The 144,179-nt window shown below is 42.0% G+C and overlaps 1 protein-coding gene across 1 annotated transcript; it reads left to right on the top strand.

Annotated features, from left to right (window-relative positions):
* The first annotated feature begins 44,488 nt into the window (after nt 1-44,488).
* On the top strand, nt 44,489-136,379 carry LOC126278591 (uncharacterized). Its single transcript, XM_049978803.1, has 8 exons — nt 44,489-44,649; nt 60,421-60,628; nt 72,365-72,650; nt 86,169-86,337; nt 101,832-102,110; nt 115,558-115,755; nt 127,682-127,847; nt 136,166-136,379. The coding sequence occupies exons 1-8, from the start codon at nt 44,503-44,505 to the stop codon at nt 136,303-136,305; spliced, it is 1,593 nt and encodes a 530-aa protein (XP_049834760.1). The 5' UTR covers nt 44,489-44,502; the 3' UTR covers nt 136,306-136,379.
* The last annotated feature ends 7,800 nt before the right edge of the window (nt 136,380-144,179 follow it).

The following is a 144,179-nucleotide window of genomic DNA, read 5'->3' as shown; positions in this document are numbered from 1 at the left end:
TCAAAATGAGGTAAAGTATCTAGAAGATATACAGAAAGTGGCGGCTCTTTTCAGCACTCAAACGGCGTCACTTATGACCTGTTGTAATCGTGATTACATGACCGACACCGATTAAACAGGATGCTAGCATCGAATAAAAATTCGTCGCACGTTATCGCATAAGGGAGAAAAACGAACCCCTGTCGCAGTTGGTACTAAAAACATACTAACACATTAGCACACGGAGCAATATGCCATCACAGCCAATGGAAAAGTGTTGCCTAAGGTTTTCCTGTGTTTACAAGAAACGAATGCTACATTTGGTCCTCGAGTTATAGAAGAGGTCAATTGTTGAACGGTCTCGGTGAAAAATGTTTACATTACCTGCTACAAATCCGGGAAACTGACGAATGCGATTTACAGAATATTACTTGAGAATGTTTTAAAACCATACGTTTCTGATAACAAGTTTGTCTAATATTGGATTCCTGGAGTGGACAAATTAATACTATAATATATGACACAATTTTTACAGAGGCGAGGGTCAGCCGACGTGCACAGTAAAAGTAATACCGCCAAAATGCACACCTGTGTGCCAGCCGTGTGATGTTTATTCCTATCGCCATGTTGAAAACTTTATTTCCAAGCTTCTGAATTGTAGTGTGCTTCTGGAAACCCAGCGAGAACTGCACAACTGCAATACCTATTCACAACATAATTAATAACCAACTTTCAGCACCGATTTTTCAGGCAATGATATCGTATGCGTGGCACGCATCAAAATTAATTCCCGAAAAAGACATATTTTTAAATGTAAACCAAGTTTGTTTTCGGCCGACTCTTCGGAAGGAACAGTGTAGCTGTTGAAAGATTCCATTCATTAGATGTTCTTGGTGCCGTGAGTATATTTGTTTCGAATGTTTAGATGACAAGTACCATCCATCTAGTTGTTCGAAGAAAAGTTAGGACACGTAACAGTGACTGGAAGAGCCATTGTAAAGTGACATGGAGTAACATTTTACTGTCTCAAGAGGTTTGAGAAATTTATTTGTCTACCTTATTATTACCACTCCTTATTTATTTACTTACCTTATTAACACTCCTATCCCCATCAATTGAGATATGGAAATATACAAATGAAAAGGAGAACATCCGGTAGGGTTCTCCGATCCCCAGTCAATTGCCTTGACCGGTGCGCTATCAGTGCTGTCGACATAAGAGATTTATCATGTGGGTACAGAAACAGCAGTTGTTTTCTTACCCCTATTTCTGTAAATGTATGTGTTTCCGGACCTCATACCTGATGATGAAAAATGCTCTATTTACAATTATCTATCGATCCCGCCAATTTTAAGTCATTGCACGTCATAACCTTTAAGGATGATTCCCTCAAAAACACGGGGTTGTTGACCCAAAATATCTTAGATTCCTTCGTTTTAGGTTGTACACAAGCGATCTGCCAAATTTGAGCCGAATCGGTTGGCCGCGTCTGAGGCCTTTCCCTTGTGAGCCACATGGACTTCCATGGTGAGCATCTTAATGTGTAGCGTGTACGAGAGGCAATTGACGGATCTACACTGTACCGTGCTGTTCTTGCTTTGCTTCGTAAATGTGTCTGTGTATTGTCTTTGTGCTCTTTAGTCCCATAATGTATATTGTTCCATTAATACGTTCTCACCCTAAAGTCAAGTTCTGTGTTTCTGTCTAAACTGAAGCCATGTGAGTGCTATAGTTTAAATTAGGGAAAGGTACATCCAGTACTGAGTGTTTCTGTCGTTTGTGTTACAGATATTCCTGTTTATTCAGTTCGAGCATGATCTGTAATTTAGGAGTATCATTTGCGCTGGTATCAGCACGCAGTGTTAAATACGAGTATACTGTTATTTCTTGAAGCTGGTCTCTTATTGAAGCAAAATGTAATATGATTTAATCGTAGCTTTTTGGTAATGTAACAGTGTCTGTTACTATACACACATTGCCAAAGAGACGCCTCACAAATGTCGATGTAATAATATACTTAAAGAGATTCACCTTTATCCTATGTCATAAAACTTCTAGAGGTTTGCGGCGTACAGATGTAAATGTACATTAGTAACTTGTGTTGGGTGCTGATCTGTCATTAACCTCTCTCTGTGATATGAACACGTGAAGAAAACTGTATTGTTAATCTAGTATCATTAGTATTTTTAACGATTTGGTGATCTGAGACATCAGTTGCACTTACGTAACCACTTTTCTTCAAGTATGAGTTCTGAAATTTCTTATCATATCAAAAATTTAACATTTGTATCTGCAGAAACCTCGGCAAGTTGCCTTCACTCGCAAGTGGAGCTCTTTATCGGTAAGCGGGACTCAATAACAGTCAAATTGTCTGCTACACCAACCTTGCTGACAGGACAGCTTTCGCACGCTTTGGTTTTTCCTCTTGATTATAGCGTAGGACACTTGGGATCTCTGCGTTTCGCTAACATTCACGTGTTCATGTTTGTTAGTGGTTCCTCGTGTACGTAAAATAATAAACACACTTGAAGAAGTTAATGTTCTGCCCTTAAATGCAATGTCAAGTACACTCAAATAAATCGACTAATTTCAATGACGAGTGATTCACGCATACCATAATTCGATCTACGCGACAAGCACTGGAGTACTGCATTGATTGACCTGTAGACTTACAACAGCAGATCGAAACTATCATCACGAAATTCCACCCTACATCTGATAACGAATCTCATTAGCTTGAGATGATACAGTCGATGTAGAATTTAATATAACAACACATGTGCCTCGTGAAGGGCGTTTGGCACTGTGACATACACTTTGTTCGACACTCCTACTTGCAGAGAAAATTCTGGGACTTCGTTAACATTTCGTTTTATCTCCAAATACTAGATCACGATAAGTCGAATTACAAATAAGTATCGTGTATCAGGACAAAGTTGCGTACATTTTCCCGGACAGGAGCCAGTAATAAGGCGACGGTATGAGGGTTATGTTGTGGTTGGCAGGAGAGCCAACACCGTGTTACTAGAGGAGGCCGAATGGCAAGCGATTTAGCTCACGCAGGCTGGCGTGAGGTCTGGAACAGGACAAGGAAATTAGAATTTTGAAACAACGGACGTAGCTGGTGGAATACTTAAATCCATTAATGATGAACGTCGCTCTTGACGGTACATCGTTCACAATATCAATAGTAACTGATAATGGCGCCTTGATAGGTCGTAGCAAATGACGTAGCTGAAGGCTATGCTAAACTATCTTCTCGACAAATGAGAACGTAAGTAGGCAGTGAACCATCGCTAGCAAAGTCGGCTGTACAACTGGGCGAGTGCTAGGAAGTCTCTCTAGACCTGCCGTGTGGCGGCGCTCGGTCTGCAAACACTGATAGTGCCGACACGCGGGTCCGACGTATACTACCGGACCGCGGCCGATTTAAAGGCTACCACCTAGCAAGTGTGGTGTCTGGCGGTGACACCACAGGTTACACATGAAACTAACGTAATTAACCATCGGTCTATCATTAACAATGCAATTAGCGTGTGATAACACTCGATAACCAAGGTTCCCCGAATCGCTAGGTTACAAAGTCCTCCTGAAACACTGGATGTCTCGATAAGTTGACCCCATCACACACGATGAAATATTTGTGCAAATGCAATTCATTTCCCACATCCTATTTACTTCAAGGACGTCTGATAAAAATATTTACGCACTCCCAAATAACATCAAGGGTCTATAACTATCCCACGTGGCAACTGCGTTAACGTAAAGCTCTCTTAGTTATGACTGATGAGTCCCTCGGAAACACTTCAAAACTCGTGTGCTGTGCTTTTACGTTCCTGTCTCAAGTTATGCGAAATGATGGCATCGAACTTCAGATGTAGGAAGAGCCTCAACATAAGAAACAGGACCTGAACATCTGAGAAACTTTGTCTGGGCTAGGACCTGTACATCTTATAGACCACGGGACGCTGCTTACAAAAATAGAGTGAGACACAAAACCTCAATAAAAGTTTCAGCGTAGTGATGAAACTACGATTGTTAACCATATGTGCTGATTATGATACGCTGTGTTGCAGATTCAAATGAATACGGGCGGAAAGCTAATGAACTATCATTGTACACATAGTATGATGTTTACCACAGGTTTTCATACTGGACGAGGAAAAACTAAATGTTTTGCAGGAACGTGACTCAAGTACTGTATAACATAACCCTTCATTCTCCATTTATGGTCATAAACGAGTATCCGGTACTTCCAGTCAATTATCGTTTCAATTGGTAATTTAGATGTTCATTCCACATCGAAAAAGTGTGTTTTATTGTTCTATAATTCGGAGGTTAGAGGAAATCAAACAATGTTTCATTATTTTTGCTCTCAAAACCAAGACGAAATCGACTAACAGTCGCGAGTGGGTATTTTTGTTATTGTAACTTAAAGAATGTTTCTGATTTCCGGTTTTTATTGACGAGGTGGTTTGAAATACGATTGATAAAACTTTGTTTGTATTGCTGTATTATTTGTACGCTCTGTTGCGATTCTCTTACTACGAATGTGACAACTATTTAAAACTTAGAAGGTCTTTTGCTATTTTATCTTTACTCTTACTTAAGTGTCACTCGTTATATTAACTGATGAAATGTGGTGTTAATTTAACACAATTTTCAGTGTTCATCTTGAGGTTGATGCTTTTGTGTACGTATTGGCTAGCAAACAAATTTGCGATTAGATGGGATCTGCCTCTGAAACAACACAGTTCTTTCTTTATCGACCCAGATATGTTTCGCTGAAGTTACATCATCATCAGTGGGCTTATTGTTTTATTTCTATTAAACAGCAGGAAAAATTATCTTTACTAACTGTACACATTGACCCAAATACTAATGGGTCAACATTGGTAAAACTCTAATTCCTCTCTCTCAAACCCCACCATATGGGGAGAGTTTTAGTTTTAGCGAATGAAAATTTACAAGGTAAATAAGTACTTTTTATTTATCTGTAACCATTTTCCAAGTAAAAATGAGATCACGGATTTTCTTGAATTACAGCGCCAGCTACCAAGAATCAAAATAAACGTTGAAGACAATACGTACGTATTCTTTTTGTGTAGAATCTGATTCTGCAATAAAACAAATGGGGGTTCTCATTTGAAATTTAAAGTTGTCTCCCAGCCCACCCGGAGGGGGCTAGGGTGGCCGGGTAATTTTAGCATCACCACATATACCCCTCCAAATTAATCAGCTTTGGATTCTGAACATTTGTGAAGCTTATTTTTCGAGTTATTCTGGTTTTTCAACTTAAAATTTACTCCCTGTATACCTTGTTACCTGTTGCTGCAGTTTTGTTTTAGTTTTCTTTCTGTACTGCGTTAAAATTGTTTTCCTTTTACAGTTTGTCATCGGTAACCATATATAACTTACTGTAGATAGTTATTAACACCGAAAATTTAGGATTGGTGATGTCATGGTTGGCCTGATATGAATTAATTATGTGTTTCTATGCTTGCGTGTTTGTATCTGTGTATGCAGTATGTTTCACTTAATTTTTCGGGTTTCCCCATAACCTTAATAACAAAAACAACATTTTTTTTAAATTTCACTGTAACTCTTTGCAAGACTACGAAAAGAGGATGGCGGACAGTTCAACACTTGAATATTTTCGGGGCGAAAGTTTTTAATCTTTGTGAGGAGTATCTGACACTCCGCGTGTGTGTGTGTGTGTGCGTGTGTTTCTGGGTTAGTCTCGTCTGAGGTATGGAATACACTCCAGTAGCAAAGATGTGTGTATTTATTGTTTCTTTCCCTTCGACTACGGCTTGCAATGTTTATCAATTATTGTCACTTATTATTCTTTGGAGGGGGGGGCTTTTGCTGTAAACTAGAATTTTTATGTTAGGAGGTGATAATGAAGGGGAAACAACTATAACACAAAACGTAAAAGAAAATAGTGCACGAAGGAACAGTGTATAAATAAAATATCTTGTCTGTTTTCAAATTTGTTAATAGATCCATGAAAACTATAATTTATGTATGTACACGTAGTAAAGAGCGTTCTTGCTGCTGGTTAATGTGATAGAAAATAAAAGCCTACAGATAATGCTGCAAGATCAGCGGAACGTTTTTCAGTTCTGCGTATTCATTTAAGTCTTTATTGTAGTTTGCTTCAAACTTTAGCCTTCTCTTTAATTCCTGTATATTTCCAGCTCAGATTTTCTTTTCTTTTGCTGTGTTTGTACCTACAACTAATTTGCTCTTTGCGTAAGCCCCTTTGTTAAATAATTGTCCCAGGAATGACTGTATAACCCACATTTGCATTACTTCTTCACTTTAGTTAGTGTATATCCCCGTCCTTAAGTTAATTCTCGCGAGCTCCAGTCATGATTAGTCTGTTGGTCTCTACGTCTGAACCTGCTTTAGCTCTGTATCTTACGAATCTGGTCACCATTACGTCTCGATTCTAACCCATCCGGGATGCCACGGTCTGTTCACTTTCTTTATTGTTTTATAAAATATGGTCAGTGTTTTTTTAAATACAATTGGTACGTGACAAGTCTGTTTCCAGCCAGAAAAGTAATATGCGCCATTTGAAGAGATGCCAACTATTTGCTACCTGTTTGATAAGTAGGCTCTCCCTGTGGCTGACAGGTTTCCTACTTGGCTGGGTAGCTCCTCAGTTGGCCTTACGTGGCTGATTGCACCCTGCACCACTCCTCCGATCAAGAAAAAGCCCTGGCAGTACCAGGAATCGAACCTAGGCCCTCACATGGCAGTCAGCCGCACTGGGCACTCAGCTACACAGTTGGAGTCTAGTTTATATTACACAATACTATATCGAGCTTCTGACTCCAAATTGATGAAGACTGTTCACACCATAAATTACCTTCTTTGGTTTGCAAACCATCGTTTTCCTGTCCTTCCATCTGTAGCCTTTGGGTTGTCGTTTTTAAACACCTTCAATGACATCACTGAACAGGAAAGGACTTCAAACATCCATATGTTCAGTGTCAAGTTCAAGTGCAGGTGCTAATGTTACCAGTGCACAAAGTGAAGAATGACAAACAACATGCAAGAATGTTTCATCGAATTCCAGTCCTGGTATCTGGAAATAATGTTTTACAACAAAATATACATTATGCAGTTTAATATCACCATCTTCAGTTTATTTGACTTTGAATACCCATTTTGACTTGGTTACCTTCGTGCTTGGTGGCAAATAGGTCAATGTCCAACTCTCATATTCAAATAATGACTTACATTCATCATTTAAGGCTTCTTTCTACAAAGCATATTTCAAAACTAAGATCCATTGGGTCAGAAAAAAATTAGCTCATGAGAAAAGGTTTTTATTAACAGTAATATTTTACTACATGTCTATCTTACTTTTCCACATAATTGCTGTTCACTTCTACATGCTTTCTGTAATGCTGCACCAGCTTCTTTAACCCCTCTGTGTAGAAGTCTGCTGCCTGGGAACTGAACCAGCAGGTAATGCCAGTCTTGAGTTTGTCATCATTTTGAAATTTTTATCCACCCAGCCACTGAGTCAAATGCAAGGTGGAGAAATATTTGCTTGCTATAAGGTCGGGTCGGCACAGAGGATGCTCAAAAAGTTCCCAACGAAAATTCTGAATCTTCTCTCTGGTTTTGGCAGCAGCATTTGAAGGAGGATTACGCCAGAAAATAGTTTGATGTGTCATTGCTTTTGGATTGCATGTATCTGTTTGGCTAGTATTTTGCAGTATATGTCAACTGTAATTTTACTGCAGTACATGTCAGCTGTAATTGTTGGCCCACAGTCCATGAAATCCATCGAAAGGATGCCCTTTTTGTTCCATAAGAAGGTAGCCATCAGTTTTCAATTTGAGAATGGAGATGGCTTAAACTTTTTTGGATTAGAGTGAACTTGAATGGGACCACCGCAATGATCAGTTCTGCGTTGGTTTGTGATATCCCTGTCCAATCGCCCATGACAACTGGGAAAACAAATTGTCTGCATGTTATCTATAGGCCTTCAAAAACTATCTTGCACTATACATTCTTAGCCTCTGTACTGATTAGTGAGCATCTTTGAAATCCACCTCGCACACAGTTAGTGATATGCAAGCTGTTCAATGACAATTGGTAAATTAAGGTTCAAGCAACTTTTTGGAATTCATTAGCTAGACCACTAGATGTCAATCACTGATCACTTCAAAGTTTTTGGTTCACTTCATCAACGATGTTGCTGGTCCAAATACTGGGCCTGTCACTCCACTGTTCATCATGAGCATTTGTTTGGCCATTTTGAAATTCTTAACACCATTTTCAAACTTGTTTGCCACTCATTGCTTCAGGTCCCTATACTAGGCATAACTCACAATGGATTTGACTAGCTGAAGACCCATTTGCCAGCAAAAATCAAATCACACTGCACACTTCACTATTGGTGGGATTTACGATTGTCTCAGCCATTGTGATCCACTCTCACCAACAGGCAAATGGCTATTGAATCAAACGAACAGTGGAGCAGTTTCTTAAGGAATTGGTAGACAGTACTGTATGTGTGAAACTTCATTTAGGTTGAATATTGGTCACTGAACAACAGTTTTGGAATGTGTCTTGCATTTTTACAATCATCACAATTAATTGCTTTTTTTGCGAATTAGTCTCAGGTAATCTAGCAAAAGAAGTAAAAATCGCCAATAAAACTTTACGGGTTTGGTATTTCTGAACTGATGCTTTTCTAATTTCCAGCCACAAGGGGTCTGAATCTGGTTGTTTCTCTGTATTCATATCAACACTGACATTCTCTGTATACTCATTCTCACTCTGTATCAATTTCAAGTGAACTGCATACCGATCAACATTAGCAGATTGTGTTGGTCCCACTGCCGTTTAAACCATGTTAGATATTGTTTTCTGTTTACTTTCATTTGCAACAGCATCTTTACAATAAATATGTGTTTCACGTGAAGTCATAATATCGTACTCGCTCTTGTTTCTGATTGACAAGGAGCCTACTAAAATCTGCTATTTTGAAAGCCACCATCGATTCCGCATTAGGACGTGAAACTCTAGCTGATTTCATATCGGCCCATTACCCACTAAATCGAAGCATTAGCCATTGAACCCTAAAACCGTACATCAACATGTCGCACTGTGAAGGCCGCCACCTACAGAAATGTCATTTCAGTTTAATACTGTTATAAATCTCAGCCTTCGTGACGTGGGACACGATGAATTAGCAGGCGGCGTCGCGGTCTGAATAGACCTTTAGTTGTACAAAAGACATGCGATTCTGCATACCGAGAAGCATTTGCAGTCTATCATTCATACGTGCCCCAACGCGCCCGCCTATTCAAAGTGTATTGACGTCGCTGAATACGAGACGGCTGTCACAATCTGGACCAATGTTTCGCACCGGAGACCTCTAGACCTGACAGCCCCCCACCTTTCACAACTGCATGCTTAGCTGACACGGCGGAAAACTGTTGTAACCAAACATTTATTGAATGTCGAAGCAGGCATGTTGTTAAAAAGTTTGTTTCAATAACTACAAGAAGTCCCTGCTCATCAAAAGTAGTAGCATAATACCTCGAAAACGGCTCCGGTGATAAAAAACAGGGAAATTGTGGTTTAACATCCCGTCGACGAAAAAGTAGTTTAGGGATAGAGCAAGTTCTTGTTCTACGGAAGGATTGAGAAGGAAATCGAGGGTGTCAGTTTCTGACAAATCATCGTGCTATTTGTGTTAAGCGATTTTGGGGAAACTAGGGAAAATCGAAATCACAAATGCTCTATGGGGGTTTGATCCGCTATTTCCTACTGCCAATTCAATGCACCACACTACGTAGTACGGATATACTGTATCAAAAATGGAACAACATACACTAATGTAATAAAATTAATGGGATACCTCCTAAAATCGTGCCGATTCCTTTAATGCCTAGCAGCTTGAAGTGGCATGGGCTCAACAAATCGTTGGAATTCCCGTGCTGAAAGATTGAGCCATGTTGCCTCCATAACGATCCATAACTTCGAGAGTGTTGCCAGTGCACGATTTTGTGTACCAACTGACCTCTCTGTTACGTCCCATAAACATCAGGTGCAATTCGTGTCGGGAAATGTGGGTCACCAAATCGTCCGCTCGGATTGTCCGGAGTGTTGCTCATCTACATCTACATCCACATGGATACTCTGCAAATCACATTTAAGTGCCTGTCAGAGGGTTCATCGAACCACCTTCACAATTCTCTAATTATTCCGATCTCCTATAGGGCGCGGGAAGAATGAACACCTATATCTTTCCGTACGAACTCTGATTTCCCTTATTTTATCGTGGTGATCGTTCCTCCCTATGTAGTTCGGTGTCAACAAAATATTTTCGCATTCAGAGGAGAAAGTTGGTGATTGGAATTTCCTGAGATGGTTCCGTCGCAACCGAAATCCCTTTCTTTTAATTATTTCCAGCCCAAGTCGTATATTATTTCTGTGACACTCTCTCCCATTTTACGCGATAATGCAAAACGTACTGCATTTCTTTGAACTCTTTCGATGTAGTCCGTCAGTCCTATCTGGTAAGGATCCCACACCGTGCAGCAGTATTCTAAAAAAGGACGGACAACCTTAGTGTAGGCAGTCTCCTTAGTAGGTCTGTTACATTTTCTAAGTGTCCTGCCACTAACACACAGCCTTTGGCTTGCCTTCCCCACAACATTTTCTGTGTGTCTTTTCCAATTTAAGTCGTTCGTAATTATAATACCTAGGTATTTAGTTGAATTTACGGCTTTTAGATTACGCTGATTTATCGTGTAACTTAAGTTTAACGCGTTCCTTTTAGCACTCATGTGTATGACCTCACATTTTTGGTTATTTAGGGTCAACTGCCACTTTTCGCACCATTCAGATATTGTTTCTAAATCGTTTTGCAATTTGTTTTGACCTTCTGTTGACTTTATTAGTCGATAAACAGCGGCGTCATCGTTTATATAGATAAGGAACAGCAGAAGGCCTATAACACTACCTTGTGGAACGCCAGAAATCACTTCTGTTTTACTGGCTGACTTACCGTCAGTTACTACGAATTGTGACCTCTATGACAGGAAATCACAAATCCAGTCAATAACTGAGACGATATTCCATAAGCATGTAATTTCACTACGAGCCGTTTGTGTAGTACAGTGTCAAAAGCCTTCGGGAAATCCAGGAATACAGAATCGATCTGAAATCCCTTGTCAATCGCACTCAGCACTTCATGTGAATAAAGAGCTAGTTGTGTTTCATAGGAACGATGTTTTCTGAACCCACGTTGACTGTGTGTCAATAGACCGTTTCCTTCGAGGTGATTCATAATGTTCGAACACAATATATGTTCTAAAATCCTGCTGCATATCGACGTTAGCGATATGGGCCTGTAATTCAGTGGATTACTCCTACTACCTTTCTTGAATATTGGTGTGCCCTGTGCAACTTTCCAGTCTTTGTGTAAGGATCTTTAGTCGAGCGAGCGGTTGTATATGATTGTCAAGTATGGAGCTAATGCATCGGCATACTCGGAAAGGAGCCTGATTGGTATACAGTCAGGACCAGAAGACCCAAACCACTTGCGACAGTTGTGGCCCGGAGTCATGGCGCAATATCATCTGTAGAAGTATTTGGTCGTTTGGGTCTCCAACAAGCCGAACATAAACATTTACTGTCAATGAGTGGTTCAGTTGGAACATGCGACCCAGTCTAGTCCATGTAAATACAGTCCACACCTTTACGGGGCCACCACCTTGCATAGTGCAGTGTCGACAACGTATGTGTACTCAGGCTCTACTGTGAGTTCTTACCAACTGAAATCCGAACTAGCGTAATCAGGCCACGGTTTTCCAGTCGGCTAGGTCGAACCGATATGGTCACTGACAAGAGAGTAGTTGAAGGCGATGTCATGCTGTTAGCAGAGGAGGAGGATGCAGGAAACTAGTGTTAACTAGTCGACAACGAGGACATTAGAGACGGAGAGCAACCGTTAGCAAAAGCATTCGCGTCCGTCGTCTGCTGCCATTCCCAATTGAAGCCATATTTTGCCGCACTGTTCCAACGGATACGTTCGTCTTACGTCCTACATTGATTTCTGTGGTTATTTCATTCTGTTCTGCTCGTCTGTTTGCGCTGACAACTTTACGCAAACGCAACTACTCTCCTCGTTAAGTGGAGGTAAGTCGATCATTGCATTGTTCCTGTTGATTGGTAATGCCTGAAATATGGTATTCTCGGCACACTCTTGACATTGTGAATCTCAGAATATGAATTACTTACCGATTTCCGAAATGGAATTTCTCATTCGTGTAGCTCCGACAACCATTTTGCGTTCAGAGTTTGTTCATTCCCGTCTCACGGCCATAATCAAGTCGGTAGTGTTTTTACATGAATTACCTGAGTACAAATAACAGATTTTAAATGCAGTGCTCTTTTATATCTTGTGTACGCGATAATACTGCCGCCGTTTCATGTGCACATCGCTGCATGACTTCCCTCACATCAGTACACATGACAGAGAGGTCCAAAAAATGTATCCACCGTTTAAAAGTCTATAACTTTGCAGAATAATTGACAAAGATGTCTCATTTTTGGTGAAAGTGTAGCTTAAAGTCCTACTTAAAGATATCACTGTAGGTGTTCGAAATGGTCACCATTAACATCCACATACAAACCATGCCGCCGAACTGCAGCACGAACTACTGACTGCAACGTGTTTAGTTGGATATTTGCACATGGATGTACGATGGATTCTTGAAGTTCATCCTATCGATAGCCGACGTTCTTTAGTGCTCCCCACAGGTAGAAGTCCAGAGGAGTTAGGCCTGGGGAACTTGTTGGATACTCCACAGCACCTCTACGACCTATCCATGTTCCTGGTAGATTTTCGTCGAGATACGCCCTAACATGATTTTTGTAGTGGGCTTGGGCACCATCTTGTTGAAATTAAACTCTTCCGTCTCCATACAAGTCTCGGATGGTAGGTAAAATGGATGGCTGAAGCTTCTGAAGGTACACCTCACCGGTAACTGTGCCGTCAAAGTTGAATGGCCCAATCAAGTCCTGGTAAGACAACGCAATCCACACATTCGCTCCTGGAAAATTCACGGCGTTGTCTACATGGACGTTCGGATTTTCGGCGGCCCAGTGGATACAATTGTGGTGACTTTCTGTACCATTGAGTTTGAACTGTGCCTCATCAGACCACACAGTCATCTCTGCAAACTCTTCATCGCTGCGCACCACGTTAGTAAACTACTCACAGTACTCCATTCTACGATCTGGGTCGTCCTCGTTCATTGCGTGTAGCAATCGTGGGATGTAGCACTTCCTCTTTGCTGTCTTCAAAATTCACGGTACGCTTCAGATACTCACTCCAGTTTCACGGGCACACTGCCTCACAGACATCTGTGGTGAGAGAGTGAATTGTTGTAACACACGACGGGAGGTAGCTGGACTTGTTACTGTTACAGGTCGTCCAGATCGTTGTTTGTGTGCATCTTTAACACACCCTTCGGCTTCAAATGTATCTTGAATGCGACGAATCGTTAAACGTGTCGTTGGTATCCGTTTGATACTCATTTCGGCATTGCCGTTGAACCTCATTAATGTTTTCGTACTTAGAATACCGCTTTCATCGAATGTAAGCCTTGTACCAGCCATGTTTACTCGAGTAACTAGGTGCAACTAAGAACAAAACGCTGACTATCTGGCGACCGTCATCTGACAAAACAATCAACGCTATACAACGCTTTTGTGGCGATTGCCGGAACTACGAAAGTTTACACAACCAAAGATGAGACAACTCCGCCAATTACTGGGCCAGTTATGGACTTTTAAACAGTGGATACATTTTTTGGACCCCCTGTGTATTGCTTCTTAATGTGACACCAGTATACTGCATTTCTTTGGTCAGCTAACGTCACTCATGGATTAGGCCTGTTCCCACTGACAAATATTTACCTACAAGACAGTACGAAGAGTCATGTATGGTCGTAAGACATGTGAGCAGTATGTCACCTATGCCACTATGCCACCAGTAGAGCAGGCCGCTGTGGCCGAGCGTTTTTAAGCGCTTCAGTCCGGAACCACGCGGCTGCTACGGTCGCAGGTTCGAATCCTGCCTCGGGCATCGATGTGTGTGATGTCCTTAGGTTACTTAGGTTTAAGTAGTTTTACGTTAAGGGGACTCATGACATCAGATGTAATTTCCATAGTGCTAAGAGCCATTTACAGCCACCAGTCGTACCTCAGTAGATGAACGCTGGTGGCTCCCCAACTTTCTCATTCAAGTAACTCCTCATTTTCCCAACGAGGCTCAATGGACCCCGTTCTAGACCACTTACCTCAGACAATCTGAGGAAGTAGAAGGAATCGCACCCTGGACCTTCCGCGCAGAGGGCAGTGACGCTAACCATTCGATTACGTGAACAGTGAACTTTGGTTAGCCTCATCTTATGATACCAGATGTTTCTTCGAATTTAGACAGTATGTAAACATCCGAGCAGCCTACTGGAATGGAATAACTAAGCACTAAATGGTCCACTGCTGATTAGAAAAACGGGACGTGACTTTCAGAACATGCTGCCTTCGGTTACACAGCAACGACGTAAATATTTAACCACATGAAATGTACCTGACATGAAAGTATGGTCTAGTTCACTCGACGTGTCAGCATGATGCCTTTTCGTTAAATTATTGCACTCCACAATGATCACGCACTTATCTGATTTGCTACGTTGTACAGAGTGGAGTTCTCTTATTATATCACAGTCGCTAAATTCAGGTGTAAGAAGCTCGTATATTCTACGAACAGATATAGGAAACTGTATAGGGTTTAAAGTTTCTTCTTATGAGGCTTTCAGATATAACGCATACAGTGGAAGTTGTGATGTTCACCACTATTATCTCGTTTTGCCCGCTATGAGTGTCTTCTTACAAAAGAACAAAAAAAACCGTCTTGGTTATACGAGATAGGTTTATTTAATCTTCACATTTGACGCCTTGCACCAGCTCTAGGCATCATCAGACAATCTGAGGACGTTAGAAACTAGTATAAGTATTAATTGCTACTCAAGGCAATAATCAATGAATAAATAAAAATAACAAGAGGAAGATATACACCGATTGGACTACGGAACAAAGGGACGCATTTGAGTTTCACGGAGTGTTACGGATACAAATTCTAACTCATAAAGTATTGCACCATAAGTGAGTTTACCGAAGTACATTTCAACTAATCGTAACCGAGACGTCAAACTTGATTCAGCATCCCAAAGAACCGGGTGGTAACAGCTCGATAACTACTGTCAATGGTTCCGTACGTAAACGATAAAGTTCTTGCTAATCGTAAACGAGTCGTCAAACGTGATGAAGAGACCCAAACAGCTGGAAGATAGCAGCCACATATCCAGTGTCAATTCTGCAAGGTGATGTAATGAGAAACTGACAGTAGCTACTTGGCTGTTACCTCCCAATTTTTTGGGATTCTTTTCTGACACTTCCCCATTACTTTCGTAATTCTTCGATTTACTCTCAAATCATATCCTTTATTCATTAGACTGTTCATTCCATTCAACAGATCCTGTAATTCTTCTTTATTTCCAGTGAGTATAGCAATGACATCAGTGAATATTATCGTTGATATCTTTTATGTTGAATTTGAATTCCATTCTCGAACCTTTTTGCTATTTTCATCATTGGTTCTTCCATGTACAGACAGTACTATAGAGGCGAAAGACTACATCCCTGTCTTACACTTTTTTCAATATGAACACTTATTTCTTGGTCTTCCATTCTTATTGTTCACTCTTGGCTTTTGTACTAATTGTATTATTCGTCTTTCCCTGTAGCTACCCCCAATTTATCTCAGAATTTCGAGTATCTTGCGCCATTTTACGTTGCTGAACGTTTTTCCCAGAAAGTAAAATGGTATGAAAGTTTCTTCACATAGATAGAAACTGAAAAGGCTCATATCTAAATGACTCATACAAGTTAACACATCGTAATAGCACTGCCCTTTAAACGCCGTTTTCATGGAAAAGCCCAGAAGGGACGGAAAACTGTACCGTGGGAACTTAGTGCTAGCCTATGTAAAAATAAAATCAGTTTACTACGAATTTTCTCGGCAGTTTCTTCAGAAATTTCCTGAAAAGGTCATTTACTAATGTATCAGACGTGCAACGCAGGTCAATTTGTGTTTATGGTAATAATCCAGTAATAGATGCAATGTTGATCAGTGACCTATATTGTGCTGAGCTGGGCAGTACCTGAGGAACGGAAATCACCGTGCTGTATTCGCGTGGTTATTACATTCTAGGCAGCACGCTACAAATATACGTTGAGGAGCCAAAATATTATAACCACTGTCTACGTGACACGGCAAGTAGTGTTGTGTGCGGTACTGGATAGTAGGATGAAAGATGGCCGATTGAGTGATTTGCATTTGTAATAAGAAATTTAATAAATTTATGAAATCAATACTTTCGAAAATATGCGTGACAAATAACTCTGGTTCCCGCCATGGACTATCAAAACAAACATCTTTCATGTAGCTTAATTTCATCTATCACATTCAATGTTTAGGGAAGACTGTACGCATGTCAGTAATGGGGTACATAATGAAAACTGTACCAGCTGCTTCTTTTTTGATGATTAGCAGAACGCGTTTCGAGAATTTAGTCTCATTTTAAAGCGCATTTGTTAACATGAATATATTTTGTGATGTTCTCAGATGTGATTTTCTACCTCTCTTGCACTGCAGTCCCAGGCAACTGTGGTTTTAGTTGCCTGAGACTGCAGAAGTGTGTGTGAGTTACGTTTGCGTGAGTGTGTGTGTGCGCGTACGTGTGTCTATCGGTGACAAAGGCCATTGTGCGAAAGCTTTATGTGTGAAAATCATTTTGTTGTACCTATCTGCGACTCAATATCATCGCTATATGGTCAGTAGCAACTTTCCGTCTCGGAATACTGTTAAATGAAAGCAATTAGTATATAACTTGTATCAGTACCGGAATTTTGGAAGCAAGTTCTACCTAACTCATTAGGCAAAAGGTTAATTACAATCTTAAGACACAGATTCAAGAAAGCAATTTTCTTCCTACACTCGCGGTCAGACAACTCTGTCCCTAGATCGACGGATCTTTAGCAAGTTTTAAATATAGTAATCATGATAATTAATCGTAAATTGATTCGAGCTAGTAGAGAAAAACTAGTCGGCATTACACGGCTACTCCTCTGCTGCCACGGCCAGGCGGTCTGCATTAAAATTATGACACTAGTAAAAAAAGTTCTTCGTAATTCAACTAAGAATTAATCGAGCTCTAGACAGAACAATAGGACCTGTTAGGGCCATAAAGTAATGCATAAATGCTAAGATGCAGACAGTAAGATTTCAATACATAACACCACCAAACCACAAGGTCATGATAACTGAAGTATTATTTATAGTTCAAAACGTTTGAAATGAAGGTGGAACGGTAGTACGTGAACAGGTCAGGTTCTCAGAAACGTACGTCAGTGCAAGTAAGGAATAACGTCTATAGCACACACATATAATAATAATAATAATAATAATAATAATAATAATAATAATAATAATAATAACGGGCCTGCACGTGAGAACACAGCCCATGAGTGTCACACAATTTAGTCACGTAAATCAGCTAGTGATTTACATTAAAACTTACCTAAGGACTACCCTAAAAACACAAACAATACAAGATTAAATAACAGTAAATGGTGCGAACACATACCTTTCTTTCAGATAGCGGCAGCCACAACAGGTATACAGTCAACAAGACCACTCGTTTAAGACATCCAAGCCGGCCGTTGTGACCGAGCGGTTCTAGGCGCTACAGTCTGGAACCACGCGACCGCTACTGTCGCAGGTTCGAATCCTGCCTCGGGCATGGATGTGTGTGATGTCCTTAGGTTAGTTAGGTTTAAGTAGTTCTAAGGTCTAGAGGACTGATGACTTCAGCAGTTAAGTACCATAGTGCTCAGAGCCATTTGCACCATTTTTAAGACATCCACAGCAATTGGTAAGGTCAGTGGCCCAATTAGAAATTGTGCAAATCAAGGATTTGTTGGCTCAGAAACTTGACGTTCTGAGTGACTGAAACTTGTGACACGAATTACAAACACGAAAGCAGCAACACTGAATGATGGGAAATCGACTGTACCTAACGGTATAATCGCATACGTTTGCACTTTACATACCGCCCGCCTCTAATTTCTCCTCTGTGGCAACATTTTCCCCATCTCAGAGGAACAGTTGCAACCTACGTCCTCAATTATATGCTGGATGTACTCAAACCTCTCACTTCCCCAACACTTTTTAGCCTCTACAGCTGCCTCTAGTACCATGAAAGTTGCCTGATGTCTTAACGGATGCGGTAACATCCTGCTCCTTCTTCTTGTCAGTGTTCTCGACGTATCACTTTCCTAGTCAAGTCTGGAGACATTCGTCCCATTCATACCTTAGCAGTCTACCAAATTATCGACATTCTCCTGTAGCATCACATGTCAAATGCTTCGATTATATTCCGGTTTTCCCATAGTCCGTGAGTCACTTCCATACAGTGCTGTGCTACGGACATACATTCTCAGTAATTTCTTCCCCAAATGAACTTAAACTTAACTTTGTGTTCTGCCTTACGGCAGGTCGTGTCGTGGGGGAAGTCTCGTCGGAGAGATCCACTGCATGAGCGTCTATGGATGTGATTCCAGTGGTGATTTCTCGTTGCCTTCCACTGATGATGATGAAATGAGAATGAGGACAATACAACACACAATCCCTGAGTGGAGGAAATCTCCGACGCAGCCGGGAAACGAATCCGGGCCCCTTGGTGTCACATTCCACCGCGATGAGCACTCAGCTATCGGGGCAGAATCCCCAAATGAAGACCTATGTTTAATACTAGTATACTTTTCTTGGCCAGGAATGCCCTTTTTCCAGAGCTGCTATGTTCTTTATGTTCTCTTTGCTGAAAAGGTGTCACAGTTACTTAATTTGGCCAACTTCGTGATCTCCAATTTTTATGTTAACTTCATCATTGTTTTCATTTTTGCTACTTCTCATTACTTTCGTCTCTTTTAAATATATTCTCAACCCATGATTGATACCATTTCAACTTGAGTTTAATTTCACTCTAGAATCTTACTTTTATTTCCTTCATTGTTTCCTCGATGTATAGATCGAACAGCAGGGACTTAAGTCTACATTCCATGCCTAACATCCTTTTAATGCGAACAAGTTTTTCTTGGTATACCGTTCTTAATGTTCCTTCTAGGACGAGCATATTATAGCAGCAAAACCATTTAATAAATCTTGGAAGGCTACTCAGGGCTAACAGCTTCCTTATTCGGTCTACACAATAATGACACCTAATGAACAGAATGCTGGATCATTAGAGAGTGACTAAATCCACAGTTCTGTCATTCACCAGAACGTGCACTCTTCAGCGAATCCACTGTGCGTCCTTTAGGCAGGTCTTAACCCTTTCAGACCAAATTTTTTATGGATTAAGGTAATTTTTCCTTAATGTGGCAGTGCTCTGAGAGCATAGTTTTAATGATTTCAGATGCAAGATTTATAGAAAACTATGTACCGATATGCGAAACATAGTTTTTACTGTAGGATTCACTTTATAAACTAAAATAAGTGAATACGAAATGTTCTTTATTGTAATAAGTAAAAAAGCGATTATTCACTAATTACCATGCAAAATGAAAATATGAATATACTATTATACTGTGAAATACAGCGCCGGCCGTAGAGGCAGAGCGGTTCTAGGCGCTACAGTCTGGAACCGCACGACGGCTGCCGTTGCAGGTTCGAATCCTGCCTCGGGCATGTATGTGTGTGATGTCCTTAGGTTGGTTAGGTTTAAGTAGATCTACGTTCTAGGGACTCGTGAGCCCAGATGTTAAGTCCCATAGTGCTCAGAGCCATTTGAACCATTTACTAATGTCCCATAGTATTCAGAGCCATTTTTGTGGAATACAGCGAACCAACCACAACCGTGCACTGTGGCAATCGAAAGCTGCTGTGCGTTGTTGCATTGACTTGCTATATTTTTATTGTGATGCCGAACAGTTGGCAGCACCTGCGCATGATGAAAAGACTGAACATTGCAAAACGTGTACCTTACGTTTCCACTGGTAAAACTATTTGTGTTGTAGCTACGACACAGTAAGATTTCGTGTGCACAATTGTAGCCAGAGGGTCTGAAAGGGTAGTTCAAATCTGAGAACGACAAAACAACACACACTTGCCAATTCAGCTGTCGCCGTAGACACTGCGCAACCGAACGGATAAACATTTACTGGAACGGTCTTGCACACATGGTCACGTGACACTTAAACTGCTTACACTGACAGCGTACCTACGGTCCATTTAAAAACGCCAGTTCTCTGTCATCCATACTTAAAATCTCATTCTCGGCCAGCTGTACTACTCTATAGACCTCTCGCAGCCGGCCCTCTACCGTAGACATTGAAGCCTGCCACGCTATATTAATTTTCTTTTTAAGTCATTAGTCTTCTGATTGTTTTCAGGCAGCCCACGACAAATTCCTTTCATCTCACAGCGGCAGCTGCAACCTAAGTCCTCAATTGTTTGCTGGATGTATTCCAGTCTCTGTTTTCCACTTCAGTTTTTACCCTCTACAGCTCCCGCCAGCAGCATGGAAATTATTGCCTAATGTCTTCACACATGGCTTATGCCCCCTTCCTTTTGTTGTCATTATTTCCCACATATTCCTTTCCTCGTCGATTCTGTGTGGAACCTCCTTTTCCTTACCTCAGCAGTCTACTAAATTTCCAACATCCTTCTTTAACATCAAATCTCTAATGCTACGATTATCTTCCGTTTTGATTTCCCCACAGTCCATATCTCTCTGCCATACACTTTCTGTGCACCAGACGTTCGTCCTCAGAAACTTCTTTCTCAAAGTAAGATCTATATCTGGTGCTACCAGACTGCTCTTGGCCAGAAATTTCCTCTGTGCCGGCGCTAGTCTACTGTCCTCCTTGCTTGTCCGTCATTGGTTATTTTTCTGGCTAACTAACGCAATGCCTTAACTTCATATATTTCATCAGCGTAAGTTATGATGTAACGTTTGCCGCTTTTCTCATTTCTGCTACTTTTTTTTTACTTTAGTCTTTCCTCGACTTACTCTCAGGCCATATACTGTGTCATTAGACTGTTCGTTCCATTGAACAAATTCCTTAATTCTTCTTCACATTCAGTGAGGATGGCACTGTCATTCACGAATATTATCATTTATATGCTTTCACTATGAACTATATAAGTCTGTTAAACCTTTCTGTATCGATACAGCCCGCCGATGTGGTGGAGTGGTTCTGGGCGCTTCAGTCTGGAACCGCGCGACCACTACGATCGCAGGTTCGAATCCTGCCTCGGGCATGGATGTGTTGTATGTCCTTAGGTTAGTTAGGTTTACGTAGTTCTAAGTTCTAGGGGACTGATGACCTTAGATGTTAAGTCCCATAGTGGTCAGAGCCTTTTTTTATTTTGTATCGATGCAAACCTCAAATGAGACAATAATACAGTTGGCACTCCGCGCAGTGTGCAATGGATCAACGAATCAACGACATTTGACCACAGATCAACGTAAACGCGGAGCCTCTTTAGAGGAATAATGTTTTTGGTTACACGAGGTAATTTCTTTACGTTGACAACTGGCACTGAGGGAAGATGTAAGAATGGTCCACACTCTGTAGGTATAACTCTAAAGGCTATCCCCACTGCCTAGTCAAAACACTGTAATGATCCACTGATGTTTCTCTTTGCTCTGGATTGTCTTGCTGACGCGCCTCTATCCCTTAGTGCCTTTCTGTATGTGACATGATATTAATTTTATATTATTCTCTAACTGCGGTTCTTTGTCAACTTGAGAAGCATCAGTTTTAACATACTCCAATTTTCGAGGCAAAATATGGTTTATACTCATATAAATAGAAATCTTTGTGAAGACTATATTTCAATTTTCAAGTCAGAGTCTATCTCTTCCTGTTCTCCAAGAGAATCATGATTAACCCTCTCAAGACCCGGGGGTATTTCACGTCAACGTTTTGAAAGTATTTTAAGAAATTAAAACATATATCTATCTCATCAATCAACTTTTCCACCAGATGTCTCACATATTCTATATTTTTAAGTTAAACTTAACCCAAAAATTGAAGTCTCAGTAGTAAAAATCGCTTTCAAAATGGTTCAAATGGCTCTGGGCAGTATGGGACTTAACATCAGAGGTCAACAGTCCCCTAGAACTTAGAACAACTTGAACCTAACTAACTGAAGGACATCACACACATCCATGCCCGAGGCAGCATTCGAACCTGCGACTGTAGCGGTCGCGAAGTTCCAGACTGTAGCACCTAGAACCACTCGGCCATCCTGGCAGGCGAAATTAGCTTTAACCAATGAATTTCATATTTTGTATTTCTATGATCGGTTTGTTGAGAGGGAAAAAAATATTAACGAAAGTTGTTTATTTAATTTTGGTATATTTGTTTTTGTTTTGGGCATAAAGAGGATAATACACGTTACTGAAGGAGCGTTGATGGTTGATGTTAGTAACAGGGGAAGAAATTTTCGAGTTCTCGACGCTACTTACACATCACTGATCTTTATAAAGTGTGTTGCTAATATAATTCAATTCAACAACAATTTACGTTTTTTTTTTGTTCTTTTTTTTAATGGTCATATTGTATTCCTCCCTTCCTCACCATGATATCCAGATTTATTGATGAAGCAATTCACTGCTTGATTCACCCGTGTAGGAATCTTCCTCCTTGCGTTCCAGTTACAAATTGTCGGAGAGGTAAGACGTACAGCCGCACCGGTACAGCAACCTTAGGTCACAAACAATAGGAGTATCTCTTAGAGAAAGCCCAGAAAATGAACTCTCCTCTTGGAGAGAGATTTGAACAGCACAGTAAATTTGTGCCGTTTGTGCCATTGCTGGGAGCCTGGCAGAATTTACGGCGCGGACTTGCAGGACGTAATGCTGAAGCAGCGCAGACGCGCCCCCCTAGGGCTGCTCTCTGCCCTGAGGGCGAAAGGGCGACCACACACCTGAGAGAGGCGCCGCAGCACTCCACACCTGCCGCAGGCTAACAAGCGGCGAGGGCGCGCCGTATCGAGGCCCCGGGCTGACACACACGCCAGCGCGAGCACTACCGCTCGCTAATGTGCTTAGGGCGGCTGTCTGCGGGGCTCGCAACTCGCGCCGGCTTCATTCGAGGAGCGGCGACGAGGCGTGTGAGACACTTGTGTGTGCCGCAGTTGCTACACAAAGCGCCGAGTGGCACTGCTCCACATGCCTAGATATCAGCAGGTGTTCTCCAACTTCAGCAGCCTAGACAGTGAGAGACTTGAGTCAATACAGGAAATATAGAGTGAGATGACAAAAGTCGTGGGACAGAAGCACTTAACAAAGATGGTGGTAGTATCGCGTACACAAGATATGAAAGGACAGTGCATCGGTGGAGGTGTCATCTATACTCAAGGTGATTATGGCGGCACGATGGGAATTAAGAGATTTTCAACGTGGAACGGTAGTTGGAACCACAAGTATAGGACATTCCAATTCGTAAATCATTAGGGAATTTAACATTTCACCATCCAGAGCCGAGAATACAAACTTGCAGGCATTACCTCTCACTGCGCACAATTCAATTGCCGACGGTGTTTACGTAACGGCCGAGAGCAGCGGCATTTACGTAGATGGTTCAAATGGCTCTGAGCACTATCGGACTTAACTTCTAAGGTTATCAGTCCCCTAGAACTTAGAACTACTTAAACCTAACTAACCTAACGACATCACACACATCCATGCCCGAGGTAGGATTCGCACCTGAGACCGTAGCGGTCTTAGGGTTCTGTACTGCAGCTAACAGAACCGCTCGGCCACCCCGGCCGGCCATTTGCGTTGAGTTGTCAGTACTAACGTACAAGAACCACTGCAAGAAATTACCTCAGACGTCAATGTGGCACATACGACGAACGTATCCGTTATTGCAGAGCGGCGCAATCTGGTGTTTGCTATAGCCGCAAAAGACCGACGTGAGTGCATTTTCTGTCAGCACGCCATCGCTTGCAGCACCTCTCTTGGGCGCGAGACCATATCGGTCGGAGCTTAAACGACTAGAAAACTGTGAATTGGTCAGACGGGTGCTCAGTTCAGATTGTAAGAACTGAAAGACCTGAGCCGAAACAAGGCCCCAGGAGTAGACAACATTCCATTGGAACTACTGACAACCTTGGGAGAGCCAGTCCTGACAAAACTCTACCATCTGGTGAGCATGATGTATGAGACAGGCGAAATACCCTCAGACTTCAAGAAGAATATAATAATCCCAATCCCGAAGAAAGCAGGTGTTGACAGATGTGAAAATTACCGAACTACCAGTTTAATAAGTCATAATTGCAAAATAATAACGCGGATTTTTTACAGACGAATGGAAAAACTGATAGAAGTCGACCTCGGGGAAGATCAGTTTGGATTCCGTATAAATGTTGGAACACGTGACGCAATACTGACCCTACGACGTATCTTAGAAGAAAGATTAAGGACAGGCAAACCTACGTTTCTAGCATTTGTAGACTTAGAGAAAGCTTTTGACAATGTTGATTGGAATACTCTCTTTCAAATTCTGAAGGTGGCAGGGGTAGAATACAGAGAGCGAAAGTCTATTTACAATTTGTACAGAAGCCAGATGGCAGTTATAAGAGGCGAGGAGTGTGAAAGGGAAGCAGTGGTTGTCAAGGGAGTGACACAGTGTTATAGCCTATCCCCGATGTTATTCAATCTGTATATTGAGCAAGCAGTAAAGGAAACAAAAGAAAAAATCTATGGAGAAGAAACAAAAACTTTAAGGTTCGCCGATGACATTGTAATTTTGTCAGGGACAGCAAAGGACTTCGAAGAACAGTTCAACGGAATGGACAGTGTTTTGAAAGGAGGATATAAGATGAACATCAACAAAAGCAAAACGAGGATAATGGAATGTCGTCGAATTAAATCGGGTGATGCTGAAGGAATTAGATTAGGAAATGACACACTTAAAGTAGTAAAGGAGTTTTGCTATTTGGGAAGCAAAATAACTGATGATGGTCGAAGTAGAGATGATATAAAATGTAGACTGGCAATGGCAAGGAAAGCGTTTCTCAAGCAGAGAAATTTGTTAACATCGAGTATAGATTTAAGTGTGAAGAAGTCGTGTCTGAAAATATTTGTATGGAGTGTAGCCATGTACGGAGGTGAAATGTGGACGATAAATAGCTTAGACAAGAAGAGAATAGAAACTTTAGAAATGTGGTGCTACAGAAGAATGCTGAAGATTAGATGGGTAAATCACATAACTAATGAGAAGGTATTGAATAGGATTGGGGAGAAGAGAAGTTTGTGGCACAACTTGACTAGAAGAAGGGATCGCTTGGTAGGACATGTTCTGAGGCATCAAGGGATCATCAATTTAATATTGGAGGGTAGCGTGGAGGGCAAAAATCGTAGAGGGAGACCAAGAGATGAATACGCTAAGCAGATTCAGAAGGGTGTAGGTTGCAGTAGGTACTGGGAGATGAAGAAGCTTGCACAGGATAGAGTAGCATGGAGAGCTCGATCAAACCATTCTCAGGACTGAAGACCACAACAGCAACAAGATCTGATGGTTGGGTTCGAGTTTGTCGCAGAACCCTAGAACCCATGGATCCAGCTTGCCAATAAGACACTGTGCAATCTGGTGGTGGCTCCATGATATGTTTACATGGTATATACTGCGTCCTCTGATGAAACCGAAGCGAACATTGACAGTGTGTACCTATGTTCGGCTACTTGAAGACCATTTGCAACCATTTAGAGACTTCGTGTTCCCAAATAACAATGGAATTTTTTTGGATGACAATGTGCCATGTGACTGGGTCTCAACTGTTCGCTATTGAAGAACAATCTGGCCAGTTTGTGCGCATGATCTGGCCAGCCAGATCGCCGACATTAATGCCATGGCACATTTGTAGGATACAATCAAGAGTCAAGTTATTACACAAAATCCTGGACCGACAATACTTTAGCAATTACTGACGGCTATAGGGATAGCGAAACTCAATATCTCTTCAGGGGACTTCCAACGACTTCTTGAGTCTGTGCCAGGACGAGTTGCTGCACTATGGCGGGCAAAACGAGGTCAGACACGTTATCAGCAGGTATACCATGACAAGTCACCTCAGATAACGGGGAGTAACTAAACGGTACGATCAGACTTTCAGGAGACACTGCACAAGACAGAGGAATGAAATGTGTTATATGGACATAGGTCCATAGACGCTTTATTTCCATGTTAGAGCGTATTTTCTACTCTTCAGAATCGTATTAATAATGGGAAACACACAGAAAGAGAATTTACTAGCATTGCATGAAACATAATTGTACATGAAATGTTCGAATTACCCTTTTGGTTAGTTTGATTATAAAGTACACTGATCTGAAATTCTTGGTTTTACCACCAGTACTTCTTGGGCCAAATGAACGAATGTAATGTTGAGATGACAGGACTGCTCTGAGGGTACTTGCAAGTCACCATTCGTCTTCCAGAATATTAAACATACTCCTTACCCCCAGGCGTAGACTCCCATCCCCCATACAAACAAACTACGGCCACCTTTGTGCATCATTTCATCACTATTTCAATGCGATGGCGGGTTGATGCGTGCATCCTTGTTAACGAGGAGCATTCTGAAAGTTTTTAAGGACATTCTTTCATAAGGTGAGGTTAAATTGTTTCCTTGTGTTTTCCTATTGTTAACAGATTGAAGAGTTACTTCGACGATCATACATGTCGCCATCATCAGGTGAACTGACGGACTGAGCTCCTGTGAACGTGCCGGCACGGCCGGCCGGCTCAGAGGGAACTGGGTTCTGTCGCGGCGGCGGCCGTTTTAAATACCCTCCGCCCTCGGCGCGCTCCTCCCGCCGTCGGCGCCCCGCGCCACGGTCGCGCGGTGGAACAGTTTTCGACGGTGTCTGAGATGATGGCGGTGTGATGGCTCTGTCCGCCGTGGTCGTCACAACTATACGTTTGCTCGATTTACTCTTGATTAACCCAATCGCTGGTTCCCAAGCCTTGCTAAGATTATAGCCCCAGTCACGGTTTATGAGGCCATCGCCGCGATCGAATCCAGTTCCCTCTGAGCAGCCATAGGGTACGGATATCCGTGCCGCACGTTCACAGGAGCTCAGTCCGTCAGTTCACCTGATGATGGCATGTCTCATCGCCGAATATTGTGCCCGTAGGACACTGGCAGTACACACGTGGATATTTTGATTGTTTTTATTTGTTGAATTTCGAGTAAATAATACGTGTCCACCGAGAGTGGAATTTGCATGATACCTAAATACGTATGTATCTCAGACTCATTAGCATCTTTATAACGCAGACTTTTCCCCCTTGAGTAAAAGGAACTCTGCAATATCATGTTTGACTGGTCTCTTCTCGCTTGCAACTTTGAGAGGTAAGTGTTCTTGAATGGTAAGAAACGCTGTAGCAAACAGATGCACTGCATCCCTCTGTTTCGATACCATAACATGCTAACTAAATGATGATTGTTTATTATTTTTTAGATTCCTATCTGGTGGCACAGCATGTGAGTTTTTTTTTTTTTTTTTTTTTTTTTTTTTTTTTTTTTTTGAAGATATTGTGGGATTGGTCACGTTTTGCACAACCAACATTGTGGTCATTTCATTGAGATAATCATATTCCTGTTCTGCTATTTTTTGTTGTTACATCGAATTCTAATGTTTCCTTATTTCCTTGGTGTTCATTGTCGTTATAATTTAGTAACTTCTTGTGGGGCACGGAACTTGAGTCACTTGAGAATGAAGAACGAGTCCTTGGGGCTGGGTGGAAAAGGATTTCCAGATTTAGGGTGTCAGCACGCCTAGAGGTCCCACTGTCGAATGGGCATGAGAGAACATTGTGTAGAATTAAATAATGTGTTGTTGAGTGCGACAAATCCTGGCTAGGAAATCCACGTGTGAAACTAGGTGGCTTGGATAGCATTTATAGTAATAAAAACGACCTCAGTACCGGGTTAGGACACCGCCACTGCTTAGCTTTCGACCAAACGCCACCAGTAATGGCGGACGGAAAATTTTGGCTTAAGAAGTCACACTCGTTGTGGCAATGGCCTTGTCAAAGACGGCAATGAAGCTGACAAAGGTTCTGGGCACTTATTGTCCTTGTGGTGGGAAACTGCCCCTAAAAAGTGGAAGAATCGGCAATTATGAACAGCATGAGAATACAGAAGGCAATGTAAACGAATGAATTTAAGCCACGAATTTGTATCCACATTACAAGCCGCGTGTACTTTGAAAACATTGTCGATCTCTCGATTGGAAAAAGATTCGGATCTTTGGGAGGGGACTGCCGTGGAGAAGAGTAAAAGACTGAATAATCAATGAAAGAGTAACCTTCTACAGATTGGCATGAAAGGCGTCTGTACGTGTTAGGGTAGCTAGATAATCTGAAATGGGAAATGCTAAGGCTCAACCTATATGTAGTGGGGGTCACTGAAATGAAATAGAAAGAATTCCAGTATTTCTGGTCTGACGAGCATTTCAGTGATAGGGTTGTTCTCATCAAAATCGACAGCTAATCAATACCGACAACAGTAGTTCAATTGTAGAAGCAGACATCGTAAGCAGAGGATGAAGAGATAGAGAAAGTATGTAAGGATACTGAACGCATAACTATGTATGGTAAGGAAGATGAAAATCTGACAATTATGGGGCACTGGAGTGCGGTTGTAAGGGGAGGAGTAGAAGAAAGGATTACAGGAGGAAATGGGCACGATTCTAGGGAGGAGAGAGGAGAATGACTAATTGAGTTCCGCGATAAATATACGTTAGTAATAGCGAATACTCTGTTCAGAAACAATAGGAGGAATATATATACTCACAAAAGGCTAACAAATATGAGAAGATCTCAGTTTAATTACTTCATGGTCAGACAGAGACTTTGAAACCAGTTATTTGTTTGTGAGTCAAACGCAGGAAGAGACGAAGACTCAGATCAAAAGTTAACAATGATAAAAAGCAGGCTACAGTTCAGGACACTAGTCAGAGAGAATCAATCGACAAAGAAGTGAGATATGGCAGTACTAAAAATCAAAATAGATGTTTGAAGTTCACTGAGGTTATAGATACTGCGATGATGAATAGCACAGGAGGCAGTTAAGCTGAAGATGAATGAACATCTCAAAAAAGGGCAATCACAGAATCTGGAGGGAAAACCGTAAGTACAAAGAAGGCAACTGTAAAGAAACCATGGATAACGGCTCAAATACTCAGCTGATCAATGATAGAAGGATTCTCGCTGTTGTCAACTCTTGCAGTCTTCGGAATCGTGTGGATGATATTTTTCCTAAGGTCTGATGATATGTCGCTAGACTAATACAATATACAGACAACGTAAATAGTTATTTTGTTGTCACTTCCTCCAACGATTTTAGAATACATATACAAATAAAAATGCCTGGCTACTACTCATCAATTTTGTATTTCGGCAGTTAATTGCTGGTCTTGGCAGGCAAGCAGATCCATATCACCAAAGCCACTTACCTTGACGTTGTAAATATTGAACTTGTGACGAAGAAGGATTTTCAATTGAGTACCTCGATTCAGTGGATAAACTCTACAAAGACTTATTGCCTGTTGTAACAGCATTCGCCAATAAAGTCGCAAGCTTTGCCAAAACGTATGCGGATTGTAAGCAGTTGGTGAACGTTTGTCAAAACTTCAAGACTTTTAATTTAGAGGGATATGCTAAATTGTACATGGAGACACTTGTGCACTTGAAGCATATATTTTTGAGAAATTTCCGGCTGTATGCCGCGGCATATATACTCTGATCCTACCTTCTGTTCCACTGTATTCAGGTTTCCGTGGCATATATTGGTAAAAAAATACATATCAACACAAACTGTTGACTAATGCTCATACGCCGCCTTTTTCGATAGCATGATTTGCAGGGATCTCTGCCAATGTTTACAAAGGTATGACAGGGTGATTCACCAGAGACTGAGTGGCGAGAAGCAAAGACCAACCGACGATTTGAGTTACATCCCTTACTCAGTTGTAAAGAATCTGTATAGGCATGCCACGTAACAATATCTGCTGTATGAAGGGTTCTGGTAGCTGTCAATATTAAAAATCTTCAGACTGGAGAAAAGGATCGTTTGTGCGGCTGTTGACGCTCTTGTGGGGTGTGTAATCAAGGCAGACATGGAATATCCCACCAATTTGTATGATACACAAGATGATTTGCCTCGTATAAAACGTTTAGTCTACAAAATGTTTCCGTCTCCAAGCAGGTGACCACTTTGAGGAATAAGTAGAGGTGCATTTTACACGAAAGAAAGATCCTGCAGTGTCTCAGGTTGGGGATGAAACTTATAAGAATCACCCATGGCATTTCCTTTGAACAGTGTTTATGGTTGAAGGAGTACAGTGATGTTTATAATGAACAGAGGGCACTCTTCACTTGGAATGTAGAAATTGAGTAATAAACAATTCAGTTTTCGGCAAAAACTTGGAGAACGTTAGGAACTGTCGGGAAATGCATACAGTTTACGATTAGGAGAAGCGTTATGACATAAGAGATTACATCGCGAGGCCAAGTTTTAAGCAGACAATAATCTTTAATGAAGGACTAAAGGCTATGCAGATGGCTAAAGTTTCAGTGGATTTCATGAAGCCTTACCATATCGGTGTGTGTGTGTGTTCTGGACCTCTGCAAACTCCATATGTACCGATTACACAACGATTTTGCAAAGCAAATCTTCACTAAGGTTAAGTTATTTAATAAGGATTCAGATAGTTTCATACAGTCACTAAAAGCCTGCAATGGATATGACGTAGTTAGGTGCACTACTGAGGAATTGGGGCCATCAGGACGTGTGGCTGACAACAAGAATCTTTTAATTAATTAGGCGTTCCTGGCGAGGGGTAGTCATGCTGAACAATCTGGCTACTGCCGGTTATTAGCGCCTTTCTTGCACGACATCTCAACTGCGTGAATCGCAGACTTCTTCAGGTGCTGCCTGATGCTGATTCCGGTGTGCAACAAGTTCGGTATTTGACTGTGTCGCGTTAGGCGATCCGTCTGCTTCCCGCTCCTCGTCAGGCGCTCTGTGCGTGGTGTGAGCAGACAAATAGCAGCCGTGGCTGTTCCAAACGCAGTGTGAGTACTTTGTGGTTGTTACCCGCTGTTAGCCTTGCTGTATGAAGTTTTGAATGACGTCCAAGCCGTGCTAGATATTTTGTCTTTCTACTGTCGTAATTTAAGCCCTTCTGTGATTTAGGACATTCTGTTACCGCAGCCTGTCGTGTCAGGCGCTCCGTTTGCGGTGGTGTTCACATTGCGCTCGAGACTTGGTAGAGCGTCGTCAGGTATTGGGTCTTGTCTGAGGTACCATTTAATGTGCGTCCTTTGTTAGATATACTGAACTGTTCACTCGAAGTCCATCTCCATACATCTACATCTACATCTACATCCATACTCTGCAAGCCACCTGACGGTGTGTGGCGGAGGGTACCTTGAGTAACTCTATCGGTTCTCTCTTCTATTCCAGTCTCGTATCGTTCGTGGAAAGAAGGATTGTCGGTATGCTTCTGTGTGGGCTCTAATCTCTCTGAAATTTTCCTCATGGACTCTTCGCGGTATGTACCTAGGAGGGAGCAACATACTGCTTGACTCTTCGGCGAAGGTATGTTCTCGAAACTTTAACAAAAGCCAGTACTGAGCTATTGAGCGTCTCTCCTGCAGAGTCTTCCACTGGAGTTTACCATCTCTGTAACGCTTTTGAGATTACTAAAGGAACCTCTAACGAAGCGCGCTGCTCTCCGTGGGATCTTCTCTCTCTCTTCTATCAACCCTATCTGGTACGAATCCCACACTGCTGAGCAGTATTCAAGCAGTGGGCGAACAAGCGTACTCTAACCTACTTCCTTTGTTTTCGGATTGCATTTCCTTAGGATTCTTCCAATGAATCTCAGTCTGGCATCTGCTTTACAGACGATCAACTTTATATGATCATTCCATTTTAAATCACTCCGAATGCGTACTCCCAGATAATTCATGGAATTAACTGCTTCCAGTTGCTGACCTGCTATTTTGTACCTAAATTATAAGGGATCTATATTTCTATGTATTTGCAGCACATTACACTTGTCTACATAGAGATGCGATTGCCATTCCCTGCACCATGCGTCAATTCTGAGCAGATCCTCCTGCATTTCAGTACAATTTTTCATTGTTAAAACCTCTCTATACACCACACCTTCACTTGCAAAAAGCATCAGTGAACATCCGATGTCATCCACAAGGTCATTCATGTATATTGTGAATAGCAACGGTCCTATGACACTCCCCTGCGGCACACTGAAATCACTCTTACTTCGGAAGACTGCTCTCCATTGAGAATGACATGCTGCGTTCTGTTATCTAGGAACTCCTCAATCCAATCACACAATTGGTCTGATAGTCCATATGCTCTTACTTTGTTCATTAAACGACTGTGGGGAACTGTATCGAACGCCCTGGGGAAATCAACAAACACGGCATCTACCTGTGAACCGGTGTCTGAGTCTAGCGGACGAATAGCGAGAGCTAAGTTTCACACGATCGTCTTTTTCGAAACCCATGCTGATTCATACAGAGTAGATTTCTAGTCTCCAAGAAAGTCATTATACTCGAACATAATACGTGTTCCAAAATTCTACAACTGATCGACGTTAGAGATATAGGTCTGTAGTCCTGCACATCTGTTCGATGTCCCTTCTTGAAAACGGGGATGACCTTTGAACTTTTCCAATCGTTTGGAACGCTACGCTCGTCTAGAGACCTACGGTACACCGCTGCAAAAAGGGGGGCAAGTTCCTTCGCGTACTCTGTGTAAAATCGAACTGGTATCCCATCTGGTCCAGCGGCATTTCCTCTCATGAGCGATTTTAATTGTTTTTCTATCCCTCTGTCGTCTATTTCGATATCTGCCATATTGTCATCTGTGCGACTATCTAGAGAAGGAACTACAGTGCAGTCTTCCTCTGTGAAACAGCTTTGGACATAGACATTTGGTATTTCGGCCTTTAGTCATCCTCTGTTTCAGTTCCATTTTGGTCACAGAGTGTCTGGACATTTTGTTTTGATCCACCTACCGCTTTGACATAAGACCAAAATTTCTTAGGATTTTCTGCCAAGTTAGTACATAGAACTTTACTTTCGAATTCATTGAACGCCTCTCATAGCCCTCCTCAGACTACATTTCGCTTCGCGTAATAGTTGCTTGTCTGCAAGGCTTTGGCTATGTTTATGTTTGCTGTGTGGTTCCCTTTGCTTCCGCAGCAGTTTTCCAACTCGGTTCTTGTACCACGGTGGCTCTTTTCCATCTCTTACGATCTTGCTTGGCACATACTCATACAACGCATATTGTATGATGGTTTTGAACTTTGTCCACTGATCCTCAACACTATATGTACTTGAGACAAAACTTTTGTGTTGAGCCGTCGGGTACTCTGTAATCTGCTTTTTGTCATTTTTGCTAAACACAAAAATTTTCCTACGTATTTTAATATTTCTATTTACGGCTGAAATCATCGATGCAGTAACCACTTTAAGATCGCTGATTCCCTGTTCTGCGTCAACTGTATCAAATAGTTCGGATCTGTTTGTCACCAGAAGGTCTAATATGTTATCGCCACGAGTCGGTTCTCAGTTTAACTGCTGAAGGTAGTTTTCAGATAAAGCACTTTAAAAAATTTCACTCCATTCTTTGTCACTACCACCCGCTATGAATGTTTGAGTCTTTCAGTCTATATCCGGCAGGACTATAACCTAAAATACGACGGGGGGATCCGTGACAGGGTTGTCTACTCACTGGCAAGGGTAAGTAGTGGATCCTCCTCTCCTTCAGAACGTTCATAGCCAACCTTTCTCTAGAAAATGAAACATTGGCACTCTCTCAAACGGTTCCATCCCTAGAAATCACCTTCGTAGACGCTTCCAACTGTGCTTGCTGTGATGAAAGATGTGAGGATTGACGTAGATCATCATATGGATTCTTTTTCACTATGGCTCCTCTTTCAAAAAGTCTTCATCTTCACTAGTCTCAGGTTCATAATCATTAGGCAAGTGAAGCCAGTTTTTGGTTCAGTTTCGGAATTCTCTAAGAGATGGGACACTTCTTTATCAGAAATTTTACGCTGGCGATACATGTTTGAAAACGTGTTTCGCTGACCAAGACTGTTACTTGAATGACACGATATAAAGTATGGTAGATTGAAATTTACACATGCCAAGTTGCAACAATGAGCAGCAACTACCCTACACGACAGCTGACTGTTCCCGTTTCGTTGTTGGATAATTTACATACATTCAGGAGAGAAATTACAGCGGGGCCAAATTGACCCCTTCCGACGCTGTAGATATATCGAATCAAGTGTTGAAGAAAATGTAAATATTTTGTAAGTTTTGATACATCAGCATAAAGAGGAGAAAAAATTAGGAGCAATCATATGAGTTCATTAACGAATAAAATATTATTACGAACGAAAAAAGTTATGACAGGGGTCATGTGGCCCACTTCCGCCGTTCTAGTGTTAAAATACAGATAGATCACCATCACCATCGTCGTCAAATCTGACTGCAGAAGCTCACTGGTTGCATTAAAGAAATCGTGTTTTACGTTTCTGAGCAACCTCCCAGCGGAGACAATCAGCCATTCCCCTCTGATGTCTCTGTGAAGTGTGCATGAAACAGACTAGTATTGGTGCACTGTTTGGCTCAGCGGGTTTCGAATGATCGGATTCTTGGTATCAGCATGTCACTGTTCTTCTTAAATAGCACTGGAGGGGACTAGGGTCAACATGATAAATATTGAAATATCTCAGGACTTTTGCGTACATTATGTAATTAAATACGATGTTGAGAGACTGTGTTGTTAAAAAGAACTATGCTGTGTTCCTTCGGACATAGATGTATGTCTGAAGGAACATTACATAGCTTCTTTTTATATTTTGTTTAAACAGCAGAGGCACCTCAGTATCGTATTTACCTGTCAGTACCAGGCAGCGACTTTCAATTAATATTGTGTAATGTGTGTACGGGCCCAGGCTGTGGCCGCACGTACAATGACATATGGAAGTTTGAGTCAGGCTGTGAGTTGCGCATGGACAACCAGAGGAGTTAAGCCGACTGCTCGCTTGAAGCGGAAAATTCTGGTTCGAGTCACAATTCAGCACAAATTTTCACTGTCGTCATTCACCTTAACATCTGGTGTTCGCTCGGATTCGCAACTTTGAATGCATTTCATGTAACCAATTAAAATTTTTTGATCACAAGTCTTCTCCTTTCACAGGCAAAATCTTGCTGACGATTTTTTCTCCACTAATCAGGAGTCGAAATAGCATCCTTCGAGTCGAAAGTGACTGCACAAGAATGGTTCTGTGACCTCGGTAATGCACGTATTTATGCTGCTGTGGTGCTTTTCTCGTGCGCTATCCTAGATTGTAAACACTTGTTTGATGAAGGCTCCGGTTATTAATCTTCACATGACAGGTAAGTGGCAGCGTAAACAAGGCCTCTAAATGGGCTATTTGTGACACAGAGGTGTTAAATTCACTTACGTTTCTTTCCAACTGTCACAATGACCGGCTTATACTGCTGTCCTCTCAATACATTAATTAATATTGTTGGTTGACATGCAACACCTCAACGGCTGCAGATGGCGCTCACTGAAAATTATAGTACCGAACGATAGTTTTCTTCTCATTACACATATGGCACAAGAGTGCTGCGAGCTTTAGTTGACAAAGAATTCCGTGTATTGGTCACATAGTGACACATAGTGAAGACTGTCATGGAACAAATCTCGTTTGGATATACCGTTTCAGTCTTATTATACAAACTAGACTTCTGCTGTAAGCTGTAATGGTGTCAACATCGACGATAAAAATTCTTTTGCACTACATTACTACGCGAATTTCATACATCACAGTACGGATACGACAAATATTGTGTGGCTCTAAATTATGCTCGTTAAGATGAGTCCCGATAAGAAAATGATCGCTAGTTCGAGCCGAGATGTAGCTGTGGGACTGGTTTTCATTAAATTTGTCTTCATCTGTGTCACATCCGGCTTCTAGTGATACTAGTCTATACGTGGCATATTAATGTCAGAGGTGCAACGATGTGACGAAGATCAGTCTCCGCCTAAGGAAATTTCTGAAGACGGAGAGGATAGTCTTGAAGTAAGTGAGCACTATGCTGAATGAGATATGGTTGTCTCTTCAGGTGATGAAACTTTCAGTTCATTTGTTACTAAAGAGTGCAGTACATGTGAACAAGGGCAAACTACGTAGCCAACCAAAAAATTTAAAATCTGAGAAAGGGAGGAGGAAACGAAATATAGATTCAGTAACTGGAAATCGACGATTGTTATTTCAGTGGCTACCACATCGAGTCAAAACTACAAAGAATTTGACAGTATGAACCTTCCTACCAGTATGCATCTTTATGGGTGCACTGATTCTTTGGGAAGTGTGTTTTAAAGCCACTGTATTCTTTCTGAAGCAAGCTGACCACTGCTGATGTAACTGGTGTTTGAGATCCTGGATAATGATGCCAGCTTACTAGCTGGTTCAACAGGTATTCTACTGATGACAGATCAAGGAACCTTGCTAGCGCTGGAAGATCCTTAATATCACGCAGTAAGTTCATAGAGATTCGTGCCACGTCTGGACAAGCATGGTCCTGTTGTAAAATAGGACAACGATTCTGTCGCTTGAGAGGTAACGCAAGAAGGACACAGACTATCTGCGACGTTCCATCAATAATAAATGTGTGGACCTGAAATCATACCTAATGGCTCCCTGCACCATAAGGCCGGGGTAATACCGCCGGTCATTTGGAAGAAGTGGACGTCTCCCACACATTAGTCATTCGAGGTAGAGCGGAACCCCAATCCATCACCGAGCACAGAGCAATGCCACCCATTAGAAGTCCATGCTTCATTGTCACTGTACCATTCCAATCGCAGTTCTGTGTTGTTGTCTTAACAGCAGTCTACCCTTGGAACAGTAATACCACAATATACATCCACATCTACATCTACATCCATACTCCGCAAGCCACCTGACGGTGTGTGTGTGTGTGTGGGGGGGGGGGGGGGGTACCTTGAATACCTCTATCGGTTTCTCTTCTATTCCAGTCTCGTATTATTCATGGAAAGAAGGATTGTCGGTATGCTTCTGTGTGGGCTCTAATCTCTCTGAATTTTTCCTCATGGACTCTTCGCGAGATATACGTAGGAGGGAGCAATATACTGCTTGGCTCTTCGGCGAAGGTACATTCTCGAAAATTTAACAAAAGCCCGTACTGAGCTACTGAGCGTCTCTCCTGTAGAGTCTTCCACTGGAGTTTATCATCTCTGTAACGCTTTCGCGATTACTAGAGGAACCTGTAACGAAGCGCGCTGCTCTCCGTTGGATCTTCTCTATCTCTTCTATCAACCATATCTGGTACGGATTCCACACTGCTGAGCAGTATCCAAGCAGTGGGCGAACAAGCGTACTCTAATCTATTTCCTTTGTTTTCGGATTGCATTTCCTTAGGATTTCTCCAATGAATCTCAATCTGGCATCTGCTTTACCGATTTTAAATCACTCCTAATGCGTACTCCCAGATAATTCATGGAATTAACTCTTCCAGTTGCTGACCTGCTGTAGCTAAATGATAAGGGTTCTATCTTTCTACGTGATTCAATTGCCATTCCGTGCACCATGCGTCAATTCGCTGCAGATCCTCCTGCATTTCAGTACAGTTTTCCATTGTTACAACCCCTCGATGCACCACAGTATCATCTGCAAAAAAAAACCAGTGGACTTCCAATGTCATCCACAAGGTCATTTAAGTATATTGTGAATAGCAACGGTATTTTCGAAACCCATGCTGATTCATACAGACTAGATTACTAGTCTCCAAGAAAGTCATGATACTCGAACATAATACGTGTTCCAAAATTCTGCAATTGATCTACGTTAGAGATATAGGTCTGTAGTTCCTGTAGTTCTGCGCATCTGTTCGATGTCCCTTCTTGAAAACGGGGATGACCTGTGAAATTTTCCAATCGTTTCGAACGCTACGCTCTTCTAGAGACCTACGGTACACCGCGGCAAGAAGGGGGGCAAGTTCCTTCGCGTACTCTGTGTAAAATCGAACTGGTATCCTATCTGGCCCAGCGGCATTTCCTCTTTTGAGCGATTTTAATTGTTTTTCTATCCCTCTGTCGTCTATTTCGATATCTACCATATTGCCATCTGTGCAACAATCTAGAGAAGGAGCTACAGTGCATTCTTCCTCTGTGAAACAGCTTTGGAAAAAGACATTCAGTATTTCGGCCTTTAGTCTGTCATCCTCTGTTTCAGTACCATTTTGGTCACAGAGTGTCTGGACATTTTGTTGTGATCCACCTACCGCTTTGACATAAGACCAAAATTTCTTACGATTTTCTGCCAAGACAGTACATAGAACATTACTATCGAATTCATTGAACGCCTCTCATAGCCCTCCTCAGACTACATTTCGCTTTGCGTAATATTTGTTTGTCTGCAAGGCTTTGGCTATGCGTATGTTTGCTGTGTAGTTCCCTTTGTTTCCGCAGCAGTTCTCCAACTCGGTTGTTGTACCACGGTGGCTCTTTTTCAACTCTTAACGATCTTGCTTGGCACATACTCATGTAACGCATATTGTATGATGGTTTTAAACTTTGTCCACTGATTCTCAACACTATCTGTACTTGAGACAAAACTTTTGTGTTGAGCCATCAGGCACTCTGTAATCTGCTTTTTGTCACTTATGCTAAACAGAAAAATCTTCCTACCTCTTTTAATATTTCTGTTTACGGCTGAAATCATCGATGCAGTAACCGCTTTATGATCGCTGATTCCCCGTTCTGTGTTAACTGATTCAAATAGTTCGTGTCTGTTTCTCACCGGAAGGTCTAATATGTTATCGGCACGAGTCGGTACTCTGTTTAACTGCTCAAGGTAGTTTTTGGATAAAGCACTTAAAAAAATTTCACTGGATTAGAACGTTTGAGTCTCCCAGTCTACATCCGGCAAATTAAAATCTCTACTCAGAAGTATAACCTGGTGGGGAAATCTACTCGAAATATTTTCCAAATTATCCTTAAGGTGCTCAGCCACAACAGCTGCTGAGCCAGGGGGCCTATAGAGACATCCAATTACCATGTCTGAGCCTGCTTTATCCGTGACCTTCACCCAAATTATTTCACATTTCGTATATCCGTCAATTTGCCTCGATACTATTGCACTTCTTATCGCTATAAACACGCCTCCCCCTTCACTGTCCAGCCTGTCTCTGCGGTATGCATTCCAATCTGAGTTTTGGATTTCATTACTGTTTACGTCTGGTTTCAGCCAACTTTCTGTCCCTAGTACTATGTGGGCATTGTGTCCGTTTATTAATGAGAGCAGTTCTGGGACCTTACTATAGACGCTCCTGCAGTTTACTAGTAGCACATTAATATTCTTATTCCCTGCTGCATTTTGCCTACTCCTACCCTGCAACGTCTCAGGAGGCGTCTTGTCGGGCCTAGGGAGGGAATTCTCTAACCTAAAAGAACCCCATGTTCACTCCACACGCACTCCGCTACCCTGCTGCTTGTCTCCAAGTAACGGTTCCGGAATACACAGTACGATGCAGTTGGGTTCCATTACGTTTTCTCGGATGTCAGTCGCAGATGCGAATGGGGTAACATGTGCTTGGCGCACAATATGAATATCCCCCCTCGTGTTGGCCAGGACGTGGCTGACTGGAACCTCCATGACGAGTATGACTCCCATCAAAGTTCCCGTGCAGTCCACCAGCCACTAAAATAAGTGGATTTCCTACAAATATGGATGCTGCACTATTAGACCAGCCGAACTAATAGTAACCCACAATGGGGAGCCTTTCAGCCTATGTCAGATTCCGATAACGCTTACGCGCGTACAAAATACCTCCATGTGCTGCTCAGTGATCACTCAACATTTGACGCTATTCACACCAGTTAATGCCCTATCAGCCATGGGACCAACACTACAGACGAACAACACTAACGTATTCTAGTGGCCGCTCTACTTGCCACAGAGATCTGCAACTGTAATAATTTACCTACTCGCCGATTGTGTGTATGCGTACGAAGAACAGTGTCATCCGACTACGTCTTCTGGGTGCTTCAGTTTTTTGTTAGCATGGCACCTTAGCACTCGCTACAGCTGCAATGACTTCAAAGGTGATTTTATTTCTTTACTTTGATGATAAATTGATGGATGATTTTCGTATGTACGCTTTATGCACAACATGAACGTTCGTGGAGAGTTAGATAGATATTATTACATACAGGATGCAGACCTTTGGAGATGAATGCTATGTTGGGCCTTTTGTTATACGCAGGAACTTACGAAGTTTCCCAGGACCGTAAATGCGCTAGAGACGAGGTGGAGGAGGTTACTGTTTAACGTCCCGTCGACGACGAGGGCTCTTCGAAAGCGACGTCATGAGAGCGAAGTCTATGCTCGGATTACGGAAGCATAAAGAAGGGAAACTGTCGTGCCCTTTCGAAGAAACCTTTTTGGCTTTTGTGACTTAAGGAAATCAACGAATACCAAAACCACGAAGACCGGATTGGGGTTTGAACCACCGTTCTCCAAAATGCGTGTCCAGTGTGCTATCCACCGTGCTGCCCTGTTCGGAGCTACAGCGGCTGTGGGTGATCGTATTGCACAATTGCAAGATGAATTTTTTATGTTGTATACCCCTGTTGCATAAGTGGCAATTTACGAGTAGGTCGTTCCTTTTCGAGGACCATGTTCCTTCCAAAAATATCCCCAAAGAAGCCAAAGAAATACAATATAATGTTTACTGCTCTGATAGACAGCAGAAAATTGTGTTATACGAACTTTGAAACATATGTAGGCATACAGCTGGAAGGTTCTTTCAACACATCCCACAGCCCATCAGATATAATGAATCTGTCTACCCCCTTAGCAAGTAGTGGCAACATATTACTGCTGACAACTGGTGTACCAGGGTGCAGTTTGCTATAATTGTACGGGAAGAAAATTTTACATTTGACGGAATATTAGGGAGTATCAAACCAGATATTTCCCCACAATTTTTGTTCAGTAAAGCTAAGCCTCTTGAAGGCTGTGTAGTTTTAAAAACTTGTAACAGCGGTCTTGTAGGGTACTGTGAAATTGTAGTCTAGTATATATACATGCCTGATGCATGAACAAGGAAAGACCAATAAAGTAATAGATTTTGCAAGAAGAAAGCAGAAACTGTAACTTATTACGATCATATAAAGTGTGGGTAAGACAATTATGATCGGTTTTGGAACTGTTACAGCGTTTTCAGATGAACGAGAAGATGGCCATTGGCAGTGTTTCTTCATTCGGTAAATGTGTCTGCCCTAAATTGATACATCCCTTACAAAGTGTAGGAATAAGGTTATAGCACCTGCATTTCCGAAGAAAGTCACGAAGTGGTTACTAATCTACTATTACTACTCTACTACGTTGCCCTAAGTGTGTACAGTTGTCGTATATGATGAAACAACAAAACTTTATCTTGGTGGGAGAATAATTGGTGCCAACATACAAGAATGTATAGAACGTGGAAGAATAACATTTCAGATATGATCAAATAAAAACTACAGCAAGCATTCCACAATATGTGAAATTTTTTTCCAAATACGAACGAGAAAGGTAGACTAAGGTAATCTGCTTGTTCTTCTAAGGTGAGAACAAAGACTGAACATCTATATTTTGTTACGTAATGTGTAAGACACACTCTAAGGGTAGCAGATGATGCACCACAACGGAATTCTCCGAATGATACGGAAATCGGTATACGTGATGTTCATATACAGACATAGAAGTGATTACAGTTTCAAAAGAACTGGATGATATATTCAAAGGAAAGAGCTTCAAAATTGGGCAAATCAATAACGCGTTAGACAACCTCTGGTCCTTACGCAAGCAGTTAGTTTTGTCTGATGGTGTAGTTGTATGTGCTCCTGAGAGATATCTTGCCAAATTCTGCCCTATTAGCTCGTCAAATCATTCGGTCTCAATTGGGGAGAGGTCTTGAAAACGTGCTGGCCAAGGAGGGGTTTGGAAAGCACGAGGACGAAGAGAACAAACCATCGCCGTGGTTGGGCAAGGATTATCTTGCTGAAATGTTTTGGATGACTTGCCATGAAGGGCAACAAAACGGGACGTTCAGTATCATCAACATTCCGCCATTTTCTAAAACTGCCGCGGATGACAACCAAAGGGATCCTACTATGAAAAGAAATGGCATCCCAGACCATCATTCCTGGTTGTTGAGCCATATGGCAGGCGCCAGTCAGGTTGGGATCCCACCGCTGTACGGGGTGTCTTCGGACACGTCTCAGGCCTGGAATCTCACTGACAGGAGTAGAATTGTCTTTTTGATGCGGCCCCGCTTCGAACTGAGCCCAAACGACATGTTTGGAGACGCGTCGGACAGCGATGGTACAACAGCCCGACAAGCAGCAGTGGTGTTCCGGGGTGCCGTTTCGTTTCATAGGAGCACCGCTGTAGTTGTCATTCGCTGCATCCTTACAGCATAGTGGTACGTCGACGATATTCTATGCCCCTTTCTGCTACCCTTCACGGAAGGCCATTTCGGTCTTACATTTCAGCAATATAATGCTCGCTCGCACTTTGTCAGAATTTCTACTGCTTGTCTGCATAACTGCCAAACCCTACCTTGGACAGCAAGCTCGCCGGATCTCTCCCCAATCGAGAACGTTTGGAGCATTACGGGCAGGGCTCTCCAACCAACTCGGCATTTTGATGATCTAATGCACTAGTGGAACTAAATGTAGTACGATATCACACAGGAGGACATCATACTACTCTATTAATCAATGCTAATCCGAATAACTGCTTGTATAAGCGCCAGGTATCGGACACTGCGTTATTGACTTGCTCGATTTGTTAAGGTCTTCCCTTGGAACTACTCATCCATTTCTTTTCGAAATTGTAGTCATTTGTTTGCCTGTACATGTACAACACGTGTAACGATTTTCGTGACATTCTACGTCTACATCTACATCTACATGACTACTCTGCAATTCACATTTAAGTGCTTGGCAGAGGGTTCATCGGACCACAATCATACTATCTCTCTACTATTTCACTCCCGAACAGCGAGCGGGAAAAACGAACACCTAAACTTTTCTGTTCGAGCTCTGATTTCTCTTATTTTATTTTGATGATCATTCCTACCTATGTAGGTTGGGCTCAAAAAAATATTTTCGCATTCGGAAGAGAAAGTTGGTGACTGAAATTTCGTAAAAAGTTCTCGCCGCGACGAAAAACGTCTATGCTGTAATGACTTCCATCCCAACTCGTGTATCATATCTGGCACACTCTCTCCCCTATAACGTGATAATACAAAACGAGCTGCCCTTTTTTGCACCATTTCGATGTCCTCCGTCAATCCCGTCTGGTAAGGATCCCACACCGCGCAGCAATATTCTAACAGAGGACGATCTAGTGTGGTGTAAGCTGTCTCTTTAGTGGACTTGTTGCATCTTCTAAGTGTCCTGCCAATGAAACGCAACCTTTGGCTCGCCTTCCCGACAATATTATCTATGTGGTCCTTCCAACTGAAGTTGTTCGTAATTTTAACACACATGTACTTAGTTGAATTGACAGCCTTGAGAATTGTACTATTTCTCGAGTAATCGAATTCCAACGGATTTCTTTTGGAACTCATGTGGATCATCTCACACTTTTCGTTATTTAGCGTCAACTGCCACCTGACACACCATACAGCAATCTTTTCTAAATCGCTTTGCAACTGATACTGGTCTTCGGATGACCTTACAAGACGGTAAATTACAGCATCGTCTGCGAACAATCTAAGAGAACTGCTCAGATTGTCACCCAGGTCATTTATATAGATCAGGAACAGCAGAGGTCCCAGGACGCTTCCCTGGGGAACACCTGATATCACTTCTAGTCATTGCTTCGTGGTGTGTCTGTTTTTTTTTTTTTTTTTTTTTTTTTACTTAGAGTGTAGTTTTCATTCAACACTAGCTCGAGTAGCTAAAGTTTAATTATAACCACCCTGTACTACAACAATATAACTGTCAACACACCTGCACTAAAGAGAAAAACACCAGTATCGAGGTAGCGGAATGACGCTTCACATAATATCTTTCCTCGCCGATGCCTTCTTAGCTGTACAGGACTTTCAAGGTAATAACTACTGTACTGCAATTAACGGATGCGCGACTCCCACTAGTGGGAGGCTGTTGCGTTATCCAAATAAGTGCGAAGTCCACGAGATAAGAACACAGCTGCAGCGACGAGAGAGCCTCGCTATCGCTAGTAGTGCAGCATGGCCACGGTGGGGAGCGGCTCGCAGGAGAGCCTGCAGCTCCTGAGAGGTCCGCCGCTGACGGAGGCGGAGGAAGCGGGGGCGGAGCTGCCCCTGGCGCCTTTCCTCGTCCAGAAGCTGGCCGCCTACGGAGACCGCCTTCTGCAGGTCGGTGCGCGGGCGATTACACGACCACTTGCATATGCAGCATTTACAGTGCGCGAGTACAGGGTATTTCTAACTACAATACAAAAGCTTGAGAAATATCCAACGTTTCCATCAGAACGTAATGGTCATGGCTGAGAATATTGAGATAAACTGGAGCCTTCGCAATGCTTGAGGTACCGCATTCGTTCTCTGGAAGTAGTCGGTTCACATAGGACTCCATGAGCCATTTTAAACACTCCAGGTGGACCTACATCTATAGGTACAACTACATGCACAGATATACTCTGCGACCCATCGTTTGGTGTTGGGGGGGGGGGTACTTTAATAATTGTACATTTACATACTGTTCATAAATTAATGAAGTGTTAAACAGTTTTGTTGTATGGGCTGAGTAATAGTAAAAAGCTTCTTCAATGCCGCAGTATCCTTCATCTGGACAGAGTTTACCTAAGAAATTTTCAAAGTATTTGTACATTAGTTGAATCTTCAGAGCCACTGTAATCTGAAAGAGAAATATGCTGGAACATTTCAGCTCTCTTATAGGCAGCCCTGACTACAGGGTAGCAGGGTATGTGTAGTAATACACTCCGATGATTCTTTGATGCTGGAGATTGGGGGAAAATTACTGATAAAATGAAAACAGATCATATGAAAGGAGGCCTGTTCCGACGGAACTGGACCGCGGGCAGCTTCTAACCGGCACACAACCGGCCCACATTCATCAAGGGAGACGACTGTCTGTGCGTGTACATGTAAAAAATTACACATTGCAGTAAAGTTCGTTGTGAAGGAAAAATAGGTCACATTTTGACAAACTGTTATTTATTTAATCTTTTTGTAGCCTTTACTAATATTTAATTGCATTTAAGTCGATTTTTATACGCCCTAGAGCTTAAGTAAACTATTTTTAAGGAAAAGAAGGAAAATTTCCTCGTAATTCTCCATGTTTGTTCACGCCATCAGTTGAAGACAAAAGTTACAATCTCCTTTAGCTTTCTTCTCGTTCCAACAACGTCTCACAATACCCTACGTTGCAGAGAGGTTCTTTCTTGCAGTTGACAATGTTTGTCTGGCAGTTAACACGAGTTTCGTGATCTTAGTGCCTGTGCTTTTCATTTCTTTATTTACAGTTCTTACGAGAAATATTTCATAACATTGACACAATAATGTATCATGACAGTTATACTTCTCGTTGTCAATATTTGCTTTGCTGTTCCACTCCCAAACGGATGGAGGGAAAAAACTATCTACCTGCTTCCGAATGACCTCTAATTTCGCTTATCTTGCTTTCACGGTGCCTGAAGTGGTTCTTTTCGTATTAGCTTAGTAAGTACCGTGCTGTAGTGTATCATAAAACCTCAATGAGAAGGCCCCAGTTCAAGGGCGCTAAATAGGTGCTGTTATTCTCATTTTCAATTGAAGTTGCTTTATTACTCATTATTTTCCAGTTTGAATAAAACCAAGTTCATTGGCTTTACTAGCTTCAATCAAAACTGAATTCGGGCCAAAATGGTCACTGTCGGCCAAGAACGTGCTTGGTGACGAATACCTGCATACGTAGCTGATGTTCATGTAAGTGAGACCACGTTGTAATGCGCTAGCTGGGCTTCGAATTTAGGTGCTAGTTCCATAAACTAACTAACGACAGCGCGCTAATGACCCTCGACTGTTGTGTCTCTAAACAAGTCACTTACAACCCAATTTAAACGTCCGCAGAAGATTTGCATTACAGAATTATAACAGGAAAATGAGAATTTGTTCATTTTGCAAAATAAAGAAAGATTAAAATAAAATGGCCCAAATGCCTCTGGAAAAACGGAGCTACGAACGCTCTTACATTTGTATCATGCCAAAAGGGGAATAAAGTAACATCGTAATGTCACTTTTGTTATAGATAAAGCAGTCACAACTTCGCAGAAGAAAGATTAAGTATTATGTAAGGGGTTTACAGATCAGAATTTTCTAAATATTTGCTGCTTTATAACACGGTTAAATAAAAGACATTGATACTGCATAGAAATTTCCAAACTTTACCGAAAAAAATTAAGAAAAGTATGCTTAAAATTTTTCTTTGGTGTGAATGAAAATTCATCACCGTCGCATTAGATGTTTAGGGGTTCCTTTATTAGGCACTGCAACCATTGCACACTGTTATAGGTACAGCTTCAGATGACACTAACTGTTCACTTTAAAGGGCTAGAGAGAATCTAAGATATCCCAACATACAATTTGTAAACAGATTAGTAGCGTAACCTCTTCTGTGGATAATTATTGAAAGGCTAAACTCGGAATTATACATTGTAAGGTGAAAGATGCCGGAAGCGTCAAAATTCATGCTCCAAAAATATCGCAAAGCTGCTTTTTTTGTTAGTATAAATTATTGACTTTTGGCATTAACCATTTAGCCAGAGAAGTGATTAACCACAGATTTGGTATAAAATATCACATGTACGGCGTAGACATTACAAATTACATTAATTTGAGGTAAACGTTATGATAGACTCTATAAACATACACACACAGCACAGTCTGTATATCAAAACTTCTTACGCTGGAAATTATAATTGAATATCAGCTTTTTACCGAAAATGGACCACGCTGAAGGAGTCAGTGTTGTCAGCTGTCGAATCAGGTCCGTCGCAGATGTAGACTGATGAAATCCTACTTTGATCAAGGCCGTAGGAAACTTGCGCCTTTGTCATAGCGTGGACACTGTAGTACCGCATGGCTGAGGTCTGCAATCTCAGTTCGCTGACCTTCTCAGTGCGGAGATGGCTGAACTTTCATCGTATAAAGAAGTGAACAACCATGACTCAACCGGATGTGCGTTATAGCAGTAAGGTCTAGATAGCTTGATGTGGGGGAACAAGGTTCTTCGCGGAATACTCGGCTGTACTGCGGCGTAGTGTCTTCCTTTATACATTCTTAAAGACCTCCCATGTCTGTGTAATGGATCTTCGTCTTTACTTCAGGATCAAAATCTGTGTGTGGAGGCTCATGTAATAATGTCGGCCATCAATAACACCTTGTTTGGCCTTGTGGTCCTCCATCTAGTGGCATAAGTACCAGAGTGTCCTTTGATCAATAGTAATTGAACATGGTTATGTTGATTTTCACGCTTATAGATTAACTTAGTTGCATCGAACACATGGCGGTTAGTATTGGGGGCCAATTGTTGGTTTTTAGTGTACTCCACCGATCCGTCACAACAAGGATGTCGTCGAACTCATTTGACGCATATAGAAACGCTTCCTCAAATGCAAGATAGTCGGCAGTGAAGATGGTGGCTTCCGTCGGTAGTTTAAGCATATTACAAGATAGTGTAATCCGCAGAAGTAAGCAAAGTCGGTGCCAAATTTGTCTTATAACAGACACAGGATTTAAGAAATTGGCTGGTGCTAAAATGCAGTTCCCATTAAAACAGGAGTGCAGTTAACACAAGCAACACCTCCGTCACGTGAGTAAAACCGTAGTTCGTGTAGGTCACTACTAAAACTATGGTAATGACGTTACATTGAAGAATTTTCATTTATTTTAAAAATAATTTTTAAACCTTTTTAAAAGATTCTTTGGAGAATTTTTAGAAAAATATTTACAATAACAACTCATAATGTAAGCTGTGGTGGCCGTAACTACAAAATAGTGTGTTATTGGAAAATGTTCTTTATCATGACACGGGTCAACAACCAGAGATGTCATTTCTTTCATAGCAGGACCACTTTGGTCGACAACCTTACAGAACAGCGGTATGAGTACGTTATTCTACTCCAAGTTCTGTTGCCTAAACAGCAAGTCATCCAGGGCTCACATCTCAGTAGCGTGCAGCCCACCCACACACGGCAACAGAGTCTACTGCTGCTCTTCATTTTTGACAAACGCTGCCTTAGCCTGCAAGGTCGGTAGATCTGTTCCAGGATGAGAATGTTTGGAGTATTATGGCCAAGCCCTTCCAACCACTCTGGATGTTTACGGTTTATTCGCCAACGGGACGGAATCTGGCACAATATCCGTCAGTAGGACATCCAGCAAGTCTTCAATCAATGCCAACCCGAACAACCGCTTGGATACGGGACAGAGCTGGATCAACACGTTACTGACAATTATAGCCCTTACACTCATAATCCGTTTTCCTCACTGTGAATGTTTCCCACTGCAAGGGAGGTGCCACCCACTGGTTTGATTATTTAAAATGGATGTATATGGATATGTGATACTCAATAATGATTTGAGAGCATTGCGCACTGAGTACGTCTTAGAAGTCATAAAGGCAGGTCATTGAGAGGACCAAGTAAATGTACGCAGACAGTTATTGGTCATGTCAACCCTGATCCAGAACAGTCATTACTAGACAGCTGTTGATTTTGGCGACCCTTATGCTGGATCTTCCTCTTGGAATCGTTTCATGTTTTGCAATCAGAACGGCACAGTTAGGCAAATTTTATAATGAGAAGTCAGTTGCAGCACTCATTTATCGTCCCAGTTTTGTCTCACTTGTGCACTGTTCAGAAGCCGCGGCATCGTAAACACAAATTGTATTTTATTTTCCTTATGTGTTTGTATTTCGTGGGATTTCACTCTTACGAGTTGCGTTCAAGTTTTGTCTTTCTTGTGTGTGATGATTTGTTTATTTGTAAAGGCTGTTAATTTATATCTGATTTGTGCTTGCCAATGTTCACTAAATTAATGGATTTCATAAGCGCCGGCCGCGGTGGCCGAGTGGTTTTAGGCGCTTCAGTCCGGAACCGAGCGACTGCTACAGTCGCAGGTTCGAATCCTGCCTCGGGCATGGATGTGTGTGATGTCCTTAGGTTAGTTACGTTTAAGTAGTTCTAAGATCTAGCGGACTGATGACCTCAGATGCTAAGTCCCATAGTGCTGAGAGCCATTTGAACCACTTTTGATTTCATAAACTGCGCTGTTTAAAACGGATAGAGTGCACTCTAGAGAAGTTAGAGAAATCACTAGAATTTAACAGTTTAGATAGATGCCATGTTGATACTTTTTGAGAGAGGGGCGTTAGCAGCTGTTGCATTACTTGAAACCTAGGAAAACGCACCGAATGCCAAGCAGTGTGAAAGTGGCATTGTTAGCGAAACGGAGTCAAATTTAGCGTAGAGGAGCACAAGTTAAGGATTTATGGTGGACGGTCTTCCACAGCTTAATCAAATATTGAAAGAAACACAGGAGGGAGATAGAAAAGCCCAGGATAGAGATAGGAAAGAAGAATCAGAGAGGATAGAACAACGGGAAGGCGATAAGAAAGCCGAAGCAGTAAGCAAAGTAACCAAGAACACCAAAGCAATTTTGGAAAAAATGACAGAACTAGATTGAAATGTTTTTCCGAGTTGAAATAAATGGGCAGGAGGATAATCGCTTTCTAAAACTCAGGAAAGCGTCGTGGCCTGGCTTGTACAGCTGGAAGCTAGACTGCTCAAGGCAGAGGAAGCTAATAGTTCACTATCACAAAGTATGCAGAAGAGAGAATAAACAAATACCTAATTGAGTCAAAAAGTGCAAGTTCTGTAGGAGCAAACAGTATCGGAGACGACAGAACCGGGGCGATCTGAACAAACCTAAGAACTTGTCACGATCAGAGGTAATCTTGACTAATTAACGATAGAAATTGAGTGATGGCGAGCCATGGTGCTGCTAATATCAGTAGCAGAGAGTAGAATGAGAAAGGTTAAATGATTAGAATATTTGCGAAGGTTCGCAGTTGAACAGCTTACCTTTCTCTGTAACAGTTACGTTTCGAGAGATTCAAGTGTAGCGACAGTATATGTGTCCAGTGGAGGACAAAAAATTTTTGACAAACGCTTCTCGTTTACAAAATTTCTTACTTATACTGCAGGAGTAGAAAGAAGGAAGGAAAAAAAGGTAAAAGCTGAGCTCGAGGAAGATCAGTTTGCATTCCGGAGAAATGTCGAAACACTCGAGGCAACACTACGGCTTCTCTTAGAAGATAGGCTAAGGGCAGGAAATCGTAAATTTAAGGCTTTTCTAGACTTACAGCAGCTTTTGACAATGTTGAGTGGAGTAATTCCTTGAAAACCTGAAGGGAACTCTGTAGAACGTAGCGGTAGGATTAGTTGCAGCTTTTACAGGAACCACACGGCAGTCATAAGTGTTAGACAGCGTGAAAGGAAGCATGGTTGAGAAGAGAGCCAGACAGTGTTCTAGCCTATCACATTCAAACTGCACAATGAGCAAGCAGTAAAGGAAACAAAGGAAAAGTTGGGGGAAGTAATTAGAGGCCAGGAAGAAGGCATAAAACCCTTAAGGTTTGCCAACATCACTATAATTCTCGGAGAGACAGCGACGAATTTGAAACAGTAGTTGACAACAATGGTTCAAATAGCTCTGAACACTGTGGGACTCAACATCTGAGGTCATCAGTCCCCTAGAACTTACAACTACTTAAACCTAACTAACCTAAGGACATCACACACATCCATGCCCGAGGCTGGATTCAAACCTGCGGCCGCAGCAGTCACGCGGTTCCAAACTGAAGCGCCTAGAACAGCTAGGCCACCGCAGCCGGCAATTCAACGAAATGAGCAGTGTCCTGAGAGGAGGGATTAAGACACATGAAAAAAGTTAAGGAATGGTAATGGAATGTAGTCGAATGAAATAAGGTTATGCTGAGGGAAATATAAGAGGAAATAAGACGCTAAAATTAGTTGATGACATTACGTTCAAAAATGGCTCTGAGCACTATGGGACTCAACTGCTGTGGTCATCAGTCACCTAGAACTTAGAACTACTTAAACCTAACTAACCTACGGACATCACACACATCAATGCCGAAGCGCCTAGAACCGCACGGCCACTCCGGCCGACTGACATTACGTATTTGAGTAGCAAAATACCTGACGATGACCGAATTGTAGACTATATAAAAGGTAGACTGGCAATGGCAAGAATACGTATCGAAAGAAATGTCTTAACGAGAATATAAATTTAAATACTATCAACTCCTCTCTGAAGGTATTTGTTAGGAGTCTAGCCTTGTTTCGAAGTGTAACTTGGATTATAAACCGACATCGGTCAATGAGACAAATGCTGAAGCATGAAAGAATCTTTATTTTAGCACTGAAGGAAAGTGTGTAGGCGGTACATTGTAGAAGGAGACCAAGAGAGTCGTTTAAAATTGAGTCTGCAATAGTTATTCGCAGTTGGTGAGGTTGGCACAGGACTAAGTAGCGTGTGGAGCTGCTAGAAATCAGTCTCCGGACTGAAGGCCACAAAAACAACCAAACGCAACGAACTATCAGAAATTAGACAATGGCAGGGTTTTCCTGATTAATATTAGTATTAAAATTACGCTTTGCTCAAGGACAATGAGCACACGCCTGCAAACTATGGCTGTGCGAACGTGTAAGTTGTGGGGAATGCTACATTTTACAGTGGTTTCCACCAATATTATGGGAAGTTTGTTTCTTCTAAGTGACGAGTTACTCGATTTTTGTCTCCCGCCCCAGAGAGTCATTTTATACGGCCTACCGCTGTGGCTACGACAAGGCGGATGGCGGTGGTGGTGGCGGTGGGGGGGGGGGGGGGGGGGGTGTCACCGCCAGACACCACACTTGCTAGGTGGTAGCCTTTAAATCGGCCGCGGTCCGGTAGTATGCATCGGACCCGCTTGTCGCCACTATCAGTGATTGCAGACCGAGCGCCGCCACACGGCAGGTCTAGAGAGACTTCCTAGCACTCACCCCAGTTGTATAGCCGACTTTGCTAGCGATGGTTCACTGACTTCTACGCTCTCATTTGCCGAGACGATAGTTAGCATAGCCTTCAGCTACGCTATTTGCTACGACCTAGCAAGGCGCCAGTATCCGTACTATTGATATTGTGAATCATGTACCATAAAAAGCGACGTTCTCCATTAATGGATTAAAGTTAAGTATTCCACCAGCTACGTCCGTTTTTCACAATTCTAGTTCCCTTGTCATGTTCCAGACCTGACGCCAGCGTGCGTGAGCTGAGACGCGTGCATTTCGGCCTCCTTTAGAAAAACACGGTTGGCTCTCCTGCCAACCAAAACAGGGGGGGATGAGGACAACTGATTTCTGTGAGCGGCACAGTGGCTGAATTAGTGACAAGGACGATCGGCGGAGAGATCAGGCAGCTGCAGCAAGTAGAAGCACCAATATCTTCTGAGCCTAGCGCCGTCGTCGTGGTGGAAGTGGTGGACAATCCTACGACATGATTACAGGGTTCGAATTTGCGAGGCGGCCTAAATATTTGTAACGGCGAACTCAACCTGATTGTGTATGAGCCAGTTGTTGGACGGAGACGAACAATCCAAGTTCTGCGTGGAACCGTCGCAGAGGGCCTGATAAAGCTGGTGCACTGCCGTGCTGTCAGCCGGACCTCGCTACAGTCGGCATGGGGCGTGACTGCTCTGTGAACACAGCAGTCTGGAGTAGGAGATGGCGTCTCGCTCCGGTCGGGTGGACAGCGACTTCAGTCGAGGCGGAAAAGGGGGTCTGCATGTCACATGGAGTAAGCACGACCCAACTGCTTTTGCTGCTGACGTGTGCAAACAAGTAGTTTAATGGTTGATAGACTGGACTGTGCGATATACAAACAGTGTGTGTGCTAGCAAGAATTACTGCACAGAGGTCCATAGTTGTCGTGGCAGACAGAGTACAGTTGCCCGCGTCCACGAGGTGAGCGAGACCAGTTCAAATTTGGTAACTACGTCCTGTTAGCACCATTGAGTGAATCCTAAAGCGTTTTGCTTAAAATACATTGTGATCGAACTCAGCTGCTGAGACATTCTGCCATAAAGTGATCTTGTTATTTATTTTCTGTGAGGAATCTCATATTCGTGGTATCACAAAAGAATTATTAAGCATATGCGTAAGTAGGTTGGTAGAGAACCGTGTATAGTTTGTATTGATAGCTATCTGGTAACATTTGCAATAGTATACCAAAGCATGTCGTGTGTTACGATCCCAGTTAACAGTTGCTTGCCACCTCGTATTTTACTACTGAAGGTGTCCCAGATACTTTAGCTGATTTTTGCCACGAATCGAGCACTATAAACAGTTAATGTTGTTGCCCCGTTACGTGAATTAGGGCAAAGATTTCATTATAAACTTTTCAGTTTAATTGAAGAAATTTGGTTGTATTGATTGCGTGGAGCCCTGCTTAAAGTTCTTTCAAGGCTACAGAATATTTTGTTAACTGGAAATGTATTTTTTATTCTGTAAATGTTGAATAAACTATTGTGAAACTGAACTCCATGTCCGCAGAAATCCCAGTAGGAACCACACTCCACTTGCCGTTGTGGCTGAGCGGTTCTAGGCGCTCCAGTCTGGAACCGCGCGACCGCTACGGTCGCAGGTTCGAATTCTGACTCTGGTACGTACGTGTGTGGTGTGATTAGGTTGGTTAGGTTTAAGTAGTTGACCTCAAATATTAAGTCCCATAGTGCTCAGACCCATTTGAATTTGAACACTCCACCTAAGCACCACGATCCGATTTTTTATTGTTTGGTTTCATTTTCATTTCTTCAGCTATAGAGGTTATCTAGGACCTGTAGAGGGTAGTGGGCGCATAATACTTTGATTAAGACCCACGTCTGGAAACGTTATATAACAATCCTTTAGAGTGACAAGTTATGCGCGCCAAGGCCTATAAATGTATGCATAGGCCGAGTTATACCTCGATGATGTTACAAACTTTCTAGAAAGATGGAGACGGATAAATGTATGAATGTGACGTAAGGATTCCTGTGTTTGAAACAAACGAATCGAAAGTTACAAGCAAAATCATTCTGCTACCTCTGACATTTGAAACACATGTAACAATTCTGTTGTTGGTAAGAAAGTAGGGTATTCAAATTCCATGTGTGGTATTATGGACAAAGACAGAAAAAAGCCTAGTAAATATGGGCTCTAAAATGCATACCTTAAAGGCTATGAGCACTTGTTCGTCTTCGCTGTTGTGAAACACATTGAATAACTCCTCATAGCTTTTCCTTATTTAAGTATATACTGTTGTTGTTGTTGTTGTTGTCTTCAGTCCTGAGACTGGTTTGATGCAGCTCTCCATGCTACTCTATCCTGTGCAAGCAGCTTCATCTCCCAGTACCTACTGCAACCTACATCCTTCTGAATCTGCTTAGTGTATTCATCTCTTGGTCTCCCTCTACGATTTTTACCCTCCACGCTGCCCTCCAATGCTAAATTTGTGATCCCTTGATGCCTCAAAACATGTCCTACAAACCGATCCCTTCTTCTAGTCAAGTTGTGCCACAAACTTCCTGATACATAAATCTATATTCGATGTTAACAAATATCTCTTCTTGAGAAACGCTTTCCTTGCCATTGCCAGTCTACATTTTATATCCTCTCTACTTCGACCATCATCAGTTATTTTACTTCCTAAATAGCAAAACTCCTTTACTACTTTAAGTGTCTCATTTCCTAATCTAATTCCCCCAGCATCACCCGATTTAATTTGACTACATTCCATTATCCTCGTTTTGCTTTTGTTGATGTTCATCTTATATCCTCTTTTCAAGACACTGTCCATTCCGTTCAACTGCTCTTCCAAGTCCTTTGCCGTCTCTGACAGAATTACAATGTCATCGGTGAACCTCAAAGTTTTTATTTCTTCTCCATGAATATTAATACCTACTCCAAATTTTTCTTTTGTTTTCTTTACTGCTTGCTCAATATACAGATTGAATAACATCGGGGAGAGACTACAACCCTGTCTCACTCCTTTCCCCAAACTGATCCTCCCCGAGGTCCGCATCTACCAGTTTTTCCATTCGTCTGTAAAGAATTCGCGTTAGTATTTTGCAGCTGTGACTTATTAAACTGATAGTTCGGTAATTTTCACATCTGTCAGCACCTGATTTCTTTGGGATTGGAATTATTATATTCTTCTTGAAGTCTGAGGGTATTTCGCCTGTCTCATACATCTTGCTCACCAGACGGTACAGTTTTGTCATGACTGGTTCTCCCAAGACCGTCAGTAGTTCCAATGGAATGTTGTCGACTCCGGGGGCCTTGTTTCGACTCAGGTCTTTCAGTGCTCTGTCAAACTCTTCACGCAGTATCTTACCTCCCATATCGTCTTCATCTACATCCTCTTCCATTTCCATAATATTGTCCTCAAGTACATCGCCCTTGTATAAACCTTCTATATACTCCTTTCACCTTTATGCCTTCCCTTCTTTGCTTAGAACTGGATTGCCATCTGAGCTCTTGATATTCATACACGTGGTTCTCTTCTCTCCAAAGGTCTCTTTAATTTTCCTGTAGGCAGTATCTATCTTACCCCTAGTGAGATAAGCTTCTACATCCTTACATTTGTCCTCAAGCCATCCCTGCTTAGCCATTTTGCACTTCCTGTCGATCTCATTTTTGAGATGTTTGTATTCCTTTTTGCCTGCTTCATTTACTGCATGTTTATATTTTCTCCTTTCATCAATTAAATTCAATATTTCTTCTGTTACCCAAGGATTTCTAGCAACCCTCGTCTTTTTACCTACTTTATCCTCTGCTGCCTTCACTACTTCATCCCTCAGAGCTACCCATTCCTATTCAACTGTGTTTCTTTCCCCCATTGCTGTCAATTGTTCCCTTATGCTCTCCTTGAATCTCTGTACAACCTCTGGTTCTTTCAGCTTATCCAGATCCCATGACCTTAAATTCCCACCTTTTTGCAGCTACTTCAGTTTTATCCTACCGGTCATAACCAATAGATTGTGGTCAGAGACTACATCTGCCCCTGGAAATGCCCTACAATTTAAAACCTGGTTCCTAAATCTCTGTCTTACCATTATATAATCTATCTGATACCTTTTAGTATCTCCAGGATTCTTCCATGTATACAACCTTCTTTTATGATTCTTGAACCAAGTGTTAGCTATGATTAAGTTATGCTCTGTGCAAAATTCTACCAGGCGGCTTCCTCTTTCATTTCTTTGCCCCAGTCCATATTCACCTAATACGTTTCCTTCTCTCCCTTGTCCTACTGACGAATTCCAGTCACCAATGACTATTAAATTTTCGTCTCCCTTCACTACCTGAATAATTTCTTTTATCTCATCATACATTTCATCAATTTATTCATCATCTGCAGAGCTAGTTGGCATATAAAATTGTACTACTGTCGTAGGCATGGGCTTTGTGTCTATCTTGGCCACAATAATGCGTTCACTATGCTGTTTGTAGTAGCTTACCCGCATTCCTATTTTCCTATTCATTATTAAACCTACTCCTGCATTACCCCTATTTGATTTTGTATTTATAACCTTGTATTCACCTGACCAAAAGTCTTTTTCCTCCTGCCACCGAACTTCACTAATTCCCACTATATCTAACTTTAACCTATCCATTTCCCTTTTTAAATTTTCTAACCTACCTGCCCGATTAAGGGATCTGACATTCGACCCTCCGATCCGTAGAACACCAGTTTTCTTTCTCCTGATAACGACGTCCTCCTAATAGTCCCCGCCCGGAGATCCGAATGGGGGACTATTTCACCTCCGGAATATTTTACCCAAGAGGACGTCATCATCATTTAATCATACAGTAAAGCTGCATGTCCTCGGGATAAATTACGGCTGTAGTTTCCCCTTGCTTTCAGCCGTTCGCAGTACCAGCACAGCTAGGCCGTTTTGGTTAATGTTGCAAGGCCAGATCAGTCAATCATCCAGACTGTTGCCCCTGCAACTACTGAAAAGGCTGCTGCCCCTCTTCAGGAACCACATGTTTGTCTGGCCTCTCAACAGATACCCCTCCGTTGTGGTTGCACCTACGGTACGGCCATCTGTATCGCTGAGGCACGCAAGCCTCCCCACCAACGGCAAGGTCCATGGTTCATGGGGGGAAGTATATCACTTCTAAAAGTTGACTACCCTAAAATCTTAGCAACAACAGCACCAGTACATGTATACCACTGTGAAAGGTATCAGAACGGTTTTCGCCTATAACTTTCGACTCGTTCGTTTCCCTTAGAGGGACACTTACCTCATATTGATACAGTTATCCTACTCCACCATGCTAGAAGGTCTGTAACATGATCAACGAGTCATCTTGTATATACATATATTTACAGGCGCAGGCGCCTATAAATTAGAAACTCTGTAGCGTCGTTGATTGATCTTTCCGGACATGGGTTCCTACTCAAAATATTATTCACTCACCCCCTTCTACATGTCCTGAAAATTTGTAACAAAAATTTCCGAACAACTGTATATTAGGGTGTAAATACTCTACAACTTCGTTTTCTTTTGATTTGTTTGTTATTAACTATTTTTAAAGGCACTGGAAGCTCACCATATGAGGTGTGTGTTGCGAGAGCTTCATGTGCATCACATGCGGCAGGACTCCTTGGTCATGGCTCTGGATCAAATGACGGAGCTTCCAGAGGCTAGAAAGCTAGTTGATGGTACAGAAAATGAATCTTATGAAAAAATCGAAATAAACAACTCATTAGGTATTTTTTCCCAATAAAACGCTGATTGAAATCACAGTTGGACTTCTTCATCCATAATGGATAAAGTGAAAAGCCTTTTCTGCCTTGGCTGATAAATTTGGTTACTAACATAACAATTTGAAACGCTTTCCGTTAAACATTTCCTGAAGAAGGGCCATGACACCCATGATCCTCTCTAGGGCCCGTGTCTCCTAGAGAGTGATTACTTTCCATTGTATGTTTTATCGTGATATGAAATACAGCATTATTAACTAACTAGCTGTCTCCGGCAGGTTCTCATAGGTGGGAATAAGTGTACTTGTCTGACTTTGCCGTAATAAATGGTATACAAAAACCCTCCTCGTGAATCAGTCCGTTGCATAAGAGACAGAGGTGGACCAACGCGTTGCTGACTACCTCAATTTTTGAGCTTTTTCTCTGGAATAAATCATAATAAATCATGGAATTTTTATGGAATTATGATCATTAGATTGTACATTTACATCACGCCAAACGATCTCTGTTCTATTCGGATAATTCTATTTCTTTCCTTTTTAGGTTGTATGTACACAAACATTGTTCATGAATAATTTTATCCAATAGGGAAAAGTGTATAAAATTCCTAAGGGAGAATCTAAGGTTTGTCTGCACATGTGGATAGGAATCTCGGAGGAGATACTGTAACATTATAATACACTACTGGGCATTAAAATTTCTACACTCGACATTTAACCGACAGGAAGAAGATGCTGTGATATGGAAATGATAAGCTTTTCAGGGCATTCACACAAGGTTGGCACCGGTGCCGACACTTACAGCTTGCTGACATGAGGAATGTTTCCAACCGATTTCTCATAAACAAACAGCAGATGACCAGCGTTGCCTGGTGAAACGTTGTTGTGATGCCTCGTGTAAGGAGAAGAAATGCGTATCATAACGTTTCCGGCATTCAGAAAGGTCGGATTATGGTTTATCGTATGGCGACATTGCTGCTCCCGTTGGTCAAGGTCCAATGACTGTTCGCAGAATATGGAATCGGTGGGTTCAGGAGGGTAATACGGAACGCCGTACTGGATCCTAACGGCCTCGTATCACTAGCAGTCGAGATGACAGGCATCGTATCCGCATGGATGTAATGGATCGTGCAACCATGTCTGGATCCCTGAGTCAACAGATGGGGTCGTTTGCAAGAAAAGAACCATCTGCAGAAACAGTTCGACGATGTTTGCAGCAACATGGACAATCAGCTCGGTGACCATGGCTGCGGTTACCCTTGACGCTGCATCACAGACAGGAGCGCCTGAGATGGTGTACTCAACGATGAATCTGGGTGCACGAGTGGCAAAACGTTATTTTATCGGATGAATTCAGGTTCTGTTTACAGCATCATGGTGGTCGCATCTGTATTTGGTGACATCGCGGTGAACGCACGTTGGAATCGTGTATTTGTCAACACCATACAGGCGTATCAGCCAGCGTGATGGTATGGGGTGCCATTGCTTACACGTCTCGGTCACCTCTTGTTCGCACTGAAGGCACTTTGAACAGTGGACGTTACATCTTAGATATGGTGCGACCCGTTGCTCTACCATTCAATCGATCCCTGCAAAACCCTACATTTCAGCAGGATAATGCACGACCGCATGTTGGAGGTCCTTCACGGGCCTTATGGATATAGATAATGTTCGACTGGTGCCCTGGCCAGCACATTCTCCAGATCTCTCACCAATTGAAAACGTCTGGTCAATGGTGGCCGAGCAACTGGCCCGTCATAATACACCAGTCACTACTCTTGATGAACTGTGGTATCGTGTTGAAGCTGCATGGGCAGCTCTGCCTGTGCACGCCATCCAAGCTCTGTTTGACTCAATGCCCAGGCATATCAAGGCCGTTATTACAGCCAGATGTGGTTGTTCTGGATACTGATTCTCAGGATCTAAGAACCCAAATTGCGTGAAAATGTAATCAGATGCAGGTTCTAGTATAATATATTTGTTCAATGAATACCGGTTTATCATCTGCATTTCTTCTTTGTGTAGCAAATTTTAATGGTCATTAGTGTACGTTCGACGACGTATATTTGTAATAAGTGGGAGGAACACACTTAAACACAGTCTACGAGAAATCCCACTCGCTGGATAGCACTGCTAGATTCTTTTGGTGATTCCTTGCCATCCTTTTCGCCAGCTGTAACGTTCATACTGGCAAGGCCGCTTCTCGCACCACAATCGCTGCTCGCTCATAATTTCCTAATCATTCTAGTGAGTTTACTTCTGTAGTGGGTGGGAGATCTGTGACTGCGTTTGTGTGCGTTTTCTGGTGCAGGTTGTTGTCGGCCAAGAGTCACGGGCAGACTGGGTGCTGCGGCAGGCGGCGGCGGAGCTTTTGGCACTGCAGAAGGCTGTCCCCGGCCTGCGGGAGGGCCACACGGTCGCCATCTGCTCCAGGAGGTCGGCGCTCTTCCTGCCCGCCATGGTTGCCACACTGTGCTCCGGAGCCGTCTGTGCAGTCGTCAACGCCGACCTCCCTCTCGGTGAGCACGTCACCTTAACTCCTTCTCTCAGCCAACTCCGTCTCACACAATCGCCTATTACGCGCTGCATAAGTGTTCCACACATACAGAAATAAATCTCTAGGACTTTTAGAGGCGAGTGAGAACATTTGTTTTGTAAGAGAGGAACACAGGCTTTCTACGGAGTCCCCAGCATTCCCAAGTGCCGCCAGCCCCCCTGCTGGCCAGGGCACTATTTCAGGAAGGTCACCTGAAACTATTATTTACGCATCTGGCGACTCACAAGTTCAAGTGACATACTATGGGACGGCGTGGAGCTCTCCTCAACCACAATGGAATGTATTCGAGTGCAGTTTCAGGCAAATAGTACTGTGTGGCACATAGAGAGGGCTGATATGATTCCTACTGAATTCGTTACGTTGCGCCTGAGGTTTGAGGAAGAACTCTACTTTTGATGTACACGAAATGTGGGACGCTCTAACGCCAAATTCATGACAAAAAGCCAAAAGGGGAAATCTATAAAAGAAACAGACGGATAGAAGCTGATGTTAGAAGTGGCAGGGATTTGTTGCATCGTTATTAGAAACTGTTCTTACCAGTTATAACGGTGGTGATTTCAGATTACCACCACGAAAGACTACATTCAGCCCTTTGCTTGATGTACATATTTGTGACAAATTATTTATCACTTACTGCTTCCTTGACAATCTCAAGCGGCGAAGCAGGAAGAGCACTGATTATATGTTGGAAGCATTCATCATCTTTATGTAATGTTTGTCAAACAGTGTAGTCAAATAGTCAAACACAGTTTGATATGGTGTAGAGGTAAATATATTTTCCTTTGGCTGAATGTTGGTTCACTGACAACATTTGTCATAGCGGCTTCGAGAGTCTCAGCTATGGGCTATTCTTTCCTGTCCCAGTGCCTATCTCCTGCTCGGCTGCCCAATATGCACATGAACCAGGGATAAGTTGTAAATCTTCTCTGTTGACTAACAGCCAGTTAAACATTTTGGGATCTTCTCCTATTACCATTCACCTTCTGGTATTTTAGTATTTTAACGACAGTTTTAATGTCATTATGCTCCTCTCACAAATACAAATTATGACCATCTGGAAACCTGTGCATAAACATTTCCATTATGTAATGGGACACAATTTATACAGTATTTCGAACAGCCTACAAATAAGCGTCAGTGGTTTTGACTATACGATGAAATCCTAGTTTTCTAGAGCAGACCTGAGACATCATAGAAATAAACAATTGTTTTTTCTTCTGTAAAATATCGAGACTTCTTCTGGCTTTTGGTAATATGACACTATTGCACTATGACTCATCACACTCTTTTCTTACAATCTGGAGGCTCTCAACAGCAAGTCTGGAGAGAGACCGAGATTCCTTTCACACTCATTCGTTTCAGCACTACTTCAAGAATACCTCATTTAATATTTCAGCAACAATCTCTCTTCATTTATTTCTCCCATTTTCTTTGTAAGTAATTAATCTAACCCCAAAATTGCATGGAAACCAGAGGATAAACCGCAAAAGTAATTTCAGATTTTAAATCACCAGATCAAAAACATTAGGCATCAGTAAAAAGAAAAACCATACGATTAATGGTTCAAGATATGTTTTTGGCGGTGTATTGAACTCCGTCAATTTGCGATGATTCTAAACATGGTCCTGATCTTACGTGAGGACTGGCAGGGGAAATGAAGTTTTTATATAGACATGAAAAGGCATTTTAAAGATGTTCCACTGTAAGTCGTGGACTGGAGCAGTCTTTCATTTGAGGCTGAGGGTTACGCAGTGGAGCGGAGTCATAGAGATCAACTGACAGCTATTACTAGAGCACAAAGGACATATGTGTAGGACCTGCAAAATAGTTCTGTTTACGGGAATGTACTTAGTTTATGTTTCTACATTAACACACCGCAACCTTCTAAATAGTCACCTCGTAAAGCACTTCACCGCTCCCAGCGTTTTAGCCACTGCTGAAACGTGTCCTCAAAATCTTTTTCCCGCTGTGTGTTAAGCAACCTTGCGATTTGTGCTGGATCTCCTGAATCGCGGCAAAACGGCGATCATCGGGCTGTAGCATAATCTGGCGAGTAGAGTGCATGCGGAAGTGCGATTATCTGACTTCAGGTTGCAGAGAACGGGAGCATTGGCGCAATAGAGCAGACAATTCTTCGCATGGCAAAGATCGAGGCGCTTTCGCCGAAAGTCCTCCCTCAGACACCTTAAAATGTGGTAGCAGAACTCGGTAGTGATGGTTTGGCCAGTGGGGACGACTTCCTGATGCAGAACACTGAATGACCAAGAAGACGATGACCATTCATTTGGTCGCACTGCAAATGTGCTTCGAGTATTCGGTCGTGGAGATGATCGATCCCTCAACTGTGAAAACTGTTTGTTACTTTGTCTCGGGGTCGTGCATGTACATTCACGTTTTGTCACAGACAGTGATCCTCGAGATTAAAGCCCTGTCATCCGCGGCACACTGACGGATTTCTGGGCGGACTTCTGTTCCCTCTGCTGCTGGGTCAGCAGCTTGACTGCCTAATGACACACCAACAGTGGCAGCAATGTTATGGACTCTTGCATTTAGTTATTTATGTAAACGTCAAGTTCCGTAGGACCAGCTTGAGGAGCAATCCTCCAAGGTGATGGAACGTGTCAGCACATGAAATTACAACGTAAAAGTAACAACAAATAAAAATAAAATGACTATGATCCAAAAAAAGCACGCCATAAGTTTAAGTAAACGCAAGAAAAAGTACAACAAGAATTAGCTCAATTTTTCAAGGAAGTCCTTGACAGAATAGAAGGAATAACCCATGAGGAAACTGTTCAGTTTCGATCTGAAAGCGCGAGGATTAAGGCTAAGATTTTTGAATTCTTGTGGTAGCTTATTGAAAATGGATGCAGCAGTATACTGCACATTTTTCTGCACAAGAATTGACGAAGTCCGATCCAAATGCAGGTTGGATTTCTGCTGAGTATTAGCTGAGTGAAAGCTGCTTATTCTTGGGAATAAGCTGTTATTGTTAACAAGACATGACAGAAAGGAATATATGTATTGAGAGCCCAGTGTCAAAATAACCAGACTAGTGAGGAGTGGTTGACAATAGGTTCGCGAACTTACACCATTTATTGCCCGAACATCCCGTTTCAGAGGCAAAAATATACTTTTAGAATGGGATGAGTTACCCCAAAATATAATATCATACGACATAAACGAATGAAAATAAGCAAAGTAGAGTAAATTTCGTTTCGAGCTATCACTCGGATACCGTTAGAATACTAAGAATGGAAGCATTAAAACTTTGAACAATATTCTGAATGTGGGCTTCCCATGACAATTTACTGTCTGAACACATAGTATTTTGAACTGTTCAGTTTCTCTAATCATATATCCATTCTGTGAAATTAAGGAGTCGGGTTTTGTTGAACTGTGTTATAGAAGCCGCAAAAACCGTAATCTTACTGTGATTTAGAGTTAGTTTATTTTCTACAAGCCATGAACTTGTGTCATGAATTTCAAACTGAGCCGATGTTGCATACAATATCCTTCAGTACCAAGCCAGTGTCATCAACAAAGAGAAATATTTTCGAGTTACCCATAATAAGAGAGTGCATATAATATCATTCATATAAATAAGGAATAGGTGTGGCCCCAACATTGATCCCTGGGGCACCCCACATTTCACTGTACCCTACTCATACCCCACGTAACAGCTGTTCTCAACACTGTGAATAATTACCTATTGCTGTCTGTTGCTGAAGTAGGAGGTGAACCAGTTGTTAGCTACTCCTCGTATTCTGTAATAGTCCAACTTCTGGAACAAAACTTTGCGATCAACACAAACACCTTAGATAAATCTAAAAATATGCCTAGGGCTCGAAACCTTTAGCTTAACCCATCCAGTACCTCGCAGAGAAAAGAGACTATAGCACTTACTACTGTTAAATGACTTCTAAAGCCGATTTGTTCATGTGATAGCTAATTGTGCGATATAAAATGATGAATTATTCATACATACATAACGCTTTCGATAACTTTAACAAACATTGATGGCATAGATATAGGTCTAAAATGGTCTACTTTATCCCTTCTTCCATTTCTATAAGGCGGCTTTACTACTCACTACTTTAATCGTTCAGGAAATTGACCATTACTAAAGAAAAAACTACAAATATGGCTACATACAGGCCTCACATGTGCAGTGCAATACTTTCCTATTTCGATAGGCACTCCATTATATCCATGAGAGTCCTTAGTCTTCAGTGATTTCATTATTGATTACGTCTCCTCCTTATCAGTATCACAGAAGAATATTTCAGACATCAATTTCCGAAAGTCATTTGTGAAGACAGTTGTATGATTCCCTGTACAGGCAAAATTTTTATTTAATTCACCAGCACTGTTCAGAAAAAGATTGTTAAATACTGTAAATATATCTGATTTTTCAGTAACAGATATATTCTTACTACAAACGTACTTTACATCCTCAATCTTTTGCTGCTGACCAGACACTTGCTTAAAAACTGACCGTATGGTTTTAATTTTATCATGTGAAATAGATATTCTATTTGCGTACCACATACTCTTTGCCTTCCTAACAACATTTTAAGCACCTTACAGTACTATTTGTAATGGGCTACTGTAGCTTGATCATTACTAGATCTTCCATTTTGATATAATGCGTGCTTTGTTCTACACGATATTCTTATCCCACTAGTCAGCCACACAGGCTGCCTTATACTGCTAATACCCTTAAAATAGAAAACAACTCTCAAAGAGAATATATAAAGGAAAGTGTTACGTTTGTCATTTATATTATTAGCACTTTAAACATCCTGCTACTCTAGTTCCTTGAAGAGGCTTAAAAAACTAGCTATTGCCATTGGATTAACTTTCCTACATAGTTTGTAATCATATGTGACATTTGTATGCGTGCAAAAGCCTTTTAGTGTTAAAATTTGTGCGTCAAGGTCTGAAAGGCCATTAACCCTTTTACTAACAGAATGCCCATCTAGTAATGAAGAATGAATGAAAGTATTGTTTATGGCTGTGCTACTGTTCCCCTGCACCCTAGCTGGAAAAAAGAAAACACAGTATGCATCAGATCATATGAATTTAGGAGATCTACCAACATCCTTTTCCTTGCGCCATCATATACAAAATTAATATGGAAGTGACCACATATAAATAATTTCTCGTACATTCTATAAAGTGAATCAAGAACCCTATCTAGCCTGATCAAAAATGCTCTGAAGTCAAAGTTATGGGACTTGTAAACAACAAAAATTAAAAGTTTAGTTTCAATAAATTCAACTGCCCCTGCACAACATTCGAATACCTGTTCAGTGCCACGCCGTGATATGTCTATCGGCTCAAATGGAATACTGTTTTTATTGTACATAGCCACTCCACCACTCTGCAAGGAACTCCTTGAAAAACAGCCACCCATTCTGTATCCTGGTAAAAGAAGCCTCCGAATTGTCCGATATACCAATAATTTGAGAGTCAACATCTATAAGCAGTTCACTGACTTTATCTCTAATACCTCTTACATTTTAGTGAAGTAAGTTAATTCCTTCTCTACCAGGAAACATGATGTCCTCCGAAGGTGACCTCTTTGTTAGAGGGAGTTCCTTTAAGCAGGTATACCTACCATCTGACTTGAATCTAAGAAAGTGCAGCTCTAACAACAATTACTACAGGAATATTTCCATAAGTGATCCCACCACCACCCGCTACACTGTCACCTATAAGCTTTGCAAGCCTCTCCTTCCCATACCTGTTGACGTGGAGGCCATGCCAAGCGAAACATCAACTAATAGACTCCACTGGGACCACTAAAATGTGACCCATGCCCTGTGCCATTAGTGCCCTCTCCAGCCCTACATTAACGACCCCAACAGCTGCACTAAGAGGAGGCCGATCATGACACTGAAATAGTTGCACGAAATGCACGTTACTGCTACCAGTTTGTGTATCTATCGTTACCAGGTCACTACCTATATCATATTCCCCGTCTCTATCAAGACTACTGCCTTCTCCACCCAATATCACTAACTGATCCTCTTTTTTAAAATTCGTACATAACTTCCCTAACCTTTCAGTCACCTGAGCTAACCCTGCACTAGACTTCAAAATGTGGGGGCCTGGTACTTACCCTCTACATCCCCCCCCCCCCCCCCCCCAACATTCCCTGTATCTGCTGACACACACTTGTACCTCGCGAACTACCTAGCAGCAAAACCTTCTTCTTTCTGTTTGAATTTGCAACCGACCTAGGCTTTCTAAATACTGAGGAGAGCTGCATGTTTCCTACACCTACAGCTAAAAGTGGATCCTCTGCACTGAACTCTGACAGTTGATCAAATCTATTGCATAGACGCAAAATACAACTCTCAGAATACCTCCTCCTCTTAGATGCCTTCTTTCCAACAGCCAGTTCCCATTCCCTACCACCCTTCACCCTCCTCAGCGTATCTAGTTCCTCTTTTGCGTATTCTAACTGGACTCTTTCAACTTATTTCTACTACAGATTATGCATTCCTAGGAGAGGATCTCCCTAGAATGCTCACTACCTTCCCCACTGCATTCCCCCTCACCCAATGAAAATACTTTGAACAAATCCCCCACACTGTAAGCCACTGCCCACAAACCTACGACAGAGCGCCCCTTTTCATTCATGGTAAAATTTTACAGTTTGAAAAAAATTAAACGTCTACATTTATAAAGTTACACCAGTAGACCTATTTATAGAACTAACAATATAGCTGTCTCGACATTCTCTCTCTACTAAGAAAGCAACTACTTTTGTTAATACTATGAATTAACAACTAATATCAGTACCAACAAAACGAGATTGTTCCGTTGACTTAGTTTTAATGCAAGTCCACAGAGGAGTTAAAATGCCAGCACCTTGGAAATGGATGGGTAATAAGAGGACGTGAATACGTTACAGTGAAAATAACATTTGGGGCCAAGATAAAATCGCTCAGCGATTGCGGGATATTTATCAGTGAGGAAAGAAAGAACTACAGAAAAAATCAGGCAAGCACCCACTGTGTTGATTGAGCACACACTGAGTTTCAGATAACAAACGTCCTTCAGTCAGAAACATGAAAGCTTTAATGTCAATCGGAAAACTCCTTGCAGCTCCCATCATTTTGTGTGCGAACGTTATAATTGCTCGTCGTACTTAGCGTTGCTATTTCCTGCGAGTGGCAGCTGTGATGCCTGAACCTTCCATGTCATCTGATCCACACTTAAGGCTCCTCTCCCTTAGAGCTCAGAGCTGAAGTCTCTCTCTCAGCTGAAAGTCCCCAGTTAAGACTTGGATGGAAATAAGTTCCACAGAGTGTCCTGAGCAAGAAAAAGAACTTTTAATTCCGAATTTTTGAGTGTGCCGATTCCTCCTTATCTCCGAGGTCGATCACGCATGCGTGCCTTAGCGACCTCGGCCAAAGGAGCAAGTTGTCTCTCCTGGTAAGAAACTTTCCACGAACCAGACTATTCAAGATCTGTGCAGTAAATAGAAGGATGCAAGATGCGTGTGAGCCTATTCTATGGTTGTGAGCATCAGTGACAGCGATTGTTCTGAGAACTGAGCAATTAGGCCCTTTCTAATAGTGAAACATTCTCCGTTCTAAAACACAAACCGATCCGGCTGGCCTCTCATCTCACTCCACCACTTTCATGTCATTGCACTGCTTTCCTCCTAACGTTTCCGAGAATACGGGCTTCCTGCATACGGGAGGCACTGCGAAACAAGCATCTTCCCATAGTATTCTTACAGCGCCAGAGGACTTCCCACTTTAAACACACTATACAATGGCTTTTCGTCATTTGGAATACAAAAGAGATGGCGTCTCTTTTTTGCAGAGTTCAACCCACATGCAATCTATCATTTCCATCTTCTACCTGCTTTCCTTATTTCCCTTGCGCAGTTTGTCCTTAGGAAAGGCCTGCCGTTCACTCTAATGGCGGGATGCTGGTTGGCCTCTGCTCAGTTTGGGTTCAACAAGATTTCCAGCTCCAAAGCTCCAGAAGCACAATTTAATATGAAGGACGTGTAGTAATTAGCTCTGGCAATCACTGACAGGTTTCATCGAAAAACTGTACACACATCAAACAAAGTTTTGCATTACCTCGTTTCCGATAGTCGCGGAACTTGTACAGAAAATTGTTATAGAGATCAACGTAATCATCATTTCCGCTCTTTTTATTACTCATGAAAACCTCACATTGCATGTTGTACCACCGTACAGCGAGACATTCACAGGTGGTGCTCAAGATTGCTGCAAACACCGGTACCTCTAATACGCAGTATCACGTTCTCTTGAATTGGTGCTTGCCTGTATTCTTCGTGGTGTACTATCCACCAGTTCATCAAGTCAGTGTTGGTGCAGCCGGCTTGAGTGGTTGAGCGGTTCTAGGCGCTACAGTCTGGAACCACGCGACCACTACAGTCGCAGGTTCGAATCATGCCTCGGGCATGGACGTGTGTGATGTCCTTAGGTTAGTTCGGTTTAAATAGTTCTAAGTTCTAGGGGACTCATGACCTTAGAAGTTAAGTCCCATAGTGCTCAGAGCCATTTTTGAACTGTTGGTGAAGATTGTCCCACTCCTCAGAGTGCTTGGTGGGTCACGTCGTCCATAAACGGCCCTCTTCAATCTATCCAAAGCTTGTTTAATAGGGTTCATATCTGAAGAACATGCTGACCACTCTATTCGGGCAGTGTCATTGTCCTGAAAGGAAGTCATTCACAAGATGTGCACCATGGGGGCGCGAATTGTCGTCCATGAAGAAGAATGCCTCCCCAGTATGCTGTCGATATGGTTCCACTATCGATCGGGGGATGGTATTCACTTATCGTATAGCCGTTACGACGCCTACCATGACCATCAGCGGCGAACATCGGGTGCACATAATGCCACCCCAAAACCTTGCTCACTCGCTGGACTGTGTATCTAAGGCGTTCAGCCTGACCGCGTTGCTTCCAAACACGTCTACGACGATTGTCTGGTTGAATGCATATGCGACATTCATAGGTGAAGAGAACGTGACGCCAAACCTGAACGGTCAATTCGGCATGTTGTTGGGCCTATCTATACCACGCTGCATGGTGTCGTGGTTGCAAAGATGGACCACGCCATGGGCGTCGGGAGTGAAGCTGCGTATCATGCAGCCTACAGCGCACAGTTAGAGTCGTAACACGACTTCCAGTGGCTGCACGAAAAGCGTTATTCAACGTGGTGGCGTTGCTGTCAGGGTTCTTCCGAGCCATAATCTGCACGTAGCGGTCATCTACTGCAGTAGTAGCTCTTGGGGGACTGAGCGAGGCATGTCATCGACAGTTCCGGTCCCTCTATATCTCCTCCATGTCCGAACAACATCGCTTGGTTCACTCCGAGACGCCTGGACACTTCCGTGGTTGAGAGCCCTTCCTAACACAAAGTAACAATACGGACACGCTCGAACAGCGGTATTGACCGTCTAGGCATGGTTGAACTTCAGACAACACGGGCCTTGTACCTCTTTCCTGTAGGAATGACTGGAACTTACCGGCTGTCGGATCCCCTCCGTCTAATAGGCGCTGTTCATGCGTGGTTTCTTGTATCTTTCGGCAGGTTTAGTGACATCTCTGAACAGTCAAAGGGACTGTGTCTGTGATATAATATCCACAGTCAACGTCTGTCTTCGGATGTTCTGGAAACCAGGGTGATACAAAACGTCTTTTGATGTGTATATATTCAGACAACTTCACACGTAAGTACTAGTAACAAATTAATATAATTTATATCAAGAAATTTTGCCCATAGTGCAGCGCTGTTTTCCTAGAAATGTACCATTATAAACTGGGTGTTTTATATTTAATAATGGAAATAGTTATTAGCAGATTACACTATGCGGTGACTGAGTTCACTTCACTAACACTTATATGGCTAAAAACAGTGAGTGTTTCAGCCATCAACCATGAGGTTACCAATCCGGTGAAATCAAACATTTTTATTTATTTTATTATGCTAAAATAAAACTGCGCTTTTGGATACTTTTCGTCGTTTTTGAGATTCACATAGTAATCGCTTATTAAACATTTAAACTCCAGAAAGCAAGTGCATTCATAGATTCAGTATAAAACTATAGAAATAACTGAAAATAGGAATTTAATGGCATACAATGATAGCGACAAGAAGAACGAATGCTAAACGAGTTTTAAATAAAGGTGGAATACATAGCCAAACAGCTACAACTTAAGATATTTACCATGCCTATGGGTATTCTCAAATTGAAGTGAGCCTTTGAACGTGGTCAAGTCTTTCATTGAAGCTGGGTCGTACTTAATCAAAGTTAGCGCTTCAAAGTTCGACCTTTGTTTTGAAACGTAAGTAAAATTTTTAGGCAGATTGCATAACGACTTATGGACCACTTCTCTCTCTTTCACAACACTCCAAAACTTTTTCAAGATTCGCAGTACACCTTTGTTATTTTGTGCTAGCTTACTCGAGTAAGGAGGACCTGTTAGATTCTGAAAAGGAAGGTCGTTAACTTAATACGACTGTGTGTTGTCCCACAATATTATAACATAACAGAATGCCACAACACAACATGCACTTTTTTTTTGGCATATCCACATAAATCAGAATGTATTATTCCAGGCCCAAAAGAGACTAAGCTGTAAGATTTTTCTTGAATCTCAGTAGCAATAATTGCTCTTGACCTTTCTTTGATCTTCGACTGAAAGTATTGCATACCAGAACATATCAACTGTGACAATTTATCGAGCCACCGTCTTTAGTCTTATAAAGTTGGACTTGTATTCACAGACATCCTAATGATTCTCAAAATGATGTCCTTTTATTTCAGGGGTAACATTGTGTGATATCCAGGTTGGAGAAGATCTGTGACATCGCAGCATATTTTTAATGATGTAGTGGGTAGAGCCATTACTAATGTATAGTTTTTCAATAATTTTGTTGTTTGCTCTTTTTAGTTGACTACAATCAGTCTACTGAAATGACATTGCGCAGTGTAGTGCAAGTGAGTGACTAGTGCAATGACATCCAACTTTCCAAATTCCTGTGTCGCGCACACATCTGCTGAACCAATTATTGTACTTCGTGTTCCTTCTGAAATGGTTATACATGCTATTTTCGTACTTTAATATTTCAAAAATCCGATATCGTCTGATGCTCATTTCAGACACGTTTTTACCTAAAGTCGGCAGTAGTGATTACTTGGATGGGTCCTTAGAAAATGTCATCGCACACACTACTGCATACAATCAAAGATCAAAGAAACAAACAAAATAATTAATATTCATCTCCACTGAAACTAAACAAATGTCTAATAGCCCTTTCAAGTATCACAGGGATGCCTAGGCTTCTTTGGGCCCAGAATGGTATACTGTGCTCCTTGCTATTCTCGAGCTATTTTGCCTTGATGACCTCATCGTCGATGGAAGATAAACGCAGATATTCGTCCCTTTCCCCCTTCTGGTCCATGCATTCTAATGAAAGCCATTTTCTTAAAATTGCTAATATGAAATCTTTGTGGTACTAAGCATGCTACAGCCAAAGATTAGTTGTGTTCATATTTCACCTTTGTATAGATAGGTGAACATCAAACTTTTTCAAAATTAAAGGCAACTTTTGTACTCAGTGTAGTAGGTTCCTCATGCTTCTTGACATTACCGTGGATATCTGCGGTGTAACAGTTTCCTTTTTGTGGTAGAGAGCCTGCGCCGAGTGCTACAGGAGCTGAACCCCTCAGCAGTGATGTGCGAACCGCCGACCACCGAGTCCGCTTCAGCCGCCAGGCCGACTGGTTGCCCACTCCTGGTACTGGGGACCGCCAAGGCCGTACCTGATGCCCAACAGGTGCTGCTGACTAGTGCCCAGGGGCTGCAGGGAGACGGCATGAGCCCAGCGGTCGCACTCCTCACGTCTGGGACCACGGGACACCCCAAGGTCATCCGGATACCTCGTCGCAATATTGCTCTATTAATCCACATTCTCAAGTAAGTCGATTAACCATACACTTGAGCAGTGTTGATTATCGGTAGTCGTGCCAGTAGGCTAGACATGTTGTGTTATAAATGCTGTATGGATCTGGACGACTAAAGGATTAGGAAAGACAACTCACATCTGTATTCGAGGTCGCTAACGCACGGGTGTATGGGGGAGCTCAACTCGGAGATAAGCCGGTTCGCTGGCCGGCAAAGGAAGGGCGTTAAGTTCCTGATCACCAGTATGAAAGAGTAAAAACAATCTAGGTTGCAAAACTATAGCATTCCATTTGCGCCTCCAAAGTATTTACACTGTGAGATGCATCTATGTAGGCTCGATTCTACATCTACATCTACATTTATACTCCGCAAGCCACCCAACGGTGCGTGGCGGAGGGCACTTTACGTGCCACTGTCATTACCTCCCTTTTCTGTTCCAGTCGCGTATGGTTCGCGGGAAGAAGGACTGTCTGAAAGCCTCCGTGCACGCTCGAATCCCTCTAATTTTACATTTGTGATCTCCTCGGGAGGTATAAGTAGGGGGAAGCAATATATTCGATACCTCGCCCAGAAACGCAACCTCTCGAAATGTGGCGAGCAAGATACACCGCGATGCAGACAGCCTCTCTTGCAGAGTCTGCCACTTTAGTTTGCTAAACATCTCCGTAACGCTATCACGGTTACAAAATAACCCTGTGACGAAGCGCACCGCTCTTCTTTGGATCTTCTCTATCTCCTCCGCCAACCCGATCTGGTGCGGATCCCACAGTGATGAGCAATGCTCAAGTATAGGTCGAACGAGTGTTTTGTAGGCCACCTGTTTTGTTGATGGACTACATTTTGTAAGGACTCTCCCAATGAACCTCAACCTGGTATCAGCCTTACGAACAAATAATTTTATATGATCATTCCACTTCAAATAATTCCGCACGCATACTCCCAGATATTTTACAGAAGTAACTGCTACCAGTGTTTGTTCCGCTATCATATAATCATACAATAAACGATCCTTCTTCCTATGTATTCGCAATACATTACATTTGTCTATGTTAAGGGTCAGTTGCCACTCCCTTCACGAAGTGCCTATCTGCTGCAGATCTTCCTGCATTTCGCTACAATTTTCTGATGCTGCAGCTTCTCTGTATACTAAAGCATCATCCGCGAAAAGCCGCATGGAACTTGCGACACCATCTACTAGGTCATTTATACATATTGTGAAAAGCAAAGATCCCATAACACTCCCCTGTGGCACGCCCGAGGTTACTTTAACGTCTGTAGACGTCTCTCCATTGATAACAACATGCTGTGTTCTGTTTGCTAAAAACTCTTGAATCCAGCCGCACAGCTTTTCTGATATTCCGTAGGCTCATACTTTGTTTATCAGATGACAGTGCGGAACTGAATCGAACGCATTCCGGAAGTCAAGGAAATTAGCATCTAACTGGGAGCCTGTATCTAATATTCTCTGGGTCTCATGAACAAATAAAGCGAATTGGGTCTCACACGATCGCTGTTTCCTGAATTCATGTTGATTCCTACAGAGTAGATTCTGGGTTTCCGAAAACGACATGATACTCGAGCAAAAAACATGTTCTAAAATTCTACAACAGATCTACGTCAGAGATATAGGTCTATAGTTTTGCGCATCTGCTCGACGACCCTTCTTGAAGACTGGGACTACTTGCGCTCTTTTCCAACCATTTGGAACCTTCCATTCCTCTAGAGATTTGCGGTACACGGCTGTTAGAAGAGGGGCAAGTTCCTTCACTTACTCTGTCTAGAATCGAATTGGTATCCCGTCAGGTCCATTGGACTTCCCTCTGTTGAGTGATTCCAGTTGCTTCTCTACTCCTTGGACACTTATTTCGATGTCAGCCATTTTTTCGTTTGTGCGAGGATTCCGTTTTATTGTATGAGGATGTCGCCTCATATCTGGTAAGGATAGATGAGGATGTTGCCGCGTATCGAGTAAGGATGGATGAGGATGTCACCGCATATCTGGTAAGGACACGACGAGAGGAAGTACGTGCTACACGAATCTCGACGATTAGAGGACCGGGAAAGAGAACTCGCCTCTGTAGACGAGGTCGCTAACGCACGCATGTATGGTGGAGCTCGACAAGGAGGTATTTTAGGTGCGCTTTCTCATGTGTTTAAAATCGATGTCAATATCAAATTCTGAACACAGAGGTTTTGTAACCCAGATTGTTTCTTCTTTCATATTGTTACCACTAATTGCTGTACCACACCGCCAAGGATTGGAAAAATTTAGTGTTCACCAGTAGAATCGCCAGTCTTCTGGGTAAAATCCCAAACCTCTCAGCAGAGTCTTATGAAGTGAAAGTTTGTGACACTATGTGTTGATGGTAATGCGTCCGTCGTATGAGGTCTCTGAGGTAGGTGACCTCTCAGGTGCTATTCGGGAAGAGCTGGCTATGAGCCTTCACAGAGTTTCATCCCCTCCCTTCTCTCGTCGTCATCGTACTCTAACGTAAACTCATCCGCAAGGAAAACGGCCAGTGACTGCAAAGGACGAACACCCTTTCCGATGTTCGCTGAATCTAACTCGTGGAACTGCACAGCAAACAAGGACATACGAAATTTACATTCACAAGGAACATATCACATGTTATTTAATAAGCTTTTCATTAAATATGATGTCATAATAGTAAGAAATACCAAACACGTCTAAGACTGTCGTTAAACCATAGCATTAAACAAAAATTTACAAACAAAAATCTTAATTTTCTTGCAAATTAGTCTGGTGGGTGTAATACAAAATTGCAAGCATTGAAAAAGATGACTGAAACTGTCACCGTTGACTTCTTCCAAATTCATTCAAAGTTTCGATGTTACTTTTGTTTCGATATCAATTAGAATTTCAGGCAACAGTGGTGCAATGGGGCTATGATATTACTGTCCCTACTTCTGAACGGATTTGTATCATTTCTCGTACCCTGCGATGGCTGTTTGCAAGTAAGATCCATTTCTGATATACATATCCGTTGTAGCACCACCAGATTCAATCTGTGTCCGCTTGTGATCGTCACTAACTTTTGCAGTACCAAGTCGCGACAGTTCTGTTACTTACCCTTGCCTTGGTGACAGATAGATTAGTCATCTTCCTGCTCCTGCAGATTACTGTGTTGGCCGTTGAATATGGAACTTTGGTTGACTCAATGATAGTGCATTCCTGTTCTAGGTGAACGATTGTGGTACTTATGATAATCTAATTTTTTATCTGGTGACTAGACCCCTTTTCTACCCTGTGAAAGGAGTGTGTAATCTCGAAATCGATTTTACATAACTCACAGTAAATTTTATAACACAGCTATATGAGGAAATTGACATTCTTGGTTGCTGAAATAGGTCGTAGACTTACATTAGTCAACAAATTTTCTTCGCCGACCGTTGTGGCCGAGTGGTTCTAGGCGCTTCAGTCCGGAACGGCGCTGCTGCTACGACCGCAGGTTCGAATCATCCCTTGGGCATGGCTGTGTGTGATATCCTTAGGTTAATTAGGTTTAAGTAGTTCTAATTGTAGGGGACTGATGACCTCAGACGTTATGTCCCATAGTGCTTAGAGCCAGAATTTCTTCGATACACCTCAAATGACATCAGTTGTTTTCTGCAAAGTTTCTCGTAAATCGGGTGAAAGCTGGATGCCAATGCATTGCTCTATTACACAAAATGAATATACGTGGGTGTAAGAACAGACTGCATTCGAGTGCTTGCAGAAACGGAATTTACGATATTCCACTGCCTGTTATTCTGATTACGATGCAAAATACCTTCAGACATCCATGCATGTCAGATGAAACAGCCACTGCGGCCACCACAGCCGTTACGAAGCACATCAAATGAGTTCGCTACTTCTAATAAGAACTACCATCATCTGTAGAACGGAATGACGACAGTTAAAATTTGTCCATGACCCTGAAACGAACCTGGATTTCTGGCTTATCGCGAGCAGTCGCCTTGTCATTTGCATATCTGTGCACGATTCACCGGCATGCTACGGCTGATCCAGTCCTTATTCGCAATTGCGAATCCATTTTATGAGAAACAGAATTTGTTTCATTCGTGAGCTTGATGGAGTTTCACATTCTCGATAAGCATCTTCGTGTCCATCCGCAGTGCTTTCTTCTGGTGGTAATATAGAATGGAAACAGACAAAGCTCGCTGGACATCATTCAAAGTATCGAAGTGGCGTCATTTCAAGTGGTTTCTATGCTGGGCGGAATGTAAGGAAGTGACACAGACGAATATCCCGAGAACAAGGGAATCGTGGAACCACAGGAAATCCTTTTCTTGTAATTCTAACTGTTGTGATGCAGTGGCTTGCCGCACATGTGCCACCGGTTTTCCTGAGTCTTTCAGCGACATGCTATAAGAAATGATGGTCAGCCACTAGTTGTCCGGGGGCACAACTCTTGTGTACAGCCGGCCGCGGTGGTCTAGCGGTTCTAGGCGCGCAGTCCGGAACCGCGCGACTGCTACGGTCGCAGATTCGAATCCTGCCTCGGGCATGGATGTGTGTGATGTCCTTAGGTTAGTTATGTTTAAGTAGTTCTAAGTTCTAGGGGACTGATGACCAGAGTAGTTAAGTCCCATAGTGCTCAGAGCCATTTGAACCATTTGAACCATCTTGCGTACGATCCGTGGACAAACTAACATCCGTTTAATTTGGAATTTGCTATCCCTCGCCGACTTCGGCGTTTCCTCCAGGGATCGTATTTCAAAATCTCGTATGCTGTGACAGTGCGACGTAATAGTTATGGCTCCCTTTGAAGGCGGCCCTGAAGTTAAAAACATATCCGTCGGATACTTTGGCTGGAAATCTTATTAAACAAAAAGTGGTTAAAGATTGTAGTATGGCAGGCAACGTCGCTTACTACAGTTCTGATAATATAAAATAAAAAATATATATTTGGAAATGACTTGCCAGCTATCTAACAACTTGTTTGGCAGTATTACCTAAAAGCAAAATCTCCTTGTCTTTCTACGGCCACCCTCTGAAGTAAAATCTTTGGAAGTACTTGCTGAATACATGTACAGGAAGATTCCCGATTCGTTTCTATCCAAATGGTAACGCCCTGATATCTTTCTAGAGGATGTTTTTGGTCCTATTAACGTTTCTCACAGTTTCCTGAGAAACGAGAATTACTTATAATGAGAGTGTTATTTCAAATGTAACTTGCGGCGTAAACATTGCAGTAATAGAAAGTACTATTGAAGTGCGGTTTCGGATTGGTAGTCAGATGCTCGTATTGTTATCCAACAAACGGATCGTAATAATCCATGGAAGTGATTTTTTGCGCAGACGTACACATTTCTAAACGGAAAATTGCAAATAACATTTAAAAATAAGCGTATGTTACATTAGAGTGTTATTGTTGTCTGTTCCAAGATTGAAGAGCGAGTCGTTTACAAGATATCGTGTTTTGAATAGTTCCCACAACGACATATATACTGGGCAAATTTGTATATAGAGGGTGAATCATCTGAAACTTGAATCAGATAATGCTAGTAATGTGTGGTTTTCAAAGAATGGATTGGCAGTGACTGGCTGGTATTGTTAGTTAAACAACAGACTGTAATAATATTCAGAAAGTTTATTTTTTGTGCAAATATACACCTTACACTGAAGCGCCAAAGAAACTGATATAGGCATGCGCATTTAAACACAGAGAAATGTAAACATGCAGAATACTGCAATGCCTACCCCTATATAAGACAACAACTGTCTGGCGGAATTGTTAGTTGGGTTACTGCTATTACAATGGCAGGTTATCAAAATTTAAGTACGTTAAACCGTGGAACTGTAGTCGGAACACGAGAGATTCTCCGAGGTAGCGATGAAGTGGAGATTTTCCTGTACGACAATTTCGCGAGTGTACAGTGAGTATCAGGCACCCGGTAAAACATCAAATCACCGACATCGCAGCGGCCGGAAAAAGAACCGGCAAGAACGGTACCAATGGCGACTGAAGAAAATCGTTGAACGTGACAAAAGTGCAACCGATCTTCAAACTCCTGCAGATTAAATGCTGGGCCATCAGCAAGTGTCAGTGTGCGAACCATTCAACGAAACATTATTGATATAGGCTTCCGGAGCCGAAGACTCACTCATGTACCCTTGTCGACTGCACAATACAAAGCTTTATACCTCGCTTTTGCCCGTCAACGTTGGACTGATGGTGACTGGAAATATTTGCCTGGTCTGACGACTCTTGTTTCAAACAGTATCGAGCGGATGGACGTGTTCGGGTAGGGAGGCAACCTCATGAATCCATAGAGCCTGCATGTCAGCAGGAGACTGTTCAAGCTGATGGAGGCTCTGTAATCGTGTAGGCTGTGTGCAGTTTGAGTGATATGTAACCCCTGATACGTCTAGATACGAATCTGCCAGATGAGACTTAAGTAGACATCCTATCTGATAACCTGCATCCATTCATGTCTACTGTGCATTCCGATGGATTTGGGCAATTCCAACAGGACAATGCGACGCCCCACACGTCCTGAAATCCTACAGAGAGTCTCCAGGAACCCTGTTCTGAATTTAAACACTACCTTTGTCCACCAGAATCCCCAGACATGAAGGTTATAGAGCATACCTGGGATTCCTTGCAACGTGCTGTACAGGACAAGTCTGCAAACACCTCGTTCTCTTACGGACAGCCCTGCAGGATTTATAGCGTCAGTTCCCTCCAGCACTACTTTAGACATTCGTCGAGTCCATGCCACGTCGTGCTGCGGCACTTCTGGGTGCTCGCGGCTGCCCTACACGAAATTAAGTAGGTGTACCTGTTTCTTTCGCACTGCAGTGTATATAGACTTAGGCGAAGAAATTACTGTAGAATGTTCCAGTACTAACTCCTGATATACTACTTTCAACACGCTTCTCTACAATTAAAACACTGTCCCTTTAAGTTTATACCCAAAGCTATTATTCCATATACTATTTGTGAATTGAAATTGGCAGAGTTAACTAGCTTCCATACATTTAAATCATCTCTACCAATAAACATGCATACTACAAACTCAGTTCAGCGAAGGTGCCTGGTTATTCTAGGCAAAGCACTTCCACCTCAGCAGTCCCAAGGATTTAACGAATAGTAGATAATATACTTCATTTTCTGAAGGGACGTTTTTCTTTTTTGTAACTGGTGGAATTGTAAGCGACAAACTGAATTTCACTTAGTATTCTATGCTAATCCAACTTTTGGTGCATGCAGATAATTGAGATTTGTATAATCATGTCATGATGAAAGGACAAAAAGTTTCTTCTGACATTCGAACTAGAATATCATTTAATTATATAAGGAATGGAGAACTCAAGACAAAACTCACTGGTAAGCCACTAATGAATTCTTCAGTTAATTAACAAAATGGTACAATTTAATTTCTCTCATGTAAGTAACTTACAAATCAGGAACTAGATGTATTTACACTTCCCCAGTTTTTCAACCTTGGTGCTAGAATTTCATATTTCACCTAAAAATCTTAGCGGTGTTGCAAAACATACTAAACCATAATCATTTCATGTTTAGTGATTCCCGTATTGTGGTGCCGTCTGTCAAGATCAACATAGCCTTATCGATTACTTGTGATTTTTAAGTCCTAAATGTTTAGTACTGAGCATGTCTTTCAGTATTAGGTGGTTACAAAGTCAGTTGTACGTGATCTACCTCAAGTTTCTAGAAAAAATGTTGCAATAATCAGACTATCTAAAAAAATACTATTACAAATTTTTGTAAATTTATTTTTAAAGTGTTGATATTATGATGTGTTCGAATTCCATGAAACTACACTGTAATACTTTTCTCAAAAACGTAATGTATGTGTGTTATCTAATACTGACAGAAACTTTAAGTTAATCATTTACTAGTAAAGAAATTAAACCATTTGATTGATTAGATTTTTCTGCTTCATTTTATTTACTGTTTTCTTGTTGCTGGGGAAATTCACTTTTTCACTAGATACAAAGGGAATTTTCCTTAAAACAGCACAGTAAGCATTATAATATCATTTAACCTTGTCATAATCTCTGTTTCTCCATGATAAGTAGAGGTTTTCCTTCCTTTGATAGATTCACGATTTACATCTAAGTAGCCTTCCCCTGCAGTTTCACTCGCATACTCGTTTGACACATATATTGCACATATCTTTTCCTTATGACACTCTGCATCCACCTCTTCCTATTTGCCTCATGCCCCTATTTCAATCCCTCTCTTCATCCCCTCTCTCTCTGTCTGTCTCTCTGTCTACTTCTCCATCTCTCTGACTAGTTTCTGTGGCCCTCTTCCCCAGTCATACTCATATCTTCCACTCACCTGTACATATCTTTCTCTTCATTATCGACGTTCACACTCCCCACTCCCTCATCTATACCTTCCACCTGCCTCCTGCTTCTCACTTTCTTCACACTCTCTCCAATCTACTCCTTCACCACCACCCCCCTCCACCTCCATCTGCCATTACCTTCTTCTGCCCTTTCTGTACATCTCACACTGCCTTCTATCAGCGTCCTCAAGATACCTCTTTCTTCACACTCTCTTCATCCTTCTCCTTCACCACCACCCCCTCTACACCTCCATCTGCCAATACCTTCTTCTGCCCTCTCTGTACATCTCACACTGCCTTCTATCAGCATCCTCAAGATACTTCTTTCCATCTCCTAACCCTCTTGTTTTGTCCCTCTCCTCCTCCCCACTCCCTCTCTTGCACCACCTTCTCCATGATCTTTCTGTTTGTCTCGTACTCCATATCTCTCTCCATCTCTCACTTCCTACCCATCTGTAAGTTCAATGCCTCCTCTCCCTCTTAATGTGTCCATCGTCTCCTTTATCTATGTCTGCCTCTTTCTCCCCACTCTCGCACTATCGATCTTCACTTGATTTCTATCGTCAGCAATGTCCATCCACACATTAACTCACTGCATGAAATGGCAGTACTACATGAAAACATGCATTCAACCCTCTCAATCTGTCCACCTCCTTCGCCCTCTTCACTAGTCCCTCCCATCCCCCCACCCCACTTTCCCTCTGTCACTTCCTCTCACTCTATTTCTGTCAATCTCCTCCTCCTCTCTTTGCCCGCTTCCTCTTCCTTTCCCTAACTGACCATCTACTCCTTCTCCCTCTCTTTTCAGCCTTCTGTTTCCATCTCCTTCCCCACTCTCTTTCTTTTCCATCTCAGCAAATACTATTTCCATCCATCTGTTCCTATCCCTCTCTCTCTCTCTCTGTCCATTTCCTTTTGACCCCTATCACCTTATCCATCTCCTCCTGACTGCCTCTCTCTATCTTGTCTCCACCTCCAAACATTCCCTCCTCTGGCTAACCAGTTATACCTACTCACATGTGCAATTCCTGAGAAACAGGCCAGTAAAACTTTTAGAAACTATTCCCACAAGCATGTAGTGGACAATAGCCTTTGTGACAGGTACTGAAAAATGCTTTACTGTAACTCCATTCCTATCACAGCTATGTATAAAGAACCCCACAGTACTGATATTCATTTTTTATGTTGTACATAATATACACATAATTTCTCTGTCCTATCATGTTGCATCTCCTCGTCAACCCATCTTTGCCCATCTCAACCTCCCCAACTCCTTATTTCAGCCTCCTAGTACTGAAAGTCTTCTCCTTCCCCTCTCTCCTCGTCCTCGTGTCTGCCTGATCCCTCTCTGTTTCCATCTCCCCCTGCACTATTCAGAGACCACTTTCCCTCCTCTCTCTGTCCATCTACTCAACGCCAAAATCTGTCTGTCTTGTCCTCCTTCTCTCTATGCTCATATCCTTATCACCCATCTTTCTGACCATCTCTTCCTTCTCCCTCTGACCATACTCTCCCACCTACTGGTCTATCTTCTCCTCTCTTCTCTCCTAATCCACATTCTCCTGTTATGTGCTTGTTCATCCCCTCTTCCCCTCTTTCTGTGTCCATCTCCTCCTACCCCTAAATCTCTGTGCGTCTACTCTGCCCATGTCCTCATGTCCCGTTAGTGTTTCCCTCTCTACATCCTTTTGACTGCTCTTCTTATGTATTCCCTCCTACTCTACCTCTCTCCATCTCATCCACTACCCATCTCAATCTTCCCCACACCATGCCCGTCGGCGTGGTGTGGGTAGTGGATGAGATGGACAGAGAGATGGAGTAGGAGGGAGCACATAAGAAGAGCAGTCAAAAGGATGTAGGGAGGGAAACGCTATATAGTTATATAGTTCTTCCAAAACACCATTAATGAAGAGAGTCAACCCTACTCAGACCCATTATGAAGAGAAGCCTAAGAGGGGTTAAGAACAGTGTTTTGCCCAAGGCAAGAAGTTCCATAAAGCAGCCTTATACTACTCCGAAAACACACCTGTTGTGGAAGAAAGAATACATATCAGATGACGTAAAACCATACATTGCACCTGATGTGTAGGCTATCGTGCAGTACATGTTGATAAGGCAGCTGTATATTACTGAAACACAACTCTCACGCTGTGTAGCCAACATGACATGTCACATGACATGTTGGCTGCCATGAAACAAGATAATAAAGCAGCCTAACACTAATCCCAAAACGAGCCTGTCATGCAAACAATCCTACTTGTCAGTGCTTGAAATCATTTCTTGCTCCTCGTGTGTAAACCACCCAGTAATGAAGGTCAATAAGGCAGGCCAAAGTCTTCAATTTGCTCACTGTATTTGAACCGATGTTTTCCTTTACAATTTTGGCTGTATACAGCTTCCTCAAATACCATGGAAGTTATTCCCTGATAAAATGAGGCATGTCCTAATGTAATGTTTCTTTGACTTGTCAGTGTTTTCGATGTATGCATTTCCTCGTCGATTCAGCAGAGAACCTTATCAGTCCACTTAATTTTCAGCATTCTTCTGCAGCACCACATTTCAGATGCTTTGATTCAATTCCAATACTACTAAAACACACATCTGGCTTGCAATGTTACCTACAGGTCAGGGGCTGGAAAACACTTTCTTGCCACTGATGTGTACACTACTCTGCAAAGCAAGTCTGTAAGGTGATCTGGTGATATTATTCCAACGCAATATGCTTGCTATACAGGGCTGACAAGGTGGCAGGAACTGAATAAATCGCATTTTGCCCATAACTCCACTCCTACTGGAGCAAGGAGATTATAGCCAACACATGTTGATACTCAGGAAACTTGCCTTCGTGTTCCAAATAAGAATGAACTCGATCCAGACGCATAAGGTACTGGATATAACCCTTTTTGGAAGAAAATATGTGAAACATTTATTCCATGACACCTGTCAGTGAAAATTATATTAAAAACACTGTCGGTCCTGTCAGTTTTCAACTAGTGAGTTCCCTAAAATGTGGAGTGTTGCAACAGCAATAAAAATCAAATTTGTTAGTAGACAGACCTATAGTAGAACATGAGAATGCATGTAAACCAGAGCCATCTTCATTGCGATACTGAAGACACAAGTAAACGAATGTTTGCATTTTTATTACATTTGCCACACATACCAGAGTGACCGAAATTAAATATAAGACGAATGAGAATTTGATTAAAGACTCCATATTACTTGAACTGTGCAGACTCACTTTGCCTAGGTGTGTTAATTATATTTTCTTTCGAACCATGCTTTCATAAAATTGCAGTTAATGTGTTGTATAAGCAGATGTCATTTGTGAGATTCAAACGAAGGTGACTGTGTCTGACTCCAAGAGTATACAACAGAACTGGAAAGTAGTCCATCTGTTTAACGAGGCCACGGTCTATTACATAATTGTGCATCAGAATGTCCAGACTGGAGGTTGGAAATACGGTCTGTCCTTCATATGCACTCAGAACTGAATACATATCCGCAGGGCATTATGGAAGTTATCTTCCTGATGTCAAATTATATTTCCACTTTTAAAACAACATGTTTCTTCCCGAACGATTCTTCATTCTACAAGGTAATTGTGTTCAGTTTTTATTGTAAACTATACTCACTTGATATAGCTTGCAGAAACAACTAGAAAAATATGTTTAACATTTTTTAGTATTTTTTTGTTTTAGTGTTGTTCCTTTGAATTTGACATATTTTCTTCAGTAGAGACAGTGTTCATCTTCACATGGAGTCTCTGCGTCATGAATTCCAACAGACAGGAAAAAATGATTCACATTCTCTGCACTGCGTTCGTAATTGGTTCCATGTTTGTTATTGGTGGGGAATAACGGTGTCCGGGTTCTAGTTTTTTTCCAGTGAAATGAGGTCTCTCATGAAGCACTCTAAACGTTTAGGTAACTTTTGTTATTGAGTTATCAGTCTGTTTAATGGTTTCATGCCACTCGGTATGAATTCTCCACCTGCAACAACCCCTTCATTCCATAGTAGCACGCTCACTCTTTGTCCTCAAGTATTTGATTGATCTACTCTGTCTACTCGTGCAGTTTTAATCCTTGACAGTTCCCTCTGGTACCAAGGAGGTTATTTCTTGATCCTTTACCACATGCTCTATCAGAAAGTTCTCCTTCTTGTCACTGTTTTATATATACATATACATATACTGGCCACCCGTGGAGAGGCTCCTCGATTCTTATGGTATCAGTTTTACTTGATTTTCAACATTTGTCCTTAGCGCTACATCTTAAAATAATACTTACATTCTCTTCCTCTCTGGGTTTACCGCTATCCATTCAGCAACATATAATTCTGTGCTCAGACGCACATTCTCAGACATTTCTTCCTCAAGTTAAGGATTTCGTTTGATACCAGTAGAATTCTTTTGGCCATGAATGTCCGCTTTGCCTGTACTTGTCTGATACTCATGTCCATCTTACTTCCTCCATCATTAGTATTTTGCTTCCATTGTAGCAGAATCTCTTAACATCATCTACGTCGTTATCACCAACTTTCTCGCTGCTCTCATTTGTGCCACCTCCCATTACTTTCGTCTCTATTCGGTTTGCTCTTAACGCACGTTCTGTACACACTAGACTGTTCATTCCGTTCAAAATATCTTGTAACACTTTTTTAGTGTGGCCGAAGTTAGCTACGTCATCAGAGACTCGTATCATTGATAACCTTTCACCCTGACTCGTAATTCCTCTCTTGAACCACTCTTATTTCTATGATTGCTTTTTCGATGGGTAGACTTAATAGCAGGGCCAAAAGACTACGTGCTATCATACTGACCTCTTCGTTCGTGGTCTTCAACTCTTACTATTACCTCTTTGTCTTTGTACATACTGTGTATCACTCGTCTTTCCCAGTAGCTTATTCCTACTTTCCTCAGAATTTCGAACATCTTGCCGAGTTTTACATTACATACGCTTTTTCAAGCTCAACAAATCCTATTGCCCTATCTTGATTTGATGCTAGCACTTAGTTAAGCTGACTCAGCCTTGTAATATACCTGAGAGACAGCTGTTACATGGCACCTTTTACAGTAATGGAATGTTGAATACTTATCTGTATTTTTCTCATGGGTCATAGCTCGTAGAAAAGGTGTTGATGTAGTAATCCAGTTCACTTCGTTATTAGGTGTTATTGTTTCAGTCGCAGCGGTGCTCCTTATGGAGGAGAGGACGTCACCTTATTCACGACGGGGTTCTACTGGATAAGCGGAATAGCGTTCACAGTGTGGTGTGTGGGCACCGGGATGAAATGCATTGTGACGTCAGAGTTCAGTCCTGAAGCTGTTCTGGAAGACATAGAGAGATACAAGGTCAGACCAAATTGAGCTAATTACCAGTAGTGCAAATACTATTACCTATTCTTAACAGTGAATAGTCAGAACAAAACGAGGAACCAAGGAATCTGTTAGATTACTTACTACAGTTCACCCCCAGATGGGAATACTTTCTATAGGTATTATACTTTAAACTCTTAGACGCTACTCACCATCTGGCAATCAAGACAATTTCAGATTCAGCTACTTGTTGTGTAACAGAACAGCTCAATTCAGAACCTATTACCGAACCTTGTTTGAATCATGGATTGTCTCCCATACTATGTTATCAGTTACAGAGCGTCCGTGTCACATGTAGTACTTTGATTTACCTAATACAATAGTTTTGGAGTCTGTACCAGACTCTGATCCATAGGGTACGATCTCACGATGGGTAATCCTCCACTTACTTGAGCAATTTGATCAGCTCATGGCACCCTTCAGACAAATCTGTTAATAAGACCTCTGTTACATGAAGAGCATCTACCAGTTATAATATTTTGGTTCAATCCCTGGTTGCCATCTACAAACAACTACTTTGGCTTAAGTTTCGAACTAGTTAATAGCCCGTGCTGATTCCGTAAGGAATTTATCCAAATCAGAACTCAACACAAACACTTTCATAATAGATAGCCAACCTCTTGCACAACGAGTGCGTCAGGTATCGGATCTCACTTGTTATTTCGTGACTCTTAAGATGTTTCCTGCTCTTCTATTAATTTAGGTTTCCGTCAGAGTGATCTTTAATATTTTTGTTAGTGACTGATTTCGAAAATTTTGGTTCATTCTCAATCGATTACATACTTAATAAGATACAACGTCATTAACAAAACATAAAACAGAAAATGTTTTGTTACACAAATAATTTTCAATCATTTGGTGTGCACGGTTTACAGTAATAGAACATATTTTTATGGCGTACTTGGATTTTTTACTCTAAATAACAGATCTGGGTCATTGCAACATAAGCTGTTTAACCATATTGTCATTGCCTTGGTGCATTCAAGACTCCACTGTCGTTTTTATTTCTGTATAGATAAAAATTTCATGGACGCTATTAGTTGTTTGTTATTTGTTCGTAATTCATATGGTCTGTCTCAAGATTTAAATGTACCAATGCAATCGTAGTATAGCGAAATAATGTTTTTTATATTGATCTGATGTGAAAAGAAATCTGTTAGGTACAGTCAAACATAAATTCAGGTACGCCATAAAAATGTATTGCACTAATAGAGCATGTGCACAAACAATGTTAGAACATTATTTATGTAACTAAACGTATTGTATTTCACGCTTTATACGTGATAGAAAGTGCCCAAAACTTGACACCCATTTGGTTTATGAATTAACAAAATTGAAAGTAGTGAAATATAGTTTTTAATGGCATGTAATATTTATTTTATTATGTTAAGCACCTTTTAAATTTTACTCTTGGAAAAACGTCATTAAGAAATAACATGGAAGAAAATTTTCAGAAACGTTTCACTCAGAGCGTTCCAAAATCGGATCTCTTCTAAAGCCCAGCAAAATAGCAACAATCAAAACTGGAAAAAGGCATTAAATTGGAGAAAACATAATATCACTTGAAAGTAGACGTTGTTGTTGTTGTGGTCTTCATTCCTGAGACTGGTTTGATGAAGCTCTCCATGCTACTCTATCCTGTGCAAGCCTCTTCATCTCCCAGTACCTACTGACACCTACATCCTCCTGAATCTGCTTAGTGTATTCATCTCTTGGTCTCCCTCTACGATTTTTACGCTCTACGCTGCCCTCCAGTACTAAATAGGGATCCCTTGACGCCTACCCCAAACTTCTCTCCTCTCCAATCCCATTCAATACTTCCTCATTAGTTATGTGATCTGCCCATCTAATCTTCAGCATTCTTCTGTAGCACCACAATTCGAAAGCTTCTATTCTCTTCTTGTAGAAACTGCTTATCGTCCATATTTCACTTCCATACATGGCTACACTCCATACAAATACTTTCAGAAACGACTTCCTGGCACTTAAATCTATACTCGATGTTAACAAATTTCTCTTCTTCAGAAACGATTTCCTTGCCATTGCCAGTGTACATTTTATATCCTCTCTACTTCGACCATAATCAATTATTTTGCTCCCCAAATAGCAAAACTACTTCACTACTTTAAGTATGTCATTTCCTAATCTAATTCCCTCAGCATCACCCACCTTAATTCGAATACATTCCATTATCCTCGTTTTGCTATTGTTGACGTTCATCTTATACCCTCCTTTCAAGACACTGTCCATTACGTTCAACTGCTCTTCCAAGTCCTTTGCTGTCTCTGACAGAATTACAATGTCATCGGCGAACCTAAAAGTTTTCATTTCTTCTCCATGGATTTTAATACCAACTTCAAATTTTTCCTTTGTTTCCTTTACTGCTTGCTCAATATATAGATTGAATAACATCGGGGAGAGGCTACAACCCTGTCTAACTCCCTTCCCAACCACTGCTTCCCTTTCAGGTCCCTCGACTCTTATAACTAGCATCTGGTTTCTGTACAAATTGTAAATAGCCTTTCGCTCCCTGTATTTTACCCCTGCCACCTTTAAAGTTTGTAAGAGAGTATTCCAGTCAACATTGTGAAAAGCTTTCTCTAAGTCTACAAATGCTAGAAACGTAGGTTTGCCGTTCCTTAATTTTTCTTCTAAGTTAAGTCGTAAGGTCAGTATTTCTTCACGTGTTATAGTATTTCTACGGAATCCAAACTGATCTTCCCCGAGGTCGACTTCTACTAGTTTTTCCATTCATCTGTAAAGAATTCGTGTTTGTATTTTGGAGCTGTGGCTTATTAAACAGATTTTTCGATAATTTTCACATCTGTCAACACCTGCTTACTTTGGCATTGGAATTATTGTATTCTTCTTGAAGTCTGAGGGTATTTTGTCTGTTTCATACAACTTGCTCACCAGATGGTAGAGTTTTGTCAGGAATGGCTCTCTCAAGACCGTCAGTAGTTCCAATGGAATGTTGTCTACTCTGGAGGCCTTGTTTCGACTCAGGTCTCTCAGTGCTCTGTCAAATTCTTCACGCAGTATCGTATCACCCATTTCAACTTCATCTACATCCTCTTCCATTTCCATAGTATTGTCCTCAAGTACATCGCCCTTGTATAGACCCTCTGTATACTCCTTCCACCTTTCTGCATTACCTTCTTTGCTTAGAACTGGGTTTCCATCTAAGCTCATGATGTTCATACAAGTGGTCCTCTTGTCTCCAAAGGTCTCCTTAATTTTCATGTACACAGTATATATCTTACCCATAGTGAGATTAGCCTCTACACCCTTACATTTGTCCTCTAGCCATCCCTGCTTAGCCATTTTGCACTTCCTGTCGATCTCACTTTTGAGACGTTTATATTCCTTTTTGCCTGCTTCCTTTACTGCATTTTTATATTTTCTCCTTTCATCAATTAAATTCAATATTTCCTTCTGTTACCCAAGGATTTCTATTAGCCCTAGTCTTTTTACCTACTTGATCGTCTGCTGCCTTCACTACTTCATCCCTCAAAGCTACCCATTCTTCTTCAACTGTATTTCTTTCCCCCACTCTTGTCAATTGTTCCCTTATGCTCTCCCTGAAACTGGAAAAACCTCTGGTTCTTTCAGTTTATCCAGATCCCATCTCCTTAAATTTCCACCTTCTTGCAGTTGCTACAGTTTTAATCTACATGACATAACCAGTAGATTGTGGTCAGAGTCCACATGTGCCCCTGGAAATGTATTACAATTTGAAACATGGTTCCTAAATTTCTGTCTTATCGTTACATAACTATCTGATACCTTTTAGTATCTCCAGGATTCTTCCATGTATAAAAACTTCTTTCATGATTCTTAAACCAAGTGTTAGCTATGATAAAGTTGTGCTCTGTGCAAAATTCTACCAGGCGGCTTCCTCTTTCATTTCTTAGTCTCAATCCATATTCACCTACTACGTTTCCTTCTCTCCCTTTTCCTACACTCGAATTCCAGTCACCCATGAGTATTAAATTTTCGTCTCCCTTCACTGTCTGATTAATTTCTTTCATTTCATCATACAATTTATTCATCATCTGTACAGCTAGTTGGCATATAAACTTGTACTACTGTAGTAGGTGTGGGCTTCGTATCTACCTTGGCCACAATAAAGCGCTCACTATGCTGTTTGTGGTAGCTTACCCACATTCCTATTTTCCTATTCATTATTAAACCTACTCCTGCATTACCCTTATTTGATTTTGTGTTTATAACCCTGTAGTCACCTGACCAGAAGTCTTGTTCCTCCTGCCACCGAACTTCACTAATTCCCACTATATCTAATTTTAACCTATCCATTTCCCTTTTTAAATTTTCTAACCTACCTGCCCGATTAAGGGATCTGACATTCCACGCTCCTATCCGTAGAATGCTAGTTTTCTTTCTCCTGATAACGACATCCTCTTGAGTAGTCCCCGCCCGGAGATCCGAGTGGGGGACTATTTTACCTCCGGAATATTTTACCCAAGAGGACACCATCATCATTTAATTCATACAGTAAAGCTGCATGCCCTCGGGAAGAATTACGGCCATTGTTTCCACTTGCTTTCAGTCGTTTGCAGTACCAGCACAGCAAGGCCGTTTTGGTTATTGTTACAAGGCTAGATCAGTCAATCATCCAGACTGTTGCCCTTGCAACTACTGAAAAGGCTGCTGCCCCTCTTGAGGAACCACACGTTTGTCTGGCCTCTCAACAGATACCCCTCCGTTGTGGTTGTACCTACGGTACGGCTATCTGTATCGCTGAGGGACGCAAGCCTCCCCACGAACGGCATGGTCCATTGTTCATGGGGGGGGGGGGGGGGGGGGGGGGAAGTAGACGTAGTATAACGTTTTTCATAAGGTTATCGAATGCCTCAATATATCTTTTGGTGAAACCAACAGCCCTGCTGTAGTATGTTCTTCAAGACTTTCTTTCTGAGAGTTTGGTTTTGTGACGTTCAAGTAAAAGAATAACCTACTTTCGCCCAGCAACTGAATCATTCAAAGGGTGTTCAATTTTATTTATCTGTGCCTACTGTACGGCTATTTTTGACAAGTACCTATGAGTAAGCCAAAAGAAACACGATTCCAAAGCAAAATAACACGAAACCAAACCTTTTTCAAGATCTTTACCTAGAATTGTAGGTCTGCGAATTTTGCTTTTGCTGCTTTCTGAGATGTACCGTAGAGCAAGTTGAAAACCCTCATACAAATTGTTTTTGGAACGTTAAGCTGCTTACCGGCGTTATTCCTACCCAGTTGCTTATCCTGAATAGGTTTAGTAATTTTAGAAGGTCACCACTTCCACAAAACTTCCCCATTATGTTCTTCAAATCTGCAGTAGAATTACAAGATTATGAGAGTGTGTATTTATTCATACTTCAAGAGCCTGGTTGAAGAAACCTTACGTAACTACCACCCATATTTTGATAACTAATAATTTCTTACCGAAACATCTAAAGGATAACGTTTAACCTTAAACATTAATATGTAGCTTTATTATTCTAGAACGCACGCATATTGAAAGGCTCATTTGTCAATTTCTAGGAGAAATAACGTAAAACTGGAGGACAATATAAGTGATAAGTAACAAGAGAAGCGACTGTCTGTGAATTACGCTACAGAATGGTACAAGCCTAAATTATTACTTACATCTGGCTCCTCCAGAGTTCAGAACAATGCAGAGCCAAGAAGTAGTAACGGAGTAACGCCACTTTTTTTCGGGGGGGGGGGGGGGGGGGGGGGTTGAGGAATCCAGTTTAAGACACTTTCTTTTATCATCGTACCTTACAATGCAGATAATCGCTGGGGAATGATAGAAAATTTCCGAAAATAGTCACTAACAAAATAGTACGTGGAAGTGTGATACCGCCTTAATTAATAAAATACAATTATGCTGAATTGCTCATGATACCAACAAAATGTTCTTGCTCTATAGGACAAAGAGCTTTGTCTGAGACTTAAATTCTTTGATTTCCATGTCGTTATAGTCTAATTCAATTCGGATATTTATCCTAAAAGTAATAATAATAATAATAATAGTAATATTTTCAATTTAAGGTTATATTGCTCTCCATATCTGTGTCAAAACCAGAACACTCCTGGGTAGAATGGAGTAAACAAGTAAACCAAATGTCACATTCTAAATGTGGCATAAATTCATTTTTGTGGATGAATTGGAAATGGTGAGCAAGAAAATGAAATGAAGCGTAAAGTCAGATAAATAAGTAATACATTAAATTAAAATATTAGTACATACATCGATTAGACGAGTTAAAGAATTTTACAAAGGTAGATGCCTAAAGAAGATTTTTATATAGAAAGCACGTTTTTAAAGAGATCAAGAAGGTAAAGTTTCACCGCCGGTATCTGTGTCCAAGGAGAATTTTATTTTATTTGCGTTAGGCTGTAGTCCAAAGAATAATTCGATGCTTGCTGTTTCGTCTCCCAAACCACAGTACACCATCTGTGGCTATAAGGACCCAAGCAACAATTTCAGACTTAATAATCACAGTAAACCGGACTGTTTGTATATATCCATGCAGTAATCGCGTCGTGACCTCATCGTACCACTGCCTTTAGGTGCAAATCCCAGGCAGACGGCGTCAGTGGTGCCAAAATGCAGGGCAGTAGCCATTCGGCTGCCCAGTCACCAGTCGCACTCCTTTAATTAAATTAAGAGTTTTTCTTGGTAACTGGATACAGCCGTGAGCTATTTATAGAAAAGTACTTTATTTTTCTAATCAACGTTATAAATTGTATTCAATCTAACTGAACGGAATTCTTTTCAATGTTATGTCTGAAGTAGTGCGACTGCAGTGCTGCTGAGTTGCGCACCACTCGTTGTGTATTGACTGCAGATGTAGAAAAGGGAAGGACTGCGTTAAGTTATACGAAAATGGGAGCCACTTGGCAGGCGCACAGTTGCTGCCACGTACGAAGGTTGTCCAGAAAGAAAGTTACGATCGGTCGCGAAATGGAAACGACTATGAAAATCCGATAAAGATTTGCAACGATGTGTTGGGCAGTGTTTCTAGTATGACTCTAGGTAGAATTATGTCGCTCTCTTCATTCCTGAGTTCTTAGTGAGCGCGTAAAGATGTTATAGAAAATACCATCTCCCGCCAAGTACGAGGGCCTGGTGATAATTTTCCTCTGAAGCTGTGCAACCAACACTACATAACTGTCGTGCGGTTTCTTCTTCAAGGCAATTCTCAGCCTCATTCTACAGGGGCAATGAAGATGTTCCTGCATTGTTTCAATTGAATGTTTGGTTACCCACAATACACCCAGTAATTGTCTCTCACTGGGCTTCATCTCTTCTCAAACGAACAGCTGGCTATGAAGACAACATTTTGGCACAGCCAACGAACTTTAGGCCAGCGTAGAGAATTCGCGCAAAGCACTGGCGGCTGCCTTCTATGATGAGGGCATTGCACTGTTGGTACAACGCTACGACGAATGTCTGAGTCAGAACGGCGACTACGTAGAGAAGTAGCTGAAAGGTGTAGCTAACTGTTACAAATGAAACATTTCTGATTTTCACTGTGATTTTCATTTCGCGATCAATCGTAACTTACTTTCTGGACAGCCCTCCTAGCTTGTATCGCGACAGCCGTCATACTGGAGTTGCAGCCTAAGATGGCGGAGCTATACCGCCATGTCTTACGGGGCACGTAATGGGGGAGTATTGGCACCGTTTCTGTTATTGACCTCTGAGGCCCACAAACGGATAATCTCAATAATTTTTTTTCTTTGGAAATTGTCTTTATTCTTTTGATTTTCTATGGCCTCTCTCTACATCCTGACGTGGTACCTACTGGATCGTGATAAAATAACAGCATCGAAGAAACGAATTTTATGGTTCCCTGGTGCAGTACAGTACACGATCTGCTTCAACTGAGAAATCCGCATTTTTCAGACAATTATTGCCCTCGTGTTTGCTTAATTCAGATGTTACTAGCTCTTTGTATATTTCGTATGTACAGTTAACTTCACATGCAAGAGATTTTATACACACTGCTGCGGCAAGCGGAGGGCGAATGTCCTTTGCAATGGTGAAATATTTTCACACCTTTCTTGTTACTTTAAACAGTGTCAATACTTCTACTTCTTAGAATACTGACGATGCTATCTATGACTGAGTCTAGGAATAGGAAAAAAGTTCCCGTTTCGTTGTTTACGGTCAATAGTTACTCCAGATCTTTTAGGCTGTAGGAGAATGGTTGAAACGTTGGTTTGCTTTTCCTTAATGTATTTTCTAAGATACGTTGTAGGGTCAGTATTGCCTCACGTGTTCCAACATTTCTACGGAATCCAAACTGATCCTCCCCGAGGTCGGCTTCAACCAGTTTTTCCATTCGTCTGTAAAGAAGTCGTGTTAGTATTTTGCAGACGTGACTCATTAAACTGATTGTTCGGTAATTTTCACATCTGTCAATCCCTGTTTTCTTTGGGATTGGAATTATTATATTCTTCTTGAAGTCTGAGGGTATTCCGCCTGTATCACACATGTTTGTCACTAGATGGTAGGCTTTTGTTAGGCCTTACACTCCCAAGGCTATTAGTAGTTCTAATGGAATGTTGTCTACTCCTGGGGCCTTGTTTCGACTTAGGTCTTTCAGTGCTCTGTCAAACTCTTCACACAGTATCGTATCTCCTATTTAATCTTCATCTACATTGTCTTTCATTTCTGTAATATTGTCCTCAAGAACATCGCTCTTGTACAGACCCTCTGTATACTCCTTCCATTTTTCTGCGTTCCCTTCTTTGCTTAGAACTGTGTTTCCATCGGATCTCTTGATATTCATGCAAGTGGTTATCTTTTCTTCAAAGGTCTCTTTAATGTCCCTTATCTATCGTATCCCTTGTTATATGCGCCTCTACATCCTTACATTTGTTCTCTGGGCATCCCTGCTTAGCCATTTTGCACTTTCTGTCGATTTTATTTTTGAGACGTTTGTATTTATTTTTGCCTACTTCATTTATTGCATTTTTGTATTTTCTCCTTTCATCAATGAAATTCAACATCTCTTTTGTTACCCAAGGATTTCTACTATCCCTCGTCTTTTTAACTACTTGATTATCTACTACCTTAACCATTTCATCTCTAAAAGCTACTCTTTCCTGTTCTACTGTATTCCCCCCCCCCCCTTTCTTGACAATTGTTCCCTAGTGCTCTCCCTGAAGCTCACTTCAACCTCTGGTTCTTTCAGTTTATCTATCTCCCACCTCCTAAAATTCGCACTTTTTTTTTTGCAGTTTCTTAAGTTTTAATCTACAGTTCATAACCAATAGATTGTGGTCAGAGTCCACATCTGCCCCTGGAAATGTCTTACAATTTAAAACCTTCTTCCTCAATCTCTGTCTAACCACTATATAATCTATCTCCAGGCTTCTTCCATATATACAACCTTCTTTCATGATTCTTGAACCGAGTGTGAGTTACGATTAAGCATTTAATATATCCTCTCTGATCACCGCTAGGGCCGTGGTAAAAATTTCAGCTGAACTTACCTGCTAATTTAGCCAGCATTAGTACTTATAACGATTTATACTTCAGTGCTCTCTGTTATCATCTGGAGCTCTCCTCCTGATGCAGGTGTAAACGTGATCGTTGTGGGGGTACTTATAAAAAGTTCGGGTTGTTCAGCTTGTCTAAGTCTGAATCAGATATCGGTGTCCTTTATCCTGTGGTGGTTACTAGGATACGATGCTTTACACAGTGAAATATGACTTGGACCACGGCATACAGCCCATGAAACAAAGTGTACCAAGAAGAAAAACCACCAGAATGCTGGGAGAAGCAATCTAGTAGGGACATGAATTGAAGAATAAAAAGACCGAGAATACAACAGAAGGAGGGGCACATACCAGTGTTACCACGCACTAAGGAGAGGACAGATATATATTGAGCAGTTATTCTCGTATAAACTCATTATTGTGTAGAAATACTTAATAAAGAAATTCCTCATTTTAGGAATGTGACAAAAGATCTGTAAATATGATACATTGGTATAAGAGATGAGAGATGTTGAACATGATCTGATACTGGAATAAGCATCAGATTATCATGAAACGGGTCGGAGAAAATGTTAATAGAGTCAAAGCTGATGACAATCATGTAATCAAACCAACGTTACGTCTTAGTGGTATTTACGCATCTGTTGAAGACGGAGAGTTAATAAAATTTGATTACTATATGTGAATACTCTATTAGGGAGGATAATTTAAGCCGGTCAACTACCAAGATGAAATCCCCTACACAGATCATTCTCGGGGACACAGTCGACTGACAGTAATGATCTTGAATCTCTTCTTAAAGATACAGAGAGCAAAGTATGTCACTGCATATCGTTTATGGCAGTGACGATAACCATTCCAATATTAGCTATTTACAGTGTAGAGGAAAAATTTAAATTTTTGGAATTAGGTTAAGTTTTGTTTTTAATTTAAGAATATTGGAAATCATTGTAGTGATGGTGATGTGTGTAGAAATGAGGAAAAAGTATGACAATGCTTGGTATTGAGTACTTCCATATCAGTATTTTTTTTTACTCCATACTTTTCAATAGATATTCTTACTGATACCAGTACTTTAAGCAAGTACCGCACTGAATAAATAAACAAATAAAAGGAGACATGCAAGTAGGTAGAACTATTCAACTATGCAGAACGAAATACGCACAGAAGCATTTCACAGTTGACGAAGAAGACCTCAAGTCTATTGATCAGTTAAGTGTCTGCAAGTTGGCACAGTTGTTATACACATATACCAATTGATATATCAGAAAGAATTCCTTCTGGCTAGAGATCTCTACATGCCCTCAGAGGTATCTCCAGTTCTAATGCCATAACACATTCTGCGAATACGAGAACGCCTCATTGTCCTCTACGGTTCAGAAAGGGGGACATCGACAGAAAGGGAGAAGCGCAAGTCCTAAGACAATAAAGAATCGCGATGAGAAGAATTTGGGACCCGCTGGCAGGCGGAGATACTTTGCGAGCAGGAAATAATAACGAATTTGGTGAGATCTTCAACGAGAGCAACGTTTTACAACATCAACGGATAAGAAGTCTCCAGTGGGCAGATCACGTAATCCGTTGGCCACAGATCTGATCCCTATGCAAGCATTCACTCTCCACTTGAAAACAAAAAGTTCCTTGGGTAGGAGAAGAAACAGTTGAAGGAGACGTATAGAAAAATGCGGGAACTTTGAATGTAGTCACTTGTGGGGAAACAGCAACGGACAGAATGAAATGGTAACTGATTGTTGACATAGCACTTTGTCTAGAGGACCAGTGGCAGCTAGATAAGTAAGCGTGTACGTCATGATCCTAGTAATAGTTTATTACATTTTATTACTAAACTGAATTATTAGTCACGAGATTCAGTTCATATAGTTTAAACAGTTGAACGCACGAGCACCAACACACCAAAAGTTAACGAGTGCGTGGCCATAAGCAGAATTATAACAGTTGTCACACGGTTGAAAGAAATCGTACGGCAAAGTTCTTGCAGGGAAACCGAGTGCTAACAGTATAGCGGCCCGGTCGGACCGAAGATTTTTCAATCTGCGTTTTAACCTAGCTTTCACGTCACAACGATGTAAGGCGGCAACAGAAACGATATGTGGTTCGAGCTACGTGTTAAATTGTTGTTCCCCTTTCACTGTTGGATGGCTGGGTTATGTTATCGACGCTCATTTCGCCAAAGTGGCGTCCAATTCAAACACTTGCACCAGGTCCCTGAGGCACGCTAATTGTTATTATTACTGATAAAAGTACAACAAAATGACTTAAGTAAGCCCAATGATCACCCTGATGACAGTGAAGTAGACGCATTAAAGACGAGCTTAATAAGCAAGTAGAACGCAGTTTTGGAAAAACTGAAGATGATCATTTGGCAACAATAATCTGTTTGCTTCACCCAAGGTTGAAAACTATTCCAGAGCTGCATTAGAGTAAAATCTACAACAAAGCATTTATCAGCAACAAAAATTGCTACAACCGCTGCACCATTAGCAGCGAAGCAGACTATGATCCCTTTTTCAGACGGTATACGACTTTCGAAGTCATCACAAGTAAACGAAAGAAAAATAAATGAAGCAGTTCCCTCTTTCGAACCTGCTTTGGCTGATCAAAATGATCCAATGAACTAGTTTGTGATACCTGTGGCATCACTGTTGGGTAAGCTTTTAGTGCTGTGTGAAGACATACCATTTTATTCCCCCAATTCTGTAAGATTGCAACAAGTACCTGAAGATTTCAACAATATTAGTAATCTCCAATAGTTTATTTTAAAAGTTGAGCAATGGCTTGTCTGTGTTAAGTAAAAGATTGTCAGCGAAACGACTGGACATATGTAATGTTATTTTTTAGTGACTACGGTACACTGAGGAATAAATGAAGGTTTAAGTAAGAATTAATTTACTTAGCATTCCGTGCTGTTCAGTAATTTAAAATTTCTTCTTCCTATTTTTGAAAGAATAATCTGTAATGAAATTAAAAAGTTGCTTTATGTAAAGCTCGTATTGTTGCACTTAAAACTTGTGAAAATCGATTGCGCTCTATTAGAGATACATTAAAAAGTAAGTAGAAATGGAGAAATTAGAGCACATAGAATACCTAACCCTTTCATCAAGCCTAAATACCGATACATGAAGATAGCAATACTTTTATGAATACGATAAGTTTCTAGCGATGTTATTTATGAGTAACATCTTCCATACACCATGAGCTAAGCTAGAAATACTTTATTTCCCAAAACCTGTTTTCGAGTTTATAACATCTAATACAGAGCAAAACAATTGTATGTTCATCGATTTCCACAAATTGATAACTGTGCCTGTAGCAGCAGTTACTAAAGTACTACTGTAGCAATGGCATGCATATCAGTTAATACGATAGCATCTTAAATCTGTCGTGTAACACAGTCAGCTCCAGCCAGGTTGACAGGAATTCTTGGAAGGGCTAGGCCCCAGGTTATGACGTCATTTATGACTTTCCAGGTGACTCGCATTTGTTAAACAATTTGTTTAAAGCAACAATAATGAAACACAGTTAAATAATATTTTAGAAATCAGGTGTTCTTAAAGCTGTGAGTGGATTGCTTTAAATACAAAGGAGTATAATGGCTTAACCAATATAACAACCACAGGAAAGTGATTCAACAAATATGGTAATGTCGCATGCTAATAAAATGGTTTTAAATTACAGAACCCAAGCATTAACACGGTCCTTTAAAAGACCTGACACACTTAGACCGTAATTTTTGTGTGTCAAATGTAACAACGACTAGAACAAATTTAGTAAAAATGTTTAAACGGTTTTAAATGTCCGTAGCTAACAGAATGATTTCAAATTATAAACCAAAGTTTAAGCTGGTCCTTTGCGACAGCAGAAAAATGTTACGAAATACAAGTGTCAGCAAATGGCCTGGCTTACTAGGGGGAGCTTGATTCAGAAAGGTCACGGCACAAAGAAGTATCCAAGCCAAATGGCAAATATACGTGTACTCTTAAAATGATTTTGGCCCACCTATTAAGAAAATACAACTGAAGCCACAGTCACCGTGCGGAAGAACAGCTTCACAGAAGTTCACGGCAGCAGCGAATCCCAAATGCAGGTCAATAATATCGTGCCGCCGGTGCGCCGAACCAACTGCACGCATAGACTGCAGAAATAGTAGCTGACTCACCAGGAGATGGTTAGCTACATCAAAAGGTCAGTTGTTACGATAGCACATTTTCAGCAAATAGCTGCCTAAAGTTGCGTGCCCATGATGAAAATGCAATGATGATGAAGACAATACAACACCCAGTCCTCGAGCTGATAAAATTTCGAAACCGGCAGGGAATAAACCTGGGCCCGCTGCATGAGAGTAAAACACGTTACCATTCAGCTAAACAAGCGGACAAACCAACCACTAAAAGATTATCACCAAAATCTCCGCACCCAAGGATCACAAGTTACACAGGGCCCTCGCAAACGCCGAAACAGGCAGGCCCAAAAGTTTGTAAAAGAGATACATACCACACTGATGATGCATCCAAACTTCTCGGAAAGCACAAATTCACGACTCACGGTAAAATCACATAGGGCAGGGAAGTAACAACAGATCTGACTAATGCCGCCCAACGTGATCACACAAAACGACTCGACAACAGGGAACAGGTGCCAATTCAGGGCATCGGAAGCAGCTAATCATAATGGAAGACGTTCCGTTGTACGGGTTCCCTCTGGCCCATTCAGTCAAGGCACCGACCACTGGCGCTTGAGAATAGACATTTTCTCTAACCGACTTCCTTCCTCCTTGCACTCGGTGACTGTTCGTTCCACACTCGCTCACCTCGAAAACATTTCAAACTTTCATACCAGAAGACCAGCACAAGAGCGCCGCCTGGCGAACAGAGGGAAAACGAAACACAGGTTCGATCTACAGACCGCAATCAATATGAGCCGACACGGCTCACAAACTTTACAGGATGTCATGTATGCTATTGCTGACATATCTTAGAGAGTGATAATTCTTGATAATATATGACTCCATAACTGTCATATCGTGTAAACAGTCTACGTTTCCTGACTTTGGTTATTTCTAAGGTAGCATATATGTATATCTGTGACAAGCAAATTTTTGTTGACTGTTGGTACATGAATTTAGAACATACAAACAAATTGTAAAATTCCAAAATAGTCAAACATATCACGTCAGATTAGACAATTTTAGATCCAGGACATAAACTCTAAATAAAATTATTATTTGGCTGTTTCATAATTTCTGTGTTTCATCTCTTCATATAGGCCTATCTATAGTCAAACAAAGTGTAATGTGTACATGTGAATGTATGTCACACACACACACACACACACACACACACACACACACACACATATATATATATATATATATATATATATATATATATGTATATATATATGCGATATTAGACACATCAAAAGGCACGTAATGCAGGCTTTTGATCTGTCAGTTCCATGTTTACACTTTACGACAGTTATGTCAAACATTATCACATTGCCACTGCCTTAGATTTGTCAGCGGTTATATACATCACAATCTTTGTGCTATGTTAGAAATAGATTTCAGAAACTGTCATTTTAACTGAAATGTATGTCATTGGTGTTGAGGCACTTACTGTTAGATGACTGTTATGAGTGATACCGTAAGTACAGTTATCATTTTGTCAACATCGATGATCACACACTTGTTTGTCCCTCTGTATCATATGGCATTGATGATGGGTAACAGGCATGAAAACAGATTTTGGCAAACAAAACTTTACTCCTATACCTCATGGTGTACAGGAGATGCCCTTTAATAAGTATATGAAAGCTGCAGAGCACCAAGGCTTCAAGACTCTTATTTATGAGTAAAGTGTTGATAGCTTTCGTTCGATGCTGTGTCCGTAGATGTGTATATGTGTGTATGTAACTGGGTCTTTTCGCAGCCCACGTGTGTAGGAATGCCGCCCAACCACTGGGTGCTGCTGGTTCGCCATTCTCCAGAAGGTCGGTTGCGGTCGGCTCTATCTCAGGTGCGCGTGTGCATCACGGGAGGCGCCGCTCTCAACGCTGAAACTCAACGTTGGATTGAGGGACGCACAGGCCGGCCGCTGAAGCAGTGGTACGGCCAGACGGAGGCATTCCCGGCCTCCAACGTCCTGCTCAGCCACTCGCCTCCGCCACCCGGCTCTGTGGGCCGCCTCGATCCAGGGGTACAGGCCAAGGTACAGCACACCATGCTCAGTGACAAGCTGCGTCTGTCTGCTGTTTTCCTCTTACTTCTTATGCACAGTGTGGACACGAACTCAACCGAGAAAATCTCAGACTTCGGGTTGTTTTCTGAGTGATTCGGTATAAGCGACCTGAGGAGTCCCTTGGCTTGTTACAGGATAACTAAATTTCTTTTGATTTCTTTTCGCCATTGTAGCAGAGGATTTGGCTGGAGTGGGGTTTGGTCTGGTGCTGTTCGAGCGATGATTCTTACTGTTACATTTTTACGTACTACGAAAGTGGATGTGTGTGTGTGTGTGTGTGTGTGTGTGTGTGTGTGTGTGTGTGTGTGTTGCACATCTCCTCCTAAACCTCTGAACCGATTCCAACCAAACTTGGTTCACCTATGCGTTATTGTAGGTGATCGTTGCTGGCGGGTGTGGGGGGGGGGGGGGGGGGCGTAGGTGAGAACCACGTACTTATTAAATGTGGAGTGGGGTGAAAAAGGAGTGTAGTGCGTGATGGGTGAATGTTCAGTGTTTAAGACTGAGAGCACTTACCGACTTACAACAAACTTTACACATTATTTCAAACCTTTACGAAATTCTTCCTCGCTGACAATTCAAACGAACTCATGAAAGGAGAAATGTTTACTTTTTCACTGTTAATGCAGTCAAAGTACCACGCTTGGCATGACGTTATAATTTATTGCGTCTTTACTAAGAATGGCAGTCAGGACCCAATTTACTGGTATTATTTGCATATACCATTCAATGTAAATGCAAAATCATATCATAATACTGCCCACCGTTCAGCAGACACGTGACATAAATAATAAGATGCGTGAACAACTACTGCATCATGCACGACGTTTGAATAAATTTCGCAGACAGTATCCAAATTTGCTGCTGAATGTACCTACAAAAATATTTCATTGTACATCACATAGTTCAGGATGCATTTCATATGCATTAAGTACAAACCCAGACACTGCACTGTATTGGTGTTGATGCACAGCCATAATTAATGGCTCGTCAGTGCCAGGTCCACCGCTGGCAACTTTTATTTGCCCTCATAGGAGGTCGTACACAAGGCAATGTCTCCTTTCCTTATTTGTCAACAATTTCAAATGCAACTGTGAAAGTTCGAAACCAGAAAGCTGAAGATTAATTTGTGACTTTTCAGTACAATCTCTGCCAATTTCCGCAGTTAGATTCCATCTCTTAATGGAGACATGTAATCTAGTGTGGTAAGAAGGCACGGTCCTGTTTCTGAAGCCACTGAAACACAGAGTCTTCATGGCTTGCTCATTTACGAAGTGAATCCCATGATGAGCTTATTTCAGTGGCCCGAACTGGCGGAAGTCTGATTGTACCAGGACATGGCTCTGTGGATTATGAGGCAAGACTTCCAATTCAGTTTTCACAATCTCTTCAGCGGCGTGACGACGGGTGTGTGATCTTATACTTTCATGCAAAGAAACAGCTGCTTCTCTGAAAAAAAAAACTTTAAACTGTTCGGTAGTTCTAATGTATTGGAGAGAATTTACTGTGCATCCTTGCTCCAAAAATCCAATCATTATCACACTCTCTGCGTCTAAGAATACTATAGCCATAATTTTCACTGCCGATTGCATTGTTTTGAACTATTTCTTATTTGGTGAATTTTTGTGGTGCCTTTCGACTGACTGTCTCTTTGTTCAGCTTCAAGAACCCACATTTCGTTTTCAGTCGCAGTGTTTTGCATAAATTCCTCTTCCTCACAACAGAAGCACAACTGTTGAAAGGCAATTGTTTTTCTTGTCTACATATTCTGTTCGGATAACACTCTTGCTAAGCAAGTTGCACAAAACTTAGAATATACGTTGCTGAATAATCGTCATCACACTGCGTCTACTGAGAGAGGTAATGAACCGCGAATCATCCAGTCACCCGCCGCTGGCCGCAATGATGCCATCGACTCGCTGAATATTGTGTGGAGTCATTACAGTCATCGGCCTGCCACTCGGCGTTTCGTTAATAAATGGTGTTTGCAGGTCTCACTTGGGAAAGTGATGCGTCATACTTAGCCTCTCCTTCGCATGTTGCTCTTTCCGTGCCTTCCCGTGGTGCTAGACATCAAGGTAGGCATTTCCCGGGCCCGTGCGGATGTTGCCTTGAGTCAGAGGGAAGAGCTGCGACCCTACCGTTAAAACGAAGCTGTGCAGGGGGAGCTGTGTCCAGGTACTGTGTTGGGCTGCTATGCCGCTGGAGGGAGGAGGGGGGGGGGACGTTTCTCACCTCATGAGCGACTCCTCTGCGTTGGGTATCTGTTGTTCCCCTCCCTCTTTGCGCAGAGCACAGAACACCAAGTGTTCTGCATGCCGGCGACATCGTTTGTAGGCTTGGGATGTCAGTAAAAGTCGGCAAGGATACTTCGCGGCACCTCTAAGAAACCGAGGCGCGTTCTGCCAAACCCAGGACGTGGTGACATAGCCTGAGCCAAGTTATCTGGATCTACACAGCTGAACGACTCTGTGACTGGCTACTCATCTTAGTAGGTGTGGGTCCTTGGCCGAGAGTTGGAAGCTCGGAGTAATAGGCGGTGGTAGACAAGGGGTTGCATCTGCCTCTTTGGATAGAGGGGCATACTTGCCGAAGAGTGTTGAGTGAAATGGTCGGTGATGGGGCCGCCGAGGAGACCAGTATGTTGGCAATGGCGTGCTGAACCCCGGTAGCTCAGGAGTGCCCTTCGCCTAGGGGCGAGGTGAGTGGGCGAGATACAGCAGACCCCCATCCCCCGCCACCCTGCCACCCCCCGCCCCCCCCCCCCCCCCCCACGTGCCAGGACACCCGGTCTAGGCGCCCACCTTTCTCAGTCGTCTAAAAACCATGATGACCGAACAAGAGACGTGGGATTCGAGTGCGCCTCTGAAGGCTTCAGCGCTAACTGTTCCTGCCTCGAAGAGGCAGAGGATACTGTTCTAGAGAAACAAGTCGGAATAAGTCAGATCCTTGATTCAGGCGTAAAAAACGGAAATATTAGCCAAGCAGCTGTCCTGGCAATCAAGAATGAACTCGCCGCTTGGGCCATCGCAAATGCGAAGCTCGAAGGATGAATCGAAGAACCAGAAAAAAAAGTGAATGGCTGTGCAAGTAGCAGATGAAAATGAAAACATGGGCAGAAGTGGCTTCGCATGCAGCCTCCAAGCCCCTAATAACAAGGGAAAACATTGTCAAATTGTCGCAAAACCCGGATATTTCAGTCTTTCTACGACCTCTGCCTAGTCACGACATAAAGAAAGTGCAAGAAATCTTCACAACAGTCAATCCTGCAAAAAAGACAAAATAAGCATCAATAAACTATAGGTAATGAAAAACGTGGTCGATGTACGTATTTCCAAAGAGGTAGATAAAAACAAAATTCTTAATAACCAAAAATTAAGTAAACTAGTAAAGTGTGAGCCGCCTAAGAAGCGAAATCCATTGGTAATACTATATGACGTGGAAATCACTGTAAAGGAAAATGAAATCTACGAAACAATATGCAAGCAAAACTTTGACGATATGAATATGGGAACCTTTAAAAATGACCTTTACCTGCGCTTCAAGACTGGGCCTCAAGAACTTGACGTTGTACACCACGTTGCCAAGGTGGGCAGAAAAATGTGGAGCAAGTTAACCACTATCTGCAAATGCTACATAGCTTTTCAGGCGATAAACGTGCAAGATTATCTGGTAGTACTCCAAAGCCGCAATTGTGGCGATCTGGACTATGAACACAAGCTCTGTGAATGAAGCCCAGCTTGCTCCAGGTGCACAACTGGAGATCATGCACGGAAAAGTTATGGTAGAATGGGGGTGTGCATTGCTGGTTCCCATAAGGGAGGAAGACCTACCACACCACTGGGAGGAACGGCCCTACCTACATGATGCTAGAACAGCGTAAGTTAAACTATGCCTGAGGACACACATGATCACAGGAAGCCTAAGAGGAAGTCTACAAGTAAAAGGAGAAGGGATGCGATGAGGCCAGAAGATTCAAAGATTTTTTACAGATGTTCGCCTCGTCTCGATCTCGGAAAATGGGGACGAAGTTCCAACTGACCCTTGCGGTCAGGGAGAAGCTCCCTTTCTTCTAAGCCAGGGACAGAGGTCGTCTCAAGATCGGAAGCGACTAAGAGGGTATCCTGTGGCAGGGGGACGACCAATGATGAAGAAGAATGACATATTGTAATTCTAAGAGAACGAGTGCAAGTAAACACTATGAGCAGTACGAGTGGCTTAACAGACTCAATCCCTTGGGATGGACACAGTTGGGGTATAGCCAAACTTGGAATATGCAATGCAGCCAGTGCCTGGAGGCTGTAGCCGTCCTCACTGCAGCTCTGAGGCACGTAGTGTGTGTCGGCCACGAATATGGCAGAGACATCACCTTTTCTGTAATGGTGGCTGTGGACAGAATACAGCTCTAGACAATGAATCTCCCTCCAGACTTCGGCGCCCTGCGTGACGTAGTTAAGATGTTTTCGAAAGAAGGATTGAAATGTTCGACCTGAATTTACTCTACAAACAGTCTGTCCTAACAAATGGGAAGATACTGCATCACTGGAGGAAAACCTGACCAGAATCACACATTAACACATACTTCCCATGACGACCAGGATTAACATGGGACAGAAAAAGGCGCATAACTGTTGACTGGTAATGCAGGAACTTCAAAGAGTGATGGAGGAGAGCAGTTTAGATGTGCTCTGTCTGCAGGAGCTGTACTACCTCGCAGGGCATATCCCATTCACGGCGGCAAATCGGCAAGTGGTTTGCAGTGGAGCTGACCCAAAAGCAGCAGTTGTAGCAATAAACAAGGCACTGAGAGTCACAATCCCCTCACAGCCTTGTGAGGACCTCTGCAGTGGCATGGAACTGCTGTCAGCTGTTGGTGTATACCCCATTAATATGTATTTGCATTATGGACAAGAAATTGGCGAGCTCTTAGACAAGCCAGTTCAGGGGGTTCAGTGAGACTCAGGTTGAATCACGGTTGTCAATAGACACCCCCACCCCACCTACACTGTGGAGGGGTGAGGATACAAACACTGATGTATCATTAGTCATGTCAAATCTTGTGAACAATGTAAAGGATCAGATGGTTTTGGATAAAGCTACCACCAGTTTCCATAATTTAATAACATTTACATCGTGTAGTATGGAGTGCCACTGGGACATGGTGTGGGAGATACAGCTGAACTACAATAGGACCCATTGGGAGCGCCTAGCGGGAGAGTGTGACGTACCGATATTGCCAAACGGGGACGACAGTGTAGAGGAGTATACTGAGGAACTGGTGAGGTCAGTTACCAGGGTGCTGAAGGCAGCCATTCCAGCCAGTAGGAGAGCTGTAAAAGCCTCTCCATCACCGTGGTCAGCTGAACTATGGCAGACACGTGAGTCTGTATGGAGGCCAAGGAGGTAGTACCAGCGAAGTGTCATCTGGGAGGAAAAGCAATGTTGGTGGCATCTGTATTGGGAAGCAGGAGCTAAGTGCAGTGAGGCTAAGGAGCTGGGAGAGGTATCTATTTGCTACAAACCCATAGGGCGTCTCGCACCAGTTGGTACACGAGAAAATGAGGTCGCCAATGATTTTGACCATCGACAGGGACTGGGAATGGATGACGGAATCTTGGTGAGAGACTAGCGAGGACCCCTCAGAGCCCTGTTGCCTGATGACAACGAGGAGGATGACTGAAATGACCAACGCCAAATCAGGATGGAGGATCGACAAGAGTATGAGAACAACACCCTGGTTTATCTCTTATCAGAAGAGGAAGTTTCTGCCCAAATTAAAACCATAAAGAGTAGCACGATTCCGGGCCCAGATGGTTCTTTAGTGGAAGTATTGAAGTTCCTCATCCCCCCGTTGGTTGCACCTCTCACTAAGTGGAGGGTTTGAGGTTCCAGTAATTCCCCTCTATATGGAAAAAGGCAAATGTGGTGATGATGAAGGAAGGTGCAGACACCCAAGGGAGGTAAAATAGTATAGTCCCATCTGTTTTCTGGACATGCAGGTGAACCTTTTTGAGAAGCTGCTAGCAGACAGACTGACAGCATACAGTGTTCTGCACGGGATGAGTCATATTTGTTCGGCCTTCAGTCGGGACGATCGGCGTCTGACACAGTCCCCATGGTCTCTGAGGTCTGGCGTGGTAGTGGTGGTGGTGAGGGGCTGGCCCTATTAGTGGCCATGGGACTTGGTCCGCTTGATATCAAGATCAGGGAGCAGGCAGCATGGCACTGGGGCAAGAAAGAAAAAACAGAGACAGGGAGCGACTGCAGCTCAGGTAAATCAAACCAACCAGAGTACTGCTCTATATTCTTACCAGACAGCATCGTGTTACTGGAGCCATGTAGGGCACTCCAGACCAGCTGGTGTACGAGTGCCCCAATTTTGAAGACGTTTCATCAGAACTTAGGTACCATCTGTTCATGCAACAGGACATACTCCAAACTCTTAATGAACTACAAAATGAAATATCAAGTAACGTCTTAAGGGAGTTTCAAAGGAACAATCATAATCATAATAACACACTAATCAAGACTCTACGCACCTGACCTGTTCCGCCAGGGTGTGGAATTGGCGAGCCGCCTCACAGCTGGAAACCGCCACGACTTGGAATTAGGGGGAGGGTCCATACATCAACGTTACAACAAAGCATTAAGTACGACCGTAGTAATACAAATTTTGGTTGGATGTAGGTTAAGATAGGGTAAACTGTTAGTATGAAACTGCAGCCCGAAGCCAGGGCTGGTGGGCACGGCCGACACCGTAGGTTTATATATCACACTGGCATACCTGGAACACAGCAGGTAGTGCAAACTACTTTTAATCATTTGTGCAATGTAGTATAGATTTAGAAAACAGACACTAGCGTATTAGTCATGGAGATAGTTCAGTAGTTAAGGTAACATGTATAATGAATAATGATAGCATAGTAATAGCATAGCATAGTGTAGTAATAACATAACAAAATACACAACCTGTAATAAAATAATGTAGCTGCAATAACAGTAATGTATATGTATATATAGAATGAGTAAGGTAGTGGGATTCTTATATATCATTTTTTTAAATAATGAATTTAAAATAAAATGGTGTTTGCCCTTTAGTTTCGTTGCGTCGACCAACCTACCGTATAACAGTCTTGACATCCACTTCTGCACCCCCGTGCACATTTTTCATTGTTCCATGTGCGAACAATCGTTTCGCCATTTCCATTCAAGAATTGTATCACAGAAAGCTGTCTCATACGAACAGTGATTTCGACTATTTTGTCACGACCGCGGTACTGGCATTTTTTGTTGCAGAATGTGACCTCTGCGGTGTATTGGAGAAGACGTTTTGCGTAATACCACGAAATTCAGATTTTTCACTTAACAAACTTTATATAAGGAAAAAGGAGTAGGAGGCATTACTTTTTGACTTACCCTCATATATTACACCACGTAAGCTAAAACGTGCCTCCATCAGTTAAGATCAGGTTTAAACAATATTCTGTCTCCAGAATGAGATTTTCACTCTGCAGCGAAGTGTGCTCTGATATGAAACTTCCTGGCAGATTAAAACCGTGTGCCCGACCGAGACTCGAACTCTCGACCTTTGCCTTTCGCGGGCAAGTGCTCTACAATCTCAGCGATCGAAGCACGATTCACGCCCGGTACTTACAGCTTTACTTCTGCCATTATCTCGTCTCCTACCTTCCAAACTTTACAGAAGCTCTCCTGCGAACCTTGCAGAACTAGCATGAAAGAAAGGATATAGCGGAGACATGGCTTAGCCACAGCCTGGGGGATGTTTCCAGAATGAGATTTTCACTCTGCAGCGGAGTGTGCGCTGATATGAAACTTCTGCAAGGTTTGCAGGAGAGCTTCTGTAAAGTTTGGAAGGTAGGAGACGAGATACTGGCAGAAATAAAGCTGTGAGTACGGGCGTGAGTCGTGCTTCGGTAGCTCAGATGGTAGAGCACTTGCCCGCAAAAGGTAAAGATCCCGAGTTCGAGTCTCGGTCGGGCACACAGTTTTAATCTGCCAGGAAGTTTCAATATTCTGTCTGTGAATAACACTTACTTAATAATAAACAATAATCTTAATCGAACCAGACAACATTAAAAGTGGGCATGAATCAAGAAACAAATATCACAATATCGGCTGTAATAGCTTTAAAATTAGGCATACAGAACCGTGCTGTTTAAGAATAGCATTTATGACGGAAATATGTACACTTTGTCAGAAATAACATACACCAACTACTCAACTGTGTGCTAACGGACAATGTGTGTGTGTGTGTGTGTGTGTGTGTGTGTGTGTGTGTGTGTGTGTGTGTGTGCGTATGTGTGTTTGTCAGTGCGCGCGTAGTTTAAGGGTGCATAGTAAAGTACAATACAAAAACTAGGGCAATCATCACAACACAGGCAAAATGTATATTTGTGTATAATGATCTAATTACAATCTCTGCGAGAGTACAGTTTTCAAAATGCAATGAAATATTACTCTCGTCTATAGAATGGCCCACGACGCAATAAAGAATTTCAGTTCAAATAATCGAGTCGGCTTCAGCATGTTTGAAAACAACATAACATGCACGTACAGACTTCACCACCTTTGGTACATGATGAGCAATTATTTACGGTGGCACGAGGGCGTGATAAAATGTAATGCCTTCGAATATTTTACCTTAAAGCTATTAATGACTTTTAGATAAAAGAAATTTTATTATCATTCTGCATATTTATTCTTCGTATCTATATATTTATTTCGCTACATTGTTGTCTAGCCGAAAAATACCTATTTCCCAAAGAGATACCACTTTGTAGAAACCGTCACTTGAGAATGTTTGACGTTACTGACGGTGTCACAACATCTCCTCTACTTGCACCGCTTCTTCATTATTGAAACGAAGTCTTCGAATTTGTACTTCAAGTTCTGGAAACAGATGCAAATCGTACGGAGACAAGTCGGGACTGTATGAAGGGTGATCGCCGACGGTGAACCCAAGGCATCGGATTGTTGTGGATGTCGAAACACTCGTGTATGGTCTGTAACTTTCATGGTGATGGAGAGGATGCTGCTTGTGTAGACGAATTCTTCGAATTCGTGCTTTCAGTTTCTTCATGCACATAGTTACATGACGCTACGTTATGTTACCCACTACAATTTGGGGTCCTCTGGTAGCAGAGATTTGCAGATTGCATCAACGAAGCTTGGAGTCTGACATGTATCAACCCGTATTGAAAACAGAGTAAGAAATTCGGAAGCATTACTTTTCAGAACGCCCTCATATCAGCTGCCCACTGATAGATGTGTGCCACAAAATCATAATACTTGGTGCTCTGCGGTATCCTGCAGTAGATGACGCTTCTCCGATTGTCGTCTCTGGCTTTGGGCTGCTATCTGCTTATGGACAACAGCAAAACATAGCGTCCGCCTTACGTCCGCGTAGACTGGTTCCGCGGCTCTCACCGTTGCAGTCTCTCTCTTCCTCGCTTGCTGGCAGTCAACAAACTGTCACTCATCCCACCACGATGACCGAGATCGGCCAGAGGGTCGCTTGCATCCATGCTCAAAGACGTAAACTGCCCTCTCACGATGAGGGCCTCCACAAACCGCCAGAGATATAGTCATCAGCGGTGGGAAGTACAAATGTCCTGCCTCGCAAGGTACATAATTTTTCTGTCCATCTGTAGTACGCTGAAAATATCTCGACAACATATTAAAGTTGGTCATGCACGCTTTCTCTCTATTGGAAACGATCTCTTCGCAGAAATGCATTCTGTCCTGAGCTCAGGGTGAGTACAGAGCTTTGTACTATAGGGGTGGAGGAGTGACTGCTTCAGTTACCTATTGCTTGATGACCGGCACACTCTGTCTCCGTTATGCACAGCATGGCAATGCAGCCTTTGAGCACTGTATACTCAGGAAATGTTCTTCTTGTGTGGACTGTCATTAGATTCACACTATAACACGTAAAGGGATAAAACGACGCACCACGAAGGAATTATACTAATGGGATGGAAATTGATAGGTGCGATGTACATGTACAGATAAACAACTGGTTACAATTTCAGAAAAATCGGATGATTTATTCAACAGAATTAGCTTGACAAATTGAGCAACGCCTTACTGCAGCTCTAACCCTTATGCAAGCAGTTACTGTGCTTGGCATTGGTTGACAGTATTATCGAACGATACCTGAGGGATATCGTGCTAAGTTATTTCAACTGGCACTTTAAATCGTCCAAATCCCGAGACGCCCATAATGCTCCAAATGCACGATGTTTGTAATTGATGGTCCAAATTGCTCTGAGCACTATGGGACTTAAGATCTGAGGTCATCAGTACCCTAGACTTATAACTACTTAAACCTAACTTACCTAAGGAAATCGCAAACATCCATGCCCGAGGCCGGATTCAAAGCTGCGACTGTAGCAGGAGCGAGGTTCCGGACTAAAGCGCCCAGAACCTCTCGGCCACAACGGCCGGCTTGTGAAAGATACGGCGATCTCGCTGACCAAGGTAGAGTTGGGCAGGCAGTCGAAGCACTTCATGTATATGGGAGGGCATTATCTCGCTGAAATGTAAGGCCAGGAGACTTCCGACGAAGGGCAACAAAACGGGGACTAGAACATCGTCGACCAGCCGTTGTGCCGTAAGAGTGCTGCAGATGTCAAACAAAGCGGTTCCGCTATGAAGTGAATTACCAACCCAAATCATCATCCCTGGTTGTCGGGGAGTATGGCGGGCGACTGTCAGGATGGTATCCCACCACTGTCTGGAGTGTCTCCAGACACGTCTTCCCTGGTCAGTTCGAAGCGGGGCTCATCACTGATATCAGTTTTACTTTAGTCAATGAGGTACCCCGTCGAATGTGCTGCAAACAGGTTTGTTTGTGTTCAGAGGTCAATAGTAACCGGCGCATGGGGTGCGGTGATCTCAGCCCCCTCTTTTCAGTTCCCTATCAAAGATTCTCGTGGTAACTGTCATTATTTCCCGCCAAAACTTGTCGATTAGTGGCATCGCTCCTATTCAAATGTCGAGCGATCACCCGATTACTCGGACTGGCCCCTTTGAGCCAAACTACACGTCGTCTCTCAAATCCTGACATATGTGTACATTGTTCACACGCCTGTCTGCGAGGGAAAGTTATTGTTCAGCTGAGTACATGGAATTAAATTCACAAACACTTTTGCCCTGCTGTCGACATGCGCCCTGTTTATTACGCTTGCCTCCCATGCCGTGAAATTGCGTCACACATTCATCCATCGGCAGCCAATCTTGAAACTTTTCTAGACGACGTTCAGGTTCACCTTCTGCACTCCCCTAATTGAGAGTGGTCTGACAATGGCCAAGTTTTCATTCTTCCACCTTTTAGTTTCAAACGAAATATGTCAAAATAAAATATAATATGATGAGCCAATGACAGAAATATGTGAAAGAAATGATAGGAAAGTGGATGCCTCTGTTCTTTGACTATAGTGCTGGTATGGGCTGTCGGCAACTGCAAGTGAGGGGTTAAGATGTGTAAGGCATTGAAGACAGTGTGTAATAAAAGAGGCTGGCGATGTGTATCGGGGAAAGTTCTGGTTGGTGGTGTGCGGGGTTAGGACATGAGTAGATCCTCAGAAGGCTAAAAACTGATGAGACCGACCCGTCATTCGAAGTAGAATAGCTAATGTAGCTAATCGCTGGTAGGAACGATGCATCTCAGTGGTCCTGAGAAAGGATGTGGAATGAAGGTAAAAGGAAGGCTGTAATTGATGACAGTGGCGTGGCAGCACACCAGGCTCTTCAGCCTTTGATGCAGATGGTATGCAAGGTGTTACGTACAGATGGGGTGAATATGAGAATCGTAGCTGTTACTGCAGATGGTATGTACTGCCCCTGTACACTGCTAGGGTTGATACACCAGGCCCCGTTTTCAATATAGGTGGCCTGATTAGTCTTTGCATCCTCCTGAGGTGAAAATGGTAAGCATATTGTAAGCAGCGTGCATCGTTCCTATACACAGTTGCGGCGATCATGTCAAGACTAGCCTTAATGCAACTACCATGTGTCTCTCCATATTGCTAGCATTGATGAAGTTACGATGGTGGTTAATTCAGACAGCGTGTTGTAAGTAGTGTGTTATTGCAAGAAGTGAATTACTCCCATGAACAGTGAACAGTAAAGCCCTGTGAATTCACTAGAATACTTCAGTGTGCACGATGAAACAGGAAACGTAATCTGACACGTAATGTTTAACAGAAGACTATTCAGGCACACACACACACACACACACACACACACACACACACACACACACACACACACACACACAGCCACACACAAAGAGAGAGAGTGAGAGAGACAGAGAGACAGAGAGAGAGAGAGAGAGAGAGAGAGAGAGAGAAAGAGAAACAGGGAGGGAGAGAGAGAAAGAAAGAGAGAGGAAGAGAGAGGGGGAGAGGGGGAAGAGAGGGAGAGAGTGCGAGAGAGAGAGAAGGAGAGGGAGGTGGGGAGCGAGGGAAACAAACTAACAAATACACACACTTCCAAACCCAACGCCACCACAACATTCAAATCTCCCAGCCAGATCACCTAGAACAACATGGTGGAACAAGTAAATATCACACAAACCGTGAAACACTGTGTATTAAGTTTCTCCACTCAAACACACTGTAGGAACAAGAAAACGCAGGATCTACAAAAAGTAAGTACATACATTTACATAAATAGTCCGACGTCCCCCTTCCCCACTCACCAATTAGCAAAGCCTAATCACAATCAGCAAACACCTCAACAAATTTTTTGGAAAAGTAGTACAGTAACATATAAAGTACTGATCAGAGAGTAAAACTGCGAATCTGTGCTTACAAAACCACATGATATAAGGGCAATAGTGCCACAAAAACGAAATAGAGAAAAGGTAAAAAAGTAACGATAGTGACATATTAGGCCTAAAATTTGCAGTCATTATCACACAGGACTCGCATTCCGAAGGAATCGGTTTCATATCCGCTTTCGGCCATTCGCGATTTCTCCAAATCCTTAAGGCGAAATCTGGGATCGTTCTTTAGAGAAGGCAAGGCCGTTTTCTTTTCTCATCTTTCCGTAATTCGAGCTTGTCCTCCGACTCTAATGACCTCGCTCTCGACGGAACGTTAAACTCTAAGCTTCCTTACTTTTGTCCTCATTATCTGTCTTTCCGTTTAGCAGACACTTGGGAGTAATTTTTATTTCGACAAATTTCATGTGCATTAATTACATTTTTCTTCTTGATACATTTTGGCCCGAACGGTTAGTTTATACGAGTGGTATTAGAGCTTGCCATTTTTCTCGGGACAAGCCACTATTTGAGGTGTTGTTGTTCCAATGCAGTGCCTTCTCGCTTACTCACCGTGTGTGAGACTCTCTATTTGTCGATTACGTTTGTAAGTGATTGCTCTTCTTGCAGGTGGTGGACTTAGCGACCGGGAAATGTCTTGGTCCAGGAGTCGACGGCGAGCTGTGCTTCAAAGGGTGGACCGTCGCCAAAGACTTCGCGGACGAGGAGGGCTGGATCCACAGTGGAGACGTGGGACACTACGACGATGATGGCAACTTTTACGTCGCCGACAGAATTAAGGAACTCGTCAAATACCGAGGCGTACATGTGAGTTTTAGAAGTTACAGCAGTATCCTCGAAAATAAAACTGTTCCCATTTCTTTTGTGAGTGCGGTAAACATAAGATGGGTCACACGTTACTGCTATAAACCGACCGAATACACTGATTAAGGGGCATGTTCATGATAAGAAAACGGTGTGCTTCGGAATTGCTTCACGTCCTTGTTATATTCTATTGTATTCTCTCTCCCAGCTCTGAACTGTAGCAACGTAATGTTATTTTGCGTTTCCAGTATATATAGAAATTATTGCATCACATCTTCTCTGACGCCGAACATAGTATTTTGCTGCATTCGTTAACACGCACACACATTACTTAGTTCCGGTTACATAGAAGCAGAAGAACAACTAAGTAAATGCTTTTCGTGCAGTTGTTCATGACAGTTCTCAGAATCACTTTTGGCGCATAGTAGCAATAGATATCTGTAGAGTACATTAGCAGCAAAACACATGACCATCAAAGGCAGTTATTGGTTACACCTTCCGTCCATCACTAATGGTGATATCAGATTCATCTCTAAAGTCCTCCTAATATCCATCAGGACATTCGGCACCCATCTTGACACAGATGAAGTTATAGCTTGGCATTCGACATACTTCTGTGGGTATCAGAATGATCCGCATCGGTTGACCTCGGTAATAGTCCTATTGCTCCCTATGGACTCATGTGCATTTAATGAGACAAGTGCCGTGCAACAGATAATTAATGAGGCAGTGATGGCCCTAGCAGACATGAGACATGGGTGCTGTAACTCACACAGTATAGCAAACAGGGTTTCCTTCTAATTACAAAGTGAAACAGCTGTCTACATTTATCCTTATTTACTGCAATATCCTTTTCTGACGTATATGAAAAAAATTTATTGTTAGATCAGTTCGATTAATGATAATGCGAAGTATTAGACAACTACTAAGTGTTAACGTGGGTCACTATACAACTAACACGTGAATACCTCGGCAAAGACTGGATAATTCAAGTGGATGGGATAAATCTGGAGCCTACAGGTGAATTATCAATAGTTAAATCCACGCTGATTACTCAGTGTTTGCCAGTGTCCACCAAGAGAAAGATAAAGTTCGCATGCAACTAACATTTCCGCTTGATGCGTCCGCAGATGCTCGCCAAAGTATTAGATTCAGAAATATCCCTTGCCCTACCAGCAGTCTGACAAGTGCTCGTACATACTCTCACACTGCAGGCCAACAATGTGATCTCTCACGACACTCATTTCTCTGCCTTGTGAAACTGGTGAGCAACGTATTGTGCCACAGGCTGCGACAAATCAGCTGAAGTCTCTAAGACAAGTGATCTGCTTTGAGAACCGAAGTTTAATCTTGCCTCTATCACCAAGCGTGATGAAGTGACATGTGCTCCCTTCTGAGGAGCACCCAGAACTCTGTTGTCTACCACGAATTGCTTCCGTGTGTAGCCTATTGTGTGTATCGAAATCTCTGTTCGCTCTCTATGCTGCAACTCCACGCCATTCTGTAGTTCCACTGGTACCAGAGCTGCCAAGTACAGGCCTGTTGTACACTGAAGCACCAAAGAAACTGGTATTGACACGAGTATTCAAATACAGATGTACGTAAAATGTCATAAAATGGCGCAGCAGTCAGTTTGCAACATCTTTGTCAGACAACATGCGTCTGGCGCAGTTGTTAGGTCGGTTATTGCTGCTACAATGGCAGGTTATCAAGATTTAAGTCAGTTTGAACGTTCTGTTATAGTCAGTGCACGAGTGATGGGACACATCATCTCCGAGGTTGTCTTGGAGTAGCGATTTTCCCATACGACCATTCCCCGAGTGTACCATGAGTTTCAGGAGTCTGGTGAAACATCAAATCTGAGACATTGCTGCGGACGGAAAAAGATCCTGCAAGAACAGGACCAACGGTTACTGAAGTGAATCGTTAAACGTGGCAGAAGTGCAAGCCTTACACAGATTGCTGCAGACGTCAGTGCTGGGGCATCAAGAAGACTCAGCGTGTGAACCATTGAACGAAAAAAACATCGATATGGGCTTTCGGAGCCGAATGCCCTCTGGCGACCCTTTATGACTGCACGAATCGAAGCTTTACGCGTCACCTGGGCACGTCAACAACGACAATGGACTGCTGTTGGCTGGAAACGTATTGCCTGGTCGCACGAGCGTTGTTTCAAGTTGTATCTAGATTATTGACGTTTATGGGTGTGGAGAAAACCTCAAGAATTTATGGACCCGGCATGTCAGCAGTCAATTGTTCAAGCTGGTAGAGGCTCTGTAATGGTGCGGGACGTGTGCAGTTGGAGTGATATGGGACACCTGATACGCCTTGGTACGACTCTGACAGGTGACACGTACGTAAGCCTTCTGTTTGGTCACCAGCATACATTCATGTTCATTGTGCATTCTGATCGACCTGGGCAATTCCAGCAGGACAATGCGACGCCACACACGTTCTAAATTTTTACAGAGTGGTTCCAGGAATATTATTCTTCCTCTGGCCACCAAACACTCCATATATGATCATTATTGAAAGTATCTGGGATGCCTTGCAACATGATGTTCGGAAGAGATCTCCACCCTCTCGTACTCTTACGGATTTATGGACTGCCATGTAGAATTCATAGTGTCAGTTCCCTGCAGTACTACTTCAGACATTAGTCAAGCCCATTCTATCTCGACTTGCGGCACTTCTGCGTGCTCGCGGGGGAGTTACACGAAATTTAAGATGTGTACCAGTTTTTTTGGCTCTTCGGCGTATTTTTGTACTTTATAATAAGCATGATAATATACAACTTTCATGTGAATTTTCATAATTTCATCTAGTGTTCCACCTGAACCACAACTTTAGTATTGTGTCCCTCAGCCAAGTATGTGGTCTCTTCGCTCTTGCATACCATTGTAGAACGATCATAAAATTGCATGTCATATAATAAGCATAATGATATGTCATTTCCGTGTAAAATCCTGGAATTTCAAATCGGCTTCAGCCAAGCCCGTGGTCCTTAGGTATCTCACCAGAATCATTATAAAATGATGGCGTGTATTATAATAAGCACAATGACATAGAATAGGCGTTTGGAATCTTATTTGTGAATAGTTTTCGTTGTGAATAGGACTTTAATTTTGGCACCTGATCCAACAACTGGTGGGTGCCTTGTAGATCGTTGTTTTTTAGCCTTGAGAATCCAATTACTAAGATTTTCTTTCATCAGTACATGAATGGAAAGTTCATTTGCTCTTGGTAACGGCCTTATGTACATTCTTTTTTTGGTTCGGTTGTCGCTATCATGACTCGGTTTCCACATATAGTATATTTGAGTAAGAACGCTGCGAGATCCCGCCATCAACTCCTGTGTCCCAGCAGAAGCTGCATGCTGAAGGTTAGTAATTTAGTGGACTATTAGTGGATGTTTAAGTACATGAACGTCTCCTTTGGTGACCCAAGCATTAACATCGCTTGCTTACGAACGACCAGTAGCGTGCAAGGTTAAATAAATCTAAATATCCCTGTTTTAATTTATAATAAGAGACCATTTTCAACATAAATATTTGTTTGTGCATTGAAAATTAATTTTGAGAAGATAAGCTTTTAGGAAGTTTGGTTATTCTTTGCAGCAGCAACTCTCAGCTGATTCATATCTACGGAGCAGTAAGTTAAGTGCTGATCATCTATGTTTTCTTCGTAGCACATTTATTAAGTTTCGTGCATGTTTCTTATGTTTAAGAGGTTCCATCTCGCGTTTTTGTAAGGGTAAATTCACTCAGTCTGTGGCGCAATAGTTCCTTACTGAAGATCAAGCTCCACAGCATCTGTCTGTAACACATCAGGGAGGAAACAAGTTGCATAACTAGAACTCTGTCTGCCTTTATAGTTTATTTCTTTTGTTAGTCTCACTAGGATGTTAAGGATGTGTATGGACGCAGGAGGAGCTGGTTGCAGTTAGCGAACATCTGAACTTGATTTTGGCTTCAATCAATCACCTACAGGCTGCTGCCTCAGGGTGTGGTGGTGTCGGAGGATCTGGAACGTCCACGGGACACGTCTGGTGTCGTTTGCTGATCCCACAGGTTCTGCTTCCGAGGAACTTCCTATTGTAGCCGACACAGTGGATCCGGCCTCAAAGTAGGATGAGTAGCAGGTGGTCACGCATTTGCCTCGCTCGAAGCGTAGGGCCAGTTTGACGGATCACCTGCCCTTGCCAATTCACCCTGTGAATTAGCAAGTGGCCGCTCCTTTAGCACGATTCGAGGAGGCACACTGGGGGCTGGGTTAACTTGTTATCGGGATCTGCAACGTTAGGGCGTTATGGAGCCTCTTAGGCAGACAGCGTTCAGGTATGGAAAGAAAACCAATGTGTGCTCTGCAATTTAGCCAGGGGGCATTATCCGAGATGTGGAGGCGGCCTTACCAGCGTCTATCGAACGAGCAGGGTACAGTTGTCTGGAAGTTACGGCTCATGTCGGCATCAATGACGCCTCTCGCACAGTTTCTGAGCCCATTGTCAGTTCATATAGGCGGCTGGCGGAGATGGTGAACGCTGCGCGCGGGGTCCTAACAGAGCTCGCAGTTCGCAGCATTCTTCTCAGAGATGATTGGAGTCCTTTGGTTTGGAATCGAGTGGAGGTCATGATCAACGGTTTCGTTGACTCTGTTGCAGTCTTGGTTGCGGATTTCTAATGGGGATTTCTATGACTCCCCTTGATATGTCAGTGGTGCACTACACGAAGGAAGCAGGTATTCAGGGTATTTAAGGTCATACGCAGTTGAGGTGCACTGATGAACACTCACCAGTCGATACATATCAAGCGAAGTCAGACCACGTTGAGAGTAAAGATACTTCGAATGTCAAAATTTTATCAGTAAACTCACGAAGTATTAGTAATAAAATTTCCGAATTTACGGTATTCTAAGAACGTTCTCGTGCTTAAATGATTGTTGGGACCGAGAGCTGGTTGAACCCCGAAGTAGAAAGCTCTGAGTCATTTAGCAAGTCGTGGAATGTATATCGGAAAGCCATATTAGAGGCCGTTGAAGGGGGGTGTTTATTGCAGTTGACAATGATATTGTCTCTATTGAGGTCGAAGTTGATTGTCACAGTGAAGTAATCTGGTAAGTTACAGCTGGTATATGTGAAACTATGTTCATTGTTGGATGTTTTTAGCGGTCAAAAGATTCCGTAGTGACAGTTCTAGAGTCATGTAAAGATGATCTACGGGCAGTATCACTTAAATAACCAGATCATGCAATAATACTTGGAGACAACTTGAACCTATAAAGTATAGACTGGGATGTCTATGGATTCATTGCGCTGAGTGCAGACAGACGGTCGTGCGGTATACTGCCGAACACATTTTCTAAAACTGTCTTGAACGGAAAAGACAGATCGTGGTTCAATAATGAAATTCGAAAGATGCTCAGAAAGCAGAGGTCGTTGCACTCACTATTGAAAAGTGAACGCACAAATGAGGTCAAGCAAAGGTTAATGGAGCTTCATGCGTCTGTGAAGTGATCTATGCGCGAAGCATACAACAACTATCACCATCATACATTAGCAAAAGACCTGGCAAAGAACCCTAGAAAATTATGGCCGTATGTAAAATCACTGAGAGGCTCTTTTTGACTACCCTGGCGTGGCAGTTCAAGGTAGCAAAATGAAAGCCCAAGTTTTAAATTTCATGCACAGGAAATCATTCACGGGAGACAATCGTACAAACATACCATCATTTGAGCATGAGACAGACTCTCGTATGGACGACATGACAATAAGCGTCCCTGGCGTAGAGAAATGGCAAATAAATTATCAGGTCTTGATGGAATCACAATATGATTTTACAAGGAATATGGGACGGCATTCGCCGCACACCTAGCTTGGATTTATGGTTATTCTCTCGCCAGCACGAAGTTCCAACCGACAGGAAAAGAGGGTAAAGAAGAGTAAAAGAATGGACCCGCAAAATTACAAACCAACTTCCCTAATTTCAGTTTGCTGCAGAATCCTTGAACATATTCTCATTTCGAATTTAACAAACTTTCTTGAGCTGAGAACCTTATGTCCATAAAACATTAATGGTTTTTGAAAGCACTGCTTATGCGAAACTCCGTTTGCCCTCTTCTCACGTGATATACTGAATACAATGGATGAAGGAAAAAATGCTGATTCCATATTTCTAGATTACCGGAAAGCATTTTACACGGTGCCTCATTGCAGGCTGTTAACAAAGGTACGAGCATATTGACTAAGTTCCCGGATATGTGAGTGGCTGGAAGACTTTTTAAGTAATAGAACCCAGTATGTTATCGTCGACAGCGAGTGTTCATTGGAGACAAGAGTACTGTTAGGAGTGCCCCAGAGAAGTGTGATAAGACCGCTGTTGTTCTGTGTATACATACATGATTTCGTGAACAGAGTGGGCAGTAATTTGCAGTTTTGTTTGCTGAGGATGCTCTGGTCTACGATAAGGTGCCAAAGCTGAGTAGCTGTAGGAAGGTACAAGATGGTCTATAAAAATTTTCTAATTGATGTGATAATTGGCAGCTAGCTCTATGAATGAAAAAAATGTAAGTTAATTCGGATGCGTAGGAAAGACAAACCAATAATATTCGGGTACAGTAATAATAGTGTTCTGCTTGACACTCTCAATCCCTTTAAATATGTAGACGTAACGCTGCAATGAAATGAAACGATCATGTAAGAACTGTGGTAGGGAAGGCGAATGGTCGACTTCGGTTCAGTGGCAGAGTCTTAGAAAATTGGATATTTGTGGTAAGTTCTTATGAGACCAAACTGCTGAGGTCATCGGTCCCTAAGCCTAGAAACTACTTTAATCTAACTTAAACTAAGTTACCTGTGAACAACACACACATCGATGCCAGAGGGAGGACTCGAACCTCAGACGGGGGGTGGTGGGGGGGGGGGGGGGGCGGGGAGCAGCACCTACCGTGATAAGGCGCCCCAGAGTTTTAGGGAGGTATGGTTTTCCTGTAATGGAAATCGCATGTAACACGCTGATGCGATCTATTCTTCAGCACTGCACGAGTGTTTGGGACCCGTTACAGGTCTTATTGAAGGAAGACATCGAAGTAGATCGTAGGCTGGCTGCTAGAGCTGTTACCGATAGGTTCGAACGTCACTTAAGTGTTACGGAGATGCTTCGGGAATCAAATGAGAATCCCTGGAGGGAAGGCGACGTTCTTTCCGAGGAACACTATTGTAAAAATGTAGAGAATCGTCATTTGAAGCTGACTACCGAAAGATTCTAACGCCGCCAATAATTCTTCACACGGCGTGGCTGACAGCTGCTGGATGATCATTGCTGCATATGGACTTGTTGTAATATATCTCCCGAACGCACCTCACTCGTGATGCTATTTAAGTCGGCGGAATGGGCAGTCGCCGAAATGCTCCAGTTCCAAGAGCTACCCCACCTGCGCAGTTTGGTGAAATAGTGTTCTCTTATCCATAAAGATGAAGTCAGCGTCGATCGCACTCAGGAAAAGGAATACGTGAGGCAAGGAGTATAGTGCCACAATAACGTTAACGAGTGAGCGCACTCTGTTCAAAGAGTTGGAAGTCAGTACGCTACTGGAACGTTGTGGTTCCTGACATCATAAGACCTATCCCGGAACTATCATGTTCGAGAATGTTCCTGGGTACTTTATGTGTTTCCACCTCTCGCTATATGAGGGTCCGCACAGAGCGTTCCAGAACATGATCGTGTTGGTAGTCCTGGTAATATGTCGTGGGGAGGTATAATGTTGCATGGGAATACTCAGTTTGAAATCCTTGAAGGCACTGCACTTACCGGCGACACTGTAATCCTTCCTCACTTGTGTCCTTTTCAGTGGCGCATTCTGACTTTACTTTTATTGATGACAATGCGCGACCGAGTAGAACTGTCCTGACGGAGGAGCTTGTAAAATTACAGGACATATTGGGACATATTGAAGTATTCGATACTGTACACTTTTAGGGGATGTCGATACAGATATGCAAAATGTAAAGGGAAACTTTGGTGATGTTTAAATATTGTACTGTGTCAATATTAGGACATATTGCACAGAAAGAACAAAAATAGAATTAATGTAAATATATATTAGTGTTAGTAACCTATTTTCATTCAATTTTGTAATTATATTTCATTTTGTAAAAGAAAGACTCACTGTTTGCTGTAGCTCTGATTAATTGTATAAATTATCAGTTTTGAGCTAAATTATTTCGTATAATATGGACAAGATACTTTTAAAAACTCACCAGCTAAAGAGAAAGTCTGTAAATGAACGTTTAATGCACACTTCTGGAACTTTCTATGGAGAAATTCTATATTATGATCGGAAAATACGAAAACTTGTGAAAACTGATTCATAACCTAATTTCGAAAGACGATTTGTATCAAGAAATATTGCTAAAAAGATTTATTTACGTTTTGAAACACGATTTAAATCATTTTACATACAAATAGTTGTTCTAAATCACTCAAGAGGTATCCAGAATCAAATGTCAAGATATTTCTGGAAACATCGGTACAAATCTGGTGAAGGTTATCCAGAAACTGGTAGAAAAATGTTATAAAATCTATTTGGAAATTATGCTTCTAAGAATTTATATGTACTGATCCTTTTACTTACTTTAATCTGTACTAAAATTCTGTAATGTCTAATTTAGTTTTAAGTCGTGAATTGCTATCGTATTGTAAACAAAACATTGTCAAAGACTCTCATTGTTTGGAAAGATATTAATACACCTAGGAGTTGTCAGTTGCCAGTGCGGATATGCAGTGCGGTTAGCTCGGAGAGTCAGTTGTTGAGTCTGTGAAGTCTGTCAGTTCTGTTTGTAAATAAACGTCTGTAATGAAGAATTACTTGTTGTCGTCAATATGAACTCAAGACCTTTTGCACGAAGCAGAAACCTCCTAATGCAACGTTTTAATTTGGTGTTGAGGAGCTGAAATGTTATAATTTGGTGAGCAAGCTGGGATGTTATAAGCTCTAGGAACGAGAGGATTTTGGCGAAGGGAGTGGCCTGACGGTTCTGTAAACGTAGTTCCCATGCAGCAGCTGTGTTGCGTTGCGGAGTCGTACCGAAGCGCGTCCACACGCAGGAACGGCCATGCTACACTTGTCAACGGTGTTGGTAGAGAAATGGAACGCCCTACCGCCAAAACTCCTTACCAACCGTATTACAGGCGTTGTAATACATCGCAGAGCATGCACTGCCATCTGTGGTGATCACAAACACTACTAAGGGTCAGGTACCACCTTTTGTAGCGTCCAGGGGATCATCATAAATCGCGGTGAATTCAGTATGATTGTTGTCATTGAATAAATAAGTCATTTCTGTTCACGCCGTTGTGTACTTCTTTCAGCGACCTTCTGTACGGTATTGTAGCAGTTCTTTCTATGAGTGATTCAGGTTTCTTCAAGCTACGTTACTTGCCAATGGCTCATCATTCGACATTCGAAAGTTACCTTCGTCCATACGTTTTTCTCACCGGTGTGTCACTTAAAAAGAGAAACTGTAAATGAATAACTGGTTCCAGAAACACAATTTTTGTGAATGTAAATCGATTGAAGTGTACTTTATTTACATTAAGCTGCAGGTTCACATAATCCCGTCAATTAATTTATATAATTTTATACTGCGATTACATTGTAACTAATAAATGTAACCAATATTTAACTTCAAAGCGTGGTGAGCAGCTACATTCATCACAGGAAGATCGACACCCTGAATCAACTCACAAGATACCTACTGCTACGAGTAAAAGCAATACCAAATTCGATATGAAGGAAGAGAAGCCATCTCCATATCGCTAAGGCTAGCCGGCTGATTACCTTCTTTAGTGCGGATGCACACTAGTTGACTGAACTCTTTACGGGATTCGGGGAATTGTCTGCTGCGAGTAATGGGTATAATGGCAGGGGCACTATGAATGTAGTATATGGGCTATAAGTTGAGAATGTGGGTCTCACGGGGAGCATACCAGTGATATGTCCCAGCAATCGCACTATCCTCTGTGCCCTTGGAAGCTGAGATGGATAGAGCGTATGCCATGTAAGCGGGAGATCCTTGGTTCGAGTCCCGGTCAGGGCACACATTTTCAACTGTCCCCGTTGATGTATATCAACGACCGTCAGCAGCTAATGGTACTGTTTTAATTGTAATTCCACGTTCTGGACTGACACCTTGATTTCAGTCCACTTTGAGGCGCTCTTTTATTACCATAATACTGATACACGGTATTCTCATTCATAAACCGGTCTTTTGATTTCAATAAAAGTAAGTTCGACATACTTTCGCCCAAAACATATTCTAATACCCTATACTTGAACATTTTCACAACTTTGTGACCAAGAAAGCAACCATCGCAAACACTTTTTAAAAATATTTTTGTCAATACCATAAATGGTTTCGACCTATCACGCCCATCTTCATGTGGCTAACGCTTCCGAATACATTAATATTTTAGTCAGCAGCTTGTCGTCCTCTCCTGCATTGCACAGGAATATTTGAATCTCTCGAGCCACTTTATGTGTTATTCCGATACTGAAACTGTCCTAGTCTGACTGAACCTGATACGATTTGTGTGCCACAGCCATTGTTTAAATTAAATTATCGGATCAAAGGTATTCAGACTCCTATTATTCTTCGTCAACGTGAAGGTAGTGTACTTGATCGCTGGGATATGAAGCGAAGTCAATGTTCTAGCTCGTGCCAAAGGTGTTTCGTTGGGTTCAAATTGTAAATATGTTAATGCCAATCCATTTCAAAAATGTTACCGCCCATAAACAGTTGCTTCACGGATGCTGCTTTATCACATGACGCGCTGTCATGCTGATACAAATAGTAGTCGACCCCCAACTTTTCCTCCAGTAAACGCACTGCACAGTGCTCCTAAATTAGTCCATATCCTTCGGCGTTTAGTGTCTCCTTAAGCACAACAAGGGGATCTCACACTAACACAGAAGACACCCATAACGCCATTTTATCTTTACTTTACCGCTGACATTACGGACTCCAGGCCGTCGACAAACCCAATCCATTCCATCGGATTACAACAAGATATAGGTAGATTGATTCATCACCCCATTTCGCTCGTTTCCAGTCATCCACTGGCCAGTGGCATCGCTATTAACACCATCTTAAGCTTAACTACAGAAGTATGCTGTTGCGAGAAGCTGGTCGACCATTGTACACTATTTCATTAATCTCCGTATGCTTAGCCATTCTGCTGCCTCAATTCCGGTAGCACTCTCTTCCCTGATTAAATACGAGTTTTTTACAGCCGCCTTCCGCAATGCTCAGTGGTGTCTTCCTACCAGTTCCCGAACTTTGCCTGGTCTTGGTAATGCAGTGGCTGTTAATTCCCGATTACAGTTCTGTCACATCACGAACACTCAATTTGGGCAGCTTTAGAACAGTTGAAATGTCTGTGATGAATTTGTTGCTCAGCTGACATGCAACGACTGCTTCATGTTCGATACCACGGGGCTCTCTTGACCACCGCGTTCTGCAGTCATTTGTTTATTTAACATAATCTCATTAGCGGACCACCATTTCACGCATACAGTACTTTTCTTTGTATCAGAACTACTTAATAAATACCTATTTTCGTTTGACAACCAGTATGGGTGTCTATAACGGTAACAGGAGTAAATCATACTGGCTATGAACTAATAGGGTTAATTCTGGCAGTAGTTGTAGTACTGCTACTGCTTCCACTTATAGTAGCAATAGTTGTAACAATAATAAAAATAATAATTATAATGAGGCTTCTCTACTGACAACATTGTATTTTGCATCTCCGTTTATCCTGGCGACTTCGCCTCTATTGAGATTTAGCACTAAAGTCTGCATTAGGTAGGAGTGCCCGGATCAGATAGAGTACGCAGTTTTCAGTGATATACAGAGGAGTGACCACTCCGGCAGGTGTCGCCGTCGGAGCTGGAGGCGTGGCTGCAGGGACACCCGCAGGTGACGGAGGCGGTGGTGCTGGGCCTGCCGCATGACGAAGACCAGGAGCACCCAGCCGCTTTCGTCGTGCTGGCCCAGGGCGCCACCGTAACTCCAGAGGAACTGAAGCAACTGGTCCAAGGTGAGGCCATACCTTTGGATCATACATAAATATGCGCTCGATACTGCAGAATAATACTGCACAGGGTGTCACAGAAATGCTGTGACAGACATCGATTGGTTGCAGAGGGTGTCTTGAGGAACAAATCGAGGATAGGAACACATGTCCAGTAACGTCATCTGACGATGGTTCAGTGTGTCGAAGTTATAGGCGCCGGAACTTGCCACAAGGCCACCCCTTCGACAGCAAATGCTGGTGGACTGTGTAGATGGAACATCTCATTGTGTTATTTGTTAATAGTGACCGCCACAGATTGCCACGTTCGCCAGTTTAGAAGGTGGAGCTATCTCCCGTGTAGAAAGCATTGTCTCCTTCGTATGACACGCTCTGTTACCTTGGTGTATGACAGTTTTACACATGGTTTCCATCCGAAGTTTATTTTTATCCTGTATAATGAAAAACGACTGTGATTTTATAGGTTTCCACGAGAAAAATAAGCGTCAGATGGAAATTTTTGTCTGAAACTGCCATCCACCGAGGCAACAGAGCATTTCATGTAGGAGACAAGGCCTTTATACGCATCATCTAGCTCCACTGGTGATCGTGGCAATTAGTCCCGTTCCCTGAATAACGAATAACATTGCGAGATGTTCGTCCCCATACAAAGTCACATTTGCGGACGAACGGATAGCCTTGTGGAAGGCGCCAGCGTGTATTACTTCGACGCCCTGTAGCATCATTGGACAACGTTTCCTAACCTCAGTGTGTTCCTCAGGTCACCCTCCAAAACTGCTATAAGTTTGTCACAACAATCCTGGTACACCCGGTAGGTGGTTAAAAGTGGAAATAACATTAGTTTAATCTTATACCTTGCCCCACACTTATTTAATCGTGTCAAATAAATGAAAGAGACCCCCGGACTGTGGAGGCATAGATAGTTTTCTGTCAGAGTTTTCGGGTAAAAGGAATACCATTAACAAAGAGGAAAAGTACTCAGTGATATCTCAGAACAGGAATGGGACAAGCAAAACGTTCTGGCAGAAAAACGCAATATGGAAGGCACAAGTGTTTCTGGAGCTTCACTTCCATTCAGCCCTGTGGCTGTGGTCGATAAGTAAACCCACACAGTCACCGACTGAGGGAGGCATCTTCGAAGGTACCGGGGGTTACAATAAAAAGAAGTCTTAAAGCCCGCTTACAAGACGAACACGTAAGGAACTATTTCCTGGAACATAATCACAAATATGACGTCGCAGAACGTTCCCCGAGATGGGAATAACTAAACAGAGTTACCTGAGACCATCATTTTCGCAAAGGCAATTCATTACCATGCTAGTATGTACACAAGGGAAACAGGAATTTGCAAACAACAAAATAATTTTAACCGAAAAGAAGACAGCGTCAGATGAAATATAAATATAGAGCTTGTGCCAGTTGAATGGCGTTCATTTTAATTGAGAACGATGACGCCATCTAGAAGTAATCACGTAATCGTCATCACGTGGCTTCAACACAGTTCTATAAATTCCGGGCACCTCAAGTTCTAGATGCAGTTGCCGTTTTATTTCCGAAGATATTACTGGAAGAAGTTGACGACAGCTTATGGAATAGTTTTATATATGGACCACGGAATCAGCTCCTGGTAAATTTAACTGAAGAAAATGCCGGTGTGTAGGTCTACATATTATTATTGTTTAAGTATCTTCCCATAGTCTCAAGGCTGAGCGTGATAAGGCTAACATCGGGTCCGTCGTTGATGACCACGTGGAGAAGTGCCTCGTGTCGTGGATCGTCAGATATCCTACACAGAAAGCTACGAGCGTACTCGATTTGAGTAATATAATGTCTAGCCTGGATAATTTTACTGAATAAGAGTACCTTTGTATGAAGGTAACTCAAATCAGATGAACAGAAGAAAGTAAGTTAATATGCCCCTGTACGGAACTGGAGAAGTAGTAGCGTTCACTCCCCGACAAGCAGCGCACGAAAAAAGGCTACATCGGCTACGAATTGTAACGAATGTCTCTGTTAGCATTAAGTTCGTTCGTTTATTCATTCATTATTCCAATTTTTTAATAATATTAATGTTGTTCAACAAAGGCTCTAATCGTTCTTTGTTCTTAACAGATGTTTATCACTAAATTTCAGTGTTTACACGACCTTCGTAGCTTCGCCCCTCCTACTTGAATGAACTTTTTTATAACATCTTTTCCAGCCCTCGAACACAAGGTTCCGGCCGTTCTCTGTCAAGCCCTTGAGAACCGTCCACCTCTTCTTAAGCAATGTTCTCAAATAGAACGCCCGTAAATTTTGCTTTTTGTGATGCAAATAAAATATTTATAGGCTGCAAGATCGCCCCGAAAGGCACTTGCGGTGGGTAGTTAACGTTGTGCTGAGCCTAAAATAGTATAAAATGATTTTCGACATGAGGTCGTGCATTTTCATGATGAAGCCGCAATCCAGTCCGAGGAAGTTCTGGTCATTCCCTTGCAATATGCTTCCACAGTTTAGATAATACGGAAGTGTGGCATGCTAATGTAATAGTAGTATGAGGAAGAACCTATGCTGTTAAATCATTCTGTGACATCTTCAATAACAGCCGCTTGACTGTTCTTGTAAATAATCTATTTAATGATCTGTTTAGTAACCTTGAAGCCACATCTTACGGTTTCATATGGTCCAACATGACATTCAAATAAAAAATAGATGGGACCGAAAATGCCTTGTCTAAGACTAAAGGTTATAAAACCGTCAAATAAATTATGTTAAAGAGCAGCCGAGTGGTTATTACTCTAGTTGTCTTCTTGTGGCAGCCGTTGTCCTGTACACAAGACAGTGCCTAACATTCCATGAAGGTAAAAAATATGTTACCATCATCACTTTCCTTGCATGTCAGCCGGAGTGGCCGTGCGGTTCTAGGCGCTACAGTTTGGAACCCAGAGACTGTTACGGTCGCAGATTCGAATCCTGCCTCGGGCATGGATGTGTTTGATGCCCTTAGGTTTGTTTGGTTTAATTAATTTTAAGTTGTAGGCGACTGATGGCCTCAGAAGTTAAGTCGCATACTGCTCAGAGCCATTTGAACCATTTTCCTTCTATACGGAACAACTTTCGCCTTGTTTGGTATTGCAGAACCTGGTGATTTTCGTACTGTGCTGGCTCGTTTACCTTCAGGAGCACAATGATTTTTCCATGACTCATTACTGCTAGTAGAAACGCATCCTCTCCATCAGCAAAGAGACGCAGCACCTCTCGCGTCATCGTCGTTGTTTGCTATGCGAAATACGAAGAGCGTCTACGAAATAGAGCACTACTACCAACCTACTGATACGAGAGTGCATCCGCCTATGGACTTCATGCATAAACGCCGACTTTTTTCAAATAGTTATAATACAGATAGGAAAATATAAAGGAAGCTACTGGAAAGAGTCATTCTCTGTCTTTGATGATCAGTCTCCGTACATAAAGTACGTCCAAGATCTACGTGGTATGAAGAAATATACAAAAGTAATGCGCGAAGTAACATCTTTACTCAAAAAAAACTCCTTTAGAAACTATAAACTTTAGGACACATTAGAAAAATTCGTGGAGAAAATTAACAGTCTATTAGGAACAGACTAAAGAATTGATGTCATATGTATTTGAAAGTTTGAATAAATATAGTGCACACAGCCATGCCTTCAATCACAGTAACTGCCCGCCATACAAGACATCGAATTAGCAGCCAGTGGACTTATTTCATGTGTGTTAAGGGTCTGTGATACATGTTAGCGAAATATTCGGCAATTCTCGCACATAAAGCCTTCTGCTCGTCAATTAATATGCCTAACTGAAGCACGAAACGGGACTTCCATATACTCAAATCGTTGTAAACGTTGATGTTGGCCCTGCCCTGTAAAATCCCCTATTTTCTCAGATATCTCATCTCGCAGATTTTGTATCAACGTCTCTGTCTGCCATGCTACATGGGTGTTGTCAGTCAATACTGATTGTTTGAGTTAGTTTCATGATTTATGAACCACTACTGGACGTTTATACCAAAATATGGTTCAAATGGCTATGGGATTTAACTTCGGAGGTCATCAGTCCTCTAGAACTACTTAAAGCTAACTAACCTAAGGACATCACACACATTCCTGCCCGAGGCAGGATTCAAACCTGCGACTGTAGCGGTCTCGCGGTTCCAGACTGTAGTGCCTAGAACCGCTCGGCCACACCGGCCGGCATCAAAATATGAATTCTTTGCTCTTCTACATCGCACTATTACTCAAGCCTTCACAGTCAGTACAGCTGACTGTTCGCACAGGGAAATATTTTATGGCCAACAGCTTCTGGAACTACGCGACACCTGCATGTCCGTAGGTTCTTGTGACTAGAGTAGGCTTCCATAGAGTTCTTTTGCGTTGTGGTCCATGTGATAGTGCAAAATGTTGAAAAGACAATTTGGTCATTTTTGTAGTAGCACTACACTCTGGTTGATCCATTTATATCATAACGTGATGTACAATCCAGAAGAAATTTATGAAAATATACGGTACATATCAGCATGTTTGGCTGCGCACTCATTGTGTCTTACGTACTTCACCTTACGTTGGAATTAACAAAAAAAGAACTATTCGGAAAGTAACATCCAATCGGTCGCGAAATGGAAACCACTGTGAAAATCTAAAACGTTTCATTTGCAAAAGTTTGCTACACCTCCAGATACTTTACTATGTAGTCGTCGCTCCTACTTGGACATTTATCGTAGGGTTGTACCAACAGTCCGTCACTTCTCTACGATGGTCTGCAGTTCGTTGTCTCTGCCAAAATCTGCCTTCATAGTCAGCGGTTCATGTGAGCAGAAACGAACGAGAGAGGGAGCTAACTCTGGGCTGTATGTTGTATGATCGAACACTTCCCATCGAAAACGCTACAGTGGCGTCCTCATTACCTCTGCACTGTGTGGCAGAGAGCTGTAATGAAGAAGGAAATGTGTGTCATACATGAAATCAGGTAAAACGTTGCAGCGTGCATTCATACTTGACGGGAGACGGGATTGCCCTACTCACCTTCACGTTCTCACGGTGTGCTTAGGATTGGAAAGAGCGACGTGACGCCCTGGAAACAAATACTGGGGTCCTGCCCGACACATCTGTGCTAAGCGTTATCAGGTTTTCACTGTCGTTTCAATTTGGCAACCTAATGGACCTTACTCTGTGAATAGCCCTCGTATCGCACCATGCAAATAGAAATATAAGAAAGCCAAGTTTAAATGGCTGTGAGGCAAATGTAAGAACACAGAAACAAAAATGGCACTGGGAAGGACTGATTAATTATATAGAAAAATCAGAAAAATCTTCAGTAAAAACAAGGCCAAGGACGAATTCAAGAAAAAAAACAAAACGTTGACAATCATTGCACAAACAGTTCTCCACAACCACGGAACAAAATCTAGACTGCACTTACATTTACGACGAAAGAACAAACACAAAATTCAGAACCGTATTTTGTACCCCAACAACGAAAACTGAAATAAATTATCCAGAGAGTTTAAAAAATTAGTGAAGGAAAAGTATTTAAAAACGTAGTTTAAATGTTAGTTTTAAGCAGTACATTCTGTAAAATGAAGGATTACCTAAATAACACAGAGAATGAGCTTGGTAACAAATGTAACATAAATAAATATTATTAATAAGGTAATAATGCTTCAGTCATTTCACGTAGCAGTCCCACATTTTTGTTTAATTTTGTTTTCTTCTATTATTATTATTATTATTATTATTATTATTATTTTGATAAATCTGACTCCCAAAGAATCGCAGTGTATGGTACTAACATATTCTAATCTTCCTTGGCTCAACACCTCACTCATTATAGAAGGATGCTGGCTCTGATTTCTAGCAAATAGAAACCAAAATACGAACCATACGCCGCCATTGTGATTAACTGATAGAATGTATAGTGTTAAATTATATACATATGAAATCATGTGTGAAAAATCATTGGGAGGAGTGACAACGAAACGAAAGTTTAACTTAGTTTTAATGTCTGTGAATCTGAAAGTGCAGAATAAGGCTTTCGGCTAAATATCACCACACAGTAGTGAGGTAATAGTGACAAATAAGGGCGGAAACTACTGTATAATCAGGTAACAGTTATTGTATCCCGGTGGCTAACAAAAATAATATGCAGACGAAGGGGAAGATAATAGAGGATTTTTTAGGCGATGCGTTTGACTTTAGAAACGATAAAAGCACGAGAGGGGCAGTCCTCATAGTGCATTTGATGTTGGAAGCAAGACTTAAATTAAAATACTTTCATAGCAGTTGTCGAACTATAAAAAGCGTAAAATGTTCGACAGCGTAATGTGGGGCGAAATGCTGAAGTTCTCAAGAAAATAGATGCAAGACGTGCTCGGATTGAAAAGGGTGTAAGACAGGGATGTTCCTGTCTATCCATATATAGATCGAAGAAGTAAGGAAGGAAATAAAAGAAAGATCCTTGAGTGGGAGTTAAACTCATAGTGAAATGATATGAACTACATGTTTCGCTGATGACATTGCTGTCCTCAGGAAAATAAGGAGTAATTGCAGGATCTGTTGAACAGTACGAATAGTCTAATGAACATACATTATTCGTTGCAAGCCAAAGGCAGAAAGATGACACTAATGAGGAACAGATTAGCGGTAAAATTCACATCAAACACGGAGACTACGAAATAGACGAACTTAAAGCTATCAGCCAACTGAGAAGAAAAATAACATACGATGGATGGTACACATCCAAAGCTGGTATTCCTGATCAAAACGACACTACTAAAAACTGATGAAACGTTAGCCTTAAACTGAAGAAGAAATTTCTGAGAATGTACCTTCGGATCACAGTATTTTATGAACGTGAGTCACAAACTGTGAGAAAACCGGGAAAGAAGAGAATCGAATTATTTGCAGTATTGTGGTATTAATGTTAAAAATTAAGTAGGTTAATAAGATATGGGGGATTATCCGTAGAATCGGTGAGGAAAGCATCATGTGGAAAGCATTAACAAGGAGGAACAACCTACTAGGGTTGTCCAGAAAGTAAAAATCGGTTCAAATGGCTCTGAGGACTATGGGACTTAACTTCCGAGGTCGTCAGTCCCCTCGAACGTAGAACTACTTAAACCTAACTATCCTAAGACCATCACACACATCCATGCCCGAGGCAGGATTCAAACCTGAGACCGTAGCGTCGCGCGGTTCCAGACTGTAATGCCTAGAGCCGCTCGGCCACTCCAGAAAGTAAGTTCCGATCTGTCGCCAAATGGAAGCCACAGTGAAAACTCGAAACGTTTTGTTTGCAACAGTTATGTACACCTCCTTGTCTACACCTACTTGTCTACTTAGTCGCCGCTACAACTTCGAGTTTTGTCGTACTCTTGTATAACTTTCCAGTATCCTCGTCATGGAAAGCAGCTGCCAGAGCTGTCGGCCAGTTATCTGCAATGGTCTGCAGCTCGTTGTCTGTGGAAAACTTTTGTCATCATAGCCAGCGGTTCTTGTGAGCAGAGATGAGACTCAGGGCAGCCAATTACGGACTGTATTGTGGGTGATCAAACACTTCTCATCGGATACGCTGCAGGAGCGTCTTCATTGCCCCTGCAGTCTGCGGCCGAGAATTGGCATTAAGAAGCAACTGCTCGACAGTTGTGTTATGTGGGCTGCGTGACACAAGTGAAATCTCTAAGCATGCCTTCATACTTGGCGGGAGACGCTATTATCTACGCATCTTTACGTGCTCACTGTTCATTCAAAACTGAAAAGAGCGACGCGACACGATCGATGGGCATACTAGAGACACTGCCCAAAACACCTGTGGAAAGCTTTACCGGATTTTCACAGTGGTTTTCATTCTACGAACAAGCGAAACTTACATTCTAGATAACCCGCGTAATAAGAAATATGTTAAGATGTCAAGGAAATTCTTCCATAGTACCTGAAGCTGAAAAATATGGTAAAACAGTATAGGAAAACAGATTGAAGAATATCCTACAAGTAACTGTAGAATCTGGGTGTCTGTGTTACTCTGATGTAATGTGGTTTGGACAAGGGAGTTACTCATGACGGCATGCATCCGACCAATCAGCAGACCAACGAAGAAAAAACACTCAGGGTGGGTTACTAATTAGAATTTTAGTTGTACTGATTTCACTACTGCTATCTGCTCTTATGCTTATTTAGCTCAACATATTACAGGTCTTCATCACTGCCACAAGAAGGGACGCTTTTTGTACGAGAGCATTGGGATCTATCTAGAGTAAGCTAAACCGCATTATCCATCGCAGTGAAGTAAAGACTCAGGTTTGTTTTTCATTTCAGAGCAAGCGTGTGGCAGCGAGGAGAAGCTGCTACGTGGGGGCGTGTTCGTACTGGATTCCATTCCTCGCGTGCCTACGGGCAAAGTGAGCAGAGGTCAGCTGCGAAGCAGTCTTCAGGAGAGAATCACAAAGGACATCTAGCCACTCGTCAAGCTTATCAGCTGCATCTGCTGGTGTTTACTGTACACCACACAGTAAAGTACATTACTATGCTACATACCTGTTTACCTGTTAATTTACAGCATTCTTTGTATGGTGGTATAACGCTACAAAATAAATAAACTCAAAATGGCTTTGTTAAAGAGAAATGTATCAAAACTGTATAAGAAAACACATTCGAACAGATTCGAGTTGGACATAAAGAGAAATTGCATATTAATTTATTAGTAAGGCATTTTGTTCATACCAATTAGGGTATCAGCCAAGGAACATTCCAAGCAGAATGTTGTGTTTTAGACAATGTGGGTTCTGGCAGTATACTATCAAAAGACTGGCCGCAGCTTACTTGTGGTTTATCCTTTTTTTGTTTCTCTTCAGTTAAGATCCATCTTCTAACCACACTATTTTAATCTGAGCAGGTGGCTATGTTATTGTCATCAGTTAGAAGATGAATCTCACGTTTGTGACAAGTGGTCAACAGTTCAAACACAAGACACTGTTTGGATTTGTGAGAGAGTATGTGAGTATAAAGGCACAGCCCACCTTGGATGACAGATTGGATGTATGCTGTGTTTCTGTGTGTCACCAGTACACTGATGGCCACTACAATTGCACCAGGAAGAATTCAAATAACGAAATTGTACTTGTTGTCAACCTATAGGACGTCAAGTTCCTGTTTCAAAACGCTGTAGAAGGAGAACGAGTGCCTCGAAATTGAACAGCATATTATTGTCTCGGGGGTAACTTAACAGAACAAAACTAATTTACATGAATTTTACAAAACGATGGCGCTATAAGTGTCTTAAAGTAAGTGGTGTCAGCTACAAGTGACAGATTAAGTGTCCAATACCCATTCAATTACCCAGTTAAATATCCTTAGGCGCTTTCTGATGTATCCAGTCTAGTGAAGCTTGTTTTACTCAGATTGTGATGTAAAACTCTTTTTTTCTCAGGAATTCGATGCTGTGCCTACTCAGTGAATGTCGGTTGCATACTTTAGTCTTTAGGATTGTTCTGTAGCACAACATTTCAAAGATAAGACCATACACTTTGCTTTAAGAGACAATCTTAAGCTGTCTTTTTAAGTTGGAATTATTGCGATTCAGCACTTTAATATGATAGAGGAGCTCAATTCAAAGTCGGATTCCTGTCATCGAAATGGATTTAAGGACGGCAGGTGCAAGATAGATAGGAGCAGAAAGGGTTTTGTTCTTCTGTGCACGAGTGTTTCTGATCTGCTGTTCGGACTACAATATTAGAGCGTCGAGTTCAACGAGAGGTATATGAGACTGAATATGTTGATAAGACGGCGAAGGAGTGCACGGAGCTGTCTACGATTGTTTGCAGGAAGCCAGAACAGCATGGTGAAATGTGATCAAAACGGCACACGCGACGACAGAGTAGGCGTTCATCACCAGATCTGAGCACCATGAGATTTCCGGCGTAAGACTTTGCAGGATAAAACCTGTATAGTCCAACGAAATCGCTTGGGATTTTGCTGCATAAGGCTTAAATACTATATTATGTGAGCGTATGATGATGTACGCAAGATATTGAGTATCTCGGTAGCAGTCATCAATTGGTTTTGCTCTTAAACGTACCATTAGCAGACGATAGATGGAAACAAAATCAATGGAAAATCTGTACTTCATCAACAGCAGTCGGCAAAACTTGCGTTTTTTACTATTACTGTGGATAGAATAGTCGGTGATAAACGGAGCACCAGAAGTTACTCCTTATGAGTTAGCTCACCACAAAAAACACTGGATCCACCTTTTAATAAGTATGTTACTGTTTTGTAACAAATCGCAGGAAACGGTACCTTATAATAGGTAGAAGTAATCGTCCGGAGTGGCCCAAAGTAGAATGACAGCTTAAAAGAAACTATGCGGGAAGCAGACGTCAGATTGAGATTCTTAAGGAGAATTTTAAGGAAAAAGCTTCCAAACTTCAAACTTTTCTTGTGTATAGGGTGTCTGTGTTGTATTAATACAAAATGCTAAGAAGACGTGACGAAGAGGAGCACATCATCCCTTCATGATATCGTTTAACTGGCGTGAAAGCGTTACCAAAATGTTCAAAACATTCCAGTGCCAGACCATATAAGAGAAGTGTTGTGCATCACGGTGAGGTTTATTGTTGAAATATTGGGGAGATACCTTCCCAGGAGAGTCGGGAAACACATCACTTTCTCTGAAAAAACGTGTTGCGAATCGATCTCAACGAGAAAATCAGAGAAATTAGAGGTAACACGGAGGTTCTCCGGCAACCATTATTCCCACGAAATACTGGCGAACAGAACATAAAGGGAAGAAAGTTTACTAGAAGCAGACGTTTACTTACCATTGTGTTTGTTAAACTCTTGTTGTGGAAGAAAATAGACAGCCTCAGCTTTCCATTCTGTAAATACGCATTTATCTATTTTTTCTCTATAAGTTTGTATTATGTGTAAACATGTGTGCTTTATGACTAAAGAGAGGAGAAACTACAGAGACCAAATAAAATAAAGAACAAACAAACAGAACTACCCTCCATAACATAGAGTTAGGTAGATTGCGGAGATTGTATGTTGTCTATAAATTCAATCATGGCTCATTCTCTAGACGTCTGGATCTTCGAAAGTTTACTGAGATCCCCACATAATGATCAGCAGGTACACCATAAGACGTTTGTCGATTTCATGTAGGTGGTGCGACATCGCAGAAAAAGAGCTACTGTGTCTTTTACTAACTTCCAGAAAAGTGATTTCCACAATTTACTGTCGAGAAGCGGCAGGAGTCTGAATGTAGTAGTCTGTCTATACAAATTGTGTGGAACATCCTGGCAGACTGAAGCTGTGTGCCGACCCTACATTGGAACACGGGACCTTTGCCTTCCCGTGGTAAGTACTCTGCCCACAGAATTACCCCGGCACATCTAACAACCTGTACTCACAGCATTAACTCTGCTAGCACCTCATTTCCTACCTTCAAAACTTCACAGCAGTTCTCTTGTGAAACTTGTAATGCAACGACACCTAGAAGAAATTTAGTGCGGAGACATGGCTTAGCTATAAACTGGAGGGGATGTTTCCGGAATCAAATTCATACTCTGCATCGGAATGTGTGCTAATATAAAACTTCCTTGTGGGAATGTACAGAGAGTGTCGAAGGAGGAGTATCTGATTTCAAAATTAAATAACGTATCTCGAAAACAAAATCCGTAGGCGACTGCAACGAACCAATAATGTTATGAAAACTGTAAAAATGATATACAGAAAAATCTAAACAGTTCGAAAAGCTTCTTGGAGGTGGCACTGTAATCGCTACAAGTAGTGTCAGCATTGGAGCGACCAATTCAAACGTTGAAACATCAAAGGATGTTAGGGTACCGAGGAAAGCGAGGGAGATCACGTATACCACTGAACCACTTGTTTTTCTGGTACTGGAATACCGCAGGTCAGAACACGACCCTATGGCATCAACGCTCAGTTCGCGAACACGATTTAATGTTCGAAACTGACCCAAAGCTAAAACCCTTCTAAAGGTTTTGGGCCAAATTTAAATGGCAGGCAGCGTGCGTGATGATCTGACGGTGACTGTTCGCCACAAGAGTAATGTAGATACTCATGAACAAGCCACCCCGGTTTTTGGAATTTTTCAGGAAACTCTAAGAAAATTCGCCCGAGGAATAGCGGCAGAGTCTTGTTTGAAGCATTCCAGCTTAGCAGAAGTACTGAGATAGAGCCAATATACGTTCAAATTCAGAATTCAAAGTCACCAAGCCATACCTGTACTAGGAGCATAACAGGGGGCTGACTTCACGAAACAGACTGTCACAATGAATGATAATGAAGTATCATTTGCTAGCTGCATCTGCTTCATTGAAGAGGTAGATTTCCATCTGAGTGGAACCGTGTATAGTAAGACTGGAGGTTTTCAAGTTCGATAATCAACATTTGTTTCAAGTGAAAATGTATTCTCCAAAAGCTACAGTCTGTGCTACGATATGCAGCACTCATTGAATTCATCAACCTCATGATCATCAGTCCTGATGCTGTTCTCATATCTGCTACTTTTCATTACTTTCGTATTCCTTCCATTTACCCTCAATCCATATTCTGTGATTTTTAGTTTATTCATTCCATTTAGCTGAACATGTAGTTCTCCTTCACATTGACTCAGGATAGCAACGCCGTCAGCGAATCAAATCATTGATATCTTTCACCTCGAATTTTAATTCCACTTCTGAACTTTTCTTTTATTTCTATCATTGCTGTTTCGATGTACATATTGAACAGTAGGACGAAAGACTACATAGCAATTTTACCCACTTTTTAACCTGAGCACTTCCTTCTAGATCGACCACTCATATTATTCATTCTTAGTACTTATTATATTGTATTGTATCGTATATTACCTTCCTCACCTTATAGCTCACCCGTACTATTCTCATAATTTCGAACATCTTGCATGATTTTAGATTGCCAAACGCCTTTTCCAGGTCAAGAGATCCTATGAATGTCCCTTGAATTTTCCTTAGTCTTCCTTCGATAATCAACGGCTTCATCAGAATTGCGACACTGGTGTCTTTGCCTTTCGTAAAGCCAAACTGATCGTCATCTAACAGATCCACAGTTTGTTTTCCCATTTTTCTATTCTTCTGTATATTATTGTTGCCAGCAGCTTCGCTGAATAAGCTGTTAAACTGATTGTACAATAATTCTCGTAATTGTCAGTTCCTGCAGTCTTCAAAATTGAATGGATGATATTTTCCCGAAAGTCAGACGGTGTGTCGCCCGACTCATGCATTCTGCACACCAAATGAACAGTCGTTACTTCTTCCACTTCCCCGAAAGATTCAGAATTTCAGATGGAATGTTATCTATCCCTTCTGCCGTATTTGATCGTAAGTACCGTTGTTTTATTAATGTTACCACCCTTGTTTTTGTCACCCAAGGTTGGTTCGACTTTCCTTTAAGCAGAGTCAGTCCTTTCAACCATCATTTCTTTTTCGTTTTCTTCACACTTTCCATGCAGCCATTTCGTCTTAGCTTCCTTGTACTTCCTGCTTATTTCGTTCCCCAGCGACTTCTGTAGTCCTGAATTTCCCTGAATGTTTTTGTACTCTTTCTTTCATCTATCAACTGAAGTATTTCTTCTGTTACCAAAAGGTTTCTTAGCAGTTACCTTCTTGGTACCTATGTTTGATTTCATCTTCTGTGACTGGTCATTCTAGAGATGGCCATTCCTCTTTAACTTTACTGCCTACTGAGCTGTTCTTTACTGCTGTGTCTATAGACTTAGAGAACTTCAAGCGAATGTCATCTGTATCTGCTCATGGGTACGCCTTACAACCCAGTATCTGATTTCAGAGTCTCTTTGTGACCATGATGTAATCTAACCAAACTCTTCTCCTATAACCCGGTCTTCTCCAAGACTACCACCTCTTCTGGTGATTCTTGAATAGAGTATTAGCTACTAGTAGTTGAAATTTGCTGTTGTTGTTGTTGTCTTCAGTTCTGAGACTGCTTTGATGCAGTTCTCCATGCTACTCTATCCTGTGCAAGCTTCTTCATCTCTCAGTACTTACTGCAACCTACATCCTTCTGAATCTGCATAGTGGATCCATCTCTTGGTCTCCCTCTACGATTTTTACCCTTCACGCTGCCCTCCAATGCTAAATTTGTGATCCCTTGATGCTTCAAAACAAGTCCTACCAACCGGTCCCTTCTTTTGTTAAGTTGTGCGAAAAACTCCTCTGCTCCCCAATTCTATTCAATACCTCCTCATTAGTTATGTGATATACCCATCTAATCTTCAGTATTCCTCTATAGCACCACATCTCGAAATCTTCTATTCTCTTCTTGTCCAAACTATTTATCGTCCATGTTTCACATCCATACATGGCTACTCGCCATACAAACACTTTCAGAAACGATTTCCTGACACTTAATCTACACTCGATGTTAACAAATTTATCTTCAGAAACGCTTTCCTTGCCATTGCTAGTCTACATTTTATATCCCCTCTACTTCGACCATTAGTTATTTTGCTCGCCAAATAGCAAAACTCCTTTACTACTTTAAGTGTAATCTAATTCCCTCAGCGTCACCCGACTTAATTCGGCTACATTCCATTATCCTCGTTTTGCTTTTGTTGATGTTCATATTATATACTCCTTTCGAAACACTGTCCATTCCGTTCATCTGCTCTTTCAAGTCCTTGGCTGTCTCTGACAGAGTTTCAATGTCATCGGCGGATCTCAAAGTTTCTATTTCTTCTCCATGGATTTTAATACCTATTACGAAGTTTTCTTTTGTTTCCTTATCTGCTTGCTCAATATACAGATTGAATAGCATCGGGGAGAGGCTACAACGCTGTCTCACTCCCTTACCAACCGCTGTTTCCCTATCATGCCCCTCGCTTCTTAGAACTGCCATCCGGTTTCTGTACAAATTGTAAAGAGCCTTTCGCTCCCTGTATTTTACCCCTGCCACCTTTAGAATTTGAAAGATAGTATTCCAGTCAATTTGATACAAATTTCAATTGTTCTTTCTCCTCTGCCATTCCTTGTCCCAAGCCCATATCCTACTGTAAGCCTACAATTGCATTCCAGTCCCCCATGAATATTTGATTTTCATCTCCCTTCAAGTGCTGCATAACCCTTGCTATATCCTCAGATCATTTCTCTATCTCTTCATCTTCAGCTTGCGAAATCGGCAGATATACCTGAACTATCGCTGACGATGGTGGTTTGTTGTCTATTCTGATAAGAACAACCCTATTACTGAACTGTTCTAATAAGACACTCTCTGTCTCACCTTCTTATTCATAACTAATCCCACTCCTGTTACAACACTTTCTGCTGCTGTTGAAATTACCCTGTACTCATGTGGTCAGAGATCCTTGTCTTCTTTCTATTTAACTTCACTGACCCCAACTACATCTCGATTCTCAGCACCTCCCCTGTAGCGGTCCGCTCCCGTAAATGAAACCGGGGAGCTGATGCGAAGTCTTTTGCTAACGTAGAGATCACCATGACACTTTTTCAATTACAGGCCACATGTCCTGTGGATAAACGTTACGTGTCTTTATGCAGCGGTTTTTCTGATTATTAGGCCTTAAGGAGCAGTTTCTGACCCCAGGAACAAGGGAGGGCCCAGAACCTCTGTCCGCACCTCCGCCCTAATTAGCAAGTCTGTTGGCAGAACGGGGGTGACTAGTTCTACCGGAAACCTTCGGCCGCCAATGCTGATTATTAATCAAAATTTAAACTGTGGCGAGTATCGAATTCTGCTCCAAGGATGTTTTAATTACTAATCAAGGACTCTACCCTAATATCAGTTGTGGATAAGTTGAGTTTATGACTTTAGTACTTCGACGAACTAAACTGACCAAAGTTAATAGCAAACCCAAGTGAGATGTTGACCGGATTACCGTCAATTATTCTACAGTCGTAATATTATTAACGTAAGACTCAAATTTCAATAAACCCTTTTACAAAACTGATAACGCCCAAGTAAAAGAGCAAACTGTGACCGTCAAGGAAACCGCACGGCGTGATAGACACAGAACCGGTCTACGATTTTGTTTCTGGGAACCGTTTACTGTAAAATTGAATAAGGCAGGTGGGTTTCATTCAACCTTCGTCATAAGTAATTAATTTCACGGTCCTATTCCGCTGATGAAGCAACTGCTAAAACTGATTTTTATGTAGAGAACTAATGTAACAGATATCCATCACATTTAGTGCGTCATCATTAACATTTTAACTCTTATTTACATTTCATTTGAAGTAGATGAACAGAAGAGCCTTAATTGAAAATGACACAGACGCGTATGTGTACCACTAAATTAAGGGCCTGTGACATCACT

The sequence above is a fragment of the Schistocerca gregaria genome, chromosome 6 (genome assembly GCF_023897955.1).
Source record: "Schistocerca gregaria isolate iqSchGreg1 chromosome 6, iqSchGreg1.2, whole genome shotgun sequence".
Taxonomy (NCBI): domain Eukaryota; kingdom Metazoa; phylum Arthropoda; class Insecta; order Orthoptera; family Acrididae; genus Schistocerca; species Schistocerca gregaria.
This window is presented reverse-complemented; position numbering and strand designations above follow the sequence as displayed.

Excerpts from the sequence above, each read along its gene's own strand:
- LOC126278591 (XM_049978803.1), top strand. The coding sequence starts at position 44,503 with ATGGCCACGGTGGGGAGCGGCTCGCAGGAGAGCCTGCAGCTCCTGAGA. Across the intron at positions 115,756-127,681 it reads TCAAATACCGAGGCGTACAT|GTGTCGCCGTCGGAGCTGGA; the intron begins GTGAGTTTTAGA and ends CCACTCCGGCAG. Across the intron at positions 127,848-136,165 it reads ACTGAAGCAACTGGTCCAAG|AGCAAGCGTGTGGCAGCGAG; the intron begins GTGAGGCCATAC and ends TTTTCATTTCAG.